This window comes from Polyodon spathula, chromosome 26 (assembly GCF_017654505.1).
Source record: "Polyodon spathula isolate WHYD16114869_AA chromosome 26, ASM1765450v1, whole genome shotgun sequence".
In the NCBI taxonomy this organism is placed as follows: domain Eukaryota; kingdom Metazoa; phylum Chordata; class Actinopteri; order Acipenseriformes; family Polyodontidae; genus Polyodon; species Polyodon spathula.
The window spans coordinates 7,480,121-7,624,299 of record NC_054559.1 but is presented as its reverse complement, the minus strand read 5'-3'; the positions used below and the strand labels follow the sequence as shown (position 1 = coordinate 7,624,299).

The window sequence follows — 144,179 nt, the reverse complement described above, 5'->3', positions numbered from 1 at the left end:
TTCTTAAAACTGTAGTGTCCTAATGTATACAATTATATAACTGAAAACATTTGTTATCAGATTAGTAGAAATTTTATTGCAATTGTGGTATGTGGAGCGATAATTGTAAAAGTTAGTTGAGCGGAGCACAAGACTGTTTTGAAGCTTGGCTTACTGAGGAGTACATAATGGGGTCTGTCATAAGTTATGGTAACTATATTGTTGTTGGCTCATTCAATAGGGACACACCTTAGAAGAGGGATGTAGCTATTTCCAGGGGTCTGATGTGATATAATGTTGTTGTATACATACAATGTATAAAAAACAGCTCTAATATCACAGGGTCATAAAACCCTAATAACTTGGAAATCTTTAACATTCTTTCAAATGAGATGCCAAAAATGTTGTCGAGCATATCCATCTCTGAAGAGTCGTTGAGGCTAATGTTTTCAGAGGCATTTGTAAGGCAGTTCATGTCGTCAGCATACCAGTCAATATCGATATCATCCGCTTCAATAACAGCATTCTCAGAGATAAATGTAAAGTGGCTAACACTTTCAAGCAAAAGAGCGTTACCCTTTTATTAGGTTTGGAAAAAAAAAAACATGTCACCAAAAAAAAAAAAAAAAAGAAAAAACATGTCCCGACTTGTCAAGCCCCTAGACACCTCCCCGAAAGGAACGCTCCTCTCACAGCCTGTCAGTTTTCTCATTTCAGAAAGATCTCAGCAGTAGTCTCTCTCTCTAAAATGCTGTTTAGTCCACTTTTTTCAGGATGGCTAAAGACACTAGTTTGAAAACGGTAGGGCTGTTATTTTTTAGTACACTCATAAACTTTACTTTTAACTATTTATATACTCTGTGTTTAACGCTTTTAGAAAATGTTAAACTCGCTATTCTGTTTAGGTTTTTATTTTGGTTTATTCAACTATACATGGTGTTCTATTATTATTATTATTTATTATTATTATTATTATTATTATTATTATTATTTATTATATATTATTAATAATAATAATAATAATAATAATAATAATAATAATAATAATAATAATGCAATTATTTAGCAGATGCCTTTATGCAAAGCGACATAATAAAACACAATATAAAAGTATATAAATTAAAGGCAGTAATAATGCAAAGCAAACACATGTATACAATATATACCAAATAAATATAAATAAAGGAAAAAAATACAAAAAGAAATAAAGATTTAATAAGTGAGTTATGAATAGAGGGCGGAAAGCAGCAAAAGACTGAACAGTCTTGAGGATAACTGGTAGCTGGTTCCACCACAGGGGGACAAGGGAAGAGAAGGAGAGTGGCATAACAAGTCGGCCAGTAGAGGATGAGTGGAGAGGGCAAGAAGGAATATAAGGAGACATGAGGGATTGGTGATAGGAAAGGGCAGTATGATGAATAGAGCGATAGGCAAGAGCAAGGGTCTTAAATTGGATGTGAGCAGAGACAGATAGCCAGTGGAGAGTGTGAAGCAGAGGGGTAGAGTGAGAGTAGCCAGGTTGGGAAAATACCAGAAGAGCAGCGGAATTTTGAATAAGTTGAAGATGGCAAATAGTCGAAGCAGGGAGACTAGCGAGTAGAGAGTTACAATAATACCATCTAGAAAGAACAAGAGCTTGGACTAGGTGTTAAGTGGAATAAGTAGATAGAAAATAATGGATGTTATAATGTTGTTTAGAAAGAATTGACAAGTATGTGTTAGTGAAGAGGTATTGAGAATAGGAGAGGGAAGGGGTTTCTTGCAGAAGGAGGAGAAAGATTGATAGCATCAAGGGAGACTAATTTAGAGGTCAGAGGAGAGAGGAGAAGTAGAAGGAAAGTAAAGGAGGTCAGATTTAGAAAGGTTGAGTTTGAGGTGATGTGAATGTGTCCAAGATGAGATTGCTTTCAAATTGTCTTTCATTTGCTTGTTACAGAATAATAATGTTTTTGTTTAGCCATTCATATATTTAGCATTTTAGATGTTTTAGCACTTCATATAAAATACCATATAACCCTATCATTTATTAATAACAAAAATAAAATATAAGCCTATAACCAGACAAATGTATTTGGGCAGTGTGACGGGTTACTCCCCGTCTAATGAATGTGTTTGGAACTGGCAGGGAGGGGGTGAAATTTCTCCCTGCCAGAAAAACATGTGAGAATGTGGCTGGAGCGCTAATTGAATAATTATTGATTAATTGGGCTCCAGCCACAGGGGATAAAAGCCAGGGGAGAGGCCCTGGCTAGGTGTGTGTTTTCTGTTTGAGGTGTGTGTTTTTGTTTGGGAGTTTGCTTTTGTGTTGAAGAGTTTTGTGTTTTAAAGAGAAAGGAATATCTTGCTTAAAGACCTGGAATTTGACCATTTATTCTTGTAAGTTTATTTTGGATTATTTATTTTTGAACCTCTTTCTGTTGGCCCTTGTGCCTGTTTATTTGATAATTTAGTTTAATAAAGAACTTTATTTTTGTCTTTACTCTGTGTCTGGGCCTCTTTCCACTTGCCAGCCTGTCAGGGGCAGTTTAAAAAAAGAGAGAAAAAACAAAAAGTGATTTCTAGAATTTCTAATTGTTCTGTTGAAAAATATAAAATTAAAGAGAGCTTTATAATAGAAAATTACGTAACATGCATAAAATGAAAAATAACGTGCAAAAACTAATTTCATACTTTGACAAAAGTATTTGGGCAATTAACATTTCGTATGAAACCCATTTGTTGCTAAGCATTGGCAATTATCATGATTGAAAAACAACACCTGATAATTATAGAATAAATACACAATCCTGAAGTGCTGAAAAAAATTGGAAATTTGTGATTCAAAAAAGCAACAGAAATGGTTAAAACTAAAGAGTACAGAGACTATCTTAAAATGGCAGTGATACAACTAAACGAAAAAGGAGAAACTGCCAGAAAAATAGCAGAAAGACTCTGTTTACTGAAAAACACTGTGTGGGCTATTGTTGACAAACACAGGAGGACAGGAACTACTGCAATTAGCTCCAGGTGTGGAAGACTGTCACAGAGATGGCCGAAGTGGGCGGCGTCAGAACCAGGAAGGAATGAAATACAGACAGGATGGGTGAATTGAAATGATGGGGATGCCTGCTGGCGTCAGTTTATTGAAAATAAAAGGTTTAAACAAACAGAAAACAACAGGACACGACACTATATGCCAAAATAAAAAGACAAACAAAAATGGACTAATACTAAACAAAACGGTGCACGGACAGACACACTGACAAACACGGTGAGTTTTGAACACACAAGTATCGTGCTGGTCCCACCAGCACGCAATAGCAATTGTAAGTTATTTCTCCTCCTCTCTCTCCCGTTCTCCACTCACCGAACACCCAACCGCGAGTATGTGAAAACATGCATCTATATATACTGTTGTGCTGGGATTCAATTACTAATTAATTATTCACTTGAATCCCAGCATGTGAATTAATTATGTGCGACCTCGTGCTCATATTTTAACTACTTTAAATGTACGTGAAGTGATGTACAATCCCATGCCTAAATACAAATATACATTTTAAACACTCGTGTTACAGACCCGTTTATATCCCGTGTACCAATGACTATACACCAACATAACAGATAATATACACAGGGGCGGGCACTTTGTCACAAATACTAAGAAAGATTTCTGCAAAATCTGGAGGAAGAATCATCCAAGCAGCCCGGCAAAATCCTAGGATCACTGCAAAAGTTTTGACACAAGAATTGAGAGAAGATGGTCAAGAAATTCATGAGCAAGCAATTCAATGATACCTTAACAAGATGAATGTCCATGGGTGAAAACCAAGATGCAAACCTTTGTTAAAAAAAAAAATACACAAACGAAAGCGATTGGAGTTTTCCAGTGAATACTTGAAAAAGCATGATGATTTTTTAAACCAAATGTTATGGTCAGATGAATCCAAAAACTTTTTTCACCAAGAAAACAACAATATGTTTGGAGTAAGAGAGGAGAAGAATTTAAAGAAAAGTTCATCCTGCCCAGTGTTAAACATGGTGCAGGTTGTGTGATGGTATGTGCTTGTGTTTCTTCCTCGGGCACTGGCAACCTTTGTATTGTAGAAGGATCAGTGAATGCTGCAAAATATTAAGAAAGTCTACAGAGGAATTTCTGAAAAAATGAAGATTACATGTATGGATTGTCCATCTCAGTCCCCAGACTTAAGTCCCATTGAGATGGAGATTGACTTGAAGGCTGCCGTTGCAAAAAGGAAACCAAAGTCTATTTCAGAACTCAAAGTTATATGTGTTGAAGAATAGGCAAATATATTTCCTGAAAGATGCCAGGAACTGGTTTCAAAATACAAAAAAGCTGTAAATGAAAAAATACACAAAATACTAACATAAGGGTGCCCAAATACTTTTGTCAAAGTATGACATTCATTTTTTTATGCTATTTTTAATTTTGTACATGTTATGTAATAATTTGTTGTTTTTATTATAAAGCTGAAGCTCTACTTTAATTTATAACTTTTAATAGAACAATTAGAAATTCAAAATCACTTTCTTTGTGTTTTATCTCATTTTTTTAACTGCCCAAATATTTTTGTCTTCGACTGTGTATTTTTTCTGGGGGTCTATTCATAATGTTATTCATGCACTGTTGTGGCAAAGTGCCCGCCCCTGTGTGTATTTTGTGTTGTGTGTTAATGTTGGTGTATAGTCATTGGTACGTGGGATATAAACAGGTCTGTGTAACACAAATGTTTAAAATGTATATTTGTATTTAGGCACAAGGATTGCACAGCACTTCACGTGCAAGTAAAAAGTAATAATATGTGAGAACGGGGAATTGCACTTTATTAATTCACATGCAGTTGTACCGTGACTCCAATTGAATGATTGATTATCAATCGAGTCTCGTTACAGCTGCATAAAAGCAGCATGTTTTCACTCACTCGGAGTTGTGTGTTCGAGATGGAGGTAATAATAACAGTAATAATAAGTAAAATATCAGCTCACCATGTTTGTTTAGTGTTAGTCCGTTTTGTTTGTCTCTTTATTTTGGCTACCAGTGCCGTGTCCTGTGTTTTTGTTTGTCTTACAACCGTTTATTTTCTGTCTATCTGTGCACTATTAAATGCCGAGCGAGACCATTAGCTCAGCTCTACCAAACTCCACCTCTCTGTCGTTTATTTCCTGGTTCCTGTTTCTGGTCTGACGTCCTCCACTCCTGCCGTCTTTGTGACAACTATTCATTACCCCTATTCATAACCCCCATAAACATATTCGTAAGGGTCATACATAATTCATAAGGTCATGAAAGGTCACAGGAAGTCAAATGATCATACATAATTCATAAGTTCATCAAAGGAAGGAAGTCATCTATCAGAGCTTGACAGAATGGATAATGCTTTTATTACTACCACCCGTACACCCACATACAAATAACTTTCCTATTTGGGATATTCGTGAAAATACTTTTGTGATTTAACATTGACCTAACCTGTTTATCTAGCACTGTTGGAAAGGACAATGTCATCCATAGACACACACTGTCATTTCATCCAGAGCCAAGTGCTGCAGGAATTTCCATGCTTCCAGGACCAGCTGCACATAAACCCAACCCTAACCTTCAATCACAACTTCACCGCAGAGCTTAAACTGAATCCCAACATTACAGTCTGATTGATAAATTGCTGCCCCCAATGGAACCATGGAAATATGATTCGCTGTACAGCCGATGCTATTTAAAGATTGGATGTTCCTGGAGTACCAAACACTATAGCAACCTCCTCCACAGACGTTGTGATGAGCACATTTGCAAACAATAATTAAAATTTTACATTCTTTGTGTAAAGGTAAAATATAATAACATCCAACATAAAAAGACTGCTTGATAAATCTGCTCTACCATGATTATTCTGTTTGCATGCTATAGGCAACATGTATGTTTATTTATTTTTCATAGCATGCTAATACGAAACAAACTAGGCCAGAGTAAAATAAGCAAGCACAGGTGTCTGCTTTAAGTTTGTTGAACAAACCCCCCTATCGTCTTGTGGCTAAGCCCCCAGCTCTTACAGCCTTTGTGTGTAGATAACATGAATTTCAAACATAGAACATTCCTACAGAATGAATTTTACATTTTGGCATTGACTCCCAACTTCGAGTATGATCTTGAAGTTGCTGCATGGTGTGCTACAGCATGCGAGTACAGTTTGTGTCAAGCAATTATTTCTGTTTCAATAGGCATTCAGACTGGTAGGAAAATGGAATTTTAGAGTTCACTGTATCACTGTGCACTTGTAAGCACATTTACAATTGTTAGTCCAATACATGCTTTTCTTTATATCTATAACACCATGTCTTACTGATTTATTGCCAACACAAAAAGCCTGCCTTTTTCTGGGTCTGAATAACCTAATTAAGCTGTTCCCATGCATGACACTGTTAACAAAAGGGATTGTTGCAGAATCTTATGTGCCGAAGCAATTGAACACCTCTTTTGTGTTTTGTGGTCTGGTTATTTTCTACAGGGCAGTTTTCAGAGGAGAATTGGGATTTCGAGACCAGACGCAACCTTGTATTAGCAAGTTCTCCACCTACAAATGACGGTAACAATACTAAAAAACACACACACACACATAAAACCACACAAAGCACTTTTGCATACCCTGGAGTAACGCTATATGGCAGGGAGAGATTTAAAGTGATTTTGTTAAAGCATGGCACTGTTGAGTCATAAACACCCTCTGTACTGTTTGCACTGTCATGCTCTGTAAAAATGTGCTGTCTTAATGTCACACATGTCACTTTTACAGTAGTTTTAGAGATTATTGTAAATTGAGGCCCTCACTGTGATAACACTGTACTGTAGTTCAGTTCAAGTGCCACAAGGGGACTTTTAGATGATACCATTGTCTACTTTGCAGACATTAAACACTATGTGACTATTTTGAAGGGCAAGGGGTACTAGCAGAACAGGGTTTGAGAAATCAGTTCTTAGCCCTTTCCAGCGCTTGGTCTTGCATGCTCTCCAGCTTCCTTATCGTGCATCCCAACGCTGCCTGTGGCATTACAGTGAACCCACTAACTGGGTGCACTGTCCTCTAGGTTTATACAGATATACCATGTAACCCAAACTCATTTTGTTTATGTTTAAATAAAGGATCATGCACTCATTCTGGCATTCTCATTTGCATTGGGAACTTGCTTCCAGGCTTCTCAAAATCTGCTCAATTTAATTAGAGCTAGGTTCAATAAGGTGTGTCTGAAATATTTCACTGCCGGGAGGAGATCTTAAATAGCGTACACAGTAATTGGACTTCTATTTCCTAAAACCATCCACCGTTTAACAAAACATCTGATACATTTTTACATTCAATGAGTTTAATGTAATGGTGGTCTGCAGTTTCAAAGTACAGGTTTCATTTTGTATTTACAACAGAGATGCATGTTCCCAGCATACATACATGTTAACTGTTAAAAAATGTCCCTGGGTCTAGATGGATAGCCCTATTGTCTTTGTTAGGCTTTATTTGATTTACTTTTTATCATGATGAAATTGGACAGATTTTCAAGTTTTTCTGTTGACCAGTAGAAAATGTTTTAAAATATTTAGCTTGGAGTTTAACCTTTGGTCTTGGGAGTTAGGAGGGTGATACAGTGTTTATGCTGTCCCTTTAAAAATTTGATAATCCACCATGACCACTTTTACAATAGCTAACATCCCATAACCTATTTCAGCTTGCAACTTCATGTTATCAGTGTTATAGGAACTCCTCAGGCAAAATCTGTAATCTTATTTTCAGTGGCCAGTATTTATTTCCACAAACTGCTTGAGTCATGGCCAAGGCATCTCTCAATTCCCCAACACCATTAATACATCTAGCTGTCTTCATTGTTGAAGAAGAGTGCTCACGGTTTTGTTACTAGATAGAACATGCTTTTCTGATGTCCCACATACAGGATCTGTTGTCAGTGTCTCTGATTGCATTCCTGCTTGAGGGACTGTAAGGTGATGAAGTGTCCTTGTGAAATGCTGAAAATGTCTTATGACCCCCCTCTCACAAGGCCCTCTTCTGAAAAAAAGTAGTATTAATTGTGGACTAATTTTAATCTAGACTGTCCTGTCTCAAGCTGAATATAGCGCTCTCTCTTCCAAGCCTGCATTTTCCTTTATGCTTATCGTCAATTTCTTTGTTATTTGCATGAGAATGTTCTGGCGCCTAAGAAAAGTTAATAAAACATTTGTACCTCTAGCTAATTTTCTCTGCAGCAGCTCTCCGTTTTGCTCTGTGCAGGTTGCAGAGTTGCTGGAGAGCTGTGACCAGCCAGGCTCACTGAAAATTGAAATTGCAAGCCATGTTGTTGTTTTTAAGGGATGTTCGTGGTCGAAAGGTTTTGTACATTATCTTTGTTTTCTGTGCCTAATGTACCAGATTTCTTTCCAAAACAAGCATTTCTGTGAGCAGCTCACACTTACAGAAAAAGTTATTGTCGGATAATAGCACCCCGTGACTGATGAAAGTGATTAAAGCTATCTACAGTGTGCATAATGAACCTATGTATGTGGCTGTCGTTGCTAACTGATGTGTAGAGCTGATACAGTATCTCATTGTGGCAGCTTGCGTATGGAACATGGCCATTGTCTTTTCACTCAGAGGGAATTAAAAATCGGTGGAGATAAAAGCCATGGAGGAGCGAGGGAAGAGGTCAAGGCTCTACTAATCTCAATAGTTTTTTTTTAATTATTATTCCACAATCCTTTTGCCCCTGATTCCTGTGATATTAATACAAGTTGGGGATTAATAAATCATCTGAGATGGTTTTGGGGGGTTTTAGGGAACAGCCAACATGTGTTTGTTTCACAGATACAGGAACGCCTCTCTATAGAATGAGACTGAGAATCTGGATTAGGAATGTTTACCAGTTTAAACCCATCTGGTCTTTTAAAGCTGGTAACTGAGGGTGTGTGCGTCTGTCTTTGCTTGTAAATAATCTCACATAAAAAACATTTTATTATCTTTTTATCCAAAAGAACCAGTGACCTAGTAGTTAAAGTTATAGATTATGTATATTGTATCACTCAAAAAAAGTATCTACTCTAGAATCTGTCAGGGATTATTATAGTAAATCCAATGTTGTGGCAGCTAAGGGTTTTAGAAAGTGCTTACAGTGGACTAATTAACATCCCCATAAGGGAAGCTTACATGTTTTTGTAAATCTATTACCACCACTTCTTTAGCTGCTCATATCTAATAACAGACACCCACTTCATATTTGCAGTGTTTTTTAAGATCCTCAGGCAAAATGTAATCCTACCCTCCACTTTGACCAGTGACCTGCTGCCATATTGTGGTCACGTAACTTTTTAGTTTCCACACTGTAAAGACCAAACACTAAGATATTGGTTTCATATTTGCGGCTTCAAAACTGTACTCCAGGAAAAGAAATCCAGAACTCACATGTGACAGCCTGCAAATTAGCTTGTACTTATTAATTTTGCTCTACAAAGCTGCTTAAATGTTCAAGTTTTTTTTTTAATTTATTTTCTCATTTTTGAGAAAATAATAATATCTTTATACAGCGCCTTTCATAGTGGACAATCATCCAAAGGTAGGCTGTGAACTGTGTATTATATGCAGAGTCACTTACAATAGGACATTTAACATCTAACCTGCAGGATGGAGCACAATAAGTCAGTCAACAGCAGAGGTGGGTTTTGAACAGGTGACCTTCTGGTTATAAGCCCTGGACTTTAACGACTGCACCACACTGCCTCGACCACACAAATGTATATATGTGGCGGTTTATTTTACTGCATGCATTTGAATGTTAAAATATCGTGTTTTTGTCAATGTAAAATATCCAGCAAGGGAGGCACAGACACAAATGTCCTATTGATGTGTACAGCATGAGTGTAACCCGAGGCAGGGATTACAGGGGTCCTGAGGGAGATGTGCTCTCTCCCTCTCTCTCTCTCTCTCTCTCTCTCTCTCTCTCTCTCTCTCTCTCTCTCTCTCTCTCTCTCTCTCTCTCTCTCTCTCTCTCTCTCTATATATATATATATATATATATATATATATATACATTTGTCCTGTTGTACGGTACTGTATTGTAGCTGACAAAAGTAGGAATCAAGTAAACCAATAAAGTCCTTTTTCATTGCCTGCCTTGAGTTGAAAGGAATAGGAGTTATTTTGTGTTCAATATGTCCCATGCATATGTCATGCAACCTCTTGGCTTTTTATTTCTAAAATGTATATTTTTATGGTTTAGATAGGACATACATGAAATAGTCCTCATTGGGAGAATATACCCAGCTGTATGTCCTGCATATTGTGCCAGTGCTTGTTCATGCTCATGTTTCTTTGTACCAGGGAGGCTGTGGTGTGGTTCTCAAAAACCCTGTCTTTCAGCTCCAGCGAACCAGATTAAAAGCTGACCTGGCTTCAAGTGAGTGGTGGGTTTTCTAACAGAATCCCTCATGTATTGTGTTCAATAGGAGGATTCCTTGTTGAAATGCAGTTAAGGATTTCTGAAGCAGAATGCATTGCTTTCCCCCCAAAAAGGATGAGATGCTACCTGCCTGCATTTTAGCTGTTCTGGTTTATAGATAAATGGCAGACAGCCCCTTACTGACCTGGAAAAGACATGTAATTTTTACATTAAAAATTAATATAATATATATATATATATATATATATATATATATATATATATATATATATATATATATATATATATATATATATATATATATTTATTTTTTGTACTGTATGTGGAAAATTGGAATTAGTTCAACTGAGATTGCACACAACCATCTCAATTTATATAAAAAAAGGACCATCTGCAATTAAAAAAAAAAAAAATTATACAAGATATAAATACCATGAGTGTCCTTCAGTGTAGACTCTACTTTTTAGTTGACTTGAAGAGGTGTAAATATAATAGTAACAGGTGTCAAATTAGTATGATAAAGTCTCAAGGCATGAGTTTCCTCACACAGTACTGCCATCGGTGATCAAAGAATGTTTAAATGTATTTCTGCACTGCAATGCTTGATTTGCAAAGGTTTAAATCCTGAATAGTTCCAACTTTATTATTAACAAGCTAGTTTGGGAGGGCTGTGCTGTCAGGTGAGTTTTATCCTGTACAGTAGATGAGACCCTGCTTCCCTAAAAGAGAGGCACTGTGTGCAATGTTGACTGATTCCAAAGCTCTTGTTTATGAGAAACTGGTGCTACGAAGCTTCTCTTCTGTTCCCTTGTAAGGAACAGTTCAAGGTTATACTGGATGTACAAAGTGTACACATAATAAAAATAATGAATAATACTACTTGTGAGGTACTATCGTCTGTTTTACCCATACGGTAATCTAGGTTACTTACTATTCCAGATAGTTTTCCCCTGTTGCTTTTCAAGAACATCTGACAGCCCTTCCATTGTTAGTATCATGTGCTGATACTATGTTAAAATAGTTTGTCAGCCTTCCAAGGGCATGTTTGGGACATTGTTTTCTTTAACTATGCCCCTCCAATAAATCGTAATCCGAACTTTCCCGCCTCACGTCATATTTGTTCTACAGTCAGAATCTGAGACTACGTACCGAAGTGCTGTTGGTAAGACTCATTTTCTCGACATGGCAAATTTTTACAATTCAGGTTTTCGACAGCTAAGCAACCAACTGCACCAAGAAGCCAAAAGGAATCACTGAAATCAATATTGACAAAGAAAGAAATTATGAAAAAAAAACTGAATGGAGTGGAAGAAAGACTTAATCTGGCTTCATTAGATCAGTTTCCCAGACTTTCAGATAAAACAACAGCTTTTTTTTTGTTGGGAATTCAATATTTTGTTTACATCATAGCCAGTCTTACAGTAATAGTTGGCAAGATAGCAAGTGTATGTCTGCTGTGACTGCAGCGAAAAAAGAGGCACTGATGTATACCCAGATGCGCCTCATGTAAGCTGGACAACGGGATCGAACTTTTTGATTTGGGATACTGTGAGTTCAGGTCAGAAATGCCATTCACAGTCTTTACAGGACTCGTTGGTATCAGCAATAAAATTGGTGCTGACTTGAGAGAAGGCTACACAAGCGACAACGCTCTGAGGGTGATTGTTATTATTTTTATTATAACACTGTGTAACTCAATTTTTGTTCCTGGGTAGTAAGTGTTATTTCCTAATTGCTTATGCCTCAAAAGTATAGAAAATGGCTATTATTCCCCACAGACTTTGCCTTTGTGACCAGGACAGTGATATTTCAAAATATCACTATTTCCAATGGGAAAACGAGCAAATGTGTGTCTTTTCGTTCACATAAAGTCAGAAAAAAACAACATATGAATCCAAATTAACATGTATTTATACTAAAGTAATGCAAAAATGACTACAAAAGATTTAGAAGTGAGTAGTTTTTCGAGATTTACGATTATTCTGTAAATTTACTGTAAATTGGGCCAGATATAATTGTATCCGGGCCAGTATAAATACTAGCTCAGTTGTTAAGAATTGAAACATGGAGCCCTTTAGTGTTTGAACAGTATGTATACAGTACAGTGTATATCATTGAGGGAAAGGGTACACTGGTTTTGCATTCCTTTCTCAAATCTCCAAGGCATTTCAACATTACATTTTTCTCCCTCCCTGTAAGGCAGAACATGAATAACATGGCTTTTTTAATAACTAAACAAATTAGCTCAGTGTGGGAATTTCAATGGTGAAGGGCTCCAGGGCAATATGTTGCCTCTTTTTCAAGTATTACAAACTGAAGGTGAACCTCAGCGTTTAATTGAAACAGCTACTTTTAGAAATGTATGGAATGTTCCAAATCAAAAGAATCAAAACAGGAGCTGAAGGTGGCCCACTTGTAGATTCTCTCTAGGGCATATCTTTAACATTCTGGTTGCTGGTGATCTGCTACCCGCTAATGGTTGTATTAGCAATGTGATGGGGTGACTCCATTGCCGTTGTATGTCATCGTTATTTCAGGGTCTTTAAGTCAGTAAACAGCAGGCTTTAGTGTTCTCATTTCAACAAGGCATTGTAAGCTTTTGAGCTTGTTGTAAACAAAAGTGAATTTCAAATTTCTTAGAGGTGAGGTGTCACTCGGAATTAAGCAAATGCAGAGTGAATACCAAGCAAAGGGAAGAGGGTATGGAAAGAAAACCACTGTTAGTTCAACTACCTAAGGCTTTTTCCTTAACCCCCTGAGAACTGGATTACTTATGAAGTGCCTCAACCTGGCCTCACACAAAACCAACACACAACCCTGAGTTGTCATCAGTCACTCTGTTGAGGGAGTTCCAGGGCTGAATGGGTTGGAGGTTCAGGTCAGGGTAGAGGGGGACCCACCCGACAAGTATGAGGGGAAGCTGTCATGGCACCTGTTCTGCATATGTACTATAATTCATGGACATAAATGTTAGATTGTATTTTCAATTCCTGCATGATCCCTTATCCGTACCAGAAAATAAAATGCAGTATGTAGGCCAGTTCCTCCAGTGAGGATATCTACATTTGTTTAAGTCCTCACAGCATTATGAATACCCAAAGTAAGGATGTATAAATAACCTTACAGTCTTAGAACATGTGTTAATGTGAAGAATGAATTGACAATAGTAATCAATCTGGGCTAGGGGTGATGTGGCTCCCCATAAGAATAAGTTTAACAGCTAGAATTGGTATGCTGGGGTGACTATCTGTTATATTAATAGTCATAAAAGCTATTTTTTATTGTTTTATTTTTTTCTTTTATAGGTCGAATCTGCAACATATACACATAGTAATGGCTGTGAATGCATGGAATTTATACAATAGTCCAGAGGTTTTCAACCAGGGGTTCATAGAGGGTATGCAGGACAACCCTATTAGACAGCATCTCTACACTGTGCATAAATATTTTTGTTTAACAGCAATAAGATGTATGGAAGCCCTGAACCACAGAAGAAAAAACCCAGAATCGATCACCTACACACTTTCCACCTGTACGCATGCATGCTTTCGATTCCCTGTAAAATGTGTTTTGTGTGATTTGTGCTGTGCAGCGTTTTCAAGCTAAAAACCCTCTGTCTCTCTCGTGTCTCAGTGAATACCCACCCTGTAACAATACACCCCTGTAGGCAATTCTGCCTAAGGAGGGCGCTCAGTGCTGCTCATGGACTTTGCTGTTTTCAACTTATAATTAAATAGTAATCAGTGAAGCACAATCTCTCTGCATTTTTTAGAAGCATAAAAGCTCTGATAAAAAATAATCACAATGCTCATACTTTGACGTTTTTTGTTTTATTTATTAAGCGTGACTGTATTTTTTTTAGTAACAGCAATAGCGGCTGGTTGAATTTGTTTTTGGTGTTTGAAATACATACATTTCTTGCTTGCAAAAGAAAATTGAAGGAATTTATATTGGTTTAATGAAAGTTTATCATTGTCAGTTATTATAGTTTTATCTTGAGGTTAGTGTTTTTGACATTGTAAACATTTTAAATGGCACACGTAATTATGCTGAGATGGGAAAGTAAATGGTAACGTGATGAACATTTACAATGCAGACTATTATGGATTCTTTATAAGAACTTTGTGGAATAGAAAGCAAATACACTCCAAGGACATTCCCAAATATGCACATCCAAAGTTTTAATAATAAATTATATATTAAATCAAATTATTCTGCCTAAAGCGATACTTGCATGGGATGTCTTGCATGGGATAGCTTCAGGTTTATTGCAGTTCTCAGTCAAATATGTATTGACATGTTAACCCCCTTTAATTTAGTCGAGATAGCTGTTGGCTTGAACCCCTATCCCCCTGAGCATTTCTAACTGAATTGCAGAAGTAAGCTTCAGTGTCTGTAAAAGCTTTGAGGTGTCAGTCGCTGCCACCCGAGTGGCTAGCAGCAAAGAATCAGCCGAATAAACAATGAAGGAATACATGAATAAGAATCAGAAGCAAAAGACCAGGTATGATATGAAGGCACAACCCCAGGACTACAACCCTGTCCAGCTGTATTCATATATGTGCTTTCTAATTGAGGACTGAGCTGATAAAGCTCTGAAAGATTCCCCTGGGACCTGCAGTCCACGAGTCTGTCTGGGTGGGCAAATAGAAATATCAGCTGTATTCACCTGGTGGGAAAAGAAAAAAAAAACAACAAAAAAAGAAGAAAAAAGTTACAGAGCCAGTGGGACGTGTATGTATCAAACTGACAACCCATGCTGCTAGTCGGAAGAAATGTGCACTCTGTCTTCATTTAACATGCTTTAAACCTTCCCCACCAAAGAGTTTGAGGTGTTCCCATTATGCAGAGGTCATAGGAAAGGCATTGCTGGCATTTCAAGAGCATGCTGTGGTACTGAGCAGTTTACCTTAAAACTGGAAGTCAGCTAGTCGGCAAGCAAAGCACAACTCACATCATACAGCCTATCAGCTTACTATGAGAAGAAGCCATTGTGATCCAACAGAATGCATGCCCCTGCTCATTAATTAGAGAACACACTAGCAAATAAACAATACTATACTCCAATACTTTCTATTCTATTTTTTCAGGTCTTTGAGCTGCTCTTTCAATTGGTGTGTTTTTATTGTGAGCGTGACTTTGTGCTTTTATGCATTTGTGAGAGTGTGAGGTTTCATGGACTCCGGGAGTCAACTAACACACAAGCGTGGAGACCATATAAAGTAGAACTGTACCCCTGAGTATAAATTGGAATGGCTTGTATCTGAGTCCTCTGGGAGTTTCCTGAATGGATTTAGTTTACAGAAGAATTAAGTAACTTTCTCTTCAGTGTTTCACAAGTGTATTTCCCAGGTGTAACACACAAAGTAAAAGGCTTCCGTGAGATGCAGAACTCACCATACTGAATGAAACAGATAAAGCAAACCCGAGCGTCAGAACTCTTTGGAGGAGGGGCTCTCAAGTGGTGCATCTGGTAAAGGCACTCCGAGTCGAGTGCAGGATGCGGCCTATAGCCTGAAGGTAGCCGGTTCCAGTCCAGGCTATTCTATTGCTGACTGTAGACGGAAGCTCCCAGGGGGCGGTGCACAATTTGCTGAGCGCTGCCTGGGGGGTGGGGGTCTTAGGTCGGCCACGGTGTCCACGGCTCACTGCGCACCAGCGACCCTATAGTCTGGCCGGGCGCCTGCAGGCTTGCCTGTAAGCTGCCCAGAGCTACGTTGTCTTTGGACGCTGTAGCACTGGGTTGGCTGCACGGTGAGTCTGCAGTGCGAAAAAAGAGTCGGCTGATGGCACATGCTTTGGAGGACAGCGTTGGTTCGTTCTCGCCACTCCCGAGCACGGTGAGCTGTGCCTAAAATAATTGCATATGCCAAAATGGGAGAAAATAATAAAATAATTGGTGACAAAAAAAACAAAAAAAAACGTCTTTGAAGGTAATCTGTGGCTGCTGGAGTGAAAGGGGACAAGGGAATTCTTGGTTGTGCCACGATTGTTATTTATAGGCAGCCACTTTAGGTATATTGCAAGCTCAAAGTGTTAACAGCAGGGACCCTTAGTATTTGGTTGAAGGGAATATACAGCACTGTAGGTCCATGTTAAAAACTATTTGTCTTATAGGCGTAATATTCATATATATAATATATATATATATATATATAAATAATATATATCTATATATATATATATATATATCATATATAGATTGGTCAAATGACACACACATACAGCTCTGGAAAAAATTAAGAGACCACTGCAAAATTATCAGTTTCTCTGGTTTAACTATTTATAGGTATGTGTTTGGGTAAAATGAACATTTTTGTTTTAGTCTATAAACTACTGACAACATTTCTCCAAAATTCCAAATAAAAATATTGTCATTTAGAGCATTTATTTGCAGAAAATGACAACTGGTCAAAATAACAAAAAAGATGCAGTGTTGTCAGACCTCAAATAAGTTCATATCCATTTTTAAACAACAAAATACTAATGTTTTAACTTAGGAAGAGTTCAGAAATCAGTATTTGGTGGAATAACCCTGATTTTCAAGCGCAGCTTTCATGCGTCTTGGCATGCTCTCCACCAGTCTTTAACATTGATGTTGGGTGACTTTATGCCACTCCTGGCGCAAAAATTCAAGCAACTCGGCTTTGCTGTATGGCAGAAGGAAGCAAGTTTTCTTCCAGGACAACCTTGTACTTGGCTTGATTCAGGCGTCCTTCACAAAGACAAATCTGCCCGATTCCAGCCTTGCTGAAGCACCCCCAGATGAGTCCAGCTTTGCCCAACACCTTGTCGTCTAATGGTTAGACGGAGACCTAGAGAGGCCTATAAGCCACAGTGTCTCGCACCCACTGTGAAATGTGGTGGAGGATCGATGATGATCTGGGGGTGCTTCAGCAAGGCTGGAATCGGGCAGCTTTGGCATGAATCAAGCCAAGTACAAGGTTGCCCTGGAAGAAAACTTGCTTCCTTCTGCTCTGACAATGTTCCCCAACTCTGAGGATTGGTTTTTCCAGCAGGACAATGCTCCATGCCACACAGCCAGGTCAATCAAGGTGTGCATAGAGGAACACCAGATCAAGACCCTGTCATGGCCAGCCCAATCTCCAGACCTGAACCCCATTGAAAACCTCTGGAATGTGATCAAGAGGAAGATGGATGGTCACAAGCCATCAAACAAAGCCGAGCTGCTTGAATTTTTGCGCCAGGAGTGGCATAAAGCCACCCAACATCAATGTGAAAGACTGGTGGAGAGCATACCAAGACGCATGAAAGCTGTGCTTGAAAATCAGGGTTATTCCACCAAATATTGATTTCTGAACTCTTCCTAAGTTAAAACATTAGTATTGTGTTGTTTAAAAATGAATATGAACTTATTTTCTTTGCATTATTTGAGGTCTGACAACACTGCATCTTTTTTGTTATTTTGACCAGTTGTCATTTTCTGCAAATAAATGCTCTAAATGACAATATTTTATTTGGAATTTGGGAGAAATGTTGTCAGTAGTTTATAGAATAAAAATGTTCATTTTACCCAAACACATACCTATAAATAGTAAAACCAGAGAAACTGATAATTTTGCAGTGGTCTCTTAATTTTTTCCAGAGCTGTATATATATATATATATATATATATATATATATATATATATATATATATACACACACACACACACACACACACACACACACAGTACCAGTCAAAAGTCAAAAGTTTGAGTACACTTGCTGGAAACTAGGTTTTTTTCATAACTGACGATGTTTTACGTCGTATACGTTTCTGTAAATACTTGAAAATGAAAAGAGATGTTACAACATACAAAACAAAACATAATGAGTATCAAAATTGAAAAATGTCTGTAAATCTTGGATTCCTCAAAATAGTCACCCTTTGCCTTAATAACAGCCTCACAAACACGAGGCATTCGGTTAACAAGTTTCAGCAGGAAATCACCCGACCTGTCTTCCCAGCTCTTCTGCAGCAATTTCCATAGATGTAGGGCACTTGTGGGTAGCTTTGCTTTAACTCTTCTGTCCAGTTCATCCCATACAAGTTCTATAGGATTGAGGTCTGGAGACTGGGCAGGCCAGGTCATTAGATTGAGTTGTCCTTCACTTTCCTTCTTTGCCAGATAGTTCTTGCACAACTTTGAGGTGTGTTTCGGGTCATTATCTTGCTGAAGAATGAAGGACTGCCGAACTAGCCGTAATCCTGATGGAATGGCATGCCTCTGAAGTATGCTATGATAGCCGTGCTGGTTGAGCTTGCCATGGACTTGGTAAAGATCACCAACTCTGTCACCAGCAAAGCAACCCCAGACCATGACACTGCCTCCTTCATGGTTGACAGTGGGAACCACACATGCAGAATTCATGCGCTCACCCTCTCTGTGTCTTACAAATACTTGGCGGTTGGACCCAGATATTTCAAATTTTGACTCATCAGTCCGTAAGACTGACTTCCACTCCTCAGATGTCCAATTTCTATGTTTTTTGGCCCAGGCAGGTCTCTTCCTCTTATTCTGCACTCTTAACAATGGTTTCTTTGCAGCAATTCTTCCAGTTAGGCCAGCTTCACACAATCTTCTCTGAACAGTTGATGTTTTAACATCTGTACTTCTAGTAGCATTTAGCTGAGCTTGTATTTCAGGAGCAGTTAATCGCCGGTTTCGCAGACTTGTGACTCGAATGAACTTGTTCTCTGATTCTGAAGTCACCCTTGGCCTGCCTGACCTTGTTCAGTCCTCATGAGTGCCAGTTTCTTCAAATCGTTTGATGGTCTTGGCCACAACAATTACAGACACTTGCAAAGTTCTTGCGATTTGTCTTAAAGATTGACCTTCATTTCTTAAAGTAATTACAGTCTTTTTTCTTTGCTTAACTGAGCGTATTTTGTCATTTTCTGCTCCCTTACATTCAGGAATGACAAACTTGTGCCTATGCTACCTATATTTATAGTAATCATGGACCCTCACCTGTTAACAATAATTGGTGACAAAAGGTTAATTAGGTAACATGCTAGTTAACTCAGAGAACATCTAACAAAGACACCTTTATACTTAGGCCATTGTTCTAACACCGAGTTATACACATTTCAGACTTGAGCTTCAGACTGAAATCCCCTTGCTTTGGGTGACCATTTCATTGAAATTGACAAGATTTCCATTTTCATTTAAAAATAAAATTTTCGAATGCAATTCACTTATGATTATCAGCTTATATAAGTACATGTATCTTATAATGAAATATTAAGTGTTTATAGACAAGTTTATACAGCTAAAAGCATACATAATCATGAAAAACCTAATTTCAAGCAGGTGTACTCAAACTTTTGACTGGTACCTAGATAGACGCTATATAGATATCTATATCTATATAGATATATCTATATCTATATAGATTAGATATATAGATAGAATAGATATATATATATATATATATATATATATTTATATATATATATATATATATATATGATATAATAAATATAATTCCTATTATTTTATTATAATAGATTTTTACCTGCCATTGGCTGTTTGGACAGTCAAATCTGCACAACCCTATAACCACTCTCATGAGGTAATGAAGGTAAAATGCTGTTGTTAGCACATTTAAATATTCCGTGTTCAAATAGTAATTGTGAGTAGGGTTTTGATTACATTGGATTTGGTTCAGCAAGAGGAGCTATTGTGCGTCCACCTCTTTCCATCTCCCTGGCAAGTTATTTCTATCAGCCTACCAGGCCTGAGTGCTGCTTGTTGTTTCCTTGGACACGTCTGAATCTCTTCACTCCCTTTTGTATCCTGTCAATCTGCTCTCTCATTGCTCTGTGAATATCCTCTTCAACCTCTTGTCTGCTCTTCCTCTAAGTGGTCCAGCCCCTTTTCTGTTATTCATCTTTGTCTTTTTAGGGAAGAAACTTGCTTTCTTTGAGCATCCATACTTTATACTGCACTAGACTCTCATATACCTTAAGTTCTGCACTTTTTTACTTAACAAAATCTAACGGTGCTTTTCAAAAAGCTTTGGCTTCATTATATTTTTAGTTACCAGATTTTATTACAGTAGTGCTCACCCTTTATAACGCTATATTGGGTAGCCATAGTTACAAGACCGTGCTGTTTGTCTTCCGCCTTATTACGAGTATAAAAGGGCTACTGTAATGGCATTATGGAGCAAATGGGAGTCCCCACCCTACCGTGTTATAACCGATTCCACACTATAAGGGGGCGTGTTATAACAGATGAGCACTGTATATTCATCTGTTCTATTTCAAGACATATATTCTTCTGTGGAAGTGGAACTTGCTTTTCTCCTCCTAGCACATCTGACAAACTCCAAGTTTCTGAAGTGCTTAATGTTTCATGATTTCAGTGTCTCATTTGCCAAGGCAATCTGGCAGTTTCTCAAGGGAGGTGTCTACTTTGTGTTACCGTGGGCAGTGTAGTTAGAGCAGAACTGCTTAGACCGTCATCTTGCACTTGGGAGGGGAGGCAGAGCTTCTGAATTCGTTACATGACTTACATTTATGTAAGAAAAAAACAAAGCAAGCCACAGATGCAGATAAAGCAGTGTTCAAAATATTGTGATAACTAGTACTGTACCAAAGTGAACAAACTCAACATAGATGATTTATTAAAGCTAAAATTTAAAGAAACTCAAGTCATGAACTGACATCTTCAGCTCATTCCTCAATTTGTAATGAAGAGGTTAATGAGCAGTATAATGTGTTTATAGTCTATATCATTATAGATCGAATAAATCCTGCACCTACTGTGGACAGTTTTTTTGCACATCTGAAGGAAGTCATTTTATATGCAAGCACTGAGTTTTAATATGCCTCCATTCCCCCTATATAACAGTCAATATAAAACAAAAAAATCCATAGTCCTGCAATATTGTATCAGTACTGTATTTGAGTTCAAATCATTCTGCTATTAGGATCTGAGTTTTCTCCTTTGGGCCCAAGCACTAGCAATGAATTATTTTGATGCATGGTTTTCAGAGTATGGGTTAGTTTGAGGCTTCAGTTACCGGTGTTTTTTTGTTTACTGCTTTGCGCTGAAAAATATCCCCTTGAAAGTGAGCTATTGCATCTCATGACCGCTGTTCTTTTAAACGCTTTTAGCCAAAGTCTGCCTGCCAGGTGTTGTTTGCAGTAAAGACAGGATTGTTGTATGAAGAGCCTGTGCTCTGAGAGCTACAGGTAATGACATCAGTGTTCAGAGCATTGAATAAAAGTCACACGAACACAGAGCACGCAATCCTGTAACAAGACAAGTCATACATATTTCATCCTTTAAACTTCACATCAGTCCATGAAATACATGGTAATTTGAATCATCTACTTTTTTTTTTTTTTTTTTTTTTTTTTTTTTATCATAGTCTGACTGTGAAAGCACCCCTTCATGATCAGGCTATAGGCTTCAGAGGTGTTATTTAATTACTTTGATACAGTTTGCTATTCAAGTCAGACTTGTACACAGTGCAGATGAACCTTGATACTTGGATGGAACAACAGCTGCATAGCAGGTATCCTGGATAGGTTGAGAAAAAAAATCTAACATGACAGCAAGTCTGACTGAACGATATTAGAAAAAATTCTATTATTTTTGCGCGATTTAACAAAATATTTCAACATGCTGTGATTAATATTTTCAATTTAATTTTAAGACTTGTCGGTAACCATATTTTTTATTTTCCATTCCATTTTGGTTTATGTAGTCTGTCTGTATTTTATTGAAGATACTTCCACTGCATATTTATAGCAGGCTATTTTCAATTATATGTTGCTTTATGGGTATAACTTTTTCATTTGAATTTTTATTTAAAATTATATAGTTTGTAATAGTCACAGACGTAAATCGGTTCTGATTTATTGTGACTAAAAACTATTTTATAAAATGCTTCTAAATTTAAACTAGAGATTATTATTAAATTAAAAAGTTTAATAAAACATTGAAGTCATTTCAATTGATTTAAACAGTGATGAATTTAAATTTCGGCACCATTTAAATATTAAATTAGGACCACACTAGTAAACTGTATTAATTATTTAAAATAACAAAAATATGTCTTAAAACAGTCAATTCTCCCCAGTGTTGATAAAATATATAGCATGGACACCATCAGTCTAACGGTAGAGTCTTTAAAGTTCTTCTATATATGATGGATAAACTTTCCTAGAAGCATTAACCCTTCCACCACCAACGGACAAGTGGTATCCAGTAATACCAGCTAGCAGCATATCATTGTGACTTCTGTTCGTTTAAGCAGTACAGCATCCAGTAAGTGAGGCAGTTGTAAACAGCTGTTATTGCTAAGGGAAAGTTTTTTCAGTTAATCCAGTTTACAGTCTGGGGGTGGTTGGTTAAACGTAGTATAACACTATGTAACACTATTTTTGTTCCTGGGTAGTAAGTGTTATTTCCTAATTGCTTATGCCTCAAAAGTACAGAAAATGGCTATTATTCCCCACAAACTTTGCTTTTGTGACCAGGACAGTGATATCTCAAAATATCACTATTTCCAATGGGAAAACGGGCAAATGTGTGTCTTTTCGTAGACAAGACATACTGTAAATACAGTATAATCGTAAATCTCGAAAAACTACTCACTTCTAAATCTTTTGTAGTCATTTTTGTATTACTTTAGTATAAATACATGTTAATTTGGATTCATAATGTTGTTTTTTTCTGACTTTATGTGAACGAAAAGACACACATTTGCCCGTAAACCTACTGTACAGATTAATATTTTTACATAATGTCATTTGTAGCTTAACCAAAACACATTAGTGTTATTTCAATGAATGATTTATATTTAAAATACACTGAGAACTGTAAATGCATGTGTGCAATTTTATTGTATTGTTTTTTAACAAACATGTTTGGTTTAGCAAGGGTCTACTGCATGATTATGAAAAGCTTTTTATTAGAAACCCATTTTTTGTCTGGGGGTGAAGGTGGCGGCTCCACTATAGAATCAGATGAGATTAAACTGCCTTTTATTATTTAGTCAAAAACATGTTGCACGACTCTCACAATGCTAGAGATCTCGGAGGACGCAACAAATATGTAAATTAATATGTTGTGGCTCTCTTCATTGACATATTTTCTCTTAGTACATACGACAAAATGTATACTTTGTGGACTGTTGCAGTGAAAACGAAAATTGCACTGTGCCTGGCCCATCTTAGTACATCTACCCCTAAGACTTTCAATTTAAGAACTTGTACTGTTCTTGTATAATGTTTGTGGGGAATAATAGCCATTTTCTATACTTTCTATATATATATAAAATACAATTGCGCTGATGGTGAATTTGAGAATCTAGCCCCAAATCACCCTTTTAACAGTTTCCCCTTTAGTATGCCATACTGTATGTACACTTCTTTGACTAAAGTGTGAAACTGATTTATGGTATTGACAAATAATCATTTTGAAAGAGATTGATTTTAATACGTAATGTTAAAAAGGGACTAGCTTGAATACATACAGAAGTTCAGGTAAGTTGATGTGATTTGAACTAACTGCTTTATCACCCTCTGCTGGTTTACTTGCAGACCTGCAGTTTTCTGTTTTTTTATCGGTTTGTAATTTCTGAGGATAGTGAACAGAGATGTATAAGAAAATTGATAAATATGGCTTTGGACCTATTCGGCATTAGGGGATAAAGAGTTTTGTCTGTCATTTGTACAGTATGATCTTAGAAAAATAAAAGTATTTGGTATAATTTACATGAATCGAGTACTGTATATAAAGATTATTCTAGATACTGTAGGTTAAGATTACTTAAACACCATGGAGAATGTCTAAAACATCTTAAAAACAAAGACTAAAGTTTGAGCCTGAGAAACAGCAAGTAAGGAATGGACCTGGGATACAGGGATTCTTAATCCTTCCCTTTGATCACAAGCCCTGTTTGATGGAGAGCTTTATCCTCAAGTGGAAGTACTCTGCTGACCCCTTGTAATATGCATTAAAAATAAAATAAAAATGATATATATACTGTATTGAATGGTTAGGAAACATTTCAGAGGTCTGATTAGCAAAACCCCTAGAGATCAAACTCATTTAAAAGTTCTGAAGAACTGTGACCAACCTCTGTAAATACAGGCCTCCTCAGACAGATGTAATACTGGTGAAAGCATGAGACATTCAATTAGTGATGCTTTAGACACAGGCTGAAAACCGGGCTTATGTCGGAAGGTACACATTGTTGAAAGAAAAGAATTAGCTGCCTGCCTGTCAAAAAAAAGTGGAGTTTGCAGAAGTATATTTTTTAGTAATGCATTCTGAGCCTGAGTCATGGCTGTTGTGACACTCAGGAATGGGAGATGAAACCACCTTGGCTAAAGGATGCTACACGACATTGTCTGTCAACGTGCTAGACTAATGAGCCTAGCCAAACACATCCCTTGAGAACAAGATCAAATGATTGGTTTCTCTACCCCCTCCTCTTAAAGTGAATAGTGCTGTTCCTCTTTGCAGCAGCCCCAGTACTGAATCCAAGGCCATTAATACAGGGTGGAACTCATCAAACTGCCCAGTCAAATGTCTTTAACTGTTCAGTGGACTGCATAGATTACCAGGCTGGTCTTCTGTAAACTACAAGTCCCATTGCATTGCTCCTTAACCCTATAAAATACCAAGCATTGGCTACTGTACAATCTCAGTATTGCTAAAGTCTTTAATAGAATTGTGATACTTTACAGCTCTGTAAAGTCTGACCTCCACTATTCACTGAACCTTCCACTATCTGTTGTAATGGTTATTTTATCAGCACTGTTTCAGTGAAGCAGTCTGTCTGCTTATATTATGTTTCTCCAGTATGCCCTGTAATGACATACCCATGGCACCCTTGAGGTTGTATCTGTCCTGCTGGGAATTTATTAACCCACATACAGCACCAACTGTTCCTTTAACACACCGGATCCCAGATAGCACTGCAGCTCTAACTCATAAGCAGTGTCTCCTATTTCTGTCCTGTTTGCACCTCTGTTTGTCGTTGTGTTTTTTCCTGTAAAAAGTAAAACAATGTTGGTGTTCTAGAACTAGGAAGAAACAAATAGAATGCTGGTAGGAGCTGTTAAAATAAGGTTCTTAGAACAACTTTGACAACATCTTCCTTGCAGAACAAAATGGGTCAGACTTGTGTCAAGTGCGATGTTTTGAGCCCTCTTACAGGCATCCTTTATAATGTTCATGCTGCCTGTTTCATATACTATTACGGGTGTTTTCTGTTGTTCTTTGTTGTTGTTTCTTCTTGGATCATTATTTACCATGCTTACGATCATTTCCAAACTGAATTAGTTTGAAGAATTGCCAGTAGGGGTGTGCAGCTGTCATGTCTGCCCCCTCTGTAACTGTGTAATGATGTTTCCACTGTTGCAGATGGGCTTAAATATCAGTTTCACACCCCTAGTGGTCAAACCATATATTATTAATGAGCCTGGTTCATAGTGATACCCTTTCTCTCTCTCTCTCTCTCTCTCTCTCTCTCTCTCTCTCTCTCTCTCTCTCTCTCTCTCTCTCATATTCGCCTCTGTAGTCTTATTTTAATGTATGCTCCTGTACTTCACTTATTGCGGCACTTAGCAAAGTAAACATGTTGTCGTATGTACTAAGAGAAAATATGTTAATGAAGAGAGCCGCAATATGCTCATTTAAATATTTGTTGCCTCGTCTTAGCGAGATCTCTAACATACATTGCGAGAGTCATATGACATTGTTCAAATAAACAGTGGGAGTTGAGTTGTGGTTTGCTGCAGCAGAGGGTGCCCGAAGGATAACGTCTATATATGCAAGGGTGCAAGAATAAAAATAACATACTTTTTGTTAAATGTAAATGTTATCTATACAATGCATTCTGTTCCATCTTCATTTTACCTATTTTAATACTGTTATATATATATATATATATATATATATATATATATATATATATATATATATATATATATATATATATATATACAAATATATATATAAAAATATTAATCTGTACAGTAGGCCTATACATTATACAGTACAGTAGTAAAATCAAATGCATACCTGGTGCACTTTCTTTTACTTTAGCCTACCGGTAGCAAAATAAATCGTGCTGCTGCATTGTACACATTGGTGTACAATGCATTCAAAAGATTATTTTAAATTGAAACTAAATTATTTTAGTGTTTTTTATTTTATTTTTATTATTATGTTTTAACTTGGCCTACTTAATAGCCAAGACAATTACACAAAATAGATCATGGTCCTATGCAGATGCTCAGAATGAGCTGGAGGGGTTAGTGGCACATGTGTGCAGTCTATTTCACGCTAGTGAAACCAGAAATGTCAGACATTTGTTTTCAAGGCTTGTAAGCACACCCTGACTTTCGTGAAAATTAGGTACTTGTGTGTTTACCTCAAAACTGGTAACGCGTAAGAAACAGTGGACTGGGAAATGCCAGCAACAATTGCGAGTGTTTAAAACATGCTTTCAAAATTCTTAAAAAACTGAGGCAATTGTAAGTGTCGCAATTGCCAGGAGCTTTCAAACATCTCATTATAATGTTTGAGAACCCTCATTTGCTCTACCTCCACCCACTTTTTGCAAATTTATGCAGGATCGCCCATAATTACATATTCTTCTAAGCTTGAATAAGTCACATATAGCATTGCGCTTGTTACTTCTGACTCATTTTCAAGTGGTTTGCGACTATTGCGACAGGCACAACGCTTTAGTACATCTACTCCTAAGAGGAGTTCAATTACCTCTTAAAAGATAACTTCAAAGGGTTGATTCAAATAATGCAATTGATTCAGCATTTGTTTAATTTCTGCAGTCATTTCTGAAAAATCTATATATATATATATATATATATATATATATATATATATATATATATATATATATATATATATATATATATATATAAATGTGGAACCTGAATTGAATTTAGAGATTTGCTAGTAAGAATTTTTAAAGTCATTATGAAGGTTAGTGGCACAATTCACTTTGATGCATTGATCTGCTGGTAAAAATCATGTAGATTTTTCTGCCCTGTAACAGGCTACTACCGACTAATCTGTCCATTATTTAGTGTGCCTGCTGTTCCTATGGATTTCCTTCCTCCCATGAGAAAAAGCCCATTTAAAGGTCTTCAGTAGAGTGAAATATGTTACAAAAAACACTTTCAGTAAAACAAAACTAAAACAATAGTAATTCATAAAAAGAAAAACTAATACCAGATTATTTATGGAAAATAATCAAGGTTTTGATAAGTGATTCCATACCATTACCTCTCATTTGAAAGTCTTGCATAATCTTTTGTCCAGCAGAGTGAATTCCATGTTACTGTAGGGGATCTTATACCTGTTGCATAGAAAATTGGTCTTCAGTGTTGTGACTAACAGGTTAGACCAGAGTCAAAGTGTCATGAAACAGCAAGAGCTGATATGCAAAGTTGTAATATTTTGGTTATTACCCTTTTAAAGATCAGAGTATAAAATGACTTTACTGTATGATTACTTCAGTCTATCGTTTGCGTGTAAGATACTGTGTATAAAAGGGTTAATCAGCTGTTGCTTTCCTGGACAGATTCAGCCGCTCCGGCAGACCCAGTGGCTCCTGTGATTGTGATCCCTCCGAGAAACACCAGTGTGGTGGCTGGCACCAACGAGGCCTCCCTGGAGTGTGTGGCAAATGCAAGGTCAGCCCCATCCCCTTCAGGGTTAAATATACAATAACTTGGCACACAATATATTATACAGGGTGTCCCATAAGTCAGGTGTCATGGGCAATATCATCTATTGTTCTGGTGATTAGGAGGTTCTCTGTGAAATTGGGTGGCCACACCCTGTTGACTTTCTGCCCACCATATATCACAATGATCTGAACTCACTCCTCTTTGCTTAAAGATACTCCACACGTAAAAGAAATAGATTGAAAACCATTATTTAAAAACTGTATCTGGGTATAGAGTAACATTAGGTGTTATTATTATTATTATTATTATTATTATTATTGTTTTCAATTACACATACTTATCTACAAACATGTCTTATTATTTTGTTATCTTACTGTTTGTTATTGTACAACATACTGAAACATATTTTGAAAAATGTTCTTTTGAAAGTCTATTTTTGTGAAAAAATTGAGTTTGATATTGTCTTCTATCAAAACAATGCAGTTTTTTTTTTTTTTTTTAACGAAGACATGTTAATAAAGTAGCAATATCTGTATTTACAACAAAACCTTTCTGTGGCGTTACACTTCAAAGAAATTCAGCGTGTTTAATTTTGTCTTCTGGCTGATTAATGTACCAAGAGAAATTGCAGAGCATTTTAAGTAACACAAAGGGGCTAGCCTTGATATGTAGGACCCAGAAAAGCAGACAAAAAAGTAGAGATTATTTTTAAAGAAATTGTCAACAGAATAAATATTGTGTATGTGTGTGTGTGTGTGTGTGTGTGTGTGTGTGTGTGTATATATATATATATATATATATATATATATATATATATATATATATATATATATATATATATATATATATATATATATATGTTTGGTTGTTTACCCACAGAGACTTCACTATTTGGACTCCTCTGGGAAGGCTAGAAAGTGAGAACACTGAAAAGGCAACCTTCTAACAAGTACATTTTATTTTGTATAATCCATGTTATTCAGAGACAGGATGTCATTGTCCTCAGACAGCAAAGCTGATGTTTCAATGTACAATCATATCTTCCTCAGAGCATTCTGGGGAGATTTTGCCACCAGGGCTTTATATGAATTGTTGTCTATTTTAGTTTAAAGATATAGTCCATTGGTTTTAAATCTACAATATTTCAAGTATTGATTATATAAACAATAACATGTTTGTATATCTATATCTACAAACCTCTCCTGAACAAATACATTGTTTTAGTGATTAATACAAAACAAAACACTAATCATACGCATGAATCTTAATCATTAAACATTTTACATTATGTCAACAAGGGAATATATTTTGGATTTTTATATATATATATATATATATATATATATATATATATATATATATATATATATATATACTCCTATAATTTTATTACTAAGTAATACATCAATAGCAGTAGAAAACGAGTGCGAACAGCCAATCAGTTTCCAGATCTAGCGGGTTTCAATTTTGCATAGATGCCCGCTGGAACGTTGAAGTGCTTAACTGTGAATTACATTTTAAAATCAATCCGCGCATAAATACTGGCTTTTTCCTTTAACATTCTAATCTACAACTAATCTGATAACATAAAAAGCAACTAATTAAGCATACTTTCTGGCTCTGGTCTAGAGACAAGCAAAATCATGTCTGTGAGAAAACACCGTAATGAAAGCTCAATTCGCAGCTGCTGGACAGCAAATCCACAGGGAAGACACGATTGGTCTACAATTCTGTCATCGGCTGGATCCAAACAACACCCACCCTCAAAACCAGCCAGTCAAACTCCCAACCCTGTTTCAGTTCTTTCCGACCAGCCAATCCACTCCCTGCCAGCGTGAATTACGCCCCTCCTCCAACAACAAGTTTCGAGTCAGACTCAATACTACACGACTATTCACAATTGTACATGTCCAGATCAATTATAATAAGAAAGTGTAAGTCCACAATCAATAAATATGTTAGCAATAAACTAATTTAATTTTTAATAATAATAATAATAATAATAATAATAATAATAATAATAATAACATTTTCTCTACGTGTGTGTCGTTTTTCTATTCTAATTATGTTAGGGACTGTTTTCCTCAGCGGAATGTTACCTTGAGAAATATCAGAAGTTCAGAGTAAATATAGGGTTTAAAGTTTTTTTAAAAGAGAAAATAAAGAAATAAATCGTTTTCTAATATCGATAGAGCCCTCTCGATACTGGCACTACCGTGTGGTAGATGACCTTGACTTTTGTTAGCGCCCTCACCTACGGCTCGGGACTCCATTCGAGGTCATCTACCACACGGTAGAGCCCGCATTGATGGGCTCTATCGCTTAATTATAATCATCCATACATACAAAAGAAGTTCACATGTAATCACTTAAACATTGCTGATTATATCTAAAGATAAGGGGCTAAACTGAGCTCCTCACGAAGCCCCCCCCATTCTAGTGTATCCAAAGTGTATATCAAGTAGCATTCCCACCAACGTAACTTACCTGTAAGATCACTGGCTCTGCCTGAAAGAGAGATCTTCTCTATACCATCAAATTTTAAAGAAGACTCTGCACCATGATCTCCTCCCTCTGAGTTTTTGCTTAAGTTAACAGAAATGGCTTTACAAATGAATTATTTCCAATATGCAGGAGGTTCCTTTTTATAATTACAGGGTACAGCTATGGGTGCGGCTTTTGCACCTAGTTATGCTAATCTATTTATGGGTCATTAGGAGGAAAATTAATTGATATTTGTCTCATATTACATTATGGTGTAGATATATTGATGATGTTTTATTAATATGGAGAGGTACTGAACAAGAACTAGAATTATTTATAGAATATATTAATTCGAGAGATCCTCATTTACAATTCATTGAGGAACACTGGTATTTTAATATTAATTTCTTGGATTTGTCAGTTTATATGGGAGAAAATAAAATTGAGACCACAATATATTGCAAACCTCAAGAGAGAAATACATTGTTACAAGCTAATAGTAATCACACGCTATCTTTGATTCGTAATTTACCTGTGGGCCCATTTTTGCACTTACGACACAATTATAGTAAAATACATGAGTTTGCAAAGAAATCTACACAGATGAGAGAGAGATTTTCACAGAGAGGCTATAAATATGATATTACAAAAAAGCATACTCACATGCAAAACACACAGACAGGAACACTTATTTGTATGTAAGGATGCTTATAATAATGAAGTTATTATTGATGTATTGCTAGGACTGTATATAATAATAATAATAATAATAATAATAATAATAATAATAATAATAATAATAATAATAATAATAATAATAATATCTTTATTTTTATATAGCACCTTTCGTAGTGGACCACCATCTCAAAGCGTTTTACAGAGATAGGCTGTGAATCAGTGAGTCAGTGGTTATAAATTCTGGCTTGTGATTGGTTAAAACCTCATCATAGGAGGAAAAATAGATTGAACTGTTGCCCTAACATCCTTACACCACTGGGCAATAGTCTCTATCTGTCATGTGATTGGTTCACATCATTGTCAATCCCGCCCTTTTTCAAAGGAACGCCCTCCACCTCCACTCCAACAAGATAAAATGGCTGAATGAAAAAACTGCTGAACGGCAATTCTGTGACTTAACAGAAAATTAATTACAAAACAAAGTACAAAAGAAAGAAAGAAAAATTGTGGTATGAACTTCAGAAACATTTTCTGTTATTTATGTTGTTCAGTTATTTACTTATGCTGTATCAGCTATATTTTAAACAAGATACTATAAACCCATAAATATTTGTGACCAAAATATTTGACGAATCACCCATATCAAACCTATATTGCTCCAGTATGTTGATGGCCTATTGCACTGGTAGTAGTCTATTACTTCATTATATGTACAGCACTAAGATATTAATGCCAAAAATGCTTAGGTTTTTTTTCATACTCGAAAAATGCATAATAAAGGCTTGCAAATATTTATAGCTTTACAGTAGATAAACTCATATTTACTATTCAACCTTGCCTCTCTTATTATTTTGACTGACTCATATTAAATATGTACTGCAGATTCAGCTCATAGTGGAAAATTAAATGCCCCTCCAGGCTGCAATGCTCTCAGTCTCTGGCGTCAGGCATTATAGCCCCTTTATAGCCTCTGTATATATATAAAATAATAATATTTGTTCCCCTTTTTGATATAATGTTAATTACATAAGATTAATGCGTATGATTACTGTTTTGTTTTGTACTAATTAGTAAAACAATGTATTTGTTCAGGAGAGGTTTGTAGATATAGATATACAAACATTTATTGTTTATATAATCAATACTTGAAATATTGTAGATTTAAAACCAATGGACTATATCTTTAAAATAAAAGACAACAATTCATATAAAGCCCTGGTGGCAAAATCTCCCCAGAATGCTCTGAGGAAGATATGATTGTACATTGAAAAGTCAGATTTGCTGTCCGAGGACAACGACATCCTGTCTCTGAATAACATAGATTATACAAAATAAAATGTACTTGTTAGAAGGTTGCCTTTTCAGGGTTCTCACTTTCTAGCCTTCCTGGAAGAGTTCGAATAGTGAAGTCTCTGTGGGTAAACAACCTGTTTTTATGCTGATGCACGGAGGCATGCTTTTGATATATAGAATTAGGGCTGTTAATATCGTGATTACAGTTTTTAATCTCAGTTAATCTTGGTTTTAATCACATATTTAATTAATACAATTACTGCATTCATCTCATTCAAGTTTGTTTTATTAGTGATATTATTATTAACATCACCCAAAAAACAGTGCATCGTAAAAACCCAGTTTTCCTATTTTTGGATTAATTTTGTTGGCTCCTCTTTATGGCTCCCTTTCAAGTATGAAATGTAACCATTACCGTATGGGTATTTACCTCCTAAAGTCCCAAATCCTGAATTTCACTGTGCCAAAGCTACTCTCTGAGCCATTGACGTATTAATGGCCCACCCCCAAGGGCACAAAAGAACTGCAGTCACAGATCTCAGCGCCATTTATTCTCCTGAACGGAGAGCCTTGTTCAGATACGTACTTCTTGCTTCTATCTGTGTATATACAGTATATATATGTTTTCATTTATAGTTTTTACACAAATTATATGTGATATTAAACTAATCGCTGTAATAGTTTTTACTAATTACGCATATTGTCTACACTACAGCATGCTGATTGTTACTTCGTGCTGTAGCCTTGTGCCCAGTGCAAAGCCAGCGGCTCGAGATGCTCCTTCCCAGGGATACAGCAACATAAGTTGGCTGAATTTGTGCTCTTCCCCCAGGCTGCATAGCTCCAGTTGGAGCTTATTTTATTTCTCATTTTTGCTCTTTAGCACAATATGAGACGCTTTATATTATTTCTTTAATTTTTATATTACTGTTTTTGTTAGTCCTTGCTAACAAGCATGTGTTGTACTGACTGAGTGGGTTTGCCAGTGGCTTTTACAGGTGGACAGCCCTGTAAATTACCACCCACGGTGACTGCAGACCGGTGCTGAGGTCACCGACCCAACCTGCTTCCATACTGTCCCGGGCTGTACCCGTACCGACCTGGTGCTAAAGTCACCAACCTGGTATCATACACATATCGACCTGGTGCTAAAGTCACCAAATCAACCCGGTACCGTACCAACCTGGTGTTACAGTCACCGAACCGGGACCGAGCCAGTCCTACGTGGTGCAAAAACCACCAAACTTGTACCAAGCCGGCCTGGTGCCAGCCAGGTTCCAAACTACTACTGCACCACTGTTAAATACAACAAACCTGGTACAGGCGCCTAATTTAGCGCTCCTGTCCAAGGATGCTATCTGCCCCAATAAACAGTGTCGGGTCTCAGAGCTGCTCCTCAAGCGTGCCTATTCAGCCAATGTGTTTTCCGCACAGCTGGGCAACTTTAATAGTGTTCTGGTAGCCTACCAGTCCTATTTATTATTATTATTGTTATTGTTATTATTTTTTTCTAGCAGACACCTTTATCCAGGGTGACTTACAATTGTTAAAACATATCGCAGTACAAGGTATCACATTACAAAATATCACATTGTAAGATATTACATTATAGAATATTACAATACAGAGTATCATATTACAGATAAGAGCAGTTATACAGTATACTAAAATCAGTAGCAAAAAAGATCAAATTCTAATAAGAGCAAAATAAGAATACAGTAAAGAATTATTTGCTGAGGTCCCTCTGACAATCACAGACCCTGACCACAACAGCTGGATGAGCTGCCCCTGGTTAATAAGAACCTGCTCTGTCTGCTCAACCTGAACGGGCAGGTTGGAGGTAGAAACCTGGCTGGGCTGCTAGCCGCATGCAGGCAGCTTTGGCTTTCCCAGGCACACGTGCCTGACAGGGACAAAGCACCGCTGTTGGACGAGATGCTGCAGCACTCTCACAGCGCATGGCAGTCCACAAAGGAGCTGCTGCGCTTGCTTCCCAAGTGAGCACCTCCAGTGCACAAACCAGCAGATAACTGCTGCCCTAGGCCCCAGCAGCCTCCAAGACCATTGGTGTTCAGAACCGGCCCGTGGCTGCTCACTGTGGAGCCTACAATAGGTTTTGGCACTCGCTGCAGAGGCAGAAACCTGAGGCCAAGCCACAAGCTGGGGAGCAGCCCTAGGGGTTTTCTGCCACTGGCCCAGGGCCCCTTTTCAGGGAGCCATCTGGAGTATTGTCGTCAGTGCACTGTGGACATCTGGTTGCTTACTGCTGTTCAGACAGGCTACTCAATGCAGCTCAAGCACCTGTCTCCTCCCTTTTGGGGCGTGACTATAATTTCAGTCACAGACTGTAGCATTCCAGTAGTTCTGCAATATTGCCCTTGCGATGGATATGGTACACTCGCCTATATGGTAATGGTTACATTTCGTACTTGAAAAGGAAAGTTAGGTTATGCTGAGAAGGTCAAAATAGCAGTGTGATTAATGCACGTTAAAAAAATTAACGCGTTAAGCGCAGACGTTAACTGCGATTAATTGACAGCTTTAATATATACTGTATATATGAGGAAATGTTATTGCGTAAACTAGACAAGAAACCATTAGAATACATAAGATATGTGGGTGACATATTTTGGAATATGGATACATGAGAAGAATCTCTTGTGCAGTTTCATAAATTACCAAACGATACCCACCCTAACATTTTGGTGGATTTAAGGTGGACAAAATCTGAAATTTTATTTTTAGACACCTTGGTTAAACTTGATCAAGGATCTATTAAAACAGATCTTTACTCGAAACCTACTGATATGCATCAGTACCTACATATGTCCTCTGCACAGCCTAAAGAGCAATTCCTAAAGGACTGGGTATAAGGATAACAATAATCTGTTCTGATGAAAATTACTACAAAAAACATCACATAGATCAATTATGCTGTACTTAAATGACAAGTCTCAATCCTGGATCTAAAAGCAAGGAGCAAAGTATTGTAATGAAAAGATATAGTAAATAGTAAAGGTATGCTTTGTGGTGAATGGGATTGCAGTGTACAGCCTAAATAATCAGGAGCAGTTATGCTGAAAAGTTTTTGTACTCTATGTTTGTTTGTAACCTGCCTGTGTGCTCCAAGAATAAAATCACAAATAAATAAATAGATAAAGCTCTTCAGACTTGCCTTGCTCCTCAATAAATAGTACCAAAATGCTTTTACAAATAAAGGACATATTCAAGTCTCAATTCTACCCCCCCCCCCCCCAAAAGACCTGTTGAGAAGCTAAACATTTCCTGGAAACGAAATGGAGTCAGATTAACAAGCGGAGTCGGCATGTTTGGGAGACGACTAACGATCATCAACCCCACCTCGGCTGACGTCGGGCAGTACGTGTGTCAGGCAGCTCTTCTGGACAGCAGCGTGCCACCAGTGGAGGCCAGGGCTTTCCTCTCCATCACAGGTAACCATTTGTGCTGTGAGCATGCAATTCCCTTTCAAGTATGAAATGTAACCATTGCCGAATGGGTATTCACCTCCTAAAGACCCGAATCCTGAAAATACCAAAGCTGCTCATCGAGCCTGTGACGCAGTTATGGCCCACCCCCAACGGCAGAAAAGAACTTTGTTCACAGATCTCTGCGCCATTTTTCCTTTTAAGACTGACCTGATCAGAGAGCCTTCTTTAGCTAAATACGTTGCTTCTATCTTTTGTGGTTGAGTGACTGATGGCCAAGGCTAACAGTGTCAGAAAAAGTCGACACTCAGGCAGAAATTTCAGTTAAGCTTGGTTACGCACTTGTATTCAAATCAAAGCAAACACAAAGAAAAATCACACACCACACAGGAGAACTAAAACCCTTTTAGAAAGTTTTCAAACCACAGTGTAATCCTTTTCTTTTTCTTTCAAACCACACACCAACACCCCACACAACTCCTACTACACCCTCCTCAAGGCCTTTTTAATTTGGTTAATTAGCTTATTTGCACTCAATGATCTCATTCATCAGGCATTCTAAGACCTTCAGCCCAAGAAGCTGTTGGGAAATGTATTTTTTTTTCCTTGGTGGCCATGACAGCTAGACTATATTTTACATGCGCAAACATACATATTTTTTGACTCTGTTACACATCCGCCCCCCCCCCCAACCCCCCCAGCTCAAACCTATGGTCTGAAGCAATCTTTGCCGAGAGTCAGTGGACCCTTGATAACCCGTCAGCATTACCATTTTTTTCCCCTTTATCATCTTGATAAGCAGTGGCATAGTTGTTCCTGAGAGGGTGAGAGAGAGTGCCATGCATATGTATAGAAAGATGAAAGGGGTGTGAAAGTAAATTGTGCAGTACTTGCTTTGCTCAGAATGAAATAACAGCAAACAACTTCAAGGCCTTACAAATAACAGTATGTACCAAGTCAGGTGTCATTACATTATTCTGTGCCTCATGGCCTGAGATAAATAAATTTGTATACATTGTATATGCTATATGTGCTTTATGAATTACCCATTTGCTGACTGCGTTTTTTTTACTTTTTTTTCCAGCGTCACCATATTTTACAGCGGAACCCAAGAGAAAAATGATGGGGGAAGTGGAAAAAACTATAGACATCCAGTGTCGGGCTATGGGTGAGTGCCTTGGCAATTCTATGACAACATGTATGAAAAAAGACAATGTCATTTCATTTCAATGTCATTTAAAGGTGTATCATGCCTGAGTCTTGTGATGTATAGGTTAAGAGATATAGAAAGTAAAATCTGAAGAAAACACCAGACTATCCTTAAAGTAGATAGCATCATAGCTAGAAGAAGAAGAAGAAGAAGAAGAAGAAGAAGAAGAAGAAGAAGAAGAAGAAGAAGAAGAAGAAGAATGCGTTCATGTCATTTTTATTCTGAACACAAGGTTATTTTTGGTCCTATTTATAGTCGAACTGCTGCTTCCAAATGTCAATCAGGACCATTGCTGAGAGAATTTATTGTGCTCTTATGCTTGTCAGAGGATAAACCTGACTTTCTTTACAGACTCTTTTAAAAGCAACATGGGGTTAATTCATCATCAAAGTATGAACCTGTTTAATTAAATCTGAGAAGCCTGGAGATGGCCACAGATTGAATTTTCGATTCCTGGGTATTGAGTGGTCTTTGTTATAATGTTAACCAGTGTGAGAGCAATGGATGCAAAATGAACTTAAATGACTGCCCTTTGATAGTAAGGATGAAGGGGATTTCTGTTTAATTGAGTTGAGTTTACAGTAGTTGAGGTAGATAAAAGGTCCTGCTGAAGTAAGTACGGTAAGTTACCTGCATGAAATTGACAGCCATGTAAAGCTGTTACAGTAAAGTATGTTCAGTCACACGCAGAGTTTTAGGATGATAACACACAAGTTTTGCATGTTTGTTATTACACAGGTGTATAGGGGGGCATAGCCTCTTTTTTCTTTTTTTATTGATATAATTCTCTAGTGATACCTCCTTAATTGACGGAATCAACGTCAGGTGAACAGTGAGTGACACTGGAGAAGTCTGAGAAAGGATATTCCTTGTTGCCCTGGCCTACATTGTCACTTTATTTAAACCCCATAGTGCACTTCTGAGATGTGTCTAACCAGAAAGGTTTGTTCTTGTGGACAGTCAGCCAGTTACTCAGGAAACGCAGTCCCTGTGGATTACATTAGCGGTGTTAATTTTAGAAACTATCAGCTATCGATTTATGAAAATCCTTCAATTAATTTACACTCTTCTTGACATATCCCCAGTGAAAGAACTGACGGTGTGAACACAAGCCCACACATTGAGGCTCTGAGGAAGATGTATTGGGAACATCCGTCCAAATGCTTACATGAATCCCTTTTAAAACATTTTTAGATATAACGTGCAACCTTTTACCGAATTGAAAGTGTTACTGACTGTCGAGTTTAGAACAATGCATTACTTTCCCTAGTTTCCTGCTTTGTTTTATATATTCTAGCAATATCTTTTTCAACATAATTGAGATTGCTTTGATAAGAATATGCTTTGAACTGATACAGTTCATCTGTTCTACCTCCTGGCTCCGGAGCAGGTTCAGAGGGACGGGAACAGGTTTATGAATATGCATGAAGAGCCCCGTATGTGAAACGAAAATAGCTGGTCAAAACTGATTTATGACGATATGTTTAAATAGTATCAAAACAATCGCAAACATCTTACAGGAATATGTACACAGAGCAGGAAACTAGAAAAAGTAATGTGTTATGTTTTAAACTCTACAGCTTGTTCAGTAACACTGAGGAGAATTTCTTTCAGTTAAATACATGTTATATACGAGGTGTACCGCATACTCAGGTAATACTGTTCTATAGAGTATCATGTGGTGTTTTTGATTCGGTAGTGTGTAAAGGGGTGAATGGTATGCAAGAGTTATACAAATGTAACCCAAGGCAGTTCAGCAATGTAAACTGTACATGGGGTGTGTGTTATAGACAAGGCTAGTGTTGTATTCAATAAATTACTGTAATTGTTCAAACCAGATGTTTCTAACAAACTGAGTTGTACTTTACTGCTAATCATGTCATTTGTTTGGTCAGTTGGTATGTTTTTGCTGAACCCTTCATGTTTAAAGATCAATTCTCCCTATTTTCAATGCCATTCAAGTCAATAAATATATACATCCCATTATAATGTGCTTTGGGAAAGACTGTACTTGGAATAGTAAAACAGAAGACGTATTTAAGCATTTGCATTTTAATAATGTTTAGTTTCATTTCATGCAGTGACCCGTTGCTGCTGTTCGTAATTCACTGTGCTGTGATGAAACAAGCATTTAATAGACGTAGCTGGAAAAAAAAAAATCAACTCAACAAGTTCATTTGTTTCACTTTGCAAACAGGACGTCACTCAGGAGATTCTTCAGTTAAAATGATAATTAATTTTATTAAGAAGTATTAATTGTGGAAATTCTTCATGTCAGAGAGGGAGTCTTGGAATCGATGCACTCAGAATGCATCAGAATGTGGCATGCATTGATATTAAATAAAGTTGTCATAAAAAAACGCAGCTATAATAACGCAAAGGTCAGGGATGCCAAATATCACAGGGGATTTGGAAACAAAACATGTGATCATCTTTAACCCTTTCTACACTTTTATCCTCACATCAGCAGTTTAAATGTTACATGCCCTCTTCAATGACGCAAGATTGGGGTTTGACCTGCTGCACAAATCTTAGTAGTTTATAAAATGCCATAATGATATTATTTCTGAATTAGGAATTGCTGTCTTGACATTGCTGCCTCGCTGTCAGTAATAAAATCGATAAAAACAAACAACATGCTGAGAAAGAAGCACATCATAAAGTTGAAAATGTACGATTCAACTTGAACATTGTTTTTTTGTGTGTGTGTGTGTGTTTGCTGAAGCCTGTCAGCAAATCACTGATTTGCATCTCATTTTAGTTTTTCATCTAATCTATCTGAGCTTTTTGTTTTCTTAATGAGACAAATCTTAGTGCATTTTATTATGAATGTATCTCTCCCCTTCTCCATGCACTCAGGTGTTCCAGTCCCCAGTCTAGAATGGTATAAAGACTTGGTTCCACTCAGTAAGCTGGCTAACCCTCGGTATAAGGTAATGGCAAACGGAGGGCTACGGATTAGGGGAGTGCGTCCCAAAGATGCCGGCATTTTCCAGTGCTTCGCCAGGAATACAGCGGGAGAAATTCAAACACACACCTACCTTGATGTTACAAGTAAGTATAGAAATCTATCTATTTTCTAAAAGAAACAAATGTACTGTCTTCCAAAACACTGCGGCATATTCAGTGCCTTGTACTTGTCCCTCACTGTATTACCAGCTTACTTCTGGAAATAACAAGCACGTGAATAGCTAGCCTGTCAATAATACTCCTAACTATTACAACATACAGCCCACTGACATATGACATAAATGTAGGCATATGTATAAGATACATATTTACCCTATATATACAGTAAGCTAACACACACACATGCATTTAAAGGGTATTAATTACATTTTTATCAAGAAGGTTCATGTTATTTGAGGGAGATTATGGGACCTCCATTTTACTATCACAGTAAATTACAGTACAACCATTTTTTCCTCCTTGTTTTTGTAAGCAGTGACTGGATGAACATATTATTTCTATTTTCAGTGGTATTTTTTCTTATACTTAATTTAAGCACACACACACACACACACACACACACACACACATATATAGGGTGGCACAGTGGTGTTGTGGTTATCAATGCTGCCTTACAGCACCAGGTCCTGGGTTCAGTTCCAGCCTAGGGGTCTGTCTGTGTGGAGTTTGCATGTTCTCCCTGTGTTCGTGTGGGTTTTCTCCAGGTACTCTGGTTTCCTCCCACAGCTCAAAGACATGCTGTTCAGGTTGATTAGTCATTCTAAATTGCCCTGTGTGTGGTGCCCTGCAATGGACTGGCATCCTGTTCAGGGTGTACTAGTTCTGCCAGGTTAGGCTCCAGCTCACCACAACCCTGTAAAGGATTAAGCAGTTAATGATAATGGAAAATATATATATATATATATATATATATTATATATATATAGATACAGAGTAATGTAGAATATTTTAGACAGCAACTAAACAGAACCAGGGTAAATATGTTGGAAACTGATAATAAAAATATTTTTCATGTTCTTGTGATACTGTATGGTAGAGAGAACCAATATTGATAAATGATAATCCAATAACGATACACTGTTGTACTGTTACAGAGTCAAGTACAAACTAGGTTCAAAATTGCTTTTGAAGTTAATCTGTTATGTAGGTCACAACAGCCACAGTGTTATCTGTGTAAAACAAATGACTGCAGATATCAGATTTCGAAGGCGGTTTATTTGTATAAATGTTATGGCTGTCGGAGAATGAACGCACATATTTTACATGTACAATTATAAGAGGTAATCCAGCTGTGAATAATCTGAGTTTATAATCTTTCTCTTTAACACTGTGGATTTAGATCTTCTTTGAATTATGTCCCCCATAAATGTATTGTACACTTCAAAGCTAAGAAAAATGCTTTCAACACAATAATTAAAAATAAATGGAGTTGCATAAACCTCTCTCATGAGTCTTTACCTGGAAGTGACTAAAGCGAGTAACTGCATTATGAGCACCGTATGACTAAAGCACTCTGCACATTGGGGCTACCGGTACTGCAATCTGCAATCAGGCATGTTGCTGTCTGAAGGTGTTATCACTACTTAATTAAAAACTACATTGAGTTTCAGTGTCATGCCTTTCAATGACAAAACATGCAATATATTCAACAACATTACACCCATGCACCCAAGTATTAGGACTTGAGTTAGAACTGTCCTTTTTCCACCCTCTTCAGAACTGGACATGTAGTCCGGAGCAAGATATTTTATATTTCCCACCTCAGTGTTAAAACATTTATTCAAAATCTGCATTATCTTGCAGGCTCAGTGGAATAACATTACAATTCCTCTGTATTTCCACCCACACAATTGCCGTTAGAATCAGCTGCTCTCTATACTGTAGGTCATATGTTCCCATTCCTGGCACATCAATAAGAAGGCTTATTTTTACGATCAGAGTAAATAAAGTGACTCCTGTCATATCAGTAGATTCCAGTACCTTTTGATTTCTGTGGGGATAAACACAGTACACCCTGCAAGCCCATCAGTTTTATGACAGAACCGCAGTGTACAGCTTAAGAGTTAATTTGCTGGACCTGTCATCTGCTGCCTGTGTGATTGTGTGTTGTATTAATATAAAAGGAAACACAACCATTACATTTGTTGCCAGGGAAAAAGAATAAGAAAAACATTGCTGTCTATAGTGGGTTGTTAATTAATTTGACAAGTGTGAAATAGGGGAATTAAAACATGTTTTACCACATGCCTTCCCTCTGTTAAAAGGTTATAAAACTGTCCCTGGCCTCTAAGACACATATATATTCCCAGGAGAAGGTGTGGTTCAACTGCACCATTCCTGTTTCCTGTCTGTAGAGTTTCTTTTGTTCTTATCTTGAAGTCACAGAAACTCGTTGTCAGGAGTGTACTCAAAGCCAACAGGACAGTTTCTAAAGCCGTTTTATGTACCTGCTATAGCTACAGAGGGCCGCTAGAGAATACCTCTAATGTTTAGTGTGTTCTCAGAGCTTTAGAACCTCCTAGACATCTCAAGGCTGCCTGGATTTATCAGTCCACTGCATGGGCCCCCACACTTCCATTTCGCTTGACGATTCTGATTGGCTTATCCAGCTCTAGTTTAAAGTCTGTTAGGTGATAACTAGCGTGCAAGTATATAACATTTTTAAAAACTCCACTGGTTTTCTTTAAAACTTTTAATTTAGGATTTTGAATACAATGTAACAAACAGTGTAAAACTAATTTGGATGTAGATGGTTCTGTATTTTCATTTTTATATGTAAGACCTAGTGTATTTAAAACAAACAAATACCTCTTGAATTTTGCAGGCATGGCACCTACATTTACTCAGCTGCCGTCAGACATCACAGTGACAGATGGAACAACGGCTGTCTTTACCTGCGAGGTGTCAGGAGCTCCAAAACCTGCCATTGCCTGGAAGAAAAGTAAATACAACATGTCTGCATGTTAACTGCGGTGTTCAGAGATTGTTGGTACATGAGCAATTGTGAGGCTATCAAAAGCGTGTTGCTTTATACTGTGTGCATTTCATGTTCTCTTCTACAGAAGATAACGTGGTAAAAAAACCAAGACCTTATGTAAGTCTTTTGTTTATACTACACAGGGGCAGATGTGACAAAATGTTTTTTCCTACATTGTAAAACATATATTCTCAAAGTGAATTACTCCAAATTGCCAATTGTGAAATTACAATTCTATAAATGAATAAGAAACAAATTAACAATATATATAATCGATAGAGGAAAAAATAACAAAAAAGGGTTGTGTGTTCCGTACTTGGGAAAGGCACTATATAAATACATTCCATTTTGAATATAGCTGTTTTGGATGGCTGTGATCGTTTCCTGATGGAAGACTGATTCTTTTTTTTTTCTTTGAAAGGAAGCATTGTACCTTTACTAGGCTCATTGTATTGACTCAAGGTGCAAATTGTACTTTGAAAGATTTTGACATTTCAGCATTACTGCCTTGACACCTAAGGGCTCCTTTTTGTGTCTGATTTGAAACCAGGCCATTCGCAATCACTATCTGTTCCCTTGTCATTCAGACAAACCCTTTTGAAGTGAACATGTGGAATTGTAATCGTTTTAAAGAATTCTAACATTGAGGGGCTGCACAGGGGTGACATAGCGCACTAACAGAGAGAGCCCATTCATTGAAAGGCTTGACATACTGTAGATAGTTATTTCTTCCAGCTTAGTTTATTAGTCTGTATTCTTTGTGTCATATCAGGTCTATTAGCTGCCCTATATATTGGAAGCCAATCAATATTACAGCCACAGCAGCTAATGGTAAATTGCATTTGTTTGTTTCGTACCAGAGAATGATACTCTGTTAGATTTATTTCAAGCAGTATAAATATTCTGTAATAATGCTCAGCTGATGGATCAACTTCCCTTAGGGCAGGAATGGGCAACTCCAGTCTTTTACAATATTATTGGTGAGTAACATAAGGTAATTCTACCGTAGAAATAGTTATAATGCAGTACTGCCTTGACGCCCATTCAACTCATAGTCCAATTCCAATAGCACTTGTTGAACACAGATAGCACAGCCTCTTAATTATATCTCCCAACCAGGGGGGGTGCTGTAATTTTCTTATTTAGGACCTGGATGGAAGTTTATTTAGTAAATATTTTGGGACAGGGTTGCAACAAAGACCTACACAGAAACCACCCAAATGGCAAATAATGATCTGACCAGAAAGAGCAACTGGTGGAGAACCCAGGTAACAGGATTTAAACAGGGAAATGTGCATGTCATAAAAATGACACAGCTTCTGTTCCTGTGTTCCAGGCAATCAGATTCTGGCAAGTGGTTCAGTCCAGATTCCTCGATTCACTCTTCTGGAGACGGGAGGGTTGCAGGTTCGGCCAGTTTACCTGCAAGACGCTGGGAATTACAGCTGTTACGCCAGCAACTCAGAGGGAGCTGTCAACGCTACCATCTCGCTGACTGTGTGGAGTAAGGACAGTACCGCTAGGCATACTGCATCAGTTTTTTTACTTTTTGTTTTATTATTACAGGTTTAGGTTCCATGTTTATAGCTTAAATTGAGTGGGTTTTTTGGATTGATGGTATCCCTTTGCATTAAATGACCTGATAAATAATTAGAATTGTAAATACATAAGTACTTGTACATAAGCAAAATTTGTAATTACATACGTAAGTGTGCTAACACAACCATTTCTGCTTTTGTTGTGCCTTTACAGTGGAAGACAGGTGTTTTTACGTATGCATTGTGCAGTTTTTAGTTGCCACCTAAAATGAGGTATGACTGCAGATTTGAACTTATTTTTTTCTTCATCCTGTGCCTCTGTTTCTTCAAGACCGTACTTTTATATCCCATCCACCTGAGGGCCGACGTGTAATCAAGGGAACGATGGCTGTGCTGGAGTGTGGAGCCACTTACGACCCCAGAGTCTCTGTCAGGTAAGTGAGCCACATAAATAATAGTTACCATTCAATCTTTGTAGGCCGTCATGACAAAATTGAATCAAATTGGGACACTGCTCTAAGGAAAACCTTTTCTGCCGGTAGGTTTGTCTGGAAGAAGGATGGTGTCCCACTCAACAACGACAGGAGTTCTCGGCTCAGCATCAAGGATGGCTCTCTTCAGATCAGCCAGACCTGGTCAGGTGATATCGGAGACTACACCTGTGAGGTCCTTTCTCAAGGGGGCAATGACTCTAAAGGTGCCCGACTAGAAGTTATGTGAGTATTTATTTTTTTAGTCAGAATAGACAAATTGTTAAATTTTCCATCTTCCTCTATTTAATCTAGCCCTGAAGCTCCTTAAGCTAGTAGTCTGAGAGCTCACTGGTTGTTTGGAGTATTTGTGTTGCACTTTGTTTCGGTTTAATACTTCAGCAAGGTTCTTTGTTGAGTTAGGAATCCTTTGCTAGTAATTACTGGAGGACACTAATTGATAAATTTTATTAACTAACAACGGCAGTCAGTTGATAGCGCTACTGTGTTCCGTGGGTTCATCGGTGCATTTTCCATGGTGTATGGGTGTGAGAGAGTAATACCCTAAGTCTCGACATGCTAATTTGGGTCTCAAATGAAGTATGAAGGGAAAAGTTGAGGAAGTGTAATTGCTGTTTCTTAGAAATAGGGGTCAGTGTTAATAGCAGTAATAGCTGTTCAGACAGCCCTCTTTAAGGCACCAGATAGCAGAATCCTGTAATTATTACGGGACAAGCACAAGAATATACGACTGCTGTTTCCTTCAGAGCCTATCCTTTGACACTGCATTGCACCTTTGCTTGAAGAGGTTAATCTTTACATTTATAATTTCTGTTCAAGTTCCCAGGGATGGCAAACAGCTCCCATTGCACAACAATCAGAGCCATTCCATGTTTTAAAACTAGCTTAAAGAATGTCAGGTGTGTCTGATTACACAAGCCATAGAAATAAACCCTGGAACAGAGATAGGAATCTTGTATTCTGAGCATATAGCACTTAGTGTTGCCAACAGCTGATGCTGACGAATACACAGTACTATGGAAGCTGCATGCTAGATAAGAAGTCACACAGAAGTATTTTAGAATATAATTTTTTCCACATTTTAAGAAAATGTGAGACTGTAATTTCTTTAAGTGTTGTTATTATTATTAATATTATTATTCAATAACATTTAGTCATCTGGTGGCAATATAGCATTTAGTTATTGCTATAAGACTGTTAAAAGGAAGGTTGATTTTTCTAGACATCCCTGATCGGGTCATTTGCAGACCCTGTTTATCCATCAAACAAAATGAAAGCGAGTTGAAATTACCCTGGTTAATTTTCATTAATGACAGAGATCCAACTCCAGTATTTTTTTTTATAGTTTATTTTTTATTTATAGTGCCCAGTTATTTTACCACCGATTTTTTCCCCAATTTGTTAGCAGACTAATCTGAAAAATAGCAGCTCCCCTCCAAATGGGCTACCTCTATTGAATAATAGGTAGATCATGTGGAGAGACAGAAATGACAGCTCAGAATGTGCTAACCTGTGTTTTAAATATAAGGTACAGGTTTTAACCTACTAAAGCCCAAGCAGCTCACCTGGAGAGGCAAAAATGACCCGTGTTGACCAAGGACCAAATTTATAAAGGGGAAAAACCGACAGCAAAAAGCCATGCAGTGTGCATGTTCAGTACAGCCGCACTCATCGTCAAAATAGTGACCTATTTTATAAGACTAATTAGGTAAAGCAGGCAATTCTGCAATCAACCAATTTAAATACCCCTCACTGCAATTAGGGGTGAAGTATTATACACATCTCACGATAAACAGAGGGTTTGGGTCAACTCTGCATGTGTAGGCTACACATTCCAAAAGAAAATGAATGGCACACAAAGACCTCAGCCTGGTACTAGCGATGGTGATGAGGATGCTCAGTAGCGAAAACTGAAATTTACCAATATGGAAGTGGAGATTTTGGTACAAACAGTACATACATACTTCCGTGTGGGCTAGGAAGGAAGTTGGGCTGGGGCTTGCATACTAAAATAATACTATTGTAGGCTATACAAAAAAAAACATGTACTGTATCATATCATTTTGATGCGTCTGGCGGTTCTAGGTAGAATTGCTTATAAAATTGTTATTTTTTCAAATCTGCTGCTCAAACGCCATCAGGATATCTAATACATATATTTAAGAAAAATAAACTCTATACCTGAATCTCGCCCTCACAACTGGGGGGTTGGGGGTCGACTTTTACACAAGGTCAGCTTTTATTGCAGCAAATATGGTAGCTCATTTAAACCTGGACTGAGGATACTTGACATTTTCAATTGCACAATAGAACAAAAAAGCTGCATTAAAAGTAGACATAACTGTTTGTGGTTAGATTTTTGTTGAATATAAATGTACCATAATGTAATTGATTCTAGTGGAACAACCAAAATTGCATTGTTGTTAACAAGATGCATATCATACTGTGTTTCCTGTATAAATAGATACAAAAAGATTGGAATAAATAAGCACAACAGCTTGGATTTGTTGAACTCAGTGTACCATACTTATAATCGCCTTACTGGTGGTTATTATATATGAATTTTTTAAGTAATGTAAAGCTTGTTTAGTGTATTTCAGTGTGAACAAAAGCTATACATTAATATGCATTATATAGAATAATATAGAAATTATGTATACAGTATGAAATTCTCAACTGATCAACATCTCGTAAAAGTATCTCATATTTACTAGTGATCTGTATTCCTAGTTTCAGGTGAGATTGATTGTGTATTTAATAGACCAATCAGTAAAGGAGAAAGCAGACTTTTAAGTTGACTGTGAATTTATTTAAACTTCTAGAGAGCAGTTTGTTTTTGCAATTGTAAAATTGATTATATTTTTCTCCTGTAAATTCCTCTGGGTGTCTTAACTGCCTGCCTCACGTTTGTAGAATTTCAAGTCGTTACAGGGAGCCCTGAACCACAGATCCTCCTCTGCAGTGCCACTGTGGTGTTGATGTTTCTCTGTTGCGCTTGTTTTCCAGTGAACTCCCACACTCCCCTCGGAACCTTCAGGCCAGCTTGAACGTCTCTGACAGTCGCACCGTGGGTCTCTCCTGGGTGCCTCCCTTTGATGGAAACAGCCCCCTCCTCTACTATGTGGTTGAGCTGTCTGAAAACAGTAAGTTAAACACAAAAGAGAAACAAGAGCAATGAAAGAAACCCTTCAGCAAATATGCAGCACCATCTTACCCCTGCTCTGCAAATGTAATCAAATAAGGCAATCCATGCTGTCAAATCACAAGGCTCCTGAGAAAAATGGCTGAACCACAGGAATATTTGAGTTGCATCTGATTCTTTTCTTGATAGCTTCAGCATTTTTTGTCCTGCTTTAAAAAAAAAAAAAAAAAAAGAATTTTAGCTGGATTGTTACTAGCAGACGCACCCCCAGAAATCTTTCACATGGTACGCACAACTGAACCAAACCAACGTCCCTTCTCATTCCGATAACGACTCAACATCAAAGTGCTGCATTTTTGTTCTTTTCCGAGTTTCAGACTGTCCTACACTGCCATATAAGAAAACTGCAATCAAATTGTATCACTGTTTCCTTTTGTAAAAATGAATAAACACAGCCCTCTGCCATCAAGGCAGAACAGCAACCACACAGACAGCCAAATAGTTCACAAGAACAGTAAAAGCTAGCTTATACCTATTTGAAATACCGACTTAAAATAGGGGGAAGACTAGCTCATAAATCTTTTATGCTGGTTCTATTTCTAATAATTTTACTCTCACAATCACTACAGCTAATCATTACTCATCCCCTAAGCATGGCGTATAAACCTAAACTTTTTTTTTTTTTTTTATGTTACACATGACAAAACAGGCAGTTAAAAAAATCAAACATCAATAAGAATAATAGTAAAAGTAATACACTCTCGTGGCAGATAAATGACGAGACCGAAAGTGGAGGATCCATGTCACCAGAAGCCCGAGATACAATGACAGGCTTTTTATTGCACACTTTGATGTGCTTTATTTGTTATGAATAGTTGTAGCTGTTTACAATAGCTTGAAGCACATATAACCATTTCCCTTCCCTTGTTTTTTTTAATGCTTTTGTTTTGTTTTGTTTTTGTGAAGTCTGTTTACCTTACTAAATTGAACTTTCATATTGTCGTGTTAAATACCTGTCTTTGCTTCCCAGTGTACCGTAATGTTGTCAAGTTGCTGTTCTGGTATTTGATGAATTTCCCTGTTTTCTCCATTTCCTTCCAGTTACGCTTTTAGTAAATTTATATCACTCAGCGTCTTTTTTCTTGTGGCAGTATTTTCCTGATTTTCAACGTCTCTGTTTTCATCAGTAACATTTTGAAATCTGTCAGTTTGTGTGCTGTGGTGAAGTCAGTTAAGATGTCCACGTGACCTATACATAACAACCATATAATCTTCCAGCTCTGCATAATAAGATTGTAAACTCAGGGAGTTCTAATATAATCTATAGGGCTGTAATCGGCTACTACTGATAATAATAATAATAATAATAATAATAATAATAATAATAATAATAATAATAATAATAATAATAATAATAATAATAATAATAATAATAATAATAATAATACAACTTGGCAATTATGTGTTAATGATTAGGAAAATATATGATTCATTTTGATATAAGACACTGATAAAATTAAAATGAAAGTGCTCCCAAGGAGGAGTGCAGGATGCATCCTATAGGCTGGAGCTAGTCAGTTCAAGTCCAGGCTATTCCACTGCCGACCATGGACTGGAGCTCCCAGGGGGTGGCTCACAATTGGCCAAGCGCCGCCCGGGCAGTGAGGGCTTAGGTTGGCCAGGGTGTCCTTGGCTCACCACGCACCAGCGACCCCTGTAGACTGGCCGGGCGCCTGCGGGCCTGGCTGTAAGTTGCCCAGAGGTGCGTGGTCCTCCAATGCTGTAGCTCTGAGGTGGCTGCATGACAGATCTGCAGAGTGAAAAGAAGCGGACGGCTGACGGCACACAATTCGAGGATGCGTGTGTCTGTCTTTGTCTCGCCCAATGAAACTTTAAATGTGGACTTACCATGCTCAGTCCTGGAAGAACAGCAGAATTCAGATCATTCTGTAGTACTGTACTAACATTCATTGCCACCAACGTATTTGCCAGAAACAGATGGTTCGGTGCTTTACTGATTTTATTTCCCTCTGGCATTCTGGATCATCAGAAGAAAGATTGTTTCCCTTTTTGAAGATTCAACCAAACATATCTGCTTCCATTTGCTCATGACTACCACTACATAAACAGCAAGATTCTATAACTTCGCTTCAACTGATCGCACAAGATACATGCAAGTGCACACTTATGAAGCCGAAATTTTGCAAATCAAAGGTACGCACAGTGCAGAACATGCACATGGCTGTATGCGCTAATGGTTAATAGAGAAGCTAGTTCTAAGAATTTGTCATTCATAAAGCTCAGTTTTGAGTGCTGTGGGACTGAAGCATCTGCCTCAACTTAGAATGCATTGTTGTAAAAAGGTCTGTAAAGTTTGAAATATGGTGACACGTGTTGATTGGATGCCAAGGACTTGCTGCTGCTCTTAGTCAGTGGGAATGTATTACATTTTATAAATAGCAGATTAATTTACCCCATGGCTGCTGGGAACAGACCTCGGAGTTTATTGATAGTGTCGGCCAGCAGAAAGTGCACAAGCCTTATTTCAATTGACCTGAATGGAGGCCTGGTTCCAGGTTTGATTTTCTTCTCACCTGTGTGGCTGTGTCAGGGTATCACTGCTTTATTAAGTCCTTTGCTGAACCATCAGGTTCAGTCAACAGGTTTATCTTCTTGACAAGGCAGTGGTCAGAATTGTTTTGCCAGAAACGACCCTCCCCCAACCCCCCAACCCACACGCACACCTCCTCTATTGATCCCTCTTTTTCATAAACCTACTAAAATAGAGGATAAATGCAGCTTACCGCTCAATCTTGCGTTACAGCCAGATCACTTACTGTGCATTGAGAGAAAGAGAATGAATAAAGTATTCTACAGATGCAGCATATAAACACTGCCAAGCCCTGAGGTGACAGTGAGATTAATAGACAGTGGAGCTGAATCTGACTGCGTCCTACATTAAGCTGCTTATAAGCAGAACTTAAAGCATCTTTCCTTCTGTGTAAACCTGACAAGTATCATCATAGGTATTGTACCTCAGTGCAGCTCAACTGCTACCAAGTGGACATAGGGAAAAGTTAACCTTAACCCTTTCCGCTATTACATCCTGCATATTCAATTAAATTTAGCTCTGGATTAAATCAAAGTTAAAGACCTTGTATACAGGTAGGCATGTAGCAGCTGTATTGTACCCTTAAACTAACATTTCTCTGTTGCATGACAGTGGCTATAGTGATGCTATCATTTAATTGTATACATGCATTAGATTTAATTGTCTGCAAAACCTGAGTAATATCTATCCACCGATTTTCAAATTTACAAACAGGGTAACCACTGTAATTTTCTTCTTCTTCTTCTTCTTCTTCTTCTTCTTCTTCTTCTTCTTCTTCTTCTTCTTCTTCTTCTTCTTATTATTATTATTATTATTATTATTATTATTATTATTGTTGCTGTTGTAAATGTATGCAATCCAATTACTTTTTTAAACTCTGAAAAAGCGATTGCTAATAAAACTTGTGTGCTATAGACAGTGGATTTATGACCCTTGCTTTACACATTCCTTTCCAGTCCAGTTTGGCACTGTCATCTGGTGAATAACTGTATTGATCGATGGCATATTTTCCAATTTATCCCACACATACATTGATTTGAAAGGAGCGCAATGCAATTAGTGAAATATAACGAGACCATGCTTCTGTATGTCTCGGGGACTGAAGCACCAGCACACTCTGACTGAAAAGCTAGCCAGTGGCTGGTTATTGTTATCGATCACTGAATAATGAGCACCACTGGATATGTGCTGTAGTGACGCAGACCTGAGGGGTTGGTTTTGAAGCTAATACTTTAATGTCAAGGGCTTTTGAGTTCCTAACATTTTATTACTGAAACTGACACTATTCAAATATATTTTTCAATTGAAATTCCTTGTATTTGGAGGCATATGTCCAACTTGTGTCCATAGTCATACCCACTCGCAGTAACACTAATCAGATCTCTGAGCCCTTATAAAATACAGCAAGATACATATTATACAGGAACTTTACATAGTAATAATGCATGCCTTTAATACTGTATTTACTATACATTACAATAATTTACCATACTAATAATGTACACTTTTTCTCGCTTTCTCGTTTCCTCTGATTCTTTTTCACTTTTTCTCTTGTTTTCTTTTTTTTTAATATTCTTGTTTCAGACTCCCCATGGAAGGTGAATTTGCCCAAAGTGCAGGCTGATACCTCAGGGGCAGTTGTGACAGGGTTAACCCCAGCCCGTACCTACCAATTCCGGGTCTGTGCTGTCAATCAGGTGGGAAAGGGGCAGTACAGCACAGAGACCAATAGGTATGTATGCAGTGCTTGTTCATGTTGCATATCATGTATCAAACGGGTGATATCAAGTCATTCAGTTCTTGCGATTGTCTCGCCAGTCAGACAAGCTAAACATTGGTAACATACATAGAAAGCATTTTGTACTTGCCTTCCCAACATACCTGTACATGTGTTTAGTTTTAGTAAAGTACCTTAAATAGATTTGTGTTGCAGGTGATTGATACGTGTATGTATGCATTGTCTGTTATCATCTGTACGGCAGTAAGTGTGTGCGTGTGCGTGAGTGTTTCTCTGCCTGCCTGTGAGTGTGTGTGTGTGTGTGTGTGTGTGTGTGTGTGTGCGTGTCCATTTGTGTGCATGTGTCTGCCTGTGTATTTGTCTGTCTGTGTGTGTGTGTGTGTGTGAGAGTGTGTTTCTGCCTGTCTGAGTATGTGTGAGTGTCTCTGCCTGTGTGTGTGTGTGTGTGTGTGTGTGTGTGTGTGTGTGTGTATGTGAATGCATTTCTGCCTATGTGAGTGTGTGTGATGGATGATGATGTGAGGTCAGGCAGCACCTGATAATATCTGTCGCTCCTCTCAGACCAGCAGAGTGTTGCCAAATCCTAATGGGATCAAAGCTTTCTCTCACACTTCACTAAAAGTTTGCTAACCCAGTAAATTTACAGACACTATGTTTTCCTGTCATGTTTATACCAAAATGCGTTTCTAAACCTTATTTTGTTCTTTATAGAATATGGTAAAATGAACCCGAGGGAGAACGATGAGCTGTAAACAGAAAAAAAAGTATGCTGTGTCCTACACTAATTGGTTTTTAATTTATAAATCTTGTTTTTATCTTCCTGACTGACGGAATCAGAATGACTGAGCAGCTCTATATGACTACACGGTGGAGCAGTTGGGGTGTCAGACGCTGCATTTTATTGTTGTGTCAGTTAGCTGTGTTTCCTAACAGTGCCGTCGTCTTCTGTTCCAAAAACACGTAGCTTTCATTTTCTCAAAATAAGCAATTTATATTCATTCAAATGATTAAACCTTGCTTCTAAACTTTACGTTAGTTGTCAAACTTTTCAAACAAGGCCAGGCATGCAATTATAAAGATGATGCAGCGCTTGCAGGAATAATTTGCAGCATTTTGCATCTACCTTTGTAAAAAAAATAAGAGTATTAATTATTGAACTGATATGTATATTTATAACTTCTACATGTGGCTAATAACATATTTCTGAAAGCAGAGGCAAATTGTACCTAAGGCATTTCTTGCATCCTTTATGATCTTATTTTACTTCTACATTTATAAAAGAAGATCTGTTCATGTTGACAATATCATTTGAATCCTCATCAGGGGCTGCAGTATAAATTCTTTAGTCATATTACTGTAAGACTGAGGATATGTTAGCATGGGTTAGGCTGGTTGTGTGCTGTTTGTGCATAATAAATGAATGGCATTTAATTGGCTGAAATGACTTTGAGCATGCAATGCCTTAGCACTGGCTCCTTGTTCTTTTTGAGGTCCCTGCTGTGAAACTTTTGTTTACCAAAACCCCCGCCCATCGGTGAGAACCCTTTGCAGTTGCTAGGTTACAGTTAATCATAGCCACTTTCTACAAAGAAACCAAATTAAATAAACGTACAAAATATAAAATACTTTATTCCATCATTGCTTGCATAACCCCACTTGACATTGCTGTGTTATTGTACCTGATAGTATGGAATCAGCTCTTTTATACATATGGAATATTATTACACAGTATACTGTGCTTGCACAGATTCTTCTGAGACTGGTAAAGGGTGCACATTATGAAAGTGACTGAATTCTGTACTGCAATTTGAGAAGCCTCAAAGTACAGTACAGTACTCATAATAAGAAAGTACTGACTTAAAATTCTGGGGCATCAATGGTCTTTTAGATAACTAGTGGTGCAGTTGAAGCCAGGAGGCAGATGGATATACAGTATATTAAAAAAATGTGGCCGTATTTCAAACATTTATTGATGAACAAGAGATGTTTTTGCTTTTTAAAATGGGTGTTTGCCAGTAGTTGTGTTCCATGTGAAAAACAAAGGCTAAATCGATTTCTATCACAACTAATGTGTGCCACAAAGCATTACCTGCCCCCTTTTTTATATTTATCTCTCCTGTCAGAAACCCACTGCCTGTTGAGCATTCGGTCTACAACAGTGCTCTGTATGGAACTGAAAACTTCTGAAGTGTGTCTGAGCTTTCAGTAAAACTGTCTTGAAAGGTGAAAAGCTTAAACTTAAAGAAAGAAAGAAAGAGCGAAACAAGCACATTTTGCTTGACTACTGTAGAAAACGTTTACTTTAGGGATAAGGGTGTTAGGGAAAACAAAATCAGAAAAAAATAAAAAGCAGCTGTCTATAAAAGCAACCTTGAAGTGCTTTTTTAATGAAAGATATCATTGCAGTCCATTTCAAATGCCTGTGTTATCATTTTTAGCAACCACTTTCTGCCTGATTAGGAACTTTTGTCTCATCGTGCCTTCATTTTCAGTCATTAAAAGTAATTAAATACCTCAATGAACAACAGGAAAGACATTTGTTTTGCTCTCCAACACAAAGGATTTGTTTTCAGTTCATGAATATGTTCTTTGTAGATAATTTGAAGGTAAAAGTTGCTTTCCATAAAGCTGCTGCTTCTTCTTCTACAACTGAAAAGAATACGAGTTTAAGTAAAAGCAGGAATACATTTAGATTCAAATGTGAGATTTGTGCATGCAAGGCTATAAACTGTTACTTTAAATGCTATTAAAAAAAACAAAAAAAAAAAACACCATTTGAGAAGTCTGGGAATCTAAAAAAAAAGAGGCAACCCTAGCTGTCTTTGATCAGAAAGGAAAGCGGTTTCTTACACTGTTCGCATCACATCCTAGCCAACAGAGACTGAACATGTTAGAGACGGGTCACAGCATGTAGCCTTTTCTGCAGTAGGGTGGCCTTAAGAGAAATGACAACCTGAGAAACAGACAACATCTTAATATAGGCTACATGCTGCACTAGCTAAAAACTTTATTTCAGAAACCAACACCAGCACCATTTCTTATCCCACTTGCTCTTTCAAGCTGTATAGCAGGTAAATAAAGTTCTAGTGTATTGTAATAATTTCATTCTATAAATAATGATTATAGGGGATTTATTCACTCCCACAGGTCTTGTTTCTGCTTTGGGGAATTGGGAATGGTAAACAGATCAGGCACATCCATAATCAAATTTGAGGCTGTGGTAATTTAAAAGATGGTCCGCGGGGAAGATTTACACTGTAATACGAAAGTAGTGCTCTGTATTAATTAAGTAAAGCACTCCCAGCTAGGAATAATAAGACACTTATTGTCCCCTTTGACACTGTGATACATGTTTGTCTTAAAGGAAATGAATGTACATTAGTGTTCCGTGTTAATAGACGAATTGCTGTGACATGTCCACCTTCATTGCTGGTCTGCGCCTGAAGGGACAGTTTATGTTGTTTTTCTGTTTGTTTTACAGCAGGTGCATGTATTGTTTGAGCAGGGACCATGCCGGGAAGGGTTAGGTTGAGAGAGCAGGGCAGAGTGTGTGTGTGCGTGTGTGCGTGTGTGTATGTGTGCGTGTGTGTGTGTGTGGGGGGGGGGGGGGGGTTGCGGGTAGAGTCAGGGAGAGTGATGTGCTGCAGTGATTGGAGGAGAGCAGGTTAGGGTACGGAGCATGCCAGGTGGGGGGTGGGGGGTGGTATAAGAACACGAGGCAGTTTGAGTGCGAGTTGTGAGAGGGAGTGGTGAATGAAAGTAAGAGACCAAGTGAAAGTGAGTAGCGACCTAAAAGCTGCAAGACCAAGAACCGACAGGAGTTGGTGAGAGAGAGGGAACCTGATAGCCAGAGAATGGGGTTTATTGTTTCTGCGTGGTCTTAGAGACCATAGAGACCGAGTGTACCACAAAAAATTAAAGAGCGGGTATTCCATTTGCATCTGCAATCCCTGAGTCTGTCCATTTATTCTGCTTAAAATAAAAGCAAATGAGACCCCGTGTCACCACACTATCATTTGCTATGTACTGTAAAATCTGAGTTAAGGCTGGGCAATCCTGTTCAGCCTTTTAAATCGATCAATGTTCTCTCCTGTTTGTTTACCAGTTACCACTGGACAGCCATAGTTAGACCAATTGAGCAGTCTGTTGATATAACAACTCTTGTACAGTATTACAGGCTCACTAACCATGACAATAGTTTAAATAATGTCATTATACTGTAGCTGACTATTTTATGATACCTTTTAGGTTGATGCTGCCAGAAGAACCTCCAAGCGCCCCACCAAAGAACATTGTTGCCAGTGGGCGTACCAACCAATCCATAATGGTCCAGTGGCAGCCGCCTCCAGAACCAGAACTCAATGGGGTGCTCAGAGGATACATGCTTAGGTAAGTAATACTAACTGTACATGGAATAATCAGTTTTTGATTCTGCAAGATAAAAATGAACCCAAAACAATCTACGGTTTGATACAACAGATGACTGATCTTGGGTCCTCTGTTAAACAGATTCTCTGCCTTTTCAGCCAGATGCTACATCTTTGGAATACTTGAGTGGTGGTGGTAGTTAGGGGGGCATCAAAAACACAGCATTGTCAAACCAGCAGCTGTTTCTTACTCATTTTCTGAGAAATTGAACTGGACGAGAACAGGTGCAGGATGAATCGTCAGTCCTAATAATAATACAGTGGAAGCATTAAAATTTTCATTTGTTCCACAACTAATACAGTAAAGCATCGCCTGGGGGGGGACATACTTTAAGTTCGGATTTGTGATTTTTAGTTCTTGTCCTGTATCTAGTTTTTTTTTGCTGACGCACAAGTGTAGACAGCATCATGTAAGGTAACACTTTTAAGTACACTTTGCAGTGATACCCTTTCTGATGAACTGCTGTCTGGAGTGGGCTCTGATCCGTTCAAAAACGTGGCACAGGAATTTGCATCTGTAGAAGGTTTTCAAAGCCTGTAGGACCTCCTGGTCCATCGGCTAAATTTTATTGGTTGTGTTCGGGGGAAGAAACAAGCAACGAATCTTCCCATCCCGTGAAGCTCCTCGGGATGTCCTGGGCAGTTAACTAGCAGCAGCTTCAGTTTAAGTGAGTGTGGCAAAGTGGTAAGTGATTACAGATGCATGCAGTGCAGTGTGGATACAAAACAGACAAACCATGATTTCCAGGTGCAAGTGTGTTTATTGGTTTATTAACAATGTCCAGACCCTCATGGCGAACACCTGTAAATAATAAATGATGGAAGTGAATACAGCGGCGTGTATCACTTTGTTTGTAAAAATCCCACAGGTTTGACCCACAACCAAAAGTCCATTTTATACTGGCTTTTGCTACAGCTCCAGATCGTTCTACTGGTAGTCTATTAAAAAAACAGGAAACAGTTAACAAACACTAACAAACACAAGACAAAACTCACGGTTCACAATACAGCAATACAGGTTAACACTAACTGTTTACCAAGGGACAGATTACTTTGCTACGCCCCTATTTTATACCCTCGCTCATGACCCCTTGGTTAACGAGCGCGTCCGCTTTACAGTCCGCGGATGCCATGCGGTTTCCTGTTCGGGTCATTGAGTTCGGGTACCGTAGCTCAGTCTCTTTTCTAGCCGGCCGACTTCTACCTACCCATGGCAATAAAGTGCCATGCCTTTTAGTCCAGGGTACTCTGCTCCCTTTATCTTGTACCCTCTCAGGTCGGGAGGGAGATCTAACACCAAGCGCCATTCAATCTCTGTCACAGTGAGTTTGTATGAACTTGTACTGTATGCACAACTCTTAAACAGTTCTTTATTTATCCACATACCTTTTTGGGCTGCATCTCTCACCGGCAGGTTTTGCATGTTCACATGTTTAAAACATGTAGGTGATTTGGATTTGCCGATCTATATCGGAGGAAGTCAGTGTGTTCCAGCAGCATTGGCACACGCAAGTAACATGATCCTTGTACTTTTTGTACCCCATGGAATGCTTTTCATTTTGGGAAGCAAGTGTTTTGCTCGGCAAAGCTCTCCAATACTGTAATATTTCATCTGCTTATACACTTGCTCCAAAGTTAGACCGTGTTTTTCTATAACTTTTTTAAGTTTTTCACAGAAAGAATCAATTCCCGACATGTCAGCAGACATTTGCTTTCAATATCTAGCTCCCTAATAACGTGATGTTCTTTAATACGCTGTAGCCAGCCTGTGCGTCCAGTAAAATTCTCAAAATTGGGTTAGTTCCCATGCAGATTTTCATAAAAAAAAGAAACCTTGCTTGTTCACAAAGAATTACCCCTGACAGTGGAGTGCCACGAGATCGTTCTTGCATAAGCATGGACCATATTGCTTTATCCAAAGGTTTTGTCACCTGCTGTTCAGATTGATTTTCGTTTCATTGCATTCATCGAATCTACATGTTGCATAAATGCTTTTTTTAATGTCAGAAACTGTGCTTTTACCAATTCCGAAATCGGCTGCAATCTTGCTTTGACTGTCACCATGATTAATTTGTTTGAGAATTGTTAGTTTTTCATTCAGTGTTAGCTGAATTCTCTTTCGTTTCCATGCAGCCATTGTAATTTAAACATTGTTTTTATGATATACTGTATATTAAAATACTGGTACTGAACAAAAGTAGCTTTACCTTATGTAGTTAATACAGGTTTTGCGCATGTACCCTACGTTTCCCAGGTAATCTCTGCTGTAACTAATCTCTGATTGGCTGAAGCTACGTATAGGGCCTACAGTACAGTAGCAAAAATCACGTCAATGTTGCTCAGATTTTTGATCAGTCCGGATTAATGATGTTCAGATTTGCGACACTTTACTACTCTTGCATAATAAGTCATGAATGTATTTTTTTTTTAAATAATACTTATAAAAATGTTATTCAAATACTGGGTAGTATATTATGACAACAAATATGTTTTGCTCCCCAGCAGTTGTCTTCATAATAAAATGGGGATAAAGACATTGATACTGTTTGTCCTTTTTCTGTTTGAACTAGCAGCTGCTTCCATGATTAAGAATTAATTAAATACAAAGAAGTGGGTGATCCCCATCCCATAATTCCCATCTAATTTGAAGCCATGGCCATGACAGGGCAGTCATTTAAAAACATCCTGCTTTTCTTGTTAGCAGGAATCAGTGTCAGATAGATTGGCTTGCTTCTCTGGGCTATGTAAATGCTGTTAGAGGATCCAGATCCACATTGCTTGAGAACAAAAGCCTTAGTTCAAAGCTAACCGTGGGCTAGAGATAGTGAAATCACCCCAGATTCACGAAGCTACTTAAGAACAAAACATCCTCCAGTGTGTCAGTCTCTTCTAATTTGTGTCTATGCTCTTTGATGGCCCTGAAACTGAGACACTTTGAATCTTCAGAGGACACGTTTATAAGAGAATAGTTCATTAAGAAGCCTGTCTTACAATTCAGAAAGCAGTGCAAAAAGTTTGCAAAAAAGAAAAGAGATGTTGGAGAGGATGTCGGGGCATGACAAACCTGCACCGTGCCTGCAGACACTGCAGCTGTACAGTGCTAGTCACCACCTCAGGAGTTGGCTGTATATTTGTATACATACATATATTAGGCACCCTTTAGATCATTCAAATTCCAGGCATGTAATATTCATTTAGGCATTTTAATATTCACAAAAGGGGAATAATGCTAACACTGCCATGTGAATGCACTGTGATTTGGAGTTGGGGGGCGATCTGAGTTTCCTTGCAAAGCTCTACCTTGTTTTTTTTTTTTTGTGTGTGTTTATTTTAGACATCTAGTAATAAAGAAATTCTCCTCTTCAGTCCTGTCCTCTGCTGCGCAAGGACTCCCAGCTGTGTCATATTGTACTGAATACCCTTTCAAGTACGAAATGTAATCATTACCGAATGGGTATTTACCCAAGGTATACCAAGGTATTCTGCTTAAAACGTGTTATTCTATGACCTGAGGGACCTTGCTATACTTCCTGAAAGTTTTATTGAGGCATATTGATGTTTGGGCAAATTACAAGACACACTGTTTTTTTCTTTTGGTATGACATAATACACATTTATTCTCAGGGTCTTTATAAGCATTAATGGTCACTACTCTCGATTATTTTCTCAAAATAAATATTTATAAATAAAATAATAGTTCATTCATTCCATTATTCAGGAATAAGGAAAAAAAAAAAAACGTACCTGACAAATTTAGCTCATAAAATAGTATCTGCTTCTATCCACTTGTTTCTTGATATTGATAAATGTTGTAAAACATATATATTAAAACATATGAGACAGAATAGTGTTCTAATATAACTGTAAGTCAAATACATCAGATTTATAATGTTTTCACATATTTTAAACAAATTCTTGTGTCATGTTTTGTTTCTCTGTGCTGTTGAAAATATGTCCGCCCTTTAAAAACGAATTGCCCGTCTCAGTGACATCACATGAAAAAACAAACAAGCAAGCAGTGAAATTCAATTCCTCCCCTATCCAACAATATGCGTTAACAAGCTGTACTGCAAATGATGGTGGCACAGCAGTGCAAATGGAAATTAAGTGTGTTTTTATCGTGTTCACAGGCCCAGATTGACACTTCAGTATGATTGTGTTTATAGGATCACAAGTTGTTTGTTGTGTTGGTTAGAACTGCTTAACCGAATTTTGCGGACCATCTGGAGTTTACTCACGGACCACAGGTTGGGAATCACTACTTTAGAGGACCAGGGTGGGAAACTCCTTTAAAACAATCAGTACAAGGGAACTATGCCTCTGAATTTTCTATGAAACAGCTACTGTACAGATTAATTTTCATCTGATGTGTCAAAAATGATAATGTGCTTTGAGCCTTTTAAATCTTAATTATATGCATTGAAGTGGATTGCAGTTCAGATGTATTTGTTGCTGTCTGAAGATGCATTTTATGATTGTGACTCTTAATTGTAGGTATCGGCTTGCTGGCCTTCCCGGCGAGTACCAGCTGAAGAATATCACCAGCCCAGAGATTAACTACTGCCTGGTGAGGGACCTCATCATCTGGACGCAGTATGAAATCCAGGTGGCTGCTTACACTGGAGCCGGGCTAGGAGTGTTCAGCCATCCTGTGACAGAATACACACTTCAGGGAGGTTAGTGATTGAAATCGCTTGATCTTTTGGATGGAGAATTGGGGCATTGTATTTATTAGATTGCTTTTGCTTTTCTAAATAATGTAAAAAAACATTAAAACTAACAGGCAAGATCATTTAACTGGGGTATACAATCTAAAACCATAGCATTAAAACAGTGAGCATGTGTTGTCCATCAGATTCCAATACCATAGGAGCACAAAGCAGTTTCACCACTTCTAGGTTTTGCTATGAGCTTGATTGGCCACAACAAGCTCAGGTGTGTCTTATTAAACTCATAGGACCAGGACTGGCTCACACTGCTATACAATTGAAGTCTTATTTTCATTTCTGTAATATTTTCTTTAAGCTGAATTGATTGTAATAACTGTACTTAAAATCTTCATGTACCTTTCTATTTCTGATTCTGTATTTTTCACACAGTAGCCTAAACTCTGTCTGTACATTTTTACAGACATCTTAGAACTGGGCCCTCAGCTACTGTAGAATACTGTAAGAGGAAAGCTATAAAAATATTGAGAGGTTTCACAGGGGCCATTAAAATTATTATTTTTAAGAACCTACAGTTTTGTTAAATCAGGGGCAACTGTTAATTGAGACCATTAAGTTAACCAATTTGTTTTATGTGAAACTGTATAAATGATGCAGTTGAAGATATAACCAAAGCAATCATCATTTCAGAATCACTACAAGACAAGACACATAACCAACCATGTCTGATAAGACTGGATTGATTTATTTTAATTGACCTAGTGGGGGAAAAAAAGTCGTTTATGGCAAGGTGACTGCCGATATCTGAATCTAGATGAATCTACAGTAGTACCAGTATTGGCAATTGCTATCTCAGGAGCACAATATCGGAGGGGAAAATACAGAAACAATGTCCTAACCAGTAAATAATATTTTGCTGTGAAACAACACTCAATTTCATTTAAATACATATTTTATCTTCTATTCAAACCAATAAAAACTACTTTGTGCAACATTACATTAATTAAAAAGTACACATTTATATTAACAGACTTGTTTCATGCCATGACAGAAACCTGTGCCTGACATTTCAAAGCTATTCACAGCCGACTTTCTAGTCTGCATGCAATAATTCTGCCTATTGTGTTGCCTTTACATTACAGCTTTTGAAATGAGGTTTTTGTGTTGTGGATTATGCCCTGTAAATCCACTACACAGACAATCTTTATGCCTTTGTGTACAGACAACCTTTTAACCCAGTGAAAACATATTGAAGTTCCTAGTGTCAAGTGCCAAATCCAATAAACGTGGCTACCATATAAGCTGGCATCTGTACTGCAGAGTGGCCAGACCCCTGGCCATCTGGTGCTTGGAGCAACTGGACTGACAGCAGAAGAGAAAATGGTTTGGATTAATCACCTAAATCTGCTCTCCTCAATTGAGGTTCCCTATCAAGTATGAAACGTAACCATTACCATATGGGTATTTACCTCCTAAAGACCCGAAGCCTGAATATTGTATACTAAAGCTGCTCAGCGAGCCTGTGACGCAGTCGTGGCCCGCCCCCGAGGGATCAAAATCTCAGTGGCATTTTTCCTTTCAAGACTGATGTGATCGCAGAGCCTTCTTTACATAAGTTCATTGTTGCTTGTATCTGTGTCTATATGGCATTTATTGTTTTTTTACACAAATTATATGTGGTATTTTAATAACTAATCGCTGTAATAGTTTTTACTAATTATGCATTTTGTATACACTACAGCCTGTTGCTCATTATGTCCTGCTGCGGCCATGTGAAGCCAGAGGCTTGAGTCGCTCCTTCCCGGGGATCTAGCAACATTAGTCAGCTGACTTGGTGCTCTCCCCCCAGGCTGCATAGCTCTGGCTGGAGCTTATTTTAACTCTTGTTTTTGCTTTTTAGCACCATATGACGTGTTTTAAATTATTTATTTAATTGTTTAATTACTGTTTTTTGTTGAGAAGGTATTTTTTCTTTGTATGTTTTCTGTTCTTTTACAGATTCTACATGCAGGCCTGTCTGTAACGTGATGCTCAGCACATGTGCAGCAAGAGCAGCACTGCGCAGGAGCAAGATACTCTCTTTGGTTGTTGTTGCTTTAAGCAATTTAAACCACAGTATCTTGATGCCGTTTTGGTGACTGCTTTTTAGTATCACCATTGCGAAGGCTGTTCGTCCATTCTAACAAGCAGTCTTCCCTCAGTCTCATGTGTGGTACTGACTGAATGACTTTACCAATGGCTTTTACAGGTGGGCATCCCTGTATGCTGCCACCCCGTACAGGTCCCAGCGTCGTCCCAGTACCGTCCTGGACCATACCCTTACTGACCCGGTGCTAAAGTCTCCGAACTGACCCGGTGTCATCCCGTACCATACCGACCCATATCTTAAGACACCAACCTGGTATTGACCCAGTTCCGACCCATTGCTATATTCACCGAACTGGTACTGACCCGTCGCTAAAGTCACCGAATTGACCTGGTGCCGTCCCGTACCATACCGACCCAGAGCTTAAGACACCAATCCGGTATCGACCCAGTTCTGACCCATTGCTATATTCAGCGACCCAGTCCTACACGGTGCAAAGGCCACCCAACTGGCCTGGTGAAAAACAGTTCCAAACCACTACTGCACCAGTCCTGAACCAGTACCGACCCCATGTTAAATACACCAAACTGGTACTGAACCGACCCAATACCTTAAAGGTACCGATCTGGATCCAGCCCGCTACTAACTGGTGCTCAGGTCACGAGTCCGGTACCAAACCGTTCCCGCTTGGGTCTTGACAACTGTACAACTGCATTGCTTGCCTCTTGCATCATTCCCGGGTTCTATCCCTGTGAGACATGCAAGCGCCCCATTTGTGCCCCATTTTCCAAGCGCACGCTATCCCGTAGCTCTAAGGAGTGCTCTGCATCCCTTGCTTGTGCTCAGTGCTCTTCCCCATCAACCTCTTAGAGAGGTGGTTGCATCCTCATCCCAGTCCTGTCAGCAGAGTTGATACCGCTAATCAAGAGGGACACAGCAGGCTTGTGTGACGGGGTACATATTATTTGGGTATTATTATGATTTAAAAGTACTAGTTTGTATTGTTAGTATTGTTTGAATGTACTGGTTTGTGTTTGTTTAAAAAAAAAAATGATGGTTGTTATTATTTGGCAGTGTGGATGGGGTTAAATCTCCATCCCTTTAAACTCTACTACAATGTGCCTGAGCATAACTGAATTATTGACAAGCAATCGAGCTCTGGCACAGCTGAATAAATAAAGGCAGGAACCTCTCCGTCAGAGAGAGTTTTGTGGAGAAAGTTTTACAGTAAGAGTGAGAGGTCATGAAGCACAAGGTAAACAAAGCAACTGCTATACGGCTGGCTGTGTTTCAGCCGATATTTGTATTATTTACTGAGTTTATTGTTTGTTTTGGCCCATGTTTGTTTTGTGTGTTTTTGTACATGTCTTTTGTTTGTTTGCTTTATTTTCGTTTATTTAATAAAAAAAAAAAGAGCGCAGTGGCGACTCACTCTGAAGTTCTGGTGTGCGTGCCTGTTATCTTCCTGGTCTGTGACGTCACCCACCCAGCCTTCCTGCCACAAGGGGAAACAAGGCAGTTGATTTTTGTCAACGAGCCTACCACCTGTACCTCCCAGTTCTTTTTGAAATACATTCAAACTGGTGCCCTAGGCCCCATCAGCTTCAAGACTGGCACAGCTGGTCTGTGGCCGCTGCCAGAGGTGATGTTCAGAGCTGGCCAATTTTCTGCCACAGGCCCAGAGCCCCTTCTCAGGGAGCCATCTGGACTATTGGCGTCAGTGCACCACAGACATCTGGTTGCTTACTACTGTTCAGACTGGCTATTCGCTGCAGTTCAATCACGGTCCCCTTCCATCACGGACCCATAGGACGCCGCTGTAGTGTCTCAGGAAGTAGCAGCTCTGTTGCAAAAACCGACTATATGCACGAGACCCCCTCCATTTGGAGGAAGGGTTCTACTCTAGATACTACCTAGTGCCAAGTGGGAAGGTGGCCTCAGACCGATCCTCAACCTCAGACTGGTCAACCTGTATCTGAGCCGAAGGAGGTTAAAAATGTTGACAATACAACAGCTGTTGCAGCAAATCAGGCCAGGTGACTGGTTCACCATGGTGGACCTCAAGGATTCCTCTTTCAGTATCCCCATAAAGCCAGTACACAGGAGGTACCTATGGTTTGCCTTTTAGGAAACAGTGTACAAGTTCCTTGTCTTGCCATTTGACCTCTCCCTAGCTCCCTGTGCCTTCTCAAAGTGCATGGAAACTGTCTTGGCCACATTGAGACTCAAAGGCAACACAGTGCTCAATTATCTGGACAACTGGCTAAATTATGCCCAGTCTCCAGCACAAGTAGAGGCCCACATGGAACTTGTCACTGGCCACCTTCAATGGTTGAGCCTAGGAGTGTGCTTGGACTCCGTGGCCATGCTAGCCACTCTGTTGGATGACAGAAAGTATAGAATAGCCACCTCTTTGGAGCTTTTTCAGCTCAACAGAGTGCTCACAGTAGTAGTAATGTTCCAGAAACTTCTGAGCCCGATAGCAGCAGCTTCACAGGCCGTTCCATTGGGTTTCCTGCGCATGTGCCTGGTTCAACAGTAGGGTTTTGTCACCACTGGGCTGGGCCATTGTGTGGAATGTCCAGGATGTGCAAGGTGTGTGGAACTCTCCAGGGTCTCCACATCAATAGTTTAGAGCTGCAGGCAGTTTACCTGGCCTTGCAGAATTTTTTGCTGAAGGTTCGAGGGAGACATGTGATTGTCCGTACAGACAACACAACAGTGGTGGCTTACATCAACCACCAGAGCAGCCTCATGTTGCCTAGGGTCCATTGTGTGGCCCGCAAACCTTTGCTCTGGGCTCACGAGAACCTCCTTTCAATGCAGCCAGTACATCTACCCAGGGTGATAAACTGGGGGGTGGACCTCCTCTCAAGGGGAGTCCCTAGCGCCTCATAGTGGAGACCACCCTGAGGTGGTGAGCCTCATTTGAGAGAGGTTCGGGAGAGCAGAGATAGACCTCTTTGCCTCCCAGGAATCAACTGCCTGTGCCCTCTCGTTCTCCATAATAGGAGGCGGGGACGCAATGGCAATAGATGCCTTGGCACACCAGTGGCCGAGGCATCTGTTATACGCCTTTCCACCACTCGTCCTGTTCCTGCTGTGTCTGGAGAAAATCGGACAGGACTGGGCCAAGATGCTTTTAGGAGCCCTTTATTGGCTGAGGAGACTGGTTTTCAACCCTGATGCAGATCCTGAACAGCCAGCCGTGGAGACTGCCGAAGCGGCACTACCTGCTCAGTCAGGCACGAAAGACCTTATGGCATCCTAACCCATCGAGCCTGCAGCTCTGGGTCTGGCCCCTGAACGGCTGCATTTGAGCTGTCTGAGGCTTTCTAAAAGGGTCATTGACACCCTGCAGAATGCCAGAGCACTGTCCATGCATTCCCAGTATGGGTAAAAGTGTGGTACTTTACACATGTGGTGTCTGCCTCATGGGTTTGACACCAACAACCTGTCCCATGGCAGTTATACATAATCTTTGCAGGACCTTTTTGACGAGGGGAAATTCCCCTCCACGTTAAAGGTCTATCTAGCAGCCATTTTGGCTTGCCTTGTCAAAATTGACTAGGTCTTCCCAGGAGCTCACTTCCTTGCAGGACAATGTTTCAAAAGGGCTCAGCGGCACTGGCCGCCTATGGAGGATATTGTTCCTCGCTGGAGGCAAAACGTGGTGCTTACTGTACTCATGAAGCCTCAATTTGAGCCCCTGCATTCAGCTGAAATTTGTATCGCTCAAAGCGGCTTTCTTGCTTTCTTACTTGCTATCACCTCCTCAAAGCTACTTGTTACTGGGGTTCCATATGATAAAGCACAGGGCAGCCTCTTGGCTTAGCCTTGTAGCATTCCAGTCGTTCTGTAATCTTGCCATTGTGACGGCTTTGGTACAAATTTTCATTCCCTGAAATAGAAATGTAATCATTAACCTTCAAGGTCGCTGCGTCCATAATTACAGCAGGCTTGAAGGAAAAATTACGCTGAGATCAGTGAGCACAGTCCTTTCGTGCCCTCTGGGGTGGGCCATGACTGTGTCACAGGCTCGGTTACGGTAATGGTTGCATTTCTATTTCAGGGAACCAGGGTTATGATAATAACCTAACGTTCTGCAGCTTCCACTAATCCAGCTTTGCATGTATGTCAGTGTTACTTTGGAAACCTTTCTTATCAGTCTGCTTGACATTTGAGGCTTAACATCATCGTGGTAAAAAGATGCTCCCAGTCACCCCTTAGCCCATCTGCCAATGCACTATGCATTTCAATACAGTATGTTAAAAAAAAAATGTTCCTGCTTTTTCTCTGTCAATCTGTGGTTAGTGATTAGAAGCTGAGAAACGACAGCCAGGAAACCATGGTTTCAGAGTCCATCTCTGCAGTCTCGTTGCTCTTTGACTCTGGGGCTCACAATTACGCAGCTGTCAATCAAGGCAGCACTCTGATTGTAAAGGAGATGTGACATGTTAATTGAGCTGTCCTGAATAATTAATGTGTGAATCGCTCAGGTGTTTTGATGCATCAAGTCTAATCCAAAAAGCTTTAAAAAAAATGATCAGTACACAAGCCCTACTAACCCCCCTGGTCTAATTACCTTCACACACGTTGCTTGATATAAGGTTAAACTATTCCAGTTATATGACTGGGGGAACCTTAGATATCAACATGTTGCTTTAATTAGCAGCCACAACTGTTCCTCAGTTGATTGATGTTTCAAGAAAGGCAAGGTGTGTGTGCGTGTGTGTGTGTGTGTGTGTGTGTGTGTGTGTGTGTGTGTGTGTGTCTGTGTGTGTGTGTGTGTATGTGTGTGGACTGACAGTTTGATGGGAGTTTGAGGTTCAGTTTAATCCTAAATGTGACCTTTGAAGCAATATTGGTTCGTAAGACATGTCAAACTCTTTCACCATGCTCATTGTTGTATTTGGTAAAGATGATGTGTAAGTTTATGTATAGCCTGGCACAAACAGAGCTTGAGTCTCCTGCAGAACTCTGTTTTGCACTGTAGTCTGGACTGTGACTCCATTAGTGGAAGCTGTTGGTCTCCAGCTATCTGTAACAGTATCGCACCTGCGACAGAAGCCTGATGGTCTCTTCTACACGTTGAAACTGTACTTTTATGAACAGAGGAAGCTTTAATATTTATTTTTATTTTGTTTCTCTTTCCACGGTCACTTTTTAGTGCCAACAGCTCCACCACAAAATGTTGAGACAAAGGCCCTGACATCCACCACAGTCGAGTTCTCCTGGAATCCTCCTCCCCAGCAATTCATTAACGGCATCAATCAGGGTTACAAAGTAAGCTTATCTTCCCCTTTAACAATATCTTATTATAATATCTGATATTCTTATTAATAACATGCCTTTGTAAACAGAAATACTTTTACCAGTTTAATAGATGCATTTCCAGGACAATGAATTACCACTTTGGTTTGTTCTATGTGAAGCTTTTTTGCAGGATTGATATGAAGCTATTTTACTACCCACATTCCACAGCAGAATGAGAACAGAACAGTCTATTTAGAACGTGAGTTGACGTATTTGCCACCAACACCAAATGTAATACCTCTTGATGTAATAAGAAAACGCAGAAATAATCTTCACGATGTTGGCAAGACCATCTGTCGGACATCCTCTACTGTGAGATGGTGTTCCCCTGTAACTTGATGCTGGATTGTTTGCATCCTGTAGAGAGTTGCTTTAGTGTGCAAGCTTCTGTCGAGTTCTCACATTCAGGTAAAGCACTGACCTGTCCTACACTGCTAAGCTTTTGAGATGATCTGTCAAGAGGTTCCGCTTCAGGTCATTCCACTGTCTCAGGAACATCCAGATTAAAACAGATGGAGACACAGCATCGACTGTGTCTGTTTGACATGCTTATGGTAACCTTGGAAACTGACACGTGAAGTATTGGGTCCTGCAAGGCTAATGTTTCAATACACTTAAGTGACATTTGGCACAGTTTCGCTAACCTAATTTGTATTTCATTTCTGTTTCCATTTAAGTATCAGTGATTTATTTATAAGTCAAGTAAATCGGAGGCCTTTTTAATTAGTTTTATTATTGTATAAATGCAAGTTGATACAGCTTTTACAAATACATATTCAGGTAATAGGTTGAGTTATCTAATACTGAGAAATGTCATGTTTACATTTGCTGTGTCTGTGTTTCATGCTGAGGGGCAGTGTTGGCCAGCACTGGGTCGCTGTCCTGTGACAGCTGCAGAATTGTACTTTATCCTATATTAACATCCTTTGTTGTTACTAAAGTACTTCCGAAAGGGAAAAAAATGTGACGTGCTGCGAATGGATGTGCAGAAATAACTTCTGACAGCTGTACGGTGCATCCTGCAATGAAAGCCCATGACCATGTTATGCTGCTGTTTAGCTGGAATATATATGTGTGTGTGTGTGTGTGTGTGTGTGTGTGTGTGTGTGTGTGTGTGTGTGTGTGTGTGTGTGTGTGTGTGTGTGTGTGTGTGTGTGTGTGTGTGTGTGTGTGTGTGTGTGTGTGTGTGTGTGTGTGTGTGTGTGTGTGTGTGTGTGTGTGTGTGTGTGTGTGTGTGTGTGTGTGTGTGTTTTGTTATAAGGGAACAGTTATCAGTTGCAGCCGGGACTCCAAGACACACCTTATAAAAGTACGTCAAAGCAGAGGTTTATTTTAGTTGTACTGACATTCTTTTTTATAGGTTCATTTGTTTGATTAATCCTGTTTAACCAATGAAAACCTATAAACGTGCTGTTACTTTTATTACCTAATGTTTATGGAGTGTATTTATACATTTATTTATTGGTACCTGCAAACATTTATTTTCTCCAGCTCCTAGCTTGGCCAGAAGATTCGCCTGACACTGTTACCATAGTAACTATAACCCCAGATTTCCACGGAACCCGCATTCTTGGATACATCACCGGGCTGAAGAAGTTTACCTGGTATCTCACTTCTGTACTATGCTTTACTACCCCAGGAGATGGGCCACGCAGTTCACAGCAGTTAGTACAGACATTCGAGGACAGTAAGTACTAGATATTTATTTATTTATTTATTTTTCTCGAGCGGAGCACTTTTACTGGATGCACCACGCGGGAGCCCCCAGCTGCTCAACTCTTTAACAAGTGAGGGAAGCAGTAAGGTAATGTGAGTCTTGCTCTGGTCTATAGTCTCCTGACAGTGCATATTACTGCTCATGAGCCAAATGCATGGAATTTAAAATCTGAAAAACCAAATAAATGTAGGAATTCATTGTATTTTGTATTTTGTGTCTTGCTCTTAATTGTATTGTAATTCTTGATATGTATTCTTTTGTATACAACTGTAAGCCCTGGGCAAGGGTGTCTGCTAAGAAATAAATAATATTAATTAATAATAACCCAAATACTGACAGTTTTCCTTTACTAAGAAAAATTTAAGCCTGTGCCGATCTTAAGAATTTTTTCTTTTTGTTTTTATGTTGTGGTTTTTTGGGGTTTTTTTTTGCGATACCCCGACCGCGCTGTAATTGGCATTGTATTGCTGCATGCTGATCTATCCTCTCTCTCTGTCCCAGAGCCTGGAGCAGTAGGGCACCTGAGCTTCACTGAAATACTGGACATGTCTCTGAGAGTCAGCTGGCAGGAGCCACAGGAGAAGAATGGGATCATTACAGGTAAAGCCCCAAGGATGAGAGGTCTGGACCCTCACGATGCTTGAACTTAATCAGATTTCATAAAGCCATGCCGCAGTCTGCTCCAAAACACTCTCCTTTCAGCGGGCTTTGCCATTCGGCAATACATCCTGCAGTACCGGCTGGTTTGGCAGAGCCCTGCAGTAACTTTAGACCTGGTTTCTGTTTAATGTGATGCATAGTTACAGTATGTGCTGAGGTTCTACTGTAATATTAAAAACCAACACTGATTTAAATAGTTTTCACTAGGATACTCATGCGAAGGGGTGTCAGCATCTCCACTCTGAGCTATCCCAATCAACAATGTATTTATTTCCTATTTTACTATGAATTGGATTGCAGGGAGCTACTTCAGTTTCCCATTTATAATGATGCATTTCATTTTGTGGGCCAGAAGGGAACACTGGGTCACCAGCTTTTAAACTTTAATTAAACATGAAATGGGGTTATACACGGATAGGTTTTCAAAATCTATTAATTATAACATATTAAGCTTATTCAGTTGTGGCCAGTCTTATGCAGCACACAGCTCTACTTAGAAGTTTCCACCAGGAAACAATTCCTCAGATGCTGTAACAGCTAGAAAATCAAATGCACCCAATTAAATGAAGGTTACCTGCTACCACCCTTTTTTCTAAGAAAATAAACAAACAGACAACCATCAAGCATTGAAATGAACAAACTAACACAGATGAAGCAGATTTCATGCAGATTAAAGTATTTTCAACAGTATCCATCGTTAGCCGCTCGCAAACACATTGTTTTCTTTTGAAAGTTCAGTATCCTCGCTTCTTCCTTGGTCTTTTGGTACAAGCTTTGATGTATGAGTGTCTCAATGTAAAAGGACAGTCTGTGATTGGAAAACACTGCTGACTTTGAGGGAATATACTCCAGATAAACAGCAAATTATACAAGCCCTCTGCTGGCTATTAGTCTCTGTTAGACACTATGGCATAGTGCAGGGAGTTGTGCTGAAGGCTCAGCTAACTGGATAAAACTTGACACTTCAGCCTGGAGTTTCAGCATTACCTGATTAAGCTGGGTTCAAAATGTTCTAAAAAAGTTTTATACACCTGGATTCACTAGGCTTTTGATTCCCATTCCTGTTACAAAAAACAGCTGCAAAGTGAATGTTCAGTAAACATGATTATGATTAGATATAATACGTAAATGAGAGGTTTTGTGATTTTTATTTATTTTCCCCCAAAGATTGGGGCCAGAAGGCCATAAGTGCAATTATTTAATATACATTCTTAACTCATTCATAAGGGGGCCCTATTTATTACATTGTAAAGACTGTTTTAAGGATTTTTAAGATAGTGTTTAGAAACCTTATCTCAGATTAAAAAGTGCTTTCAAAAGTGAACATTAAACTACAATTAAACTTGATCTAATTAATACAAATGATAAAAACTGAATAAAACATTCATAAGAACATAAGAACATAAGAAAGTTTACAAACGAGAGGAGGCCATTCGGCCCATCTTGCTCGTTTGGTTGTTAGTAGCTTATTGATCCTAAAATCTCATCAAGCAGCTTCTTGAAGGATCCCAGGGTGTCAGCTTCAATAACATTACTGGGGAGTTGATTCCAGACCCTCACAATTCTCTGTGTAAAAAAGTGCCTCCTATTTTCTGTTCTGAATGCCCCTTTGTCTAAACTCCATTTGTGACCCCTGGTCCTTGTTTCTTTTTTCAGGCTGAAAAAGTCCCTTGGGTCGACACTGTCAATACCTTTTAGAATTTTGAATGCTTGAATTAGGTCGCCACGTAGTCTTCTTTGTTCAAGACTGAACAGATTCAATTCTTTTAGCCTGTCTGCATATGACATGCCTTTTAAGCCCGGAATAATTCTGGTCGCTCTACTTTGCACTCTTTCTAGAGCAGCAATATCTTTTTTATAGCGAGGTGACCAGAACTGCACACAATATTCAAGATGAGGTCTTACTAGTGCATTGTACAGTTTTAACATTACTTCCCTTGATTTAAATTCAACACTTTTCACAATGTATCCGAGCATCTTGTTAGCCTTTTTTATAGCTTCCCCACATTGTCTAGATGAAGACATTTCTGAGTCAACAAAAACTCCTAGGTCTTTTTCATAGATTCCTTCTCCAATTTCAGTATCTCCCATATGATATTTATAATGTACATTTTTATTTCCTGCGTGCAGTACCTTACACTTTTCTCTATTAAATGTCATTTGCCATGTGTCTGCCCAGTTCTGAATCTTGTCTAGATCATTTTGAATGACCTTTGCTGCGACAACAGTGTTTGCCACTCCTCCTACTTTTGTGTCGTCTGCAAATGTAACAAGTTTGCTTACTATTTTCCTTAAAACAGTTCTTAAAAATGTATGAATGAGGGCCAAGGTGTAGATAGAGTACATGTACAGCAATATGAATAAATAAACTTAAATAAACTTACAATAGCACAAGAGCCTGACCATTCCGTGCCTCCTCGCTTTCAGGCTATCATGTCACGTGGGAGGTGTATGGTAGGAATGCCACCCGAGTGACGCGCACTCTGCCCAACAGCACTCTGGAGTACAAGGTCACAGGGCTCACCTCCCTCACCACCTACACCATCGAGGTGGCGGCGATGACAGCCGCTGGGATGGGTGTGGTCACCTCCTCAGCCATCTCCTCTGGAGTCCCACCAGGTAAGAGCAACATGCCAGCGCAAAGCAGTAGACAGCATTGCTGAGGATCAATCTGAAACCGACTGCAGCTACACCCTTACACAAGTTTAACCTGCTATTTTTGAATAGTATTTTGGCAGCGTTAGCATTCTTTTCCCACTGTTATACTGTGCATTTACCATAGGTTTCTGACTTTATTAATATCCTTTACCATACCTCACTGTTCTTCACAATGCTGACCAATGCTTTACTCCACTATGCTTTATTACATTTTGCGGTAAACTTTTATACGGGCACACTGATGTGACACAGAATATATTAACTGTAGGGCACGAGATTAACAAAGTTTAAATACATTTTATTTGAGTTGGGTTATTTATAAGTGTCATATCCTGTTCTAGGTTAAAGGTGTCAGTGGTTGTTCAGAACAATATTCTGATATCAGGCTATATTCATTAAAACAGAATTTAGAAAAAAAAAAATATATATAATATATATACTATATATAGATATATATATAGTATATATATATATATTATATATATATATAAATTATATTTAATACTCTTATTGCTTAGTGGACAATCCAAAACACTAGAGACGTTAGTGATTTATGGGGCCCCCAAATTCATTAGATCAAGACCCATATAGATTGTAATGGATTAGATTAGAATAGATTACAGGATTAGATTTTTAAAGGCTAATGAAACTAAAAGGTGCTTGTGTAAGTGGTATGCGCTGTACATATATTGGAAAAGTCATCAATGTTTCATGTTTTGCAGATTTTTCTGTTTTTATTTGTTATGCTATAGGATGATCAGAATTGATCCAAATCGTGATCATCCGAAATCTCTTCTCCCATCAAATATCATTATTTGGATAATGATGTTTTAATCTGATATTGTCTTTGTGGAAGCTCAGCCATGAATCAAAAATCGTGACAGTGGAGTGGTGTTCAGTGTTTGCCTCTGCAAAATGATATGTGCACACTGCTGCTCTCTGTCTCTTGAGTCTCACTCCAGCGATGGACTATGGCTAGGAGCTAAACACAAGCTGTTATCCCTGTTGATAAAGTGTCAATTGTAACTCATCCAAAAGTCAGGGAGAAGAAAGTGTGCAAGGCTCGCTGAGGAGTCTAGGGACAGGCTCCCGGGCAGTTCAGCAGTGCAATTAGGCCAGGACTTTCCTCAATGAGAATTTCTGATTTCTATTGAAATCTGTACAACTTTTAATAGAAGCGGAATTGTTGTTTTATATATGTATATATTTTTTTTATTTTAGAACTCCCTGGTGCTCCGTCCAACCTCATTATCTCCAACATCAGCCCTCGCTCTGCCACCTTGAAGTTTCGCGCAGGCGATGACGGGAAAACCTCCATCTCAAAATGGATTGTTGAGGGGCAGGTTGGTGAATTACTATATACTCATTATCTTAGTTGATTTAAAATGAGTTTGCTGGGTTACTGTAACTTTTTATAGCCCTAACTCCTTTACAAGAAGGATCAATACAAACTATGGCCTGGATTAAGAAGAGATCTCGTTCACCACATGTTTGTCTAGTATTACATGGTAGTTTTTTTTTAAAATAAACATTTGTAAAATGTTTTATGGAAAATATGAATCCAAGATCATTTATTATTATTATTTTTTTTAATTACATAAATATAGTATTGAAAATGCTTCAAGAATGTCTTGGAGCATAATTATGAAAATAGCTGAAAATTAGAGAGGCATTTTTTCTTATCAGCTCTGCTTTAATCAAAAGCAAATAGCTGCAAACCAGAAAATTTGGCAGCCAATGCCTAATGCTCTGGAACATTTGCAGACATTTTAATAGGAAGATTGTTTGCTCTACACTGATTTTACTTGACTAAGATTGAATTGATTTGTGTTTATGTAAGGTGTGTATTGTTTTCTTTTTTTATTTTTACATTTTGACATATTTTTTTAAACTTTAAAATTGCATTCCCTGCCTAAAGATGGCTTCACATGTACCCCCATGGACCTCTCAGAACTACATTTCCCATCATCCTCCTGCTCACATATGTACAGTGGCTCTAAAAAGTATTCACCCCCTTGGACTTTTACACATTTTATTGTGTTACAATATGGAATCAAAATGGATTTAATTAGAAGTTTTTGCCACTGATCAAAACAAAAAAAGCCCATAATGTCAAAGGGAAAAATACAATCTACAAATTGTTCTAAATTAATTACAAATACAAAACAGAAAATAATTGATTGCATAAGTATTCACCCCCTTGAATCAACATTTGGTAGAGGCACCTTTGGCAGCAATTACAGCCATGGGTCTATTTGGATAAGTCTCTACCAGCCTTGCACATCTTGACACTGCAATTTCTGTCCATTCTTCTTTGCAAAATTACTCAAGCTCTGTCTGGTTGGATGGGGACCTTTGGTGAACAGCAATTTTCAACTCTTTCCACATATTCTCAATTGGATTGAGGCCCGGACCTTGACTGGGCCACTCCAGGACATTGACCTTATTGTTTTTAAACCACTCCAGTGTGGCTTTGGCTGTATGTTTGGGGTCATTGTCCTGCTGGAAGATTAATCTTCTCCCAAGTCCTAGGTCTCTTGTAGACTTCACCAGGTTTTCCTCCAGGATTTTTGCTGCATCCATTTTGCCCTCTATCTTCACATGCTTTCCAGGCTCTGACGCAAAAGCATCCCCATAGCATGATTCTGCCACCACCATGCTTCACGGTAGGGATGGTGTTCTCAGGATGATGTGTGGTATTGAGGCCAAAATGCTCTATTTTGGTCTCATCAGACCATAGCGTCTTCTTCCACTTGGTCTCAGAGTCTCCCACGTGCCTTCTGGAAAACTAGCTGAGATTTGATATGAGTTTTTTTCAACAATGGCTTTCTTTTTGCCACTCTCCCATAAAGGCCAGTTTTGTGAAGTACCTGGGCTATTGTTGCCGTATACACAGTGTCTCCCAGCTCAGCCGTGGAAGACTGTAACTCCTTTAGAGTTGTCATAGGCCTCTTGGTGGCCTCTCTGATTAGTGCCGCTCTCGCCTGGATACTTTGAGGACGACATGTTCTAGACAGATTCACAGTTATGCCATATTCTCTCCATTTCTCAATAATGGACTTTACTGTGTTCCGGGGGATATTCAATGCCTTGGAAATGTTCTTCTATCCTACCCTTGATTGGTGCTTTTGAAGAACCTTATTCCGGATTTGCTTTGACTGTTCCTTCGTCTTCATGATGTATTTTTTGTTAGGAAATGTACTTACCAACTGTGGCACCTCCCAGAGACAGGTGTATTTAACCTGAAATCATGTGAAACACCTTAATTGCACACAGGTGGACTCCATTCAACTAATTATGTGACTTCTAAAGACAATTGGTTGCACCAGAGCTTATTTAGGTATGGCATAGCAAAGGGGGTGAATACTTATGCAATCAATTATTTTCTGTTTTATATTTGTAATGAATTTAGAACAATTTGTAGATTTTATTTTTCACTTTGACTTTATGGACTTTTTTGGTGTTGATCAGTGGCAAAAACTCCTAATTAAATCCATTCTGATTCCATGTTGTAACACAATAAAATGTGGAAGTCCAAGGGGGTGAATACTTTTAAGAGCCACTGAGATTGATTTACCAGAGAGCAAGAGGCTGATGGGGAAATATAAACTAAAAAGGTCCTTATGTTAATCCAACTGCAACTCTGTGTTCCGTTGTAGTGGCACAGCTGTTAATTTACAATCCAAGATTTGCCAGCTCCTTATTTTTAGCACCTGCTGAGCATGCAAATGATGGCCCAATTCCAGACTCACTTTCAAAGCAGCACTGGGGACTTCAAGTCCCAGAATTCATTCAGCGCTCAGTGAGGCTGTCCACAAAGGTGTGCGTGTTTACTGCTTCTTGAATTCACAATTCATTGCTCTGTTTAACACTGGCACTAGCCTCGCTTACAATACAGCTGAGACCCTGAATTCCTGAATTTATTTTAAAGCCTTTGTAACAGCTAATGTGATCAGAAGCAGGGCCAATTTGTGAGATGTGGTAAAACTCCACCTTTCAGTAACCTAAAACTTAAAACTTCAACCTAAAAGAACATTAAGAATTTTTTTTTATTTTGTGTGTGCCAGTGATGGGTAGCACATTTCAGTGCAACCAAAGAATAGCCAAATTAACTAAGTTTTTGTTTTTTATTATAATTCCTGATACCAAAAATTCAAAATCACAATACAATACAATGTTACCATGTCTTTTTAATTCAGGGTAGATAGAGAATTAAGGGGTAAAGAAGGAACAGAAACAGTGGATTTGAACTCCTAGGCATGCAGTTTGTATTGTGTAAATCACTGGGAGTTAAGTTTCCCAGTCTGAAAGGTAAAGAGTGGTTCAAGGCAACAAGGTATTCCGGGAAGTGACTTTGCTTTCTCACGCGACAGGTTGGGGGGATCGGCGATGATGAAGAGTGGCGCATTCTGTACGAGAAGGCGAATGACCCTGACCCCCAGGTGCTGGAGATACCAGACCTCACCCCCTTCACTCACTACAGGTGAGACGAATGTAAACTCAGTGTCAGCTTTATCTTTATCAGCAGTGTGAGTGCAGGGCTTTAGATATGCTCCTTAGCTTCTTTTTAAGGATTTCTTCTTTGTGTCTAGGAGCCAGTTGCAAGCCATTATCCCCCACTGATAAACTGAAAATTGCAAGTAATTTGAGAACCAACGGGAAAGTGTCAGGGCTCGCTGGGGAGTTAGAAGCAGCAGTTATCATTCATCAGCACATTTAGGCCAGTAGATTCCTGTGAGCTTTTATAAGATGGGTAAAGTGTGGACTGTGTAAACTAAAAGTTGTGCTTTTCAATAACTTGAGAGATGTGAGGGAAAATATTTCACATTAAATTAAAAAGAATATATATATATATATATATATCTTAAGAGGTTACCATCAGGTATATTCTTTAAGTGGTTACTATCAGGAGTGAGACTCAAGAGACAGAAAGCTGCAGTTAAAGTCATGTTGCACACGTTTACTAAAAACTCAGGAACAAAATAAACAAGGTACAGGGACAAAAATAAAGGTTTAAACAAAACACAAATTGTACACCAAAAACACACTTTACCTTCAGGCTGGGCATTCACCTTCACTGAAGGTTTTCCACACTTTCTCCTAAACTCCTCCAACTAAACAAAGGATCTGTCTCCCTGTAATTTCAGTAAACAATGCTGCTGTAGTTATAATTAGTAAGTAGTTTTCGCAGTGATGCTCTGTAACACCAGTTATGACAGTTGCATTTTTTTTTGCGTGTCCTGAAAATTAAATTGAAGACGCTCAGCTCCTAAATGGTTCCTAGTTCAGTCGTACAGTACTTTCTCTAATAAACATATGCACAGTCAGGATACCACAATCATCATATAACTGATCCGTTAGAATGTGAGTGGTGTTGTGAGAAGTGAATGTCCAAACAGGTCGTTATGATTCCAAAACAGTCAATTTTTGTTAACAAAAGCCACCCCCTATACCAGCAATGGTATGGAGATCAAACGGCGGGTTTTCAGTCCCAATCAAAAAGGTTTCAAATAATAGCACAATACTGTAATCCACAAGTGCACAGAAAAGTGCTCCAGTTGTAGTTACATGAGCGCAGTGGTGCTGTGCTGTGCTGTGCAGGAATAGTGGTGCTCCTGGATGTATGTCGCTGCTCTTCTGAAATACCAACGCTAAACAAAGGCACAGTGCTCCAGCGAGTTAGTGTTTCAGCGTAAGGGGCCATACTGACATAGTTTAAAAATAATAAAGAACAATTATAGGATTCCTTCTAAGTTCCTCTCTGTGAATGCTTAAATCAAGACGCATCCCCTTTGTACTGCCAAACTCCTCCCAGTGCCACACTCTATCCAACCACCGCCTGCCTCACAGCTTATCACAGTGGATTTGTTTAGCAGTCTTGCAACTACGTTCTTTCTCCAAAATGGCTGACTTCCAATTACGTCCTACCATCGAGTCAGGCCATCTCCGTGAAGGCGTACTACCAACCTTACCTAGTGGGAAGTAGACTTACAACTCAGATTCCTTCTCTCCTTGTCACACCATCATATACAGGGCATAATGGGAAGTGCCTTCACTCTAAAGTTTGTCTAAACTGTATTGTCGGGTCAGTAATGTAATGCATACTGTACTTACTGCATCAACCTTACCCATGATCACGATAACAGCTGCTGCATCCTTATTAGGAGGCACAATCTTTCTTACCAAATCAAATAAATACAATCAGGATCATTATTAGTAGTAGTCTTAGTAGCTGTAGTAGTCGCAGTAGTATTATGATTTTTACAGTTAACGAGAGGATTTTGTTTGTTTGTTTTTTGTTTAGATACACAATTTATGGACAGACTTGTTGTTTTGTAGCCTAGAATCACGTTCCAGTTTTAATTAGCGGTGCCATGTGCAGGTTCCGGATGAGGCAGGTGAACATTGTGGGCTCCAGTCCGGCGAGCCAGCCCTCCCGGGTGATTCAGACCCTGCAGGCCCCTCCTGATGTCAGCCCCAGCAGCGTTACAGTCCGCACGGCCAGCGAGACCAGCCTCTGGCTGCGATGGGTGGTGAGAGCACATCTCTACTGGGCAGGCTTGTGTGGGGGCTACTTTATTATAGTCTGTAATATATATACAGTATATTGTTCTCAACAATTCACAGCCACTACTGCATGCAGTTTAAAAATAATAAAGAACAATTATAGGATTCCTTCTAAGTTCCTCTCTGTGAATGCTTAAATCAAGATGACAGTAAAACTGATAAAAGAAAATTAGTAATAATTACTTGACATACATTTTGATTAGAGGAAACTGTTGCCCAAAGTTTATTTTTTGTTTTTCTTTATTTAAATTAATTTTAAATGTACTCTACCGATGGGCGTTTTGCTGCCATGGATGGGACAGTAAAACAAAACAAAAATCCAAACCTCCTTGTCCTCCTTAGCCTCTGCCTGATTCGGAATACAACGGGAACCCAGAGACGGTGGGCTACAGGATCAGTGTGTGGCGAGCAGACCTGCAGGGTGAGCCCAGGACCCAGCTGGTGAGCGAGCGCCTGGAGAGGGAGATCACCCTGGAGGGGCTGAAGGAGTGGACCGAGTACCTGCTGCGCATCCAGGCCTTCAATTCCATCGGGCCCGGGCCCTGGAGCGAGGTGGTGCGGGGCCGCACCAGGGAGTCAGGTAGCCACTATTGTACCAGAATCACCAATATTCAATTGATTTAAATACTACCGCAGTATAAATGTGAGTTTAAATTATTAGTACGTACACACATTAAGCAGAACATTTAATATCAGCAGAAAACAACTAAGTTACAAGATTTTAATGAAAACATTATTATAGCTGTTCACTAAAGTAAAATCAGGATTGTGTGATTTTGAAATGCCACTATTTGATTGATTTAGTACTGCTTAATCTCAGTGTTTGATTTTGATGGGAATTGAACTTGAACTTGTTCATGGCCCCCGGGAAACATTAATCTACTAACTTCTTATTTCATTTTTAATAATGATCTGATACTCTCTCTTCCTAACCCTTTTTCTTTTAATAATGGTCTGACACTCTCTCTTCCTTAAGATATTTTTGGGAGTAATACAAAATACAAACTATATGCCTATATTTAAGTATTAATATTTTGTTGTGCAACAGCATCTTCTGAGGGAATGTACGAGGGAGGGAGGTGAATAGAACTGCAAATGAGACGTTTATAGGTCAAAATGTTCGAAATTAAAAATACATGTTTGCTGATGAAGGCTGTACCAATAAGTGTTTGTTTTTTCTTTGAGGCAGATGTTCAGCACAGTTATCATGAGCCACCATTGCTTTATTTCATTCCTGTGGGATTAAAGATAAATCATCTTGTAGGCGTCATAATTAATCATACTTGTCTTGTACACAAAGCTGATTTCATGAACAAATAGTTTTGCACATGTCTACAGAATTATGCAGAGCCATATGGTAAGGCACAGCACATTCCATAGCATGGTATCTATCAAGATACTAAACCGGGTACATTATAAAACATCAGGCTTACATGGCCTACTGTGTGTCTTTACTGCTATTTTCCCAAAATGTATAAAGGACCCACACTAGTTTTTTACCAGTTTTGTAAGCCTTCCTTACAATGATTTCAAGAAGCGCACTCAGCATTACGTTTTCATCTGGTGATCCAGCAGAAGTGGTTTCTTTATGTTTATTTATTTATTTATTTATTTGCATTTGTATAACGCTTTTTTATACAGAAGTATTTCTAAGCACTGTACAGTACAGAATAAAAAACCTAAAATAACTACAATACATTTGTAAAACATATTTCATATCTACCACAATCATACGATTTAAATAACATATTCAAATAGTATAATCATTTTTATAAAAATATATATATATACACAGTGTTTGTACGCACACAAACATGCATGCATAGATAAATATACTACTACTACTAATAATAATAATAATAATAATAATAATAATAATAATAATAATAACAATAATAAAGCAATATAAAAACCGACTAAGGCAAGAAAAACTTTTTATAAAAGTAAGTTTTCAGTCTTGACTTAAAAACTGTAATGGTCCCTGCGTCCCTGACAGACACAGGCAGAAGAGCATTCCACAATTTAGGAGCTTTACAAGAAAAAGCTCTCCTCCCATGGAGATTTTATTGACCTTAGGAATAACCAGTAGCCCCACAGGGTCAGTAACTCATACAAATGACTGGGTGCTAATCCATTCAGGGCAACAAAATCTTAATCAAATCTATACTCCACAGGGAACCATTGCAGAGGCAAAAACAGGGGTAATGTGTTCACTTTTCCCGGTTTTAGTCAGAATTCTAGGAGCTGTTCTGAACAAGCTGCAAATGAGAAACATCTGTTTTGGGATACCAGAGAAATTCTTGATGAAACAAAGGCATACATTAGTGTTTCAGCATCAGGTATGGCAATAATAGGTCTAAGCTGTATTTCTCATATGATAAATTATACTTTAGTAATTTTCCTAATGTGATTCTCAAATGATAGCTCAGGATCAAAGATGACCCCCAAATTTCTCATTTCTAGTTTAGTTCCGATAAGAGACTGCTAAGGATATTTGTTAGTTGATGCTGTGAGCCTACAACAATGACCTCTGTTTTGTCAGAATTCAACATTAAGAAGCTCTGTGATATCCAACACTTGATGTCAGCAAGGCAAGCAGCTAATAGCACCCAGTAGAAGGAGTGCCTGGATCCAAAGTATAGCTGAGTGTTATCTGCATAACAATGGAAATTCATCCCATGACTTCAGATAATAACATGCAGCTAATGGCAGCATATATAGTGATAAAAACAAAGGACCTAAGATAGAGCCCTGTGGAACACCAGAGGCAACTTCTGACAAATCAGACTTCATCTCCCCGGTATAGATGTACTGGAACCTATCGGAAAGATAAGACCTAAACCAAGATAGGACAAACCCACTAAACTTTCAAGACAATCAAAGGCAGCACTAAGATCTAGGAGAATTCATATTGAAGGAAAGCTGAAGTCAGAGCTTATCAAAAGATAATTTACTACCTTAACAAGGGCCGTCTCGGTGCTATGTGCAGCACGAAATCCAGACTGGAATTTCTCAAATACAGTATTACAAGTTACAAACTGTCAAGTAGCAATAACTCTCTCAAGAACATTTGATAAAAATGGCAGGTTGGATATTGGCCTATAGTTGCTAAGGGCTTTAGGGTCCAGGTTGTTGTTTTTGAGCAAGGGCTTTACCACTGCAAACCTTAAATGCAGTGGGAGCTATAGCAGAGGAAAGTGATTCATTCATAATTGTTAAAATGCATGTATTAATAACACTGAAAACATATTTTAATAATTTAATAGGGATTGGATCAAGAGCACACATAGTAAGTATCATATGCAGAACTAATGCTGTCAGGTCAAAAGAGAAAAAGCCCCCGGCGTAGCTCTAACAGGTCTAATAGGTTCAGGTAAGAAAGAATGGTCTATAATAGAAGGAGTCTGTAAAATCTGATCTCTAATGTCAAGTATTGTATTTTGGAAAACCTTGAAGTCATTGCAGCTAAAAAAGGAGCCAATTATGAGGGTAGAAGTATTAGAAGGTGAATTTACTAATTTATCTATGGAACTAAAAAGAAAACTAGGATTATTTTCAATCAGATTGGAATAGTATGAAGATCTAGCCTGGGTCACAGAGCCTTCCTATATTTAGCTTGATGGCTTTTCCATTCAGTGTAATGAACATGCAGATTAGTACCCTGCCATCTGCGTTCCAATTTGCGACCCTCACATTTCAGCTTACGAGTCGTGTCATTAGTTGACAGACAATAATGATAAAAACTCACTAAATTCAGTAAAAAATGATAAGTTTGACTTAGGAGGCCAATACATAATTACAATAAGAACAGGTAATTTAGTATTTAGTGTTAGAGTTAACAGTTCAAAAGATGAGTATCCCTCAGAAATTCTCTGTTTAGTTATATATTCATTGTGAATGATGGTGGCACGTCCACCTCCCCGCCCTCCACGTGCTTTATGAATGAAAGAATCATTTGGAGGACACACCTCAATCAAGGAAACATTGTCCTCAGCTCCAAGACAAGTTTAGTTAAAGCTAAAATATCCAGGTTAAAATCCTTAATAAAATCATTAATTAAAGGTGCTTTATAAGAGAGATCTAGATGTAAAGTTGTATTATCAGAAGTGTGCACTGGGGCAGCGGTAATAGGGATATGGTAAAGATTACTGAAACACCACAGGGTCTGTTAAAAAGCAGTAAATACTGTGAGTGGTAAGATATTCTAATTGTTTTTAACATTCAGCCCAGGGCAAACCTCTTTGAATCCCCTCCCCTCCCCAGCTCCTAGTTTAAATAATTTGCTAAATGCTTTTCAATGTTAGCGGCTAGCATACTAGCCCCATCCCTGTTTAGGTGCAGTCCCAGTTATTTATAAATCCCAGCCCTTTGTGTGCACAGCACTTAACTACCCAATTATTTATAGCTTTCATTCTTCTGTAGTGTTCATCCCCTCTACCAATAAAAGGTAATAAGCCAGAGTCTTTCAGTTTGTTTTGTTAGTACCTTAGAGTTTTCTTTTAGTACCTCTGATTTTCTATCTCTTATGTACTGGTACCCACATGGACAATGACCATAGGCTCTCTTTTATATCCATTTAATAAATTAGGCACTTGTGACACAATGTCCATAACTCTGGCTCCTGGGAGGCATGTAACAGTCCTAAGTAAAGGGTAGTTAACTCGTTGTCCTTGGTTTTTTGCTTCATATTTATAATGACTTCTTTCTCTCAGAAAGCTACAAGTGTGCTTCATTTCACAAGAGCGCCATTTGCAGCTCATGTGGTTCTGTACAGAACAAAAAAAAAAAGCTGTTTTTGGCTGACTGTTGAAAATTTTGTAACATTAGGTTTGTCTGCTGTAATGAGAAAACAGGGTTATTTAATTGTAGAGCTGAAATTACTGTTTTGTGCATTGAGGTACTGTCATAAAGAGCACAGCTGCCTCACAAAGCCCAGCCATGCGCATGTGAGAAGCTTGGTCTGTTTAGCTTGGATGTAGCTAATATCTAGCTAATATATATTGGTGCTGGGACAAATATCAGAATATCCAAACAAACTTTTTTTTTTTTTACATGTATTTGAAGGCAAAAAAAAAGATCTGTGTCCATCAGAAATTTTTTTAGCTGTGTGAGATTTAAATACAGCCGCAGACAAAAGAACAATATTTGAGCTGTTTAAAAAAAAATAGAAAAACCACAAAGAAGGTGATTTCTAGAACATCTAATTGTAATAAAACAACTAATTATTACATAACATGCATAAAATGAAAAATAACATGCAAAAACAAATTTCATACTGTGACAAAATTATTTGGGCAACAACATATTTCGTATGAAACCCATTTATTGCTAATTATTGACAATTATCATAATTGTAAACCAACATGTGACAATTATAGAATAAATAAATACATAATCAGAAAGTGCTGAAAAATAAATTGGAAATGGGTGATTAAAAGAGCAGCAAAAATGGTTACAACTAAAGAGTTCAGAGATGATCTTAAAATGGCAGTGATACAACTAAACAAAAAAGGAGAAACTACCAGAAAAATAGCAGAAAGACTTGGTTTACTGAAAAGCACTGTGTGGGCTATTATTGACAAACACAGGAGAACAGGAACTACTGCAACTAGCTCCAGGTGTGGAAGACCAAGAAAGATTTCTGCAAAATTTGGAAGAATAATTGTTCAAGCAGTCCGGAAAAATCCTTGGGTTACTGCATAAGTTTTGACACAAGAATTGAGAGAAGATGGTCAAGAAATTCATGAGCGAACAATTCAATGATACATTAATAAGATCAAAGTCCATGGGTGAAAACCAGGATGCAAACCTTTGTTAAAAACAATACACAAAAAAAAAATTCTATTGAATAATTGAAGAACCCTGATGATTTCTTCAACCAAATTTTATGGTCAGACAAATCCAAAATATAACTTTTTTCACCAGCAAAGCAACAATATCCTTGGAGAAAGAGGAGAGGAATTTAAAGAAAAGTTAATCCTGCCCAGTGTTAAGCATGGTGGAGGTTGTGTGATGGTATGGGCTTGTTTTTCTTCCTCAGGCACTGGTGACCTTTGTATTGTAGAAGGATCAATGAATGTTGTCAAATATGAAGACATTTTTCACTCTCATTTGTTACCCAGTGCTAGCAGTTTGCATTCAGCAGGATAATGACCCTAAGCATTCTGCAAAGTCTTCAAAGGAATTTCTGAAATAAAGGAAGATTACAGTTATGGATTTGCCATCTTAGTCCCCAGACTTGAAACCCATTGAGATGTCGTGGATTGACTTGAAGGCTGCTGTTGCAGAAAGGAAACCAAAGTCGATTGCAGAACGCAAAACTGTATGTGTTGAAGAATGAGCGCAAATATCTCTGGAAAGAACTGGTGGCAAAATACAAGAAAGACTGCAAGCTGTAAATGAAGGGTGGGCACAAATACTAATGTAACGGTACACAAATACTTTTGTCAAAGTATGAAATTAGTTTTTGCATGTTATTTTTTATTTAGTGCAAGTTATTTAATAATTAGGGTTTTTTTTATTATGAAGCTGAATCTCTACTTTAATGTAGATCTTTAATTAGAGCAATTCAAAGTTATAGAAATCACTTTCTTTATGGTTTTTCAGATTTTTTTAAAATGGCCAAATACTTTTGTGTGCGACTGTATATTGTCGCGGAGGCGAGCGGTGGGGTTTACTTTGCTGGAGCCACTGTTCGCTTTCCCTTGCTTGTCACTGCTGCTGCTGTGAGTCGGGGGCGTGTCCTGCCAGCACCCCATTGGCAGGAGTTGATCAGTGGGGGGTGTGTTCTCCTGGTGCGCTCTGACTGTCAGCTAATATCAGCCCCACTGGTGAGTGTTGCTGTAAGCACTAATAAATATATACACAGTAATCCGTCGTGTATCTGCCTGTCATATATCAACCCTAACTGTTTACCCGCCATGATCAAGCTCTTAAGCAATGTCACCCATGTGTACAGCACTAATGCAAAATAGCTACAGTAGGCTTCCTCAATTGGCGGCCTGTGAAATCCTTCGTTTTGGCCCGTCGTGTGTCAGCTGTCCTTCATTACAAAAGCTGAAATTGCTGATACGCAAGATTGTAATATTGCCTTTATCAACAGGGTATTTTTGTCCCCTAAGAACGTTTTTTTTTGGCAACCTAATCAGGGACAAGTGAGCTGACTGGCCAGCTTTCATTCTGATGATATTTCGTTTTGGCATGCGTCACAAATCTCCGCCTAGTGTTAGTGCGATATGAAAACAGCGGTATGGAGTAATATTATTTTGTTTAATGCGGTAAAACTATCTGAATATTATTACAAACATTGCTGCACATTATTTCTAAGGCAGAAATCCATGTCTGTGTCTAAAATGGCTAGTGATGTGTGGTATTAACACAACATCAGCAAAGTGATGCTTCAGATTTGGCAAGCGTGTCAGAATGGGGGGATACAGGTGCAGGTAATACACATCACTCGAAAATGTTCCACACTTTCCAGATGCTGGCCAAACTAGCAAGGTGATCAGTGTTTTGTTGTGATTCTATTTTCTGTTATAAGGAGAGTAATAAACGAAAACCAAAATGGTGTTGTTTTTTTTTTCTTTGTGCAACGCCCACTTTACCACATTTATTTCTTGAAGAGTTTATTTAAGTTAAATTTGACAGTTTTCACTTGTGTACGCAGCTTAAAAAAAAAAAAAAAAATCTCAGTAACGCTTTTAATTACTTAATGACAATGTGTCATGCGTTCCCACTAGCAGCTCGATGCTGTTTTAGTACTTCTTCTGTAGTGCTATTACAAAGACTTTTTTAAGCTAGCTTTTGTTTGTTTTTTTTTTGTTTTTTTTGTGCTAAAATTTAGAATTAGCCCGTGGCTGACTCATAGGTGGGCATCGCTGTTGATTCACCACATACAGCAACTGCGACTCGTCGCCCCTGATCCTTAGGGGCCGAGGTTACTGTTTCGGTGCAGGCTGCTGCTGGTCTGATGTTCGCACTGACTAAGCACTTTAGCCAGTGACTGACTTGCAGGTGGGTGACGCTGCTAACTTGCCACTTGCAGTAACTGCGATTTATCATCCCCGATCTCGCCTGTGAGTTTCGAGGTTACTGCTTCGGTGCCGTGCATCGGTACCGAGTGCATCGAGTCAGCACAGAGAGTCGGCACTAAGTACACGTGTCTGTGCTGAACGTCGGTACCGAGTGCACTCTGTTGGTGCCGAGTGCACTGCATCAGTGCTGAGCGTTGGTACCGAGTGCAATGCATCAGTGCCGAGCGTCAGTATCTTTTATTTGGCTTAAAAAATCTTGTTTGGCACCAGTAAAAAATGTACCTACGGCACGCCTCTCAAAGATGGCACGTTAGATATGCACTTAAGTTTATTTTCCCTCTGTTTACTGTCATAATATGTATTTAATTTAGAAACTTTTCATTTACATTTAAACACATTGGAGTTAGAACATGCATATTTAGACATAGTGCTACACTTTTAATCAGCCGCTTAATAAGATGCTTATACGTCATAAATAATTTAATTAGTTAATTTGGATGCTTGCTGCTGAGTCATTTTCTAGTTTTAATAAAATTTTAATGAATAACATGCTGTTTTAAAAGCATTACAGTGGGATTTGTATAATTATTTGTTTGCAAGATGTCGTTTGAACATTGTCAGGAAAATATTGTCAGAAAAAATATATTTGCTTTCTAGTTTTATTATTAAATGGCAGTCAAGCATTGTATCATTGTAAGTAATTATTTGTGTAGTGTTGCAAAGTTCTGTTACTGTATGTAAAATATGATTCCATAGTCAGCTTTTCCTGACCATTTAAACAAACCCCACCGGTACACACATCATGGCGCCCTGTGGCCCCCCAAGGTTTGGACATTACCCGCCAGAGAATGTAATTGAGTACCTGTGGGCTACAGGAAAGCCAGTTGTGCTTACAACTGAAAGTGTTTTTTTTTTGTTTTTTTATTATAAACCCATGCATTTTGCTACGGTGCAAATTACCCGACACTAATGTAAGTGTATACAGCACTGTGGCAGGTCAGGAGCCCTGCGCATGAAAAGATTTTTTTTGTAAATGTTTATTGTAAATAGTGTGTATTTATTGAAATAAATTTAATGAAGTACCTGAATTCACCGATGTGTGTGTGTGTGCGTATGTGAGTGAGAGAGAGAGAGAGAGAGAGAGAGAGATAGGTGTCACATGAGCTGTTCAGTGTGTTGATATGTAAATAAAACCTGTTCACCTGCAGGGCGTGTCAACTTCAACCTCCGTCTCGATCTCCTGCCCGTCACCCAGCAGAGAATGCACACACCCGCACGGCAGGCTCTGTAATAAAAGCTGGATCTCAAAGCAATAATTCTGTGACTATAGTAATTGTTACAGCTGTGTATAATAGTTGTAAACAGCAATTACAGCTGTGAGTGTTGGGATAGGTCTCTACCAACTCTGCACACCTAGATTTGGCAATATTAAACCATTCTTCTTTACAAAACTGTTCAAGCTCTGTCAAGTTCCTTGGGGAGCATTGACGGACAGCAATCTTCAAGTCATGCTACACATTTTCAATTGGATTTAGGTCGGGGCTCTGACTGGGCCATTCAAGCACATTTACCTTTTTGTTCCTTAGCCACTCCAGTGTAGCTTTGGCTGTGGGTTTGGCTCGTTGTCATGCTGAAAGGTGAACTTCCGTCCCAGTTTCAGCTTTCTTGCAGAGGGCAGCAGGTTTTCCTCAAGGACTTCTCTGTACTTTGTTCCATTCATTTTCCCTTCTATCCTGACAAGTGCCCCAGTCCCTGCCGATCAGAAACATCCCCATAACATGATGCTGCCACCACCATGCTTCACAGTAGGGATGGTGTTCTTTGGGTGATGTGCTGTATTGTGTTGTGTTTGCAACAAACATAACGCTTAGCATTTAGGCCAAAAAGTTCCATTTTAGTTTCATCAGACCACAAAACTTTTTGCCACATGGCTACAGAATTTTGCATTTTTTGCATACTTCAAACGAGATTCAACATGGGCTTTCTTGAGTAATGGCTTCCTTCTTGCCACCCTACCATACAGGCCAGATTTGTGGAGTGCTTGGGATGTTGTTGTCACATGCACACTTTACATAAAGAAAGTTTACAAACGAGAGGAGGCCATTCGGCCCATCTTGCTCATTTGGTTGTTAGTAGCTTATTGATCCCAGAATCTCGTCAAGCAGCTTCTTGAAGGATCCCAGAGTGTCAGCTTCAACAACATTACTGGGGAGTTGATTCCAGACCCTCATGATTCTCTGTGTAAAAAAGTGCCTCCTATTTTCTATTCTGAATGCCCCTTTGTCTAATCTCCGTTTGTGACCCCTGGTCCTTGTTTCTTTTTTCAGGTTGAAAAAGTCCCTTGGGTCGACATTGTCAATACCTTTTAGAATTTTGAATGCTTGAATTAGGTCTATGCATAGTCTTCTTTGTTCAAGACTTAACAGATTCAATTCTTTTAGCCTGTCTGCATATGACATGCCTTTTAAACCTGGAATAATTCTGGTTGCTCTTCTTTGCACTCTTTCTAGAGCAGCAATATCTTTTTTATAGCAAGTTGACCAGAACTGCACACAATATTCAAAATGAGGTCTTACTAATGCATTGACAAGTTTTAACATTACTTCCCTTGATTTAAATTCAACACTTTTCACAATGTATCCGAGCATCTTGTTGGCCTTTTTTATAGCTTCCCCACATTGTCTAGATGAAGACATTTCTGAGTCAACAAAAACTCCTAGGTCTTTTTCAGGTCCAATTTCATTATCTCCCATATGATATTTATAATGGTTTCTCCTCTAATCAGTACTTTCTGTTTTCTACATGTTAACGACTCCCTAATCCATGTACATGTGTTTCCTTGAATCCCTACTGCGTTCAGTTTGAGAATTAATCTTTCATGCGGGACTTTGTCAAAAGCTTTCTGGAAATCTAAATAAACCATGTCATATGCTTTACAATTATCCATTATTGATGTTGCATCCTCAAAAAAATCAAGCAGGTTAGTTAGACACGATCTCCCTTTCCTAAAACCATGTTGACTGTCTCCCAGGACACTGTTACCATATAGGTAATTTTCCATTTTGGATCTTATTATAGTTTCCATAAGTTTGCATATAATAGAAGTCAGGCTTACTGGTCTGTAGTTACCTGGTTCAGTTTTGTTTCCCTTTTTGTGGATCGGTATTACGTTTGCAATTTTCCAGTCTGTCGGTACCACCCCTGTGTCAAGAGACTGTTGCATAATCTTGGTTAGCGGTTTGTAAATAACTTCTTTCATTTCTTTGAGTACTGTTGGGAGGATCGCATCTGGCCCAGGGGATTTGTTTATTTTAAGAGCTCCTAGTCCCTTTAACACTTCTGCCTTGGTTATGCTAAAGTTATTTAAAACTGGATAGGAACTGGATGACATGTGGGGCATGTAGTCCGTATCCTTCTTTGTAAAAACTTGTGAAAAGTAATCATTTAATATATTTGCTATTTTTTTTTCTTCATCTATGATTTTGCCATTTGTATCTGTTAGACATTTAACCTCCTTTTTGAATGTTCTCTTGCTGTTGTAATATTAGAAAAACATTAGCAATGTTCATTTCTATTTCTCTCTTGGCCTTTCTAACCTCTTTTTTGACTTGCATTTGCCTTTGACCAGTCTTGGTCATAAAAGCCTGTAGCTCTGAAATGCGCTACTTAGCAGAGGAAACCTACAGGAACTGCTGACTTTATCCTGAAATCATGTGAATCACTACAATTTAACACAGGTGGAGGCCACTTAACTTGGTGTGTGATTTTGAAGGCGGTTACACCTGAGCTAATTTAGGATTGCTATTACAAGGGGGGGTGGACACTTATCCAATCAAGCTATTTCAGTTTTTATTTTTCATTAATTTTCTACAGATTTCTATAGAGCGGAATACCATAGTTGGGTTGCAGTGCACAAACTGCTCATCACACCTGGCAATGCAAAGAGCACAGGCAATGGACTACCGAGCAGTGGAGAAATGTGATATGGTCAGATGAATCATCCTTCACCACTACAAAAGGATGAGCGCACATGTGGCGCCAACCTTTTTGTGGGGCGCATTTTCCTGGCATGGTTTGGGTACACTCATTCTCTTTAATGGCAAGGTCAACGCTAATCGCTACTTAATGACACTGAGTGATCATCTTCACCCCATGTTGCAGCATTTCTTTCCTGCCGGGGAGGGGGGGGGGGGGTCTTCCAGGGTGACAGTGCCCCCATTCGCAGAGCATATGTCATGGCATTCTCAGTCACCAGATCTGAACCCAATCAAGCATTTATGAGATATTCTGGAACGACTCCTACAGGCCATACTGGCCGCACTTGGTGGCCCAATGCCCTATTAAGTGACTTTACATTGGTGTTTCCATTTTTTGTCCACTAACTGTATATAATAATACATGGGCTTCAGTGAGTTACAGGAAAATAATTCCATCTAGGGTTTGTGTGATATTATAAACTGCGACTGTTACATGTCTCAGGAGAGTAAGTAAATACAAGTGTGGGTAAGTTCAGCAGTACAAGAGTCAATCCCTTGTTTGGGGCCCATCAGTGTTCCCCGAAAGCTGCTTGTATTTACTTACTTACTTTTCACTAGTCTTTACACTGCACTGATTTTGCGTTAGCAATAGATTCTGACCCATATTATTATTTTATATATTCTGTGTTGCTTACCTTCTAGTTTTGTTTTGCTTGTGTAAACTGTGATGCATAGCTGTAGAAAACGCTGCATTCATAGTTATGTATGTGCAGGTTACGCTGCTATGCTTTGGAGAAAAATATGTTCAAAGTCATCCTAATTTTTTTTTTTTTTCACTGACAAGAAAAAAAAATGATAGATGTACGTCCAGGTCTTATTCAGGTAGCTAGTGAAATGATCTTGTTTCTCCCACTGAACACAGGGCATATCTCATTTCTCCTGCTTTACAGTGCTTGTTGTTAATGATAAATATGACGGCTGTTGACATTAAACTGAGTGGTGCAGGCAGTGATGACGTAGGTAGTCTGATACAAACGTCATTAGCCATGTACATACGTATGAATGTGACTGATACCGGGATTTTTTTTTTCCAGTTTAGAGGTCTGTTGCCATGGTAACATAGAATCTATCTAGAAGGTACTAGAAGGCCCAGTGAAGGTTTTAGGATTTTTACTGGAATTCTATTTCCTATTCCCAGTTCCATCTGGTGCTCCACAAAATGTGACGACAGAGGCAGTGAGCTCCACGAGCATCTTGGTCACTTGGGTTCCTGTTCCTGAGCATGAGCGAAACGGATACATCCTTGGATTCAAGGTAACTCGCTGTAGACGTCAGGGAGCTGTACTTTACCTGCATGTCTATTTAGACATTGCAATCACAGATTAGACTTAGCAGTTTAGTATCAAAACTCCAGCTGCTGAGAAATTTAGTTTTGAAGCTTTGAGCTGAGCGAGCCTTGGTTTCCTACTTGGATCAAGCAAAATGAAAACAGACCGTTTTCGATAAAGACAAATTCAACTGTGTGTCATGGAGAGGAGTGCTTTGCCAGAAGCAAAATGTAAAAGCTTTCACCATACACAACACCATCACAATGATTCTGTATTTCATGGGCTAGTGATGGGAATTATTAGGCATTTGAGTAATATCTGCAGGAAGTGTACAGCTATATATTTACTAACTGCAATGAAAAGTGGACCATTAGATCATGATCTAGCAGGTGGATTTCTTTTCTTTTCAGTCATGATTTAGCAGCACCTTCTTATATTGTCTTCAAGCTCCCGACTCCTTTATGTGTCTGTGCTAATTGAGAAGCCCTGAGCAGATGGGTTAATAATAGAAAAAGCCTGCCTGTTGTCTCCTTGGGCTTTAAAGGAGCTTTATTGGCGGGAGATGCCAAAAGCATCAAAGTTTAACTTAATTGTTATTGATGCTCCTCTCCCCTTGTGTCTGTTCAGGTGCTGTACAAAGAGAAGGATTCGGGCTCAGACCCTCAAATCCACGTAGTGAAAGGGAACCTCACACAGTCTGTCCTGCTCAGAAACCTGCGCAAATACGTCCTGTATGAGATCCAGGTGCTGGCTTTCACCCGCATTGGTGACGGCGTTCCCAGCTCCCCACCGGTCCTCGAGAGATCCAAGGATGATGGTACGTCTGCTCTGCCACTCTCACTTTTGCCCCCCCCCCGCTTCTCTCTCTCTCTCTCTCTCTCTCTCTCTCTCTCTCTCTCTCTCTCTCTCTCTCTCTCTCTCTCGCTTGACTGCCAAGCGGCTCTCTACTTCTCTAAGTCTCGGATGCCAGTCAGGCTTTCTGCTCTGACTGTTTCCAGCTGAATCCAGAAGGATGTAGGCAATGTGTCCAGCCCCGAAGGATTCACTGGCCACCCCTGAGGGAGTGTGTTTCTGTGCTTTGCTCCCTGTAAACTTGTTGCTTCAGTGTGGGAGCGGAGTTACAGTGTCAGACTCGGCTTGCATTCTTGTCTATTGCTCTTGTCTAAGTTCTCCTGCATGCAGGGTGACAAGCATTTATTTATAAAAAATGTTACTGGAACTCAGTAGTAAGCCTTTTTTTATTTTCTTCTGTTCTTCAGGAACAAGTGGTATTCTTCAAATTCCATTCAAATCGCAATTATATTGTTTAAAATACACCTTTTTTTTGGTGAATAAACAAGTTGCATATTATCCAGCATTAAGCTTGTTACTCTTTTCGGTGTTAGCATTTTGCACATTTTAAACCTCCATTCCATTCCCTCATTTTGTAAGACAAGCAGATTAGTTGAGAGATTGGAAAATTAAATCGGTGGATAGCCAATAAACACCTAAAACACCAGAAAAACTGTGGAAGTGGTTAATCAATTCACGTTGACTTTACCCTTTTCCCCTTAAAAAAATAAAACCTACTAGAAAAATAATAATAAGTACATTTCCCAATGCTGCAAGGCAATGTCCCGCCTTCCTGACTTGCATCTATCATTGGTTCATTCTAAATTCTTTAAACCCGCCCCAACTACTGAGTGACAGCACATTCCTACATTAAATGTACAAAAATGCCTACACACAAAAACCCCAGAAGAATGTGCCTGTGACTATAGGGATTTCGTTGTGGAAGACAACAAAGGAAAGAAAGTACAACTTAAGTGTGAAAGTACTGTCGAGCTACTGCTGTACATATTTTGACAAAAAACATTTTGGAAAGCGTTTTGGAAAGTAACGAAAAACATTAATTTCAAACAAGTATGTCAAAAACGAAAGCTCCGAAAAAACGACTTACGTAAAACTCGGAAATAGCTAAAAATAAGAATCGAAAAATACAATTAATAAAACCTGAAAAATAGAGGCCCTAATTGTAATATTAAAAGGCATGTGCCACTATATTTCCTGTAGGGGTGCTTTTTATTGTAGAGAAGCCAGCAGCTAACAAATTGCCTACACTACTCAAGTGAAATAAGAGATCTAACTAAATGTACACACGGTCCCCTGAGTCAGAGCTAACACACATGACAGATATTTGCTGTTATATATCTTTAACAGCTATAAGTTGTGAGTGCCACTTTTTCTGCAGCCTTTTTTTTGGGAGATTAAAGAAGGAAAATACAATTTATTCAGCTGGGCTTGCTGAAGCAGGCCGACTGCTCTGTGATAAAGATTGCTGCAATCAGTTAACATCTGGAGGGTGAGGTGACAAGAGGTCATAACGGAGCCAATAAGAAATGTGATTGATTGTGTCCTTTTATGACATCATTGCTTATTGAGGTGGATGGTAGCAGTGATCTCATCCTCACATTGTGCCACTGCTTCCCTTAGTGAGGCACTGATACTCGCCCTGTGCCACTGCTTATCCTGGCGAGGGACCAATACTCAACCTGTGCCACTGCTTCCCCTGACGAGGGGCCGCTACTCACCCTGTGCCATTGCTTCCCCTGGCGATGCACAGACACTCAACCTGTGCCACTGCTTCCCCTGGCGAGGGACCGCTACTCACCCTGTGCCACTGCTTCCCCTAGCGAGGGACCAACACTCACCCTGTACCACTGCTTCCCCTAGCGAGGGACCAACACTCACCCTGTGCCACTGCTTCCCCTAGCGAGGCACCGTTACTCACCGTCTGCCACTGCTTCCCCTAGCGAGGGACCAACACTCACCCTGTGCCACTGCTTCCCCTAGCAGGGCACTGCTACTCACCCTGTGCCACTGCTTCCCCTAGCGAGGCACCGATACTCAGCCGATGCCACTGCTTCCCCTAGCAAGGCACTGATACTTACCTAGTGCTATTGCTTCCCCTAGCAGGGCACTGCTACTCACCCTGTGCCACTGCTTCCCCTAGCGAGGCACCGATACTCAGCTGATGCCACTGCTTCCCCTAGTCTGCTGTGTATGTGGGAAGGATAAATATGTCTAAAGGAGAAAAAATACATATTTTATCATTATTCATTTATAATGGAGCAGAAGAAAGGAGACTTTTATTTTCAAGACAGTAATGCACTTAATCTGCTTCTCAAATTCACAAAAACTTGTTCTGAAAGATCAATGGGCACTCAGTGCATCACTGCAGGAGGAAAGCATTCTTATCACAGAATGATGATTGCCCTCATCTGTAGATGTATTTATTTATTTATTTTCTGCCTAATTTGATTTACGCAATTCTGAAGTAAATGCTTTTCTCTTTCTTGATTACAATGACCACAAAAAAAGAAATACATTGACAGCAATTTCAGTGTTTTGAATGCTGTTTCAGGTCAGTAGCCTGATTAAATGGGTTGCTTGTTTGATTTAAGAAACATGTTGTTGCATATCATATTGGGTCCCAACTATCCTGACTTCATTCTTAGTTGTGAAGGTGTATTCCTTCAGATGGATGTGAATCTCTCTTGTCCAAGACAGAGGCTGACATGGATTGGTATGACCGCCTTTGACGGATGCATAACAGATGTACATACTGTACATGTGCCTGCCTTTCATGGCAAGTTCACTCATTCCTAACACATAACATGTTAGGAGACGATAACGACAAGCGCTGATTCATACTGGGAAGGCAAAGCTCCTCTAATTATGTTTTTAATTTGCAAGTCGAAAGAAGCTTATTGATCAGCCCCAACCAGTGGGAGAAATTAAACCCAAAGGATTTTTTTTTTTTTTATGTTACTACGTTTTCAATAATTATAATTAAACCAGGCTCGATAATACAAACAAAAACTGCTGAGGTGAGGACAGTACTGTTAGTTTAAATTAAACTGCTAAGATTGGGCCTGTTCTGAAGAATCTAGGGGCCTGCCAAGAGACCTTTTCTCCAATTATTTTAACCAGGGAGTCCAATACGGTAGCTCCTCCAGTAATGAAAATGAGAAAAGCAGAGTAGTTGGGTAGGGTATAGTATAGAAAGCACAAGGCAAACTGTGGGCTTATGTATTAATGCTGCTCTTCAAAGACGGATCTCCTCCTTTGACTTTTATTAAAATATCTTTAAAATCTTTTTGTTTCCATACACACAGGGCCCTACCCTACCCTTACCCTACATAACACAATATTAGGTATGAAAACACAGAGAAAAAATATATTTTTCCTTCATCATAGCTTGGAGCTCAAGGTTGAGAAGCATATGTCAAAGTTCTGTGTTTGTGCTTGGTTGTTTTGTTTTGTTTTGTGACCTATTTGTTATGTTTCTTTCTTTTTTTTTTTTTTTTTTTTTATATTGTTCCATGTATTGCTTGCTATCCAGAGATTGCAACAGTGGGTAATGCAATACCTCTCTGGGACGAAATCTGGATGATAGGGGGATTTGGAAAGTCATTAATGTAACATGAATAATAAGTAATGACGCTGTTAAAAACAAAAATAAAATCATATTCTATCCATAGCTAAAGTCAATTTTGAATATCGGGCACTGTCCTATATACATATCCACAAGGAATTAGGCTGTAACTCCTCTCATCTTATTTTTAACATCCATTAGGAAAAAAAAATGTAATACTGATATGTACCTCAGAAAGGGCAGAGGAGGTTAAAGTCTTTCAGCTAAAACAAGCTGTCTGCCTTACCAGCCATACTTAAATGTGACTGTGACAGAAATATAATGAATCTAGGTTGTAAATCTCCCTCCCGACCTGTGAGGGCGCTAAACCTTCCAGGGTCGGGAAGTCGGTCAGTCTGGAAGAAGGCGAGACTCCGTTGCAAGAACATGTTGACCCTGAAGGGAAATAACGTAGCAGCTGCAGACTGTAGAGACAGCTACACTCGTTTACCAAGGGGTAATGCGTGACAGCATAAAAGGGGCCGGAGAATCGCAATCTACGCCTTTGGTTGGTTTGCATTTGAACTTGAAGGACCGTGGGAGACACAGTAACCACTGTTAATAGAAATAATGTTGGTAAGTGTTTTGTTTGTTTATGTTTGTTAGAAATTATCTTTGTTTGTGAATCACCAGATGGCTTTCACATATCTGGAGCTGTCGCCTTGGGCCAGCACAAAGCCGGAGCAACACTTTACCACAGTCACCCACCACGAGCACTACTGCATGCACCTGGACTGGTGCCGTGTCCAGCGTTATTATTGTCGGGTGGATAATGTGTATTTGTTATTTGGGTTGCAATCCCTTGTCTTTACCCTCTGCATTACACATTGGTGTGTATTGCCGGAGATTTATTGTTTGGTCACCAGACCAGGAGTATAAATAAAAGACTCCCTTTTCCAAATAGATTACAGTCTCCTGTCTGTGTTTGTTCTTGCACTGCATCATCTCTGCACCTGTTCACAATCAGCAGCCACTTTGCCACAGTGACCCAAAAAAGTAATTGGATAAATCTATGCCAAAAGAGGCAGTATTTACCCTTTTCTACCCTTTTTAAACAGCCCCAGTTTGACAGTGCAAATACAGACTGCTTTCATGTTACAAATTGAAATGTGGCATACAAATCCATGTGCTTGCATACCTGTGAGTTCATTCTGTACTCTGTCCGTTATATTATTCAATAATACAAGCCATGCTGCCTGGTGTCTTGTGTCTTTTAGCTTAGCAAAAAGATACAGAGGAAGAGCATTAGTACAAATACATGGACAGCACCTGTCTGTTTAAACTAGGCCAGTGAATGTAGAAGAAGGATGCAAGATAGAGATATCAGTGAGGTGAGGCCTCTCCTCTTCATCATAACAATGTTTCAGAAACTTTTTATCAGCACTGGCAGGCTCAGCATACCCAGTTGAAGGACGCTGCATTAATCTTGTGAACTCTTTTTATCACATTTTCTGCATACTTTTTTTTTGTTGTGGCAGTTCACTAGGGAGTGGACTCACAGCATTGGAAAATGTGAACTTTATTTGTCTTTACACAAAGTCAGTATTTGTCTTGACTTTTAATTACAATTTTATTTAACCAGACTTATTGTTCTTATCAATTAGGATTGCCCATTCTGTATATATTGTGGCCAGGGGAGCTGTTGAGTTATTTTCCTGCTTAAGCTTAGTGTTCTCAGTCTAGTCCTTGGAACAGTTCCTCAACACTAAACCATTATTTTATTCAGTGCCATTGACATGCTATTCAGAGGAGCAGCCTTGGACGGACTGCTGTCTTGACAGTAGCCTGCACGGCGCTTATCCCTGCCTTTGGACATTGCTATCAGCCAGTTACCTTTATGAGCACTAAGTTGCAAACATTTTTAAAAAGGTTATTCAGTCAAGATGCCACTTCTTGTAAGTATAGGTTACCCTGAGAGCAGAGGAATGCAAGCCAGTACAGTACCATATAACCTGCTGTAGAAAATTACTGAGCTATACCATGTGTGTTATGTAACCCTAGGGCAATTCATTTTATCAGACTCCGTTTCCCACCTAGCTGGTAAACTGAACACAGGCAGGATGCAATGGGAGAAGAAGATGTGACAATAAATTGGTTTCAGTTTCTTGATGGCTGGTTTCTTAGCTGTCTAGCAAGGAGATCAGATAACTCATTATTTCACAATTAGTATCACAGTCGCATGTATTGTTTTTTTTTTTCTATTTCTTTTGCGTCTGTAAATTTGTCGAGTGCCATTCACTGGTTAAAAGCTTGTGCTGATAATTGTTTTATGAATCTTGAACATAGGCGTAAACATTTCCCTGGATTAGACAGATATTTCCTAATTCCCAGGGTGATGGAGAGCAGCAATGATCTTTCAGGTTGTCAGTGGTGGAGATAGGTCCCATACATCACTGCAGTCTTTCACGACTACCCCCAAAATGGGCTAAGTGACCATGTTGTTAATGAAAGCCCAATCGTGCTTTCACAAATTTCCTGTCAAGCCACTTTTCAACTGTCAGGGGGGAAAAAAATAAGGTTTTAGCAAGGGCAGTGCCAAAAGTGTACCATACAGTACCCTAGACTAATTGCTAAAATGTTATGAAATATGTGCATGATTTGATTTGGGTGTATTCAGAAAACGTTTTTGTAAATCTCTTTTATATTGTGCAGTAGTTGGTTAGTTCGTAGTGATTCTGACCACAGTAAATACTATATATAACTGCAATTCCCTTTTTAAAAACTATATCAATGAATGATACATTTAAAAACAGAACCCTGTTTTGTACATATATACTGGATGTATACTGGATATACATATATACTGGATATACACTAGATAAAATATGTTATATTGTAGTCCCAGGTATTGCAGTCAGATTGCCGTGATAGTGCCACCACGTGTCATAATGCTTAAGCGTCCCTGTGTTTTTTGGCTGGTACATATACAGAATGTACCTTGCAGTGTTGAAGTTGTGATTGCAACTACAGTGTTCCCTTAAGGAGCATGTATTTCATTATCTTCTCTGTCCTCTCAGTCCCAGGTCCCCCGGTGCGACTGGTCTTTCCTGAGGTCAGGCTGACTTCAGTGAGAGTGGTGTGGCAGCCCCCAGTGGACCCCAATGGAATCATCATGGGTAACATACAGATTTTTATTGTATTGCTGCAACTCCATTCAAATCGGCTATGATGCACAGTGCTGTAGTATCTGTTTCCATCAGTGACCTCCTGCACAGACCCAACTCCCATTCAAGCAGTCCCTCCTAATGTGTGGTGCAGTGTAAGCCAGTGCTGCATCACTGCATATTGATGTACTTGCAGCACACACACAGGTCAAGACTGTAGTATCGTTTTAATAAGACAATTGGAATATGAGTCTTAGAAACTGAGTTGTAAGAGGAATTGTAGCTTTTGGAGAGCAGTGCCGGGGCTGAGAACAGAGCCCAGTAATGAGAGAGCAGGAGAGCTTACATGCTGCAGAGTCTAGTCATGAGAGAGCAGGAGAGCTTACTGCAGGGTCTAGTAATGAGAGAGCAGGAGAGCTTACGGCAGAGTATAGTAATGAGAGCAGGAGAGCTTACTGCAGGGTCTAGTAATGAGAGCAGGAGAGCTTACTGCAGGGTCTAGTAATGAGAGAGAAAGAAAGCTTATTGCAGGGTCTAGTAATGAAAGTGAAAGTGAGCTTACTGCAGAGTAGTTATGAGAGAAAAAGAGAGCTTACTACAGAGTCTAGTAATGAGAGCAGGATAGATTACATACTGCAGACTAAAGTGATTCATAACTTTGTGTTTTGAGAGACTGGCATAGTGTCATTGCACTGTCATTGCAAAGGAAAGTTTAATAGTCTTTATGCATGATTCATACTCAGATTACATTAAACTGTAAAATGCCTAGCGTCTCATAATAAAATGGTGAGCTGGTACTTTCCAGAACCCAGCATGATTTATCTTTCACTTGGAATGAATAGTTGTTTTGACAGCATCTACTCAAACCAGCCTTGATTTACAAGTAATAACACAATCAGTAATTTCCACTCTTCCTTCCTTGCTTTTAGAAACAAAACCATGCATGCTTACTTTGTACAAATCTATGAGTGTAGCCATGTAGTTGTACACTTCAGAACAATTTCATATACACGAGAAAAGGAAAAAACTAAGTTCCGTCCTATTAATGTGATTAAGCTGAATGGCACCCTGTGCTAAATCAAACCACAAGAGAATAACAGTGATCTGAAATTGGAGTTCACCGGAGAACAGTTTCCTTAAGAATTGATGTAAGCTGAGCAGTGAAGTTATGTGGTACAATATTAGGCAATAGATAGGTCATTGTTAGCCACTGTATTCTAAAGTGGACTGTAAAATATAGGGGTGACAGACAGTTGAGACCAAGTGGGCCGTAAAAAAATCAAATAAGCTCTGGGTAAACTAAACCAACGCTAACTGAAAACTGGTATGTGTTTGTTTGTGTGTGTGTGCGTGTGCGTGTGTGTGTGCAGTGTGCTAGCACAAACAACTGGTAAAGCATAGTAAAACTATAGTGAAAGCATGGTAAAGTATGTATCCTTATGTATGTACATTTCCCATGAAATTACTCATAATTATTTTCCTATGTCAAAAACCTGTAAATGTAAAGTCTACCTGTCTATATAGACTACTTTTAGATGTTTGTTTCCATTATAGCACATCCTCTATATTTTGGGCAAAGCTGCTTAAATAACAGAACTTGAGAGGGGAAAAAGCAATTCATTTAGGCTGAAATACAAGCTGAAAGCAAGAAAATGTACTTCAAATATACTAGGTTCTGAAGATCTCCCTTTGTTTTTATGGCTCTTTAGTTTTGCTTTGCTTGATATTGCTTTTAAATGTAGCAGAACACAGGCATTTAAAATGAGGTCTTTCCTGAATCTCAAAACCTAATCTTGTCCACAAGCTGTTGTAAAACAGTCTTGTTCAATCACAATTAAACCTTGACAGCTAATGTCAGGGCAGAGCTGCACAGGTTTTCTTTTGAGTTTACTGGAAACAATAATTCAACGAGTATCCAGCCTTAGCCTGTCACTCCCCCTGATTCTAAAGAGGCAAAATGTGGAGGTAAAAAGCAGAAGGGTGAGAAAAAATAATTTAACAAGAACATTTCATGCAACACTTCATAGTGCTTAAATCACAGTTACTGCTTCAAAGCAACCCTGTGAGTATTGAATTACATTTAATCTGTAGGTTAGATTTAATCTAAAAAGTGACATATTTTAGGCTCACAGTTTAGTACACTAGGGACCCTATTTAGTGTAAGGGCAAAGACAAACTTTCTGAGTTAAATAAAATAATGCTAATAAACAGATAAGTGACAACAAACAATTCCCATTGCGCTAACAAGAGGACTTTAACACTCCCGTCAGGAAGAAATACAACTTAGCATTGATCTCTGAAACAAGATCAATTAGCATCAGATTTGGCCTCCAATTTTCAATAAAGGTAGAAAGAAGAGAGGCATTTTATAGTTTGTATTATCACCATAACTTTACAGCTGTATTGCAGAAATAAGAAAATACAGTAATTTTACTCAGCTGCACAGTGCAGTTACATTATACTTGAGAAATCATGGCAGCATAAAACATTTTAAATTACAGTGTAGAGCGCTACATGTCCATCAGCCAGCCTTGCACATTCACTGTTTCTTCTTCTCCATTAATTTTGCATTATCAGGCAAGCCACAGATGTATTTATCCTGGAGGTACCTACACAGTGGAGTGATATTTGTTTGGTGGATAGTTAGAAACAGCATACCATAGACAGTGAACAATAACAATACAGTATCAGGAAGGCAGCAATCACACCTCTGTAAATCTGGGTCAGTGCTATCTGTAATCAGGATTAACGCAGGGGCTTTAGGGGCTGCAGAACAGTGCCCTAGATTTTTATTTTTATTTTTTAAACAGTGGGGATGGAGTGAGCGTGAAGCAGCATAACCAGTATAATTAGTAAAACATCTGACAGAGCAGACGTCTGTTTTGTATGCCGATTTATTTGCAGATATATCTCGTGCAATTGCATGTAGTCTTTCTGGATTTAATGACTGCAAACATGCTAAAATTCATGTCGTAGGGCACGGGAGTAGTGTTTCTCATCAAATGGCAATGATTACTTGGACATCCCAGGCACAAGCCAAATGAACAGGCGTATTGGAGAGACATGCAGAGATGGGTTGCTGCAGTTGTAATGTTTCTTGCTGGGTGTGGTGCTTCCTTTAGAGGAGATAATGAAGCTGTTAGTTCCCTTCATAATGGCCAGACATATCCCATGTTGACCAGCTTACGTTAATTGTGCGCTACATATCGCAAGACGGGCAGATCCAAGAACGTTTTCTGAAATTTCTGCCTATAATGACTGATACTGGAGAATTGCTTTTTCATTCTGTTCTTACAGTTTTAAGGGCGATGAAATTTGATATGTCTATTTGCAGAGGTCAGTGTTACAGTAATGCAAGTAACATGTCCGGAAAATATACAGGTTTACAAGCAGGAATTCAGATTAATCCACTAGTACAGTGGGTTCTGTATGCGGCTCATTCTCTCAGTTTAGTTGTGGTTACTAGTGTAAACTGCTGCTTGGAGGCAAATAATTTTTTGGGGTTTCTCTTTTTAATGTCTGATTTCAGCAACTGTTCGCTGACAGCAGGATTACAAATACAAGCAGCCTGGTATCAACTGAAAAGCAAAAAGTGGAATACCATAAAATTCGAAATGATGCATTTTTACAATGGAGTTAAAAGAAAGGGGTAACAGCTCAAGTATACCCCTTCCGTAGGTTTTATTTATTTGTTCATTTGTTTTTGCATTACAGGATACCAGATCGCATACAGGCTGGCTGCCGGCGACCCAAACGAATTCACCACGGTGGAGGTGGGCTCCAATGTCAGGCAGCTGACAGTGACCAGCCTCAAATCAGAGTCTGCCTATGTGTTCCGGATCTCTGCCAAAACGCAGCAGGGCTGGGGCGCTCCGGAGCAAGCTGCGGTCATCACAACAGAAAGAAGAGGTGATGCTGCTTAGCAAGTCGTACGTTTATGCACAACTAAAGTGGCTGTTGCTAACTCAGGAAATCTGTTACAACTCCTGGGTCATTTTGCCTCAGCAGTGTCTTCTGGGTCAAAGCATGTTACTGGCTGAAAACATGTCAATCAACAGGGGAAGCAACTGTTTTTTTTTTAAAGAAAGGGTGGAAACAAAGGCCAACACTCTGAATCCATGGCATACAAACAGATGTCTTCCTTAACCTATTGTAGTACCAGTTGTCATGTTTTAAAATGAAGCTTTTTACTATAAAATGAGTTTCTTTAAAACTGTGCATTTGAGAGCCTCTATAATGAATGGAAGCAGACAACAGGCAGGATTTATGGAATTGTTTTTATCACTTTAAACATAGCACACATCTCTTGTAAAACTCACACCACAAATTGTAAATAACATTAAGTCATGCTTGTCTTATCCAGAGCACACAACTCATTTGTACAGCTCTTTGGTTTCTTAAGGTTCAGTCTGATTCCCTATTCATCCCACAGATACACCCACTCTGGTAATGTATTTAGAACCCTTCTGCAGATCCATCACTCACTGGTGATGTCATCGGTAAATATCACTAGGAGACTTTCATCACTCACTGCTGGTGATGTCATCGGTAGATATAACTGGGACCCTTTCGTCACTCACTGCTGGTGATGTCATCGGTAGATATAACTGGGACCCTTTCGTCACTCACTGCTGGTGATGTCATCGGTAGATATAACTGGGAGACCTCCCCCTGTGGCAGCAGTGACTGCACAGCTATTAGAGATACTGTTTTTTGTTGCATTTATATTAGAGAAGGAACAAGCCGAGTTATAATTTAGATAGTGATAATCTTACTCAAATTAATTACGCAGGAATTTTCTAGATTAAATGCCATACGTCTGTCTTATTATTATCTTTATTAAAACACTGTTGTTGTTGTTGTTGTTGATTTAATAATTACCATCCTAGATTTTTATGAAAGTATTTTTCACTTTAGAAATTTAGCCTTCAAGCAAGATTTTGCTTATCAAATTATTTTTCCTAGTACAGCTACTATTAGCATGTTAATAATTGAAAATATACAATTTTATTTGTGTATTAGTAAATAAATTAAACTGATCTGGTCCTCCCCTTGTCCTGTGTTAAAACTTGAACAGTCCTTTAAATTGTGGTTTTAGAAGCTGATTAACAACAAAAAGTACCTTAAAACATGCTCTTGAACTTTGATGCATGCCACTGAGAAACGGTAAACCCATTACACACCCTAATGCAACTTTGTACAAGTTGAAATTACTTTTTTTTTAAAAAAATAGAAATAGAAAATTACAGTAAATAAATAAATAAACAAATAGATGCTCTGAAAATGCTGATTGCTGTTCAGACACGGGTCAGCAGTCACTACCAGTGTGTCCAAATCAATAGCTATTTTATTACACAACTCACGCATTTAATCACAATCAATACAGTCGCCATTTAAAATGAAACAATAATTCTGCACTCTGTTGGGTCCTTGCATTGCAATCGATGGGACTGTGTAGGATTTGGGGGGAGAGAGACCTGGAGGTCGAAGCCTCAGCTTGGGCTGTCTCTATGGTAATAGCCATCTGAGCAATCATTCACAACATCAGCACAAACAGATTAATCGATGCCCTGAGCGTTAATACATAGTATTAATGTACTGACCCCACACTCGGCTTCTAATGAGCACAGGCATGACATCTTACTGCATTTTTTTATCTAAAGTACAGGGGTGGAAATAAGACTACAATTGCTTGGTAGTTTCCCCTGTCCCACATTATAAAATGAGGCTGATTAGCCACAAGGTGTAGGTAGCAAGCTCACATATGTCTTATTGAACTTAAAGTAAAAACAAGAATGGATTGAACTGCTAGGCAATGGGAGTATTATTTCCATCCTGAAGTATGTTTGTTGCTTCTTAAATTGTGCCATACGTTCCAAAGTAGTAGAAATACACAGATGGGAACCTTCATGATCATAATAATGTTATTCATACTGTATATATAAAATATTTTGAGTTATTTTTACATTTTTACCCCATTGTAGGCACATTGCAAACTGGACTTTTAGGTTTTGTTCACGAAAGACATTTTTAAAGTTATGTTTTATTTAATTTAACAGTTACTGAGCTGTTTTGGCATTTAAAGCTTTTTTGTAATTGGAGGCTGAGTTATAATGCTGTGAAGGAGGGTTAATGCAATAATTAGCAGCACATTTTCTTTGGACTCGGGGGATTAAACAAACCTTTCACAGCAGTCTGAACATGGCATTTGAGAAGCAGTAGGGGTGTGTGTGTGTGTTGGGCCATTTCTCGCTGGGAATATAAAAACACGTTTTTGTTTTTGCAGATCGGCCAGAGCCCCCGAAGAATCTGTCCATCACTCAGTCGGAGGTGTGGTCTCGGGGGCTGCTGTTGCGCTGGGTTCCTGGGGGAGATGGGTCCTCCCCTGTACGCTACTTTACAGTGCTGACCAAAGAGCTGCCTGATGGAGAATGGCAGACTCACTCCTCCGCCATTAGTCACAACAGCACCTCCTGGCACGTAGACCGGTAAGACTCAAGGTTATGTACAATAGACAGCCTCCTTTTTCACAAGGAAGAAAATTTCACTAATTAAATTGCATTTTGAATAAGTTTGCAATAAGCAAACTAAAAACATGAATACAGACCTCCGTGCAGGCTTGTTTTACAAATGACTTCCTCCAATGATTATCTTCTTTCGATGATTTCAAATGGATATTTAAACAGCCCAAGCGTTGTACTGAAGGCATTTTGCATCTTTTAATACATGGACTGTCAAGTCCACAGGGGTCTACAGATAATAACCATCTCTCTTCAGAACTCTGGAGATTCTTCAGTGACTCACCTTTCACAAGACGAACCTGGATCCCCTAATGCAGATACTGTAGCTTCCGACAGGGCTAGGGAAAGACAGTTTATAAAAATAATCATTTTACCATGGGCATCTTGTACTTCATCAGCTCTGATGTCACCAAGTACGATGACTAATTAACCCCCTTTGAACGTTAGCCTTGTTGCACCACAGCAGCTCCTCCAGTGGGGATCTTCTCTCCCCTGTTGATTCTGAGCATTGTTAACACACAACCACTTGAGTGATGACCCACAGGCTTGTGTATCAAGGAAACTTGAGCTTAATGTTTGAAGTAACGTCTTGCTTGTGACACCTCTTTCAGACTTAAACCCTTCACTTCATACAAGCTGAGAATGATGGCGACTAATGATATTGGAGACAGTGAATACAGCGCGGAGACAGACACAATTACTACTTTACAAGATGGTAAGAATAGACTCAAGAGCTATGTAAAGGGTTTTAATAATTCATCAGTTACAGCTTAGCTTAATTGCCAGTCGATTTGATTTGTTTAAGATTTGATGGCTGAACCTTCAATTGAAGAATAATGACACCATTTACCTTTGAGAAAGTGTTATGCTTTCCTGGTAGCATAATCACACACACACACACACACACACACACACCAATAACATGTGCCTTGGTACCTGTTAGCCATGCATGTTGTAAAATGTGATGTATGGACTAGTTTTGATAACACAATTAACATGTGCCATGTGTTTTTCTGTATTTGACATAACATAGTTTAAAAAAAAAAAAAAAACGTTACAGTTGATGCTGGAAATAATAATAGGTTAGTAGTCAACATTTTGGCGGTAAACAATCTGAGATGGGTTGTTTCTGTGCTAATCACAAATCTATTGGGGACAGTCCAAACAAATGTGGTTGAGTTGAGTCTTTTCTCGTTACCTTAATGTTGCTCCATCTCTATTGTGAATAATTGCTTCATTTCCCCTTCTGAAAGCTATTGCCTCCTCAGGTAACCAGTTTATTTAGGGCATAGTAATTCAACCATGTCTATTGGAAATGACCCATTTCTCTTGCGCGTTCTGTTTCATTTCAGTTCCCGACGAGCCACCTGTTATATTGGCTGTGACTCCTCACACCACATCTTCTGTCCTTGTTCAGTGGCAGGTATGGCATTTGAAAGTTAACTTTGTATAACTTTATGTGTCTTTGCTCAAGTACATCTGTGTGTAAGTTTCTGTACCTGCCCCATTTAAGTTAGTTAAACAAGACATTATTTTATATCAGAGGCAAGGCAACATGGCACACTATTTGTCAGTTTCTATATATTCCAGGTTTATGGAAGGTGTAACTGCAATGTTGTAAATGTATGTACGGGTATTCAGGTAAATTACTGTTAGCTGCATGTTTAAAAATAATATTCAATCAGAAGGCATGGTTTCTAGCTGCTGCTTATTGTGTGCCAGAGAAGACATTCATTAAAATACAGAGCTGTATGATTGAGTCCCAGCCCATTGTAAACAGAGTCTGTTTTAATGGCCAAGGAAGATTACTCCCTGAGTCTGTACATGTGTATTACAAGAAACAACAAACTACAGCACATAAAAATTTGGAAAAGTCCTCTCCAGTCTCCCATTCATTGATAAGAAGCATGTTTCTTCCTTATGCAGGGGGTGCTGGTTTCTGAATCATCTTGTGAGAGGGCCTCTTTCATTTAGAAGAGCTATAAACCTATTATTCTGTCTACATACTAACATGAGGAACTCTGTATTCTGTTTCTATAAACCCTTTCTCTCTGGTGATTCCAGGTTTCTGTACATCCGCCACGGCCCTCTAGAGGTTGCTTGCTTAGAGGATGAATCTTTGAGACTTGTTTGTTCCTTTTTTTTTTTTGTCTGTTTAAGCGGCCAAAGGAGGAGAGCTTGAATGGGGTGCTGGTGGGATACCGCATCTACTACAGAGAGCTGCAGTATGAAAGTGGACAACCCAAGTCCAAGACCACCGCAAACCCTTCAGCACTGCAGGTAGACCGGACTGGTAAGGAATCCCATCATCTGAATAGTTCCACAATTCCTATAGCAGCACTACCGCTGGGTTTGAATCCAGGCCATCGTATATCGTTAATGAAAGTCAGTGTGAATAGCTCTCGGAGATGGAACAATTCAAAACAAAGGTACATTCAAAACACGTTCAGGTCTGTTGTTCATGTTTGCAGTGAAAGGATCCCAGTTGTACACACAACCTTCTTGTAACAGTCTCTTTGGGAACTTGTTGATTGATTTTGGTATACAAGAGGCACATGTGGAGGAGGCTTGGTGATTCAGTGGTTAAAGAAAGGGGCTTATTAAAAGGAGGTTCCTGATTCAATCCCAGCTCAGCCACTCACTCACTGTGTGTGACCCTGAGCAAGTCACTTAACCTTCTTGTGCTCCATCCTTTGGATGAGACGTAAAACCAAGGTCTTATTGTAAGTGACTCTGCAGCAGCAGTTGTGATACGTAGTTCACCCCCTAGTCTGTAAGTTGCTTTGGATGAAAGCGTATGCTAAATGATTGATTAATAATGTGTTGATGGAAAAGGTGATTTGCTTTGTTACACCTAAAACCATCAGGGGGGTCGGTGGCATGCACAGATAAGGCTAATCATGGTTTCACACCAAAGCTCAGTCACAACCATGGTCAGGCCCAGTTTGAAAGGACACATCTTTAATGAGGTACTCAGCAGGACTGCATGAGTAAACAGATTATAAATGACATGTAAGAAGTCGACCAATCTCGGCTACAGATTTGTCATGCTACAGGGAAAAAAAAGTATATATATATATATATATATATATATATATATATATATATATATATATATATATTATATATATATGGATATATATATATGCATAAGAGATCCTGTCAAGACTGCTTGAAAGTACTGCTTGCTCAGTGAATAACAGTCATTCTTTTCTGCTTGCCTTGAATAGCCAAAAGCACCTTCAAGACAGTGAACAGTGCTTTGTTAACAGCATTCGAACTAACACGTAAGTTTAGTTTAATTTCTTATATGACTCAACTTACTTTCCTTTGTAATTAGCTCATGGCAGAGATGCTCTATCCCAATTGCCAACGCTGGTCGTAATCGTAAGGTCATGAAATACTGTTATTAAAGAGAAGCTTCAGTGGTGCTTAGGTGACCCCCTGGTTTCCTTCAACTGGACTTTTAATAGATTATTGGAGTCCCTTTATTAAGACACTGGGTCTGTCCTTTAGGCGTCTCTGGATTTCTGCCTGAAGGAATTTTTAGGTGATCGTAATTGAGAAATAGGTTAAACGTGGACCTCACTTTCTTGTGTGAAATACTATCCACGTTGACAAAGTTTATCTAATTATATCTAATATCTTTATCTAATTGGGTGAAACAAAAAATGCAGTAACAATTTACGCCTCTGTTTCCTTTTCTTCTTTTCCTAGAGCTCAACAAGTACAAGCGTTACGAGATCGTGATGACGGCCTACAACATTATCGGGGAGAGCCCAACCAGTGCTCCGGTGGAGGTTTTTGTTGGAGAAGCAGGTGAGAGTCAGCAGGGAGCTTCAACACCACCTTGCCACTAACACTTTTCAATTCAAATCTTTTCCTTAATCCTAACCTGAAAGTCACTCCTCGATAGCTCAATTCAGCCCCCCCCCCCCCCCCCCCCCCCCCCCAGCATGGGATGTTCCATTAGTTTAGCACCTGCTCTTATTTCAGTGCCTGATAGTATGCATTGATCTGAACAGTGGCAAATCTGAAAGATGCAGCTGCTTAAATCATTAAAATATGTTGTGCCCTTCTTAAAAGTATCTGAAGCAGTTGTGGCAGGGTGGGGGGTGGGGTATTTTATAGATTTTAAAAGTTGCATTATTTAGTTTTGCTTCTAGTTTTGCCACTTTTTAAATCAATTGAATAGACCCCCATTGTCGTATGATTCTCTCCTTCACAGCTTCCTTAGTCCAATAACAATGATTCACTTGATAAATCGCTCTTTACTGTATTCAGTCAATGGTGCACAGACATTTATCTCACAGCTCCTTCTTCCTTGCAGCAACTGACTGCTAATTTGGGAAGTCTTGAACAACTTTCATAGAGTGATACTTTGAGAAAGCTCGGATTCTGAGCACCTTTTGCTTCAGTTAATTTAAAGGTAGTAATTCCCCAGCGATGGGGATGAAGTGGGGGTACACAGTTTGACCTCCGACTCTACAGAATGGGTGTTTTGGGAGAGAAGTCTTCTGCTTGTTTTGTGTTTGAGAAAGCGGAGAAGTCTCGGCAGCTCCCTCAATCCATGTGACAGGTATAAGCACATTGCCTGTCAATCAGGCTGGCTTGTGATTAAACAAAACGAAACTCCTCATTTCCTCTTTGACAGAACTGAAACACAAAAACACCCCCAAGTACACCGAAGAGTGTTTCTGATGGGTAATAAATCTAACGCATGCCTAAGAGCTGAGAGTGATGGCTGTCATAGTGGCTGACTGTCACGCCTTGTTGCAGCTGACATCACTGTCCTGAAAAAAATGAGGTGCACAGCGACGGCATTTGATTTTGAAAAGCAGCATACTGTAACTCATTTTAAAACAGCACTTGCTCTGTACAGGTAGCTGACAATTTTCCCTGATGCTTTTTTTTTTTTTTTTTAAAACTGATTCAATCCCCCACCTCTTATCCATGTTCTGTTTATCTGTTTTTTGTTTTCTTGTTTCTTGCACCAAAAAGATGCTCTCATTCCTTTGTAGAAACAGTTTTGTCCCAGTTTTGACAGGTCTTCAATTCTCTCTTTTAAATGATTGGGGATATCTGAATGAGCAAGCTGCAGATAATTAAGAGCAGTCTCTAATATTCTAAGGTGACAGAAATGTTTTGTAATTTAGTTTTGCATTTCATTAATGCTTGCCATGACTTATTTGATTAATCTAATGAATTCATTTCTAGTTGAACCAGGCAGATTTGTTTACCTTATGAGAGGGGTGAAAATTAATCGCTGGAGTTTTATTAGGCCTGAGAAATAAGCTTTGTGATAATTAGTTCAAAATTATTCTTCATGCAGGTCATTTCATTTGTGAATAAGTCGTGCTTTGTTAGTGGGCTTCACCCCATCCAGCCGCCTTCTCTTCTGCCAGGGCAGATGCTTCAAACCCGTCCGGTCTGACAGTGGCCTGATGTTTTTTTGTGAGTAGTTTATAGAAAGGGCACCTTGTCCTCCAGCATAGGCCTGGCTGTACTCACTTGCGATTTATGGAATGCCAGGTTTGTGATATGAAGTAGTGATGTCCTTTGTGTTAAGTTTGTCGTATGAGAAAGGAAAGAACACATAAAGTTTTAAACAGACTTTCTGAAGTTTGTCTTGTCATTGCCCAAAGGCAAAGACACAGAAAAGCTTCCAAAAAGCTGACCTCACGAACAGAAAGTACAAAGTGGTAAAAACAACTACTGATCCCATGGGGCAGAATGAATACAAGTCCCAAAACAGCAAAAAACCAAAGCGTGTCGCGCAACCATGAAAAAATGGGATGATACACCATTATTATGGAGGGGATAAATTACGGAATTGAAGCTGCAAGTCACCGGACGCCTCAGACCATATTCACTAATGGGAACACAAGCGTTTTTGTTTTACTGTGGAGCGCAATACAAGAGGCAGTGTGTGGGATGCTAGGAGTTGGGAGGATGTACATACAGTCGATGCAAGGATCATAAAACAAGCAGCATTGAAGCCTCTGCTTAAGTTTATCACGTAAATGTTTAAGCAAAGTGAAGAGATACACAAGGCTGGCATACTCTTGCTCCTGGGTTGTGTTGCAGCCATATATTTATCTTCAGTTAGCAATTCTATTTCCTAAACCTGAATGGTTCATTATGGAGACAAATGCAACTGCTCCTTTATAAATAATAAAAGCATTGGGCCTACCTGTCTCTTCCACCATAGTTTATATTTTAACTGTGTACCAGTTATATTGCAATAACAGTGCCTAAGAGAACACAGGTGGCATTATTTATGATCTCCTTTCAGTTATTAAGAGACAGTAAAGAGTGTCTCTGGCACTCTATGTTTCAATTTATTTTATAATTTAGGGTGGGGTGGAGGGGGGGGGTTTGCCGATGGTTTTGAGGTTTAATGGAGCAGCAAATATGAATCTCTTATAACAAACTGCAGCATCTGGCAGGGCAACCTGGTGGAGGTTATTAACATCATCATTAGAACAGGGCGGCTGAGAGATAATGGTGGGGGAAACAGAAGACTTTGTGCAAAACGCATTGTGTTGTAATTACTGACGGGTGTTTAGTCCTGACTTATGAAGGTCATTCCTAACAAGAAGTACCCCTTTCCGTACTGAAGGTAATTACACCAGCCTGCTCTGTTTACCGAATAATTTGCCTAGCTGTATAAATGTCATCAGCAAGTTAATGTTGCTCATTGCAGTGTTTCTCTCCTTTGCCTTGTAAGCTCTTATAGACTAATTATTTAAGTCGCACAAGGCATGCGCCAGGTGATAGGTGATCCCTATCGTTATCTGTCTGAACCTGTGTAATCAGGAGGAAACATGAGAGCCAATAGATTCTTCAGCAGTGCACAGATTGTGCAGCCTTTAGAATCAGATGCATTAACCTTTAGACATTCCTTATCAGAAAGAGCCATCAGAATTCACCTTCCTTGTTTAAAGTGAAATGAAATCATATTAGTTACAGTACCATGCCATAGCACTGTCAGTAGCAGTGCTTTTAATTGAAGAGTATTACTTTTGCAACTGTTCATCGTGACACACAACTAATTTGTGCAGTCTTGGGCATGTATATTATCTTACCTGGGTGTATATTTCTTTGTATATGCTATATGGAGAGACCCAAAATCAACGATTCTTCATTGAAAACATGGAAATGATTGCTGTATTTTTTCTAATTGTTTCGAAAAGCACTGCTGCTTGTGAGTGGAGAGCAAGCCTCAGGCTTGCCATGACAGCTCCTGTTGAGACTACTTTCAGTAAATATCGGCATTCATCCATAGCATAGAAAGAACTCTATTGATTTGTTCGAACGAGTAGATTAAACAAGTTGTATGAATTACATGTGTGTGTTTAAGGATTTTATTGAGCTTTGCATTGTTGCATTATGGGTAGCAGTTTTAGAATTTAGAAATGTCTAATAAAATAGCAAGTACAGAGTATGACTTATTCTAGTGATATTCAGAATGTGGATTATATTTCAGTTTGGAATTCATGAATCTGTTATACTGAAACTTTTGTCCTGTTTATTTAGGGTTTCTGAAGCTTTTTGCAAAAAACAAAACAAAAAAAAAAAAAAAAAAAACAGAACAAACACCTTCAATAACTCAAGAAGTAACGTTTTGTGAATAGGCTCCGTCATATCCAATATAAATCACTATCAACAGAATATGCCATTACCGTTAAAGGTAAAAATCAATAAAGTGTTTCTTTATGCTGAGTGAAAGCCTTGCTTATTGCTTGGGTCTGTAATTAAGTGTATGATATTGTGATGAATTATTATTTCTCCCAGCTCCATCGATGGCCCCCCAGAATATTCAGGTGAACCCCCTAACTGCAAGTCAGCTGGAAATCCAGTGGGACCCCCCACCAGTGGAGACTCAGAATGGAAACATCCAGGGGTACAAGGTGAGGACATGCACCTCAATCTGCTTAGAACAGCGGTCCTGAAAGTGGTGCCCACAGGCAATTATTCTCTGAATAATTGTACTGGAGATGAGTGATCTTTAAAACAGTAGTGTTGACAAATTATTTTAGTTTATTCATGGTTATCTGTGTAAACATGCTATTTAAAAATATTTGCATTGCATACATTATTTAAAGAATAAGCGCAGCATGCACAATTACTGCCTGAGACTTGGTTTATGAGCCAAGAATAACTCCCACTAAAGCTCTTAATATTGTAGCATGCACAGGAGAAGGCAGCAGCAGGGCTGGTAGGTGACGTAATCACATACAAAGACATAAGCCCGACATACGCTCCTTGCAAAGGAGGCGGCTCTTGTACAGCAGTATCGGCACAATGCTTTAGTGCGAAAGGTCCCAGGTTCACGCCCGCCCTCCATCTGTGTGTGGATTGCCTCACCCTGTGTGAGGCGCATGCATGCGGGAAACTGTATATGTCGCACGAAGGCATTGTTTAAGATAAGAATCTATGAAATAGTCAGAGCGCCCGCAAACAGCCAAGTAAAATCCATTTATGCCTGTGTCCAAATTACTTTAACATGTTTTATGAAGATTTTGTAACTGCACTGTATTTACACATATTGTCTATTTACAATGTAATTACTTAAGTCACACTTGCAATTACATTGTTATTATAGTCTAGTTAGATGCACTAATTGTAGTGTCTTCATATACCTGTAGTGTTTATACACAGGTACACTTAAACTGCTGATTGTGTACATTACTAGATCCATTTCCACAAAGAAATGTAACAACTTTAATTGCAAGCATTGTGTCTTTACTGTCAAGACCCAATGACCCAAGACCCAAAGAAACCCAGAAAGTAAAATTTAAAGAGCTAATCCATAATGTTTGTGAACTGCTTTCTTACCATGCCATTGAGGATCCAGAGGAAAATAAATTGGCATTCAGAGTGGAATGCATCCCCTTCTGTCTGGCTGTTCTGAAATATTGTGTGGTGCTTGCAAATATAAGCCAATGAAAGGTGAGGGACAATGGTACTGGCTACTGTCATGCACTGTGCACTAATCTTCATTTGGATTGTGAATTTGAAACAGATTTATTACTGGGAGACGGGCAATTACAATGAGACGGAGAAACTGAAGATTTTGTTCCTCCCTGAAGCCACAATGAGGCTCAAAAACCTGACCAGCTACACCTCGTACTCCGTGAAGATTTCTGCATTCAACGCAGCGGGGGACGGGCCGCAGAGCGAGCCCAGATGGGGCAGGACTCACCAGGCTGGTACGTGACAGCGGGGGGCCCTTGCACTTCAACCAGTGCCTTTGCACAGTGTGCTTTGTATATTCAGGATAGAAATAGGGTTCCTGAGCCATTCCCAAAGGCTGCGGTAGATTACAAGAAAAAAAAAAAAAAATTCTCATTTTGTTGAATTTACAACCTAAAAGAAACGCTGTCACGACAACTGGAGTATCTCATTTAGACCACTCAAGTGGGACAAATAAAGCTGAAGCATGTACTGTGTGAAAGAATTGCTGCCTAAAAAGAAACTAGCAGTCACCTAAGGTGTTTGCACAAAAATTGTTTGTTTTATTAAACACTTACTGTTTGGCAGCCACTAATAAATAGCTTTAGACCACCTGCTCTGCAGTAACGAGAAAGAACAGCTGCCAATCTTTGGGGTTGGTGTTGGGTAACACTGCTACGTCTCTTCTTTAAGCTCCAAGTGCCCCCAGTTATATGACATTCTCTGAGGTCACCACCACTACTCTGAACGTGTCCTGGGGGTTTCCTGTCTGGCCCAATGGGGTCCTGGAAGGATACCGCGTTGTCTATGAGCCCTTGGCACCAATACATGGTAGGCAAACAGATGACAGTCCTTTATACTGAAATTATCCCAAGTTAGGGGTCTGGTGGGAAATAAAAAAAAAAGCTTTGTTCCACTCTGCCCTTTCTGCAGTAGTTAATGAGCTTTGGTTTTCCTGTCCTGCAGGAGTGAGTAAGGTGGTGACAGTGGAGATCAAAGGAAACTGGCAGCGCTGGCTGAAGGTCCGTGACCTCACAAAGAGGGTGACCTACTCCTTCAGAGTGCAGGCCAAGACTATCGCCTATGGACCAGAACTGGAAGCTAACATCACAGCCGGACCTTCTGTTGGTGCGTAGAGTTTAGTAATTGTGGGGTTTTTTTGTTTGTTTGTTTTAATTGAACGTTCAGCGTCTTTCATTGCAGCTTGTTGAACATACCTTGAACGAGTTGAGATTTAAACATCCTTACACAGTGGTACTCCTGTGAGGGTCGGTTATGTACGTTAAAGATATATACATATACATATACACCTCTGCTCCTTCTGCCTGCACTATAGGATCTCCTGGGTCCCCCCTGGAACCCTCAGTCACCAAGTCTGCCTCTACACTCACACTCCACTGGTCTGCAGGAGACCCAGGCACAGAGCCAGTCACAGGATACGCCATTGAGGCCCGGCCCTCCGGTAAGGAATCTCCACCTTCGTGTTCGTTTTTCCATTTGAGGTGCATTTTGACTCTTTGTCACAATCTTGCTTGATTAAGCTTTTGGTCTTTGTAAACTTTCCCCTTCTGCTTTCTCCATCCCTGTGTTCCCTCATTGTGGTGTTTGTGGAGAGCAGGTTTTGATTGTGACAAGCAGATGTGCTGTAGATCTGTACTGTACAGATGTGTGGAGCAACAGTGTGGCTATGGGCATTCAATATGTTCTGGGGGGGTGGCATATTCAAATAAAAAAAGACAAACCAGAATGTACTGCTGGCATTAGAATGTACTGCATGGCATTAAAATGTTCTGCATGGCATTAGAATGTACGTCATGTTCCCTCTTTTTTGTTTGTCTGTTGAGAAGAATAAAATAAACTAAAACTCAATGACAAGCATTTCATTTAGAGTAATTTTTCATTGCCTTCAGATAAGACATTTGTCATTGAAATGTAGTTGGTTTTTGCATTTCTAAATTTGGCACTAATGAGTATTTAATGGTTATGCATTGTTTGCTTGCTTGTTCTTTCAGATGAAGGCTTATGGGACACATTTGTGAAGCACTTGCCTCCCAGCACTAGATCTCACACAGTCAGCCTGGATCGTCTCAGGCAGGGCGTGAGCTATGAGTTCAGGGTGATTGCAATCAATAAGTTTGGCTACGGTGAGCCTAGTGTGCCCTCTGCTGTCTTGTCAGGTAATTGCATATTGATGTTACACAGCCACTGTAATAAAACATGTTGCAGAATAGCTTTAAAATGTCAGAATGTCAGATTTATTGTCCCAAGTTTTATAAATATTACAGATTTTTTTTTCTTTTGTATCTATTTATTATCTTTTGGGAAATGCTTCTTACCTCTTCTTATTACCACTGGTTCTACCTCTGAAATTATTGTATACTTTCATTTTGAATATGCAGGTATTTTCAATGTTATAGATGAAAAGTAACTTCTTCTTCCTGGTACCTAATCACTTTAGCCAGACCATGTGACCTACAGCGAAGGTTCCAGGATGCAGCAGTTTATCCATTACATTGTGTTTTAAATATTTACATAGCCTGAAGGACCAAACAATGAAAAGAAGACCACTAGAAATATAAGTAGGATGTTAAAGCATATGCTAGCACTACTTTAAAGTCGTGGGTTTTCAGTGATATGTATACCCAGTTGGATGCTGTTGTGAAAATATACTGTATGTGTGATTGTGTGCCTTTTCCCCCACAGCCCAGTCTGAAAATCCCTTCTATGAAGAATGGTGGTTCCTGATAGTGATGGCACTTTGTGGTCTCATCCTCATACTGTTTATAGTGTTCGGTTTAGTACTGCACGGGCAGAGCAAGAAGTACAAGAGCTGTAACCTGGGTAAGTACAGACTGTGGAGCCCTACATCAGCCAAACAGAAGCTCGAACTCAAATATTGAATTCATGACTGCCTGCTCTAGACCTGTCGCAAAAAGCTAGTTTCAACAAAAAACAAATGCTTTCATTTAGATTTTTTTAACATGGGGTCGCTCTGTCTGAAAGCCCTGTTGAATTGCGACCTTGATCAGGAAAAAGCATTCTGCAACTTCAAGAAGCTTGTGATAGGTAATAGGGAATGGGCGCGCAACCAAAGGGATAATTGCTATAACTGCACAGCGTATCTCTTTTAGGCATGCTTGCTGTTGTGTTTGAGCCGTTGTTGCAATTAGTTGAATTCATCTCCACCAGCAGAGGAAAAATGCCTGCTGTCCCCATCTCCACCAGCAGAGGGTGAATGCCTGCTGATATCACTTCCCCCACCATCACCACCCAGAGGAGAGAAGCAGGAGCTGCCTCTACCTCCATCACCTACCCCTGCAAGTGAGGGAGAGCCGCACCAGTCCCCTGCAAGTGAGGGAGAGCCACACCAGTCCCCTGTAACAAGGGTAAACTACACGCTGCTCCCACCTCCGTCACCAGGAACCTACACGCTGCTCCCACCTCCACTGCTTCCACCTCCAGGAGCAGAGCAGCAGGAGCTGTGTCTTTCTCCACCACCTTCACCAGAAGTAGCAGAGCAGCAGGAGCTGCCTCTGACTCCACCGCCAGGAGCAGAGCAGCAGGAGCTGCCTCTGCCTCCACCGCCAGGAACAGAGCAGCAGGAGCCTACATACTGCTCCCACTTCCGTTGCCAGGAAACTACACGCTGCTCCCACCTCCACCGCTTCCACCGCCAGGAGCAGAGCAGCAGGAGCTGTGTCTGCCTCCAACATCTTCACTGCCAGGAGCAGAGCAGCAGGAGCTTCCTCTGCATCTACTGCTAGGAGCAGAGCAGCAGAAGCTGACTCCCTTTACCAGAAGAAGGACCAGGACTGGATGCTGGCAGTCCTCAGCAGCCCTTGCATAGGCTGCTGAGAGAAGCACGGGGAAGAACCAAATGGCCACAGTGGCCGAGAAGAGGGCTAGAACCTGAACTCCAGCTTGTCCTGACTCCCCGCACATCATCACTTGGGGATGCCTGCACGACACTGCCCAAGGATGCCTTCACGTCATCGTTCAGGGATGCCTGCCTCGCTTCGCCCAAGGTTGCCTGCTGCTCCGCATCGCCCAGGGTTGCCTCTGTCTCCACACTGCCTGTGGAGCCACGGGTGGCAGGGTACGAGGGAGAAGCAGAGTTCCCGCTGCTGCCTCTATGGCCAGGGGCTCCCGAGTTCTTCTCCCGGGGGTCCACTGCTGCCTTCGCCTGGGGCTGCCGGCTCTGCTTCGCCTGGGGTCACCGGAACTGCTTCGCCAGGTGTTTCCGTCAGCTGTGCTTGGCCGCAAGGGTCAGTGTGGCCGGAGCCCCACCAGAGGGAGCTGCTGGCTATGAAGAAGGGGGGAGAGATCAGAAGACCGCCTTCCTCACAGCCTTTCCGCTGCCAGGACTGCCCCGGCTGAATGAGTCAGCCTGGAAGCTGTCAGCAGGTCTGCTGACAGCATTGTCCCTGGCAGTTTTCCGCTGCCAGGATACAACAGGACAGAGCAGCTTTTCTGCTGCGGGAGTGGACCACCATGCTGTCAGCTGTGCCACTACAGTCAGGGGAGCTGACAGCATTTTCAGCCATGGGCCCAGTGAAGCCTCCCTTCCCAGCCCAAGACTTTGACCTGGACTGCTGGGTTTTTAAGAGGGGAGGTGGCCGTTGAGGCCAGGTATGCTTTGCACAAAGGGGGGTATATGTGGCAAAGTGCCCCACCCCTGGGCTATTTATTTGTGTTGTATGTTGCGTGTAGTGTGTTAATGTTGGTGTATTGTAGTTGGTGCACGGGATAATGTGGGTTATGAACACAATTGATTTAAAATGTATATTTGTATTTAGGCACAAGGATTGCACAGAACTTCACGTGCAGGTAAAATGTAATATGTGAGCACGGGGAATTGCATTAAGTAAATTAACGTGCAGTTGTACCAAGACTAGCAATCGAGTCTCGGTACAGCTGCATAAAAGAAGCATGTTTTCACTCACTCGAGGCTGTGTGTTCGGTGAGTGGAGAATGGGTGGGGAGAAAACTAAAAACTAAAGTAAATAATTGATTTAAACTCACCGTGATTGTCTGTTATAAATATAACATATCTCCATTTCTATAAGTGGTTTTTATTCAGAAAAATGAACGTGTTGACGTATTCTGGTGTCAGTTTTGTTTGCAATCAATTTACAGCTAGTGGAAAAGACATTCTGCAGGCACAGAGGATCCTGGAATGCACAGGTAACGTTTTGCCATTTTTTCCAGTGTAGGAAAGCGGTGTGCATTGGCCTGCCACCACTCCCAATGGATCGCAATACAATGCAGGGCATGGCTCCCTGAAGTAACTTGCCACTTCATTTTCAGCTGTCCTGTTGGCCGGTTTTAGAACATAGTCTTCACCTAAAAGCACTGACATGGCACTATTCTTGTCTGTTCCACATGATCTTTTAGCTACCGTTAAACCGTTTAACCTATCACATCCCTACTGTCAACAGGCACTGTAATAGGGGGAAGGGCATTTGTGAGAATACACATATCCTATCGAAAACAAGATCGAGCAAAGTTTATTTTGTTATTTTCCAGGCAAGAATATTTCCACAGTGGAGGAGTCAGTCACACTGGATAACGGTGGCTTCACTTCGCTGGAGCTCAACAGCAGGCACCTGAATGTCAAGAGCTCCTTCCTAAAGAAGAACGGGACAAGGTATGGATGAGAGAGACACCATGTGGGGTTCACAGTCCAGTCTGTTTACATTGTCCAAGGACATTTTTAGTTCTAAGGACCTTCATATACCTTTGAACCAGTCTAGGAGACAAATAGGCCACAACAGCAAGAAGTAAAAATGACACATTCAGCTCTGTTATCTATTATTTGAAAGATTTGCATCACCCTATAGAATTAACAAATTTTGCTTCATAAAGTCGTAATGAAACCTGCTGAATAATGTTATCTTAATATATTGAATTAAATATAGCTTTGTTCATTGTTTTTTTTTTTTTTTTTTTGGTCTGTTTGTTCTTTAATTATGTCTCAAATTCTTGGCGATGCTAAACTTTTGGTCATAGCTGTACACTGCTAAGTCTCTGCATGGGAGAAATGTTTGAATCAATTACACTTGTTTGTTCTAGTCAAATGAATAAGATGAGTCACAAGGTCCAAAATCTAACTTCAGCTTCACTTTAAAACTTCTATAATCTGGGAAGTCTCAAGAGAAAGGGACATAAAAAAGAGACTCAAGTTCATCCCACCCTCAGTGGTACACATTTTAAAACACCAAAGGCTTGGTTTTGAAAAACTAAAAGCTAGAAATAGGCAACAACTAAAGGTTTGCTTGTGGTAAAAGCTCAATGTTGCTCCCTTTAGCTATATATTAGAGAGAATATTGTTCTTGGAAATTAGCCCAAACTTGTACTAGCAATGGTTGCCATTTCTTTTCATATGTCTGTTTACTATTATAATATTTAATGCTCATATAGAAGTCTCAAAAGGTTGTAAAAACATAATATTTCAGTGTGCTATTTGATCTGCAGGAAATTCTTGGAAAAGGCTTGTTCTGAGTTGACTCCCTGGCAGCAATAGCGATAGATCAATAGCTGCAAAAAAAGAAGGGGCCAAGACTTTCAGTTCAGTGGAGGAAGATAGACTGCCATTGTAGATCACATCATTATGCGCTTGTTATTGGTGCAATGTGGCAACTTCAGCTCATAGTAAAACAGAGTAAATCAAACAGATGTGAAACTGGAGTTTTATTCGCATATCTGTTGTTTTCTGTAAGATACAGTTCTAGCACAATTTGTCTTGTCAGTTTAAGTAAAGGGCAATGGACAGGCGTGAACTGATGACCCTGGACCTTGTGCCTTTATCTTCCATCATCAGATGCAGTTTGCCAGCACAACACAGTACAAGAGATGGAAAGGCCCCAGCTTTGCCCTTGAGTACAATAATAACATGCATTATTGGCAGATTTCCCAGCGTTGTCTTTGGGGAATAGAGAAACTCATCAATGGTGATATTCATGGCTGTAGAGGTTGTAAAGGTCCCAAAAACTTGATTAAGAACATTTGGAGGCTAAGAAGTAACAATGGAATATTATGGTAATACATCTAATTTATCTGATGGGACTTAGTCAGAGGATTTCTTTGCAGTAATCCTAAAAGTCAGCCCTAATTTAATTTTTGTATGATAATTACAAGTAGAGTACTTGTGCCGAGCAAATTAAACACAGCGTGGGTCTGGTTTTGATTGTAATTGCCATTCTTTAAACATTTAGATGTATTGCTATTATTAGCAGCTAATTATGTTGGTAATTGCTGTCAGCATCTCTTATGCTATCAAAGCTTTCTATGCCTTTTATACTTGTGCTGTATTGTATTGCACTGTACAGTAGAACCTCAAAGTTATGATCATGCCAGGAATGGAATGTGTTCATTTGTCAGAAATGTGTGAAACTTGTAAATTACTTTCAATAATTCATTTTCAATGATTTACAACTTTGACCTGAAGAATATAAAGACTGGAAAGCTGTTCTTAGCATGGATAATTCCCAGGGTCTAATCTCCATGTCTTTTACAGAAGCCAGGAATCTTGTTACCAGTTTCAACTGGAGTGTTTGTTTTACTGGTCTGTTTGTAAGGGTGGAGTTTGTAGCTTTAGAGTTTCTACTGTAGTGTTGTGGTATGAATTCACAATCACTGTGACAGCTTGGGATCCTTGGATCAGGACAGTTTGTTAAAGATCTGTCCAAAAGTCTCTTTTCTCTGCTCCTAGCAGCTGGAGTTTCTGCTAAATGAGGGACCCACTCCTTGGCAAAGTCCCTCAAGTGTTCGATGGTTGCTGTTCTCTCTTCTAGGTCCCCCCCTAGACCAAGCCCTGGTGGACTGCACTACTCTGACGAGGATATCTGTAACAATTACAATGGAGCAGTGCTGACAGAGAGCACCACTCTCACTGAGAAGCCTACTGAGATGTCCGAATCAGAGGTGAGGGTCTGAGACTGCCTCCCCATACATGCACCTGCTCTGTAACAGTGACCTAAGTTTCAACAGAGCCACTAGAACATGCCCATACTGCAACTGAATGACATGTTTTCCACTTGGTCCCCTCAGATACTGTCAAACGATTCAGCATCACGCAGAACTGTTTAAAGCTTATCATCTTGACTTAAAAACTCTTAAAACCCAAAGAGAGCAGAAATGGCACTGAAGAGCTGTGTGTCACTGTGGTTATCTTATCATTAGTCTTCTCTTCTCTTTCGTCAGACCACAGACAGCGATTATGAGGACGAGCAGCCCAAGCACTCCTTTGTGAACCACTACATGAGCGACCCCACTTACTACAACTCCTGGAAACGGCAGCAAAAGGGAATGAAGCAGTCTTCAACGTACGCGTACGAGGAGTGTGCGAGCGGAGATGCTGAGTCCTACTTCCAGAGCGTGGTCACCACTCACAGCTCGGGGGGAGTTTACACCCCAGCTGGGCAGCCTGCTCCAGGGTCTCGGACTCCCATCACCGGCTTCTCCTCCTTTGTTTGATGTGTGGGAGCACAGGGACTTAGGAAAGGACCTGATTGAAAACCACCAACACATTTCAACAGACTACGTTTGACAGTCAACTCCATGGGTGTGGGGACAGGGGATGGGGGACGGGGGACAGGGGGACGGGACAGTTCAAGTGAATTGTAGGTCATTTCTTACTTTTTTTTTTCCATTTCTCACACAAAACACTTTTGGGATTACCTCCAGAGTTTTAACTTGTAATTTTTTTTTGTTTTTTGTGTAATGAAATTCACAATACTGGTATTGGTGCCAGTTAATTGTAATTTGAAAATACTGCTCTGATGTACCCTCTGTAAATGTGTTCATTTCTAAAATGAGATGATACTCCAGTGGTTTCAGGATAACAATTAGAAAAACTATGAGGAAAATACATTTAAGGACTACATTTGCATTTTCTAATGTTTTAGTGTCTACCTTAACTCTGAAGAGTGGATCTAAGTTTCAAAGAAGTGGTACAAAGGCAGCTATAGAGGCGCTGTGTTCCTGTTAATTCACTTCTTTGAAAACAAGTCAGGCACATGAAAAGAAGCTGCTTTCAAGTGGAAACAGATTTTTTTCCATGGCTTGATAAAATCATTTAAATGTTAAAAGACTGCTGCTAAAATCAAACTAATTAACACCTGTTAATAATTAGTGAATTTCAGATCAGATTACCCATAATAGTCTTTAAAAAAAATTGAAAAATAAAAACAATGCAGTCCTGAGAAATTATACAACGAAGGCCAGAACCTGTGTTCTTAGTGTAAGTTTGGGTGCAGTGATCACATGTGGTGGCTGAAGGTCAGATGTACTGAACATAGCGTTGTAAATGTCGTCTGCTGATCTGCTTTCAAATATCATTCAACCCCAGGCATCAGCTCTTTATCGTAAGTCGCTGATGAGAGAAGTAATATACACACACACACACACACACACACACACACACCCCGTTGTAGTGAAAAGTTTACATACCCCAATGGAAATTTGTAATTTCTTTAAATTTCTCAAGAACAAATACTTGTACGGAAAATCTTTTGTACAAAAGTTTTCCTTTTGTGGATGAGAGAAAAAAGTTACAAGAAATAGATGTCTAGAATTATTTAATGGTAATTCAAAAGTATTCTTACCCTGATAAGGAAAATGAAATGAATAGCTAGTTTGGGTACCATTAGCAATAATAACCTATTTTAAATGATTAGGATATTTATCAATGAGCATTTGGCATGATTCTTTAGTCATTTTTGACCATTCTTCAACGCAGAATTGTTCCAGTTCAGTCAAATTCCAAGGATTTCTCTTGTGTACAGCCTTCAACTCATACCAAATATTCTCAATCAGATTCAGACCAGGCCATTCTAGAACCTTGATTTTATTCTCCAGTCCCACATGCAGCCAATTCACTTTGAATATCTTTGGCAGTCAATCTTGGATTGTTATTAACCTTCCTTACAATTTTTCTACTTGTTCTTGTTGAATGAGCCTTCTTGCCTCCAGACAGAGGGAGCATTGTGACAGTACCATGAGTCTTGTACTTCTTGATAATAGAAACAATAGTTGAAATTGGGATACTCCAGTGCTTGGTATCCTTCTCCAGCTTTATGACAATACATCATTTTCTGCCTAAGGTCTTTGATAGCTCTTTACCTTTTCCCATATTATTCATAATGACAGCAATCCTCCTATGCCTAGCCCTTTTATACTCTCTAAGAATGTTCACATACAATCCAGCATTTTCTAGAATTAGGTTCTGCATTATCATATTGAAATTTCTAGCACCTTGTAGACAATACTATCATAGCATCAAAGGGTAGAATACTTTTGAATTAGCGTTTTTTGAGTTTTGCAAAAAAAAATTGCTGAAATAAAATGTAGACATCTATTTCTTGTAACTTTTTTTCCTCATCCACAAAAGCAAAGCTTTTGCTACAAAAGATTATTCCTAAAATATTTTGTTTTCAAGAAATTTCTAGAAATGATAAATTTCCATTGGGGTATGTAAACTTTTGACACTGTACTATATATATATATATATATATTATATAATTATATATTATTTTATTATATATACTATATTATATATTAGATATCTATATAATATATATATACACAAACACATTTTAAAAACAGTTATTATTTTCATTAATTTAATAAAAATTATAAACTGCCTTTGCACACATTGACTGCACTCTTTAAGCCATATGGATATTGCTTTATGGAAACAAAAAAAACATGCATTTGAAATTTCTTTTTTTAATCAATATTTATTTGGAATTTTTTACAACAATCCTTTTTTTCATTTTTGTTTTGCTCTTTTTTTTTTTGGCTAGCAATATGTATTGTATATAACAGTGTATTTTTGAGATGCATTTTGTACAGCTGAAATTTATACTGTGATGTACCTCCCATGTGGGTGTAGTTCTGTGGTCACATCTTTGCAGAAGTCCAATTTTGTCGATATTGTTGAGTAATATAAATAGCAACAGGGAACTCACAGGAAACTAGAATAAACTTTGCTCTTCAGTTGCTGAGGGCTGGCATAGTTCTGATGGCATGCAAGCCAAGAATGTCAATATATATTTTTGAAAGAAGATTGAAGAAATCTGTGACCAAACTGAATGCAGTTGCTTTTCCCTTGTCCAAAACTGGTGTTTAAACCATCCTTAACGCAAGTGAAAATTGTAAGAAGTTGAAATCAGAGTTTTATCTGTTTACTATTCTTTTTTTTTAATTTTTTTTATTACATGTGCATTGTCAGCCTTGATGGCTGTGTGAACTTATGGTTAAGGTGGAAGCTGTAGATTTGTGTTGGCTCCCAGCTAGTCAAACTAATAAACTCCATGCTGTTGTTGTACTGGAAATAAATGTAGTCAGACGTTTCATTTAGACTTGGTACCACTTTAGTTTAAGGATCTTTTAAACATGCATCTATAAACATGTTACAAATGTTTTATGAACAATAGTAAACAGTAACACTATTAATAATAGCAGGCTAAATTGTACTGTAAGGCATTTATAAAAACTTGTATAGATGTTTTATGAATGGAACCTTAAACTAAAGCGTGACACAGACACAAGAATATTTGTCTGAATGTTTAGGTTGCCTTTTAGTGCTACTATACACTGTATCTCTTCTGCTTGAGTGTTTAGAGTGATGGGTGCTCCTAATAAACGTATCAAGATTATTCCAGTCCAAGTGAGAATAGATGTCTCGTCTGTACTATCCTAGGGGGGAGGGGGGGGAGACTTGTTAGATCTTTTATGTACCCCACGTATTATTACAATTGAAGAAACAACCCTATGAAGTAATATTGTTACTTGAACATGTTTTTATTAGAGTGAAAGTCTAATGCTACCAGACTTTCTATTTTTATTTTATGCAACTGAGCCTTCTCAGAGGGCACCCCCTCAGTCGATAGTACAAACTGAAATCAACAAGATCCCGTTCCACAGTCCTTGTCCACGTTGGTTTTAAGGGTCTATCACAGCCCCTGGTTTATCATGCAGGTTATCCTTCTATAAACAATACATTCACAGTTAGTTCTACAGAGGAATACACATGTAAATGATGCCAGGCCTTATGATGCAGTGTAAACAGCAGGTTTCAAAACATCCAATTCTTATGCAGGTTATTTTAGAAGAAGTTATTTGTACTGTTGAATATTCTTTTATAAAGCGTGTTATAAAAAAAGAAAAAAGATAAAGAAAAAAGTGTTCACAGATTATTTTCTGGATTAGTCATGTTTTCTTTTCTGAGTGTTTTAAACGTCTGAATGTGGAAATGGCACTTGTTTATCAACAAACGGCTGGTATATTCATGTCTATAAGAGAAACACAAACAACTTCTCACCACTAGCAACATGCTTGAGTCCCTCTCATGATACTTCCCTCTAGCAGCAGCTTAGATGCATCCTGAAGACTGGTGGAGACTTGACTGTAATGAACAAGCAATGTGGAACCTGCGGTACATCAATGTTTCTTTCACCCAATGTCTGTTGAGAACAATTTTAATTTTAATGACTTCATATTGCCTGTGTAATGTCACATGTTTAAATGAGTACTTGCTTTTTTCAGCAATTTTTTTTTCCCCATTGCTCTTTGCCAATGTCTTGATAAGTGTTATCAAACAATTTGTTAATTATGTTAATTGTTTAGTTTTTTTCTGTTTTACTGCCCTGTGAGCTTACCTGTTTGGTACAAAGCATTCAGTTTTCTATTTTATTGCTTAATTTGTTTGGATTGGTACTTTTTATAAAACATTATACCATCTTCACAGAGGAATCAAAGTAAGAATGTGCTTTTCATTTTTGCTGGCACAAATGTAATACAAATTGTTCTGTATACAGTATATGACTCCTAATCTGAGTATCAGTCTTCTTTACCACAACAGCTATGGAGAGGTATGTTATAAAATACCATTCTCCTCACAGCACTATCATTGTGTATTTTACAAGGATTTTAAATATTCATAAAAATAAAAAAAACGGATATGAAAATAGGAAAATCTAACAATTTATTCTTGGAGGGAGTAAAAGTATCCTTGCTTTTAAATATCCAAACCTTGCAGTGATAATGTGCTTTAGTGATGTACTGTTATCAATTTGGACAGTTTGTAATTGTTTGTTGTAGTTTGACAAATCCCATCCACCTCATCGAAACTTTAGTGGTCAATGTGTCTGATTAAAAATGAATTTTGATGGTAAATGTTGCACATCACAATATAAATTTCATTTTGAGTGTTTGCGTTTAGAAGTGAGTGTTTGCGTTTAATTATTATTATTTTACTTCTTTTGATTCTTCTTATTAAATGGTAAAACAACAGGTGTTGAATTGTGTGATATACTGTAAATTTGAGCAAGTATGAATGTCATCCTCAAGCCCTGTTAAAACTCAGTCAACTTCACATAGCAAAATAGCTATATTCCAAAACTGCTCCTTAAGATTAGACCTTTTCATTCCTTAGTATGCTACTGTTGCTAAAGGGAAGCCCTAAAATAATCTCACCTTTTCAGACCTCTCCTGATAGTGAATACAGTAGAAGCTGCATCAGGCTAGTCACTTGAAAGAGCACAAGTGAAGTTATTTGCAACTTCCTGTAACTATTTTCTTATTTATTTTTTTATAGATCATTACACCCATGTAATGGTATAGAATTATGAAACTCTTATTGCAAATGGTCACATTCATTAAACAACTGGGCACTTTTAATAACTTGGCATTTTTTTCACATTTCCAATGGGTTTCTGTTTCCGATATCACTTATTTCTTCACTGAATGGATAATAATACACACATTGTATTGTTGTTTGGATAGGGTAAATGTAAATAGTAGCCTAATTTGCACCCCCTTTCAAAATTTTGTTGCCTTATAGCTTGGAATTAAAATGCATTAAAATTGTTGTTTTTTTTTCATTTATCTACACATCCTACTCCACAACTTCCAAATGAAAGAAAATATTCTAGAAATCTGTAGAAAATTAACAAAAACTGAAATAACTTGGTTGGATAAGTATCCACCCCCCTTGTAATAGCAATCCTAAATTAGCTCAGGTGTAACCAATTGTCTTCAAAATCACACACCAAGTTAAGTGGCCTCCATCTGTGTTAAATTGTAGTGATTCACATGATTTCAGGATAAATTCAGCAGTTCCTGTAGGTTTCCTCTGCGGTGTAGTGCATTTCAAAGCAAAGACTCAACCATGCGCTTTCAAAAGAACTCCGGGACAAAGTTGTTGAAAGGCACAGATCAGGGGATGGGTATAAAAAAAATATCAAAGGCCTTGTATCCCTTGGAGCACTGTCAAGATGATTATTAAGAAGTGGAAGGTGAATGGCACCACCAAGACCCTGCCTAGATCAGGCCATCCCTCCAAACTGGATGACCAAGCAAGAAGGAGACTGATCAGAGAGGCTACCAAGAGGCCAATGGCAACTTTACAAGAGCTACAGACTTTTATGGCCAAGACTGGTCAAAGTGTGCATGTGACAACAATATCCCAAGCACTCCTCAAATCTGGCCTGTATGGTAGGGTGGCAAGAAGGAAGCCATTACTCAAGAAAGCCCACCTTGAATCCCATTTGAAGTATGCAAAAAACTCAGGAGATTTTTGTTTTCCCCTTAACAGTATGGAGTATGGTTTGTAGATAAGTGGAAAAAAACCCTCATTTAAATGCATGAAACTCTGAGGCACCCACACAACAAATGTGAACAAAGTTAAAGGGGATGTAGTCTTTCTATAGGCACTGTATGTTCAAAGAAAGTGTCATTGGTGGAATTTCCATGTGCACACAGATAACTGGTACGGAGAAAATCAAACCTGTGATTTCTAAATACCTAGTGTCTAGCTGTTTAATAATATGTTTTAAAGCTCTTGCCCAAATTGTTTTTCAAATGTCATTAGTGGGGTGTCATGTTGTTAGTAGTGAATTCTGTTTCAACTAATTTATCTTACGACTCATTAATTAAAAATGAACTCAGAGGTATAAAATGAAACTGGCCAACAGGTATTGCAGATCACCATGGGTGAAAACTGGTGGAGACCTTATATATATATATAAGCTATATATATATAGCTCTGGAAAAAATTAAGAGACCACTGCAAAATTATCAGTTTCTCTGGTTTTACTATTTATAGGTATGTGTTTGGGTAAAAAGAACAATTTTGTTTTAGTCTATAAAAACTATTGATAACATTTCTCCCAAATTCCAAATAAAAATATTGTCATTTAGAGCATTTATTGCAGAAAATGACAACTGGTCAAAATAACAAAAAAGATGCAGTGTTGTCAGACCTCGAATAATGCAAAGAAAATAAGTTCATATTCATTTTTAAACAACACAATACTAATGTTTTAACTTAGGAAGTGTTCAGAACTCAAAATTTGGTGGAATAACCCTGAAGCACAGCTTTCATGCGTCTTGGCATTCTCTCCACCAGTCTTTCACATTGATGTTGGGTGACTTTATGCCACTCCTGGCGCAAAAATTCAAGCAGCTCTGCTTTGTTTGATGGCTTGTGACCATCCATCTTCCTCTTGATCACATTCCAGTGGTATTCAATGGGATTCAGGAGATTGGGCTGGCCATGACAGGGTCTTGATCTGGTGGTCCTCCATTCACACCTTGATTGACCTGGCTGTGTGGCATGGAGCATTGTCCTGCTGGAAAAACCAATCCTCAGAGTTGGGTAACATTGTCAGAGCAGAAGGAAGCAAGTTTTCTTCCAGGACAACATTGTACTTGGCTTGATTCATGCGCCCTTCACAAAGACAAATCTGCCCGATTCCAGCCTTGCTGAAGCACCCCCAGATGAGTCAAATTTTCATCTTTGCCCAACACCTGGTCATCTAACAGTTAGACGGAGACCTGGAGAGGCCTACAAGCCACAGTGTCTCGCACCCATTGTGAAATGTGGTGGAGGATCGGTGATGATCTGGGGGTGCTTCAGCAAGGCTGGAATTGGGCAGATTTGTCTTTGTGAAGGGCGCATGAATCAAGCCAAGTACAAGGTTGTCCTGGAAGAAAACTTGCTTCCTTCTGCTCTGTCAATGTTCCCCAACTCTGAGGAATAAAACAAAAATGTTCATTTTACCCAAACACATACCTATAAATAGTAAAACCAGAGAAACTGATAATTTTGCAGTGGTCTCAATTTTTTCCAGAACTGTATATATATATATTTCCCTTCAGTTCTGAGAGGGCGTCAACAACTTGTTGGTATATACAGTATGTTTGTTGTGTTGTTTTGGGCGAACATCCAGTTCACCAACTATATTTATTAATGTGGAGGGCGGACACGCATTGTCTTCGGACATAGCTGGGATCAAAAAAAGTACGGGAATTAATTCAGTTACAGACCTTTAAGCAGCTCACTTGCTCTTCGTGTTTAACTTTAGCATAGTTTTTACAGCAAAGGTATTCTCAAACAGCTGCTTTAATATTATAACAAGTGTACACTGCAGCTCATGGTATATTTGTAAGTGGTTTTATACAGAACTGTAAACCCACTTGAGATATACAGCAAAAACAACAACAAAAAAAAATCTTTCTGTATTATCATTAAAGTGAATTACACCACTGCTAACCACAAAACCACCCATAGTAACAACTGACCTGTTCCCCTGCAATATTTAGAGCTGTGTCACATAAGGACAAACCAACTCATTTACATTGTAACGTGAAATGTGGGTTTCCCGTGTTTTTGGTCATTCACACGAGTAAATGAGATTTACACTATCCCAATCTTTGGCTGTTTTTTTCAGCCAGACACCTGACTCACACAAGTAATTCTTCCAAACGTGCATCGCCACATCATGTGTAAATAGCATGTAATTCACGTGTAATTTTTTCACATTAAAATTGTGTCTGTTACACATAAATAAAATACTTTAAAAAAATTAAGTTTGCAACATAAACCCTGTGTGGAAATCAAACCCAAGACATACTTCCCATGCAGCTTGCAATGCAGACGCCCAGGCTTTCACGCCACACAGTTTGTACTTCCATTTTACATTTGCAAGAAGTATAGCAGTAAAGTTATAGTTTTTAACAAGTAACGAGATGAACAAGATTTTGTAAATAATGATTATCCCTATTGTATTGAAAGCTTTCATCTGATTTTGCAAACTATCATAATAAGCTTGACCGGTTCATTTAATATATTGTAACGTTTTCATGTTTAGGACGTAGTACTCAGGGAGATTGTGTTGGTTTCTCACAGTGTTTGTTTTATTTGAAACTACAGAGAATTCCTGTCAGGGGCCAGAACACAGCACCAAAATAATAACTCTACATTTTAGTCTTGGCGCTTTCACTGTTATTCTCTCTGGTCACAGCTCACATGCTCGCTCAGTCACACCCACAGTTTCTCATTCAAGTTCAGCACTGGACTGTCTCCAGTCCCCAGGCTCATGCACCCCCTTATATAACCTCCTGTCATTTCCTGCCACTTTCCAACTCATCATCAACCAGTCACATTCATGTTCTGCAACCCCCGAAAACAGCAACACACATTCGCACAACCCATTCCCCCTTCCCACGGTAAGTAACAGCGTGACCTGTTCCCCTTACAATACATGTAACATAAAAGACAGTCAAGACAAACTGAACAGACAACAAGTTCTGAAGCAATTCTCCAGGTTGTTACAATATATATTTTTAATTTGAAAGTAAAAATTTATGAAAGCATGACAACCTTTATGTACAAAAATCTTCACTAATATACAATTGAACAAGAAATGTTGAGTATTTATTTTCGTTTCATACAGTATTAAATTAAGTGTATATATAAGTGAAAAATAAATAAATTTCAAGATAGATAAAGAAATGTTTATGTATTAATTTATGTATTCATTTATTTCAATATTTATTATGTATTTAATTATTTGTTTTACGGTTTTGCCAAACATATCATCAATCCTTAATCATAGCTAATTCTCAGAAATTAACGTTCCTTTTTGTCCAGTGGGGACCACAAATAGTGTTACTCTCATCAACCAGTATTGAGAGGAACCGTACTTCCTTGCACGAATAGGGACCACAATAAGCGTTACACTGTCAGGAAGCCAACATTTTTCAGAGATCAAGATTAGAATGTCAGAACGATGATGATGATGATGATGATGATGATGATGACAGCGTCTTGAAAAATCTCCAAAATGTATATAAAAAAAACCAAGTCCCCAGAATTCTCAGCTGGCTGACTTCATCTTTCAAAATACTGCTTGTTTTCTCCACTAATTGTGTAGCACTGATAGTATATTTAACACAACATCCTTGCAAACTGAAAGTTATAGTTTCATCAAATCCCACACATGGTAGACCTTTTTTATATTATATATAAAAAAGGTATTTTTTCCAGGCAAATGTTCCTTTTTAAAACAGAAATAAATCTTTTACTATAAATGATATAGACGTCACAATAAGTCAGTTCCCTAGTATATTTCCATGTTGACAAAATAAGTTAATTGTCTTTAAACTCGGATGTCCTGTAATATACATACAGTATGCGTGGATAAAAGTGCATGGGGTCTGGAAAAAAAAGGGAGCAAAAGAAGGAGAAGGACATTTTATCTTAATTTCTCTTACTGAAGGTATTGACTTTTTTTCAACATTTCACCTAAGAGTGTTGGGAACTACAAATTAAAAGTGAAATGATGCTTTTGGCTGATTTACTTTTGCTGCACCAATACCCTGAAAACACATAAATTATCCTTGCTGTAGAGTCTGGCAGTTCTCAACGATAACTTGGCGCGAGGAACTACCGTTCCTCTTAATTACTTAAAACATGCATTTACCATAAAATGACTGAATTGAATTGTGAAAATCACTTTGTTTGTTTGTTATTGGGCCTGCATGGTTTGCTATAAACATACCATCAATGAATACTCAATTTTCAATTTTATACCACTGTAACGCTGAAAACACACAGGAGCAATTGCAACGAACTTGCAGATTTAGTAAGGAGCTGCAGTTGTGGACAAGCTAATCTTCGGAACATCCCCAGCTGTGTACTAACTTAGTACCAATTGCAACATTTTTTGAACTTAAGAAAATTATGCACATAAATATATTTAGGCTGAATTGCGTAAGAATTTTTTTCTCATTTTCTTAAACCAAATTCACATGTATAATCTAATTTTCCTAAAACACCAACACAATTAATGAAGCTGCGTTAGAGTATAGACAAAACATTTATAAATGCATTCGTTTAGAGTGAGTGTATAAATGATTTTATTGAAACTGGAGTATGACTGAAAGGATTCTACAGCAATTCTGCAGCGCACAGCTGCATGAAATACATTTGTAAGCAGATTGAATGCTGCCTTCCCTGGAAGAGGCTGAAAGCAGACACTGGAAAGTCGTACTGGAATTATTTATTATTATTATTATTATTATTATTATTATTATTATTATTATTATTTGTTTTACAAAATAGGCCTAGGTTAAGCTGAATAAGGATGAAATTGGTTTTGTTGCAAACATTTTGAATTTTTTTTTTTTCAAATTTCAAATAATTGTATGTAATTTTTGGTTATGAATAGTTCAGTTTCATAAAAGTTGTCAATACATTTGGTGCCGTTTCATGTTTGTTCCAGTTAGTACAAAGAAATTGCAAGAAATTGCTGGACTAACTTAGTATTCTCTTGAGCAGGGTTTCCCAATCCTGGTCCTGGGGACCCGTTGTGTCCACTGGTTTTCATTCCAATTGAGTTCTCAATTACTTAATTGAACCCTTAATTGAGCTAATAATGTGCCTAATTAGACCCGTTTAATTGTTCTCAGTTCCTAAAAAGCCGATTTCAAATTACTTATACAATTGCATAGTTAACTTGAAATCTTCAGCTGTTTAAAAGCTGAAAACAACTAAAAAGGTCTAGTTCAATTAAGGGTTCAACTAAGTTGGAATGTAAACCAAAAGACACAGAGGGTCCCCAGGACCAGGATTGGGAAACACAGTTCTGAAGTTTATTATTTTGTGTTTGAACCTTTTATTTTGGCCCTTGTGCCTTGTTAGTTTGTTCCAGTGTTTTTCTTTCTTTAAATAAATGTGCCCACAAGTGCTTAAACTGCAGCTTTCTGTCTCTGGGTCTAATTCCTGCCCGTAGCCAGTCTGGTCCGTGATGCTAATCTGTTACATGAGGTGTTGGAAGTGAGAAAGTGCCCCTTGTGGCTCAGCAGGATGAGTTTTAAAAAATTAATTAATTAAAAATGAATAACTGGATCTGCTGGAACCCCGACGTATCCCAAACCCAGTGGGATGGCAGACTGGAGGACCTCCTCGGTGGCCTCGAGGACCAAGGTTGGTGCCTTTCGAATCACAACATCCCCGTTTAGTTAAAAAGCCTGTCACTGACCATTATTGATATAGTCATGTTATATTTTTGGTTTATATTCATGTTTTATTTCTGTTTAGATTTGCCAGAATGTACTATAAGATGAAAATAAATTGCTCAAATGAAATGAATATAAGCCTGTTTTCATGTTAATATTTATGCAAACGAGGATTGATTTGCGTGGTTTAGTTATTTATTTTAGTAATACGCTATGTAATACATATACAGGTGTAAATAAATAAATACATTAATTAAAATGCAAAGCATGTTTACCTAAATCACAATGCATGTTTTTAAAACTCAGTTTACCAGCCTTAGGCCTATATGACTCAGGATGTATTTGTCTTAAGACATTATTCAAGAAGTTGTTTAAGAAAATTTAGGAAGATCATAAGAAAAATTGAAAAATTTAACTTAAGAACAGTCTTAGGAAGATCTTAACTATTTCCTTATGAATTTTCCTAAGAGTACGGACTAAGAGTACGTACGGTAGAATACGGACCTGGTACCAGAGCCTGTATACCATTCACCTGGTCGATACCAGAGCCAGTACCAGTCACTTTTATTGGTACCAAGGTCAGTACCAGCCATCTGGTTCATATCAGAATTGGTAGGAGTAGGAATAAGACCCTGTGCTCCTCTAAATCCTCCTCTTCATCACCTGGCTCGGAGAGCTCCCCCTCTCTTCCATAAAGGAAAAGGAACGGGAGCCGCCAAAGCAGGCATTCTGGTACTGATTAGGTTGGGGAGCAAATGGAGAAGCTTTTCGAAGCTATGAGCCAGCAACAATCCCTTTTGATGGAGCTGCTGTGAGGCCCATCCTTGTCTCAGTCCCCAGGGTTCAGGCACCATCACCTGACCCACAACCAGAGCAGGACAACATGTCCCTTATTACATCTGAGGGCATGAACACCCAAGAATTAATCTTCCTGTCTGAGGATGTGGAATCAGATGTCTTGTTGCCTGGGCTCATGAGCACTTGCTTTCAGCAAAAGCAGTTCACCTGCCAGGGGTGAGGAACTGGGAGGCGGACCTTCTCTCCAGAGGGGGCCCCCACAGTTTGGAATGGCGTCTTCACCCAGAGGTTGTGAACCTCATATGGGAGAGGTTCAGGTTCGCAGAGATAGATTTCTTTGTGACCCAGGAGTCCACCCTTTGTCCCCACTGGTATTCCCCAGTGGAGACTGGTCACACGCTAGGCATAGATGCGCTGGCCTACAGATGGCCTAGGACTCTTCTCTATGCTTTCCCACCATCGTCACTGAGAGAAGATCAGGCAAGATCGGACCTGTGTGATCTTAGTAGCCCCAAAGTGGCCCAGGAGAACATGGTTCTCAACACTGGCACAGCTCCTGTACCGTCAGCCGTGAGAGCTACCCACCCATCTAAACAGCAGCTGTCTAGCTGGATTTCAGACACGGTTAGGATTGTATACGATCTAGCCAACCTACCCCCACCAGAAAAGGTCACTCTTCACTCCACAAAAGGCCTAGCAACAACTTAGGCATTATTCTAGGGTGCACGTTGCACACATTTACAACGTTGCAGTATGGGCCACACCTCATACTTTTACCAGGTTCTACCAACTGAATGAATGTCATAGATCAGGAGAACCATGATTTGGGGACCACAGTGTTAAGAGCAGCCACTCATTCTGCTCTTTAACACATTTTTTATTATTGTTCCACTTTAAGTCTCGGGGTAGTTAGCCACACACCTCTTGGACGTCTGGTGTTAAATGCTGAGGTTACTCAACGTAACTTTGCAGCATATACACTGCATGAGGACTCTCCCTCACTGTACTTTGGACTATATCCCATGGACCCTTATTGGTCCTCAGCCAGAAGGCAGTTATCTTCCTTTTTAGTATCTGCTGGAGCTGCAAGTCCTTCACTTGCAACAGCTTGGGTTTTCCATCGCATTCGGTAATTATTGCATTTCGTACTTGAAAGGCAACATTAGGTTATTATCATAACCCTGGCTCCCTGAAATAGAAATGTAACCGTTACCTTTCAAGTTCACTGCATTCACTCCAACAGAGCAGGCCCGAAAAGAAAATGGCGCTGAGCACTCATATTTATCTCCTGTGGGTGGAGACGACGTCTGACGCATACGGGGCTCTTAAAGGAGCAGCTTTGTTATAAATGCTATAAATCAGGCAATTCGGGGTATAACAGGTTCAATCCATTAGGTAATGGTGGCATTAATATTTCAGGGAACTAGGGTTCCGATAATAACCTAACGTCTTGCGTCTTGATAGTGAAGGCTAATGCCCAGCTTACAAGTTTTTATTCTTCTTTTAAAAGTGGTTTGCCAGGAGGTCTATGTAGATACAATCAATCAATCCTTTATTTTATATAGGGCCTTTCATTCTGTGTTCAGGTGCCTTTAGACAATTATTTTATGCACTATTATGCCTGATGCTTCTAAATATTTCTTGAAGTCCTTGGCTGTAATCTTGAATTTATTTCAGCTGCTTGGATGATTCTTCTACTTGCTGTGCCCGTCATTCTCTTTGGATGTCCACGTCTTTCAAGCGTTTCAGTTCAATTTGGCCTATGGTCCTTCCTGATTATTGCTGAATGTGGATTTTGCAATTCCTCGTAACTCTGTAGCCATTTCCTTTATTGTAGTTTGCTACAAGTGCTTTTCTCAAACAGGAATCCAACTCCTTTGTTTTGACCATCATCTGTTGTGTTGACAAAATGTTCTTCTTCAACAGACACTGGAAATAATTATAATGCATCTTAATTACTGTGTAATGTTTTCAATCAATTACTGTATTTATTAAATTAGTTCTATTACATTTTTACAGACTTTTACTTTAAAGGTGCCAATACTTTTGTCATTAACAAATATTTGAAATTGCGTAAGAGCCTTTTTTTTATAAACATTGTTTCTTAAACTAACAAAAATTGTGTATTACTTGCTTATGTTCACTAAATGCTTGTATTTACCATGTTTTCTTGAATTATCTTATAAGTGTAGGGTGCCAGTACTTTTCTCTGTAACTGAGACTTACATATGAAATGATACTGAAATAGTTCATCAGGTTGCACTTAACAGCATGTATACTGTATAATTTGATCTAGTTAAGATATTTCTGTCATTACCATATTTGGTATCGTTTTGGCAGCATTTGGAAGTGTATTGATGTGAGCACAGATCAACGTAACTGTATGCATCGCATAATAATAATAATTCCCGGTGAAAACGGAATACAAACCAATTGCTGATCGGAAGCATGGAAAAAACAGCATTTTGTTTGTTAAATTACTTAAAACAGGTACGTGTAGACTTGCCAGTGACTGCGTTCTGCCGAGGAGCTGCATTTGATTTCGTAGGCAATGCCTATGCCGTAAACCTTAAATGACATTGATAGCACAGACCTGGTGAGCACACACTCACACAAACACAGACAATAAAAAAGCAAACCACAAAATTACGTTTTAATAGATGTTGTATTACCCCACATTGTTGGTATTGAGGTATTATTATTATTATTATTATTATTATTATTATTATTATTATTATTATTATTATTATTATTATTATAAACAGCACCTGCAACTGCAGACTAACCTCCCTGATACCCAGTTTGGAGCTACGATTACTGGGGATGTCAACTGCTCTGATTCCATTTCAATTTCTGAAGGCAATTCTATCCCAGGGAAGCAATTTGATTCTTCAATCCACATAATATTTCTCTCTCTTCACTGCAACAATTGTGTAATTATTACTTTATACATTCTGAGTCAATTTTGGTAGAAATTATCTATAAACTGTCAATTGTGAATGCATTTAATTTTCTGGGGCTGGGGGCTGTATATGTACATTTGTATGCCAAGAGAGGTGCAATGTGTGAACAGACCGCGATCTGGGACTCAATAGTGCTGAATTTAGACATACCAAGAAGAAACTTCAATAACTTAATCCAATCAATAGTAAACCATTGTAAAAGTGGAAGGACCAGGTCCATTGCAAAAGCAGCAGCCAAGTGATTCAACCAATGCAGTCTGATATGTTGGGCTTATGCAGGCATCAAGATCAAGGGCAGGTGGGCTCAGGATAGCTTATGTCAGGCTTAACACTTACAGGAGACCATGCACAACCGAGCAGACTCTTACTCCCCAGTCCAAACTCCTGGGTGTCCTGCGGTCCTGGGTGTTCCATTAATACAAAGAGTTTTGGTTTGTATTACCACCGCTCCACCACTCAGTATATAATAAGCATAAGATGTAACTTTGTCTCCGACTGCATCTTCAAAGGTGTATATTGCATGATCATTTGTTTTTCCTCGTCATGGTTGATATTAAATGTTATCAAGATCAGGACATTTTAGTTAAATAATTTAGAATCTGATAAGATTGCAATTTTATATAACATTGTGTTTCCAAATATTACTTGGGTTTTAAAAAATTTTTTGGCTGAAAATTCTGTCCAGTCTCATTAACTGCTTTTATAAAATGAGATATATACCTGAGTAAACAACTGAAATTACTAGAATGACATTCATATCATAATAATGTTTTAATTTGGATTAATGCAAATATGAACTTTATCAAAGTAATTTCCATATATTTGTTTTCATAATATAAAACATAGCTCTTACATACTCTTCCTCATGCAGCTCACATGGTAGCAAGCAATGTAATCTCTCAATAATATACATTTCAGTTTATTTGCTTTGCTTCGGATTTTTTTAAAAATAACAATAAAAAAAAGGAAAGAACTCAATATAACCTGAAAGAAATACTGTGTTATAGTGAAGTTCAAAGCTACAGCTGTCTTTAATTATCCCGGGCACCTATCAATACACACAGCTTTCTGTGTAGTTGTATTGAGATAGATGTACAAATCTATTTTGTTCTATAAAAGGAAGAAATCTCAATAGCCCACAGCGCTGTGTCTGTTACTATACTTGAAAGCAGCTCTGTTGAGTAATAACACACAGGGATTTTTCAACATTAGCAGGTATGCTGTAAGCCCGGTCAGTGGGTTAGTAATAATACACAGGGACTTTCCACTATTAGCAGTGACACAGGGAAACTCTGTAAATGGGTTGTTAATAATATATTCCACAGTTTTAGTACTGAAAAGCCATCAAAGGTTCTACACTGTTACATCCTGTACTGTAGGTCCCAGCCTCACTCGGGTAGATCATGGGAGTTAGCATTTTAAAAAGCTACCAGGAAAAGGGTTTTTAAAGCTAAATTTTAATGAGATTAAATCGTAACCACCATGTTGCTAGTGCTACCCTTGGTTAGGACTAAAAGTAATATAGCATCTGAATAACTGATGCCTCCAATAAATCAATCCATTGCCTTCAATTTCTTATTGATTTAAAAAACGTAGCTGACATCTCATTATAAATATAACCAAACACTTTCTATAATTATATGAGAAGCATCCTGATTATATGAGAAAAATCTTATCAGGACCTTAGGTACACATTTAAACATCATGACTGGTTTTAAAGAGGTAAAGTTATGCCAAGGTTTGACTTGTAGGAGGAGTTACGAAGTGACCTGTATTTATAAAGCACTCCCCTGTTTATAATTATTACATTCCTGGTCCAAGTTTCTTTAACAATCATGCTTGACGCCCTCTATCATCAAAAAGACGGAACAACATAGATAAAAAGTAATGCTGTACAGTATGTAAATATCTCCGGCCACAGCTGTCCAATAGCTTTCTCCATAATTGCATCAGGATGGGTTAGTTGAGTTAATTGCTGCTGCTAACAGGAAGGATTAAGTCTTATTCTTTTATTTAATTTTTTTTTTCATCACAGGGACGTTTGCACGGTTGTTGAAGGTCATACAAAGAAAACAAATGACACATACCAACTTTCCTCCAGGATGGCAATCTTAGATCTGTTTGCAGCAATAACCCTGCCCTAGCTAATTCATTTCTGATATCAAATATAATTCTTGATACTGAAAATTGTATTTCAAAAATACAATTGGTTGATAGCAAAAATTTAATCTTCAATATCAGCAATTATATTGTTCATATAAATAAACTGTATTCTTATCATCGACAACTGTATTTGATACGAAGAACTACATTTCTGAAATAGAATTCTTGTTATCAGATGTCAGCAGTATAATTAACTATATAAAAAATGTTATTCTACTTTTGATATCTAAAAACGGTTCTTAGTAATAGTTACTGAATTACTGCTATTAAACATATTATTATCTATTTTATTTTTTTACATCAGTGATTTGATTTTTTTTTTTTATATCAAAAAATGTATTTCCGATTGTGCAACACAATTGAGTCTCTGCTTGATAGAAAGCCTGGTGTGGATGGGAGTCAGGGGCTGTTCAGGTCACTGATTGGGGTGCTGTAGTTTCTCACATGACCACTGGGTGTCACTCACCCCAGCAGTCTACCAGAAATGGGGTAAGATCTAACAGCATTTAAAAGAGGCATGCTTGTGGAGCTAGGGGCACAGCCACAAGGACAGTCATATTGGTTAGGCTGCTCTAAGAGTCAGAGTGTAGCAATGCCCCAAATATGACCTAAATAATTTAATAGATCAATTAAAACAAGCATTCATCTAAAAGGGACCAAGAACAAAGTACACAGAAAGAGTACTTGAACCTGCAAGCACAAGTCAAAAAGGAAGTTAAAAAGGCTAAGAGAGAGAGATAGAAATGAACATTGCCAAGGGGGCTAAAACCAATTCCAAAAAAGTTTTTCCAATATT

At 38.8% G+C, this 144,179-nt stretch overlaps 1 protein-coding gene across 1 annotated transcript; it reads left to right on the top strand.

Moving 5' to 3' along the window:
• Positions 1-43,001: 43,001 nt before the first annotated feature.
• LOC121300447 (protein sidekick-1-like) lies at positions 43,002-125,709 on the top strand. The gene is made up of 36 exons (XM_041229022.1): positions 43,002-43,121; positions 44,494-44,661; positions 45,027-45,129; positions 45,238-45,411; positions 48,193-48,329; positions 52,524-52,671; positions 56,926-57,066; positions 61,599-61,780; positions 69,028-69,143; positions 70,665-70,860; positions 71,392-71,490; positions 73,978-74,169; positions 75,430-75,551; positions 78,582-78,691; positions 80,591-80,741; positions 81,118-81,355; positions 93,984-94,099; positions 94,741-94,930; positions 101,587-101,685; positions 105,388-105,582; positions 107,960-108,161; positions 108,806-108,909; positions 109,547-109,617; positions 110,355-110,487; positions 111,425-111,481; positions 111,912-112,013; positions 115,992-116,107; positions 117,223-117,409; positions 117,846-117,983; positions 118,119-118,280; positions 118,489-118,614; positions 119,165-119,329; positions 119,856-119,993; positions 122,679-122,799; positions 124,946-125,075; positions 125,355-125,709. Exons 1-36 carry the CDS (start codon positions 43,007-43,009, stop codon positions 125,625-125,627), a joined length of 5,217 nt encoding a protein of 1,738 aa, XP_041084956.1. The 5' UTR covers positions 43,002-43,006; the 3' UTR covers positions 125,628-125,709.
• Positions 125,710-144,179: the final 18,470 nt, after the last annotated feature.

Excerpts from the sequence above, each read along its gene's own strand:
- LOC121300447 (XM_041229022.1), top strand. The coding sequence starts at position 43,007 with ATGGCACCTACATTTACTCAGCTGCCGTCAGACATCACAGTGACAGAT. Across the intron at positions 48,330-52,523 it reads GGTTGAGCTGTCTGAAAACA|ACTCCCCATGGAAGGTGAAT; the intron begins GTAAGTTAAACA and ends TTCTTGTTTCAG. Across the intron at positions 74,170-75,429 it reads CTCCTCTGGAGTCCCACCAG|AACTCCCTGGTGCTCCGTCC; the intron begins GTAAGAGCAACA and ends TTTTTATTTTAG.